The sequence below is a fragment of the Choloepus didactylus genome, chromosome 10, assembly GCF_015220235.1.
Source record: "Choloepus didactylus isolate mChoDid1 chromosome 10, mChoDid1.pri, whole genome shotgun sequence".
Lineage (NCBI taxonomy): Eukaryota > Metazoa > Chordata > Mammalia > Pilosa > Megalonychidae > Choloepus > Choloepus didactylus.
The window spans coordinates 100,409,633-100,538,730 of record NC_051316.1 but is presented as its reverse complement, the minus strand read 5'-3'; the positions used below and the strand labels follow the sequence as shown (position 1 = coordinate 100,538,730).

Genomic DNA, 129,098 nt, shown 5'->3' with positions numbered 1-129,098 from the left:
CAGTTCAAGATGAGTCATGCGTGACCAATCCCCTCCCCGTCAAGGGAGAGCAAGACACACGCAGCGAGGCAGAGACCCAGAGAGAGACACAGACCCAGAGACACACAGGAAATCAGAGCTGCTGACACAGAGACTAGAGACATTCTGACACACAAAGGCACCGGCGGGCACACATCCACACAGCTCTTAATACTGCCCCTACCTCAAGGGGCACCCACCACCCTCAGGCACAGCCCCACTCACAGGTACAAGGGGCACCCAGGGGCACACCGTCTGCAGTGGTGGATTCCATATATAAAGTCACACATTATACTCTGCTGATGCAATTCCATGCCAGATACATTTGTGTACATTCTGATACAAATGACTGCCTGTTCCCATCATTTACACTTTACACAGGCACAAGGCATCCACACATACTCTCACACACCTGCGCAGATACCTCTGCTCCATAACATCCAGAGAAGGCACCAGCTCCTTGCAACTGAATGGGGTTGTGAGTTTGGGGAGGTTACTTGGGGAGAGGGTAGGTTTCCTGAATTCTCCTCAGAGGGATTGCCTAGGACATCTCAGTTCTCTTTAGGATTTGTTGAGCCATCCAGTCCGATGTCTGTCTCATGTGGAACAAACCTCTAGGGTTCTACTGACAGTAGAGGAGAATGCAGGGAGGCTGGAGCATTTAGAAAGGAGACACAGCCTGAGAACACACAGACACCAAACTCCCACGCTCAAAGACTGAGCCTTACACTCTCTAATGCCCCCCAACATACAGTCACAAAAGTGGACACTCCCAGTCCCCTTCTTCACATGCAAACCAAATCTAAAGACACACATGAAAATATACATCCTCTTCTGGAAAAACAAATATGCATATTCAAGTTTAGATACAGCTCATACACCAAGACACCCCACCCCCACCCCATCACACATATCATCATCTCCATAATTGCCTTCATTTCCAGATGTAAATACCCCCACAATTGTTCTTACACTTCTACACACACTCCTACACATAAGTGCAGACTCCCACAGAGTTTCAAACCCATGTATAACCTTGTGCCCTCTACTCAGGTACCCACAGCTATGCACACACATCCCTAAAGATGGTGAAGGAGCCATTTATAGGCACTTATGGGCAGAAACATCATACACACCTCTGCAGACATGTGATTCCCAAATATTTGCAGTCTCAAGTTAGTATGTGCACAGGCACATACTAATGGATACAGGCAGACAAAGATCCCTGCTCACCAACATAATTCTAAACACCCCCACCTATGCCATAAAAGATACAAACATAGACACCCAGGTACATAGAAACAGGCCCAGTCCCAGCCAGCGGCATCCCCCTTACCCCCTCCATTCCAGTGATTTATTGCTCTTAGAGATTCAGAGAAAAAGGGGTTTCTCTTTGAATTCTCATCTTTCATACCAAGAGCATAGACTGCAGTGTGAAAGCTGGTGAGGTATGTGCATATATACACATGCATGTGTGTAAACACATATGCATATACCCTCAAACATATTCAAAAACAAAACAAAACAAAACAAAACAAAAAGGTGAAGCCACACCCTCAAATATGACTTTCATACACAATAATCCCAGCATCTACTCCTGAGTACTTTAATCCATGCCAGGCATTTTATAGTCATTATCTCATTTTCTTTTCACAAAAATCCTATGAGGTAGTGTCTCATACTGTGCCCGTTTTACTGACAAAAACACTTAGGTTCAGAGAAATCAAGTGATATGTCCAAAACAGTGCTACATGGTTAATAATTGCCAGAGCCAAGAACTGAAAACCAAACATCAGAATCCATGTTCTTGATTTCTAGGCTACATGCATTACCATGTCCATTCTTTGCACACACACATACACATATACATATGCACTTTCCACAATATCTGTCAAAAGACCTGGGTATGATTCCCAGCCTCTCCACCATGGGCCAAGCCTGTTTCCTCACCTTCAAAATGGGCCTCACAACACAACCTCCTTTATTTCCCCCTCCTCCTCCCCTTTGGGGTTGCTGAAGGAAGCAAGAGATTATTAAACATTGCACATTGCTACACATAATGTCAAATGTGTGAGTGCAGGACTCCAGGAAAGAAGACCACAAAGATTGTAGTGGTTTTGGAAAACTACCTAGACAAGGGGTGTGGGGGAGGCTTGAGCTGAAACTGAAAGGGCAGGTGAAATTTGGATGGATTCAGGGGCGAGAAGTATTCCTCGTGAAGAGGTGACTGCAAAGGTTCACAGGCTGGACAAACAATTGTTGAGCTCCTATGGGGAGGAATGTGACATGTGTGTTGCCTGAGTGATGTTTATAGTGATGATAAAGCTACCATTTATTGGGCATTTATGTGCCAAGCACTGTGCTTTCCATGCATTATCTTTTTTAACCCTCGCAGCAACATTACAGGAAGGTTTTTTGTTATTCTTATTTTACAGTTGAGGTAATGAGCTTACTGGAGCCCCATTTCAAGCTCTGGAACTCAGACTTCAGAACCCAACCTCTTACCTGCTATGCAGTTCCACTCCTGAATTCTGAGTGATGCACGGAAAATCAAAATGGGAATAAGAGGCATGGAATCCAGTGGTGAAGCACAAAGACTCTGGAACCAGACTGCCTGGGCACCAGTCATGGGAGAGATCCTTCATTACCTGCATAACCTTGGACAAGTTATTCAGTTACTTGTTCAGTCTCAGTTTCCTCATCTGTGAAATGGGGATGATAACCAAGTTCACCTCCTACAGTTGTGGAAATTAGATGAACAATCCATGTAAAGGGCTCAGAACCATGCCCAGAACAAAGTAAGCAGTCAGCAAATACTAGCCATTATTATGATCTGGACTGGCTGCATTTTCCAGTTGTTATTCTACTAGGTACTACTACATCAAATCCTTTCTGGAACAAGGCAGGGCATAAATCAACAAAAAACAAACAAACATTCTCCTGAATAACTTAATTAAGGAAGACACAGCTGCTATTCCAGCCCAGGGCTTGCCTGATTTCAAAGATGACAGAAGTAAAATTACTTTGGAAAAGAAACCACTCTTCCAATAAACCCCAACTTCAGCAGGAAAAAGCACCCAGATAAGGGTGACCTTGGCAAAATTTAGGATGAACAAATTTAGCATATCCCTTTAGGATTCTCTCTTCCTAAAGGAGACTGCTGGTAAGTCACTTTGCCTCTCTGAGCCTCTGGGGAAGATAATACTTCTTAGGATTGTGGTGACCGTTAACCACATTACTAAAAACCCACATTTTTAAAGCGCTGATTCCATTGCTGACATATTAAGTGCCCTACATGTATAATGTCATCAAGTTCTCACCACAATCTCTGGGCACTAAATGGGATCATCGTGTCCTCTAAGGTGAATTTTGCCATCCTCCCCAACCTGAGTTGATAGTTCAAGATTTGGATTTGAAAAGAGGCTTCATTAGTAACTGGATAATTTTGTAGGAGCGCCCCCAGCAGCGGTTCTGCCCCGCCGGGGAGTAATTCTAGGAAGGTAATGTGAGCTGGGGGAGGCTGGAGAACCAGCTTCACATTTATTTACTCTGACAGCTAAATTGGTGAGCAAGGGGGAAATCAGATGAAAGCCATTTCAGAGTAAATACTAAATACAAAATTTAAACATTCAAGTTGTGACAAATGGGGAGGCGGCAATGGAAGCGACACAGGCAGCCCCCTGCCCCTCCCCTCCCAAACCCAGGACCCCATCCTCACCTTATTACCTTCCTGAGCATTTCCTGTCTGGGTAGAGGAAAGAGCACAGAATGGAGTATGGACTACATGAACCTAGGCCAGCCAGTTTACCTCTCCTGGCTCCAGTGTCCTCATCAGTAACATGTATGCGTTTTTTAAATCAGATGATCTGGGAAGTGATGGAGTGTGCACTAGCCTTGGAATAAGACCTGAGGTCAAATCCTAGCCCAGCCACTTCCTGGCTGGGTGAACTTGGAAAAGGCACTTAACTTCTCTGAACCTCAGTTTCCTCAACTATGGGGAACATGACCCTTAGAGAAGGAAATGAGATAATCAGTGTGAAAGGGCTTTTCAGACCTCAAAGTATATGGCAAATGTGAGCAATTATAGTCACTCAAAGTCCCCTTCCAGTTCTGACATCTACTGAGTGGATTCGGTTCAGCAGACATTTACAATGTGCTTACTCCACGCCATGCTCTGTGCTAGAACAGGGAATACAGAAGACGCAACCCGTGAAAAGCCCATAGTCTACTGGAAGAGAGGAAAGCCAGCCTTTGCAGTGTAGTATGACAAGTGCTACTACGGGGGTAGAACAGGTGCTTTAGATGCAAAGAAGGGCACTAAACCTAGCTAACTGGGTGGGTATTAGGAAAGGCAACCTGGAGGAGGTAACTTTTCAGTGAAGTCCTAAAGGATAAGTGTGAGGCAGGCAAGGACTGAGGGGAGTTGGATCAGGATGGAGAGTAGAGGGCAGGCATCTTGGAAGACTTGAAGGGTGCTTGGTTTGTGACATGCTGGAGGAACACTGGGAGATGAACCTGGGGATACCAGTAGGAGCTAGATCATGGAGGGCTGAGTGCTGGCTGAGTTTGGATCAATCTTGAAAGCTATGGGTCTACAAGCCAATACTTCTACAGGGAACCACATCCTGTCTCTATAGATCTTGCATGACATGGCGGTTAAGGATTCAGCTTTTGAAGCCAGGTAGCCTGAGCTGATAACTTGACTCTATTACATACAGATTGTGGGACCTAAAGCAAGTGACAAACTCTATTTGCCTTAGTTTTCTCAATCATATAAATGGGAAATTAACAGAGAACCCAGTTACAAAGGCTGTGATGATTCCAGGAGAATAAAAGTTTGGCACTGGCTTGGCATTGAGTAAGTACTTGTTCACCCAGAGCCACCATCATCATTAAGAAGAGGGTATGATGGGGATGCAGTAGGCACTAGTTGAGCGGGGAGTTCCCAGGGGCTAAATGTCCCGTCCTCAGGGGATTCTTCCCCAACTACGTTATTTGAAGTAAGTCTCCCCTGTTATTCTTTTTCCAGTGGAGACTGAAAAACAGACTAGTCTGTGATAAGCCTTATGTATCAGGCTAAGTAATTTCAACTTCAAAGTATAAACTGTGTGTAGCCATCAAAGGCTGTAAATGTGAAAATGATGGTTAAATTTTGGGTTTGGCTTGAGGACAGATTTGAAGGAGGTGAGTCCTTCACTGAGACCTTAAGTAAGTAAAGTATTGCAATAATCTAAGGGAAAGGTGATGAGACAGATATAGGAACAAGGAGGATGGAACAAAGGGATAGAATTGAAAGTTAATTATTATTATATGATTCTATTGTTATATAACCATATATTATATACAAATATATACAACTATACATGTAATTATCTTTAACATAATTTATAATTTTAATATGTAAAGTTCATTGTTTAGAAGACTGGATTTGGGGAGTGGGGGAGGGGCAATGTCAAAGAGAGCTCCCAGGTTTGTAATTTTTTTAAATTAATTTTTTCTTCATACTGTTGTTCCAAAAGACAGAGACAACATGGGAGCAATGGGGGAGAAGGAAAGGGGAAGTTTGGCAAAGGGGAATATTGAGCTCAGTTTTGGTTCAGTATACCAGTGGAATATTCCGGTGGAGGTTCCCAGGACTGAACTGGATATAGATAGATCTGGAGCTCCGAAGAGAATCTGGAACTGGGGAAAGAAACTTCAGAGCTGTTAGCGTAGGGATAGCAGTTGAAGCCATGTGATGAGATTTTACAGCAACCAGGATTAGCCCCACATACAGAGAAAAGTTGTTATCTTTGTTTTCCATTTTCAGCAGGGAAGTAACTTGACACTCAGGCTCATCTTATTTTCACTGAGAATCATTTTTTTTTAAATTATAAAGTACTTTTCATCCAGTGGTAAGTGCTACAACAGATTCAGGTATTTAAGAAGCAGAAAGACAATTAACTCTCTTGGGCAATGAGGATGGGTAGGAAGATGTCAGACAAACGGTGGAGGTGGGGGTAGGCAGAGGGGGTTTTCCAGGTAGAAAGAACATCTCATACAAGGACATCTGGGGATCTGATAGATTCCATCAAGTTTGAAATGTACTAGTTTAGTCTATGTAGGGGGAGAATATATTTGGGGAGATTATAGAAGGCCTCATAAGCTGGCTTAACCTATGGTTATAGGTGTTGGTGTCTTTAACTCTTTTTATGATTCTCAATTCTCTTGCTTCTCTGGGCTTTGGTCTTCTTCCTCCAAAACTCTTCCTAAACTCTTTGTCTGGCTAATGTATAAACATCCTTCAATGTTCAGGTCAGGTGTTGCTTCCTCTGGGAAATCATCTATGTCCTTAACTCCCATTTTGAGCTTGGTTAGGTGCCCAATCTCTGGGGTCCTGCAGCTCTCAACCCTTCCTTTCATCATGGCACCCAGTCAAGGGACCACGCCTTACCATCTTTATGCCTTCCATTCCTGGTGCATGGGTTCGGTATATGTAGTGTATGTTTGAGGGATGAATAACTTTCCTTCTGATGATGTTACCCCCAAGAAATCTTCTCAACTGGAAGAGGCCTGTTTTCAGAAGAGGAAAACTTACTTTCCCTGTTTTATTTTTCAAGGCCAAAATTTAAATTATATTTCTAGCTTAAAAAGATCACAGGAAACATCAAAAATAAAATGCCATTCTGAGAATAAGACTGGATATAGAGGAAACAAAATATAGGTCCATGTCCCAGGTTTAATGATAGATTCTGACAGGTCTATTTTTATTTTTTTAAACCTGGGATTCAAGTCTCTCTCCAGAGACCCCTAAGAAGAGCCTGCCTGAGAATGAAACTAACCCAGAGGAAAACACAATCAAGAGATAGACAGATTCCTGACCATATCATTTGAACACCTGGATTTTTCAGCTACACGAGTCAATAAACTTCCTAAAATAAGGTAGTTGGAGAAGTTTTTGTCACTTGAACTGAAAAGATTTCAGACTAAACTATTCACATGGCTGGGGCTGGAATTCTAACTTGGACATATCTGATGCCAAAGCTCTTTGGGCTTGTTTCCTCACATGTACAAAGAGAGCATTTAGCTTGCATTTGCATAATTCTGTTTAGTATGGTACTGCTACTAGGGCTAGGGTAGCCAGTTTCCTATCCCAAAAGATATATAAGGGGTCTGAGAAATGAATAAGAAACTAACACTGCTCAGTGCACAATCATTCTTTTACCTTTCTGCTTTTATTCTCTGCAGTAACATCAGAATCCTTAATACCACGAAGATTTAGAAAGACACTTCCACTAATGGAATATTGTTTACAGCTGGGGTTGGCAAAGGTTTTCAGTAAAGGGCCAGATAGCAAATATTTTGTTTTGTGAGCCAGATGATCTTTGTTGCAACTACTCTGTTGTAGTAGAGGGAAAGCAGCCATAGGCAATATGTAAATGAATGGGCAGGGCTAGGTATTAAACTTTATTTCTGGACACTGAAATTGAATTTCACATAACTCTCATGTGTCACAGAATATTGTTCTTTTGATTCCCCCCTCCCCTCAACCATTTGAAGATGTAGTAACAATCCTTAGCTTGTGGGCTGTACAAAAAGAAGTGACACCGGCCAGTGTGCCAACCCCTGGTTTATAGGAGAGTAACCTAAACTAGGAGTTTGTAGGCTCAGGTTCTACCTAAAGCTTTTCCATTATGCGATCCTGGCTAAGTCATTCTACCACTCCAGGTTTCCCTTTTCCCCATTTGCACCATATGAAGGAACTACATGGAACGACCTCTCAAAGGCTATCAGCTCACAAATACCACGATTCTGATTTGTCATTCAACAAATATTTATTGAGCAGGTATAACATGTTGGGGAGGTAGCATTGAATAGAAGTTCTTACTCACATGGAACTTACATTCAGATGAGAAGACACAGAAATAAATTTAGGGTAGTGGTAAGTGCTACACAGAAAATAAAGAAGGGTAAAGGATTAGAGAGTCACAGGGCTGCAATTTTAGAAAGGGAGGTCAGGACAGCCTATTGATCACTGACATCTGAGCAGAGACACAAATCAAATGAGGGAGTGGGCTCTGTGGCTACCTGGGGAGAAAACATTCCAGGCAGAGGGAATAGCCAATGCAAAGGCCTTGTGACAGGGGTTTCCTTGAATTCAAAGAGTAGCAAGGAGGCCAGTGTGGCTGGAGTAGAGTGAGCAAAAAGAACAGTGGGCTATGAAGTTAGAGGCAGTTGGGGGCCGGGTCATTTAGGGCCTTGAAGGTCTCTGGATTTTATTCTTAGTGGAAAACCACTGGGAAGCAAATGATATGCTCAGATTTTAAGAGGATAGCTTTGGCTTCCATGTGGAAAATGACTACGAGGCAATAGTGAAGGCAAGGAGATAATTAGTAGGGGACTGCAATAGTCCAAGCAAGAGATCAAAGTGGCTTGAACAAAAATGGTAGTGTTGGTGAGAAGTGACTGGATTCAAGATGTATTTTGAAGCTGGAGCAGACAGGATTTGTTGAACAACTGGATAGGATTAGGCAGGAAAGAGAAAAATCAAGGATGAGTATGATGGGATCAAATCACATTGTAAGAACATGATTTAAACACAGGAAATGTCTAACATTTAACTTATAAGGCAAGAATTAATCTTATTCTTTTACAGCAGTATAAAAAATCACAGATATATTTGCTAATTCAGAAATTACCTGTATATACTTTAAAAAACAAGGGATTGAGCTCAGGAATATTTGGTTTCATAAAACTTTCGCAGTTGATTTTTGACGAGTTAAAAACCTTTCTTTGTGTGATCCTTGTTCCCAATACTGAGATGCCAGCTACAGAAAATCAGTTGGTCAGGGTTATATTTTGCATTCAATAAAACAGGAACTGAGACTAAGGAGATATTTCATACCTCTCTCCTGAATAATTCCTTTAATTCTTCACCCTTGTATAAATCAAAATTGAGACATAATTTTAACAAAACCGTAAACCAATACACATAATACAGGTGGACCTCAAAACAACGAGTTGACCAAATTAATACTTACATTTTACAAACCTTTCATCAGACTGTTTTCAGCAAATATTTAGACATAAATTTAGTTTATTCTTCTGAAACCTCTACCTTGAAAGAGAGACGCAATATGGTATGGTACGTTCGGACTTCAATTAGCAACTTCTTTTTGAATAGTTAAACTTGCAATGAGAAGAGCTAGTCTCTCTTCTAATCTCTAACCATAGAAGTACGCAAGCATGGAGGGTGGAGGGAATTAGGACTGCCTCTGAAGTTGACTCTCCAGCCAGAGGCCTCTGCAGAGTGGCGAACCTAGAAGCAACACTCCACCAGCCCAAGTCCTGAGTGGAAACAACCCTACCAGAGAGCTGCAGTCTTTATTCTAGCAAACGGATGAGAGAGGGAAGACACCACCACACAGGCACTGTCTTGCATTTATTCACACAGAGTAAGAACTGGTACAAATAATAAACATTGCTTTAAATACAAATAAATAGATCTGGTTTCTAAAGGAAACAACTTTATATAATTCAAAGTTTAGTATTTTCTAAATTCCTATTAAAAATAGAAGACTATTTTGATTAAGTCCTACACCAACATAACTCTCTGAGGACTTAAGGATAAAATGGTGAATTCTATACTCCGAGAAATCACCAGAAAAATGGGAGTTAATGCTCCCATCTCCCTGAACTATTCCCCAAATGTAAGGAGAGTTACTTGCATCATAGACACAGCTAATAAATCCAGAAAGTATCTGATATCTAAAGATATCTAAAAAGATTTACCTTGGGAAAGGTGATAAGAATTTCTCTGAACCAGTCATGTGAATTCTGAAACTTCACTATACTGAAGTTTTGGTTCAAATGTGTTAAATTCATCTATGCTCATAGGAAGACTTAAGTCCCTATAATGAAAGCTTCCTCTTGCCAGGAACGGTAGTGGTACACAGTCTGTAATCACCAAGAATGGCACCTGGAGTCAAAAAGTGATTTACCTGGTAAAGGAGCAATGGTGCTGCCCAATGAAACACTCTGTCAAACTTGGCACCAAAATGACCAAAACTGAGCTTGACAGAACCACATTCCAAAATCTGTTAATTTATTATCTCTCTATATTGTCATATCTAGAATGTTCAAAGTGGCAGAAGGTATCTAGGGAGAAGTATGTTCTATGAATAAAGAATCATTTTAAAGTCATGCAGTCTGTAAAGCCTTTAAAACTCCATAAAACATGACTCACTACAAATCCTGGTGCCTGAACAGTGCCTGCTCCATCGACTCACTGTGTCCCACTGTGTGCCACCCCCTCACCCCTCAACCCTCACAAGACAATTCAACCTCTTCTACTCAGACCCCTATAAAATTTTCAGAAATAATATGTTTGACAGCTATCTATATAGCAACTTCTAGGTTTTAAAGAAATTTTGCTTTTCTATTTAGGTTGACCATGATACAATTCCAAATAGAACATTCTCATGCTATAAAAACAATCTCATGCAATAAATGCAATTTTAAAAGTCCCACATTAATAACAACATTTGGTATTATAGACGGTAAGATTATTTAGTTTTTTCAAAAATTATCATTATAGAATAAAAGTTGGATTTCCAAACAGAACTTCTGTTGTGGTACAAAATGCTAAATTTGATTCTACAGTTTTGTCGATGCAAACAATACACAACAGGTTTTCCTACTTGGGATTTTGAAACAATAAGCATAATTCTTCAACAGATTACCACAACATTTGCTCAAAGGACCAGCTCCCCTTTGCCAAGAACCTTCTCTTTTTAGTCCAATTGGAGGGGTTTCCACAGCAAATTCTGGAACAGTTCTGAACATGATTTAAAATCTCTCTCTCACTTTCCTCCCTTTTACTTTTCTTTTAAGTTTTAAAGACACTTGAGCACAGAAAAATGTCCCCCCACCCCCGTTTTTAAGAAGGACATTAATAAATTTAGTTTCCTGATTAAAAGTACATTTTTTATGCTTGTCTTTCACTCTGGCACACTATATAATGTTTCTGGAGTTACAAATCCAAACAAACCCAGCCAACCAGAGCATCCCAGTGTTCAAATCACAATTTTGGATATAATCCTATTTATTCTGGGTGATGCTCAATTCCACACATATTTCAGGGAAGAAATATCCATAAGAAAATCCAAAAATGTTATGTTACCAAACTCAAACATATGATTGTGCTCTGTTGGATAGTACCATTCACATTTACAAAGTACAAAGGCAGAGGATTTCAGATGTGGAGACCAATTTGCTTTTGCTGCTACAGCAATTCACAACCATCATCTTCGAGATTTCCAAGCTGTTCTAGAATAAGGAGTAGTCCTTTTTTTATCTGGTGGCTTAAAGTAGGAATAAACAGGTGCTGCTGGATACTCTGCATCAGGATTTTCTGCCATCATTTTCAACTTTGCTTCAATGGCCTTTATCTTTGCAGTGACACTGGAAAAAGGACAGCAGAGGATCAGAGTGGGCCTGGTTGCATTTAAAAAAATACTTTGTATTTCATCTTCCTTACCCTCTTATGCATACTGAAGAAGCAATAAGATATTCAAATATGAATTGGCAAACACTTCATAAGAAAGAAAAAAAAGGTAACTAATCATCTCATTTAAAGAAAAAGATCAAGTCTGTACCATCTATTAAGTTTTTATTATAAGCCCACACACTGTTATAAGTGTCAAAAATCCTTGCTTTTTTCCCCTCCATCAGGCTGGGAGTTAAGCAGCCCTCTCTTAAGAGGGAAATGTGAAGAGACACTGAAGAAATTGTGAGAAATTCCCTTCTGATTGGGATCAATGCTATCTCTGGGCCAGAATGCAAAGCTCTCAGGCAGAGGTATTTTCTGACTCACGGCTTCCTTCATTTTCCATTCTTGATGGCTGTCAGGGTTTTATAGTCAGGGAAGGAAACCTGGACAGGAGTGCATACATGGCTTCTTAGAAATCCTCAAAAGGGATATATCTGCTGCACATGCCACAATTTTACATGGGTAAGAAAAGAAAAAACTAATTTATAATAGAAAGAACACTAAGGTATTACCAAGATGCATTCCTGCACTCTTCATTTATGGGATAGCCATTCATTCCATACGAGTCAAAGGGAAATAACCTTCTCTAATTAGGCATAGATGTTAATAGAAAGATATAAGCAGAGGCTCTCTGGAGTAAAAAATAAATGGAAAACATTAGGCTACCTGGTAAAAAAGTAGAAAACACTGACAATAAAAACCTAAACATGTCAATTATAACATAAAGATCAACCAGCATAAATGCAGTCATTCCTTCCCAATAGGAGTTATATTTATGAAAACCTCCTTGGAGACCAATCTGTGATCAAGAAGTTCAAATCTTACGGAGAAAATAGGATACAATGTAAGTTCAAAGTGAATTTATCAAAGTCATTATAATTTCTTTTTTTATTTCCAGGGATATAAAACAATAAAGGCAGTACAAAATGAAGAAATAATGAAAGGCACTTAACTTAAATTAGTAACTATAAAATTAATTTCAATTTACAATTTTACCACTCCTGGCTCACCAGAAAACATTTCAGGACCACTTTCCATGCAGTTTAATGAAATTCTTGAAAATCTGTTTTGCTTTGGTGCAGAAAATATACATGACTTTTTTTTTTCTGTCTGGTCCTCCATCCATATAGGCCTCACTTTCCTGATTTCATGACAAAGTGCTGATTTCTGATCCCTGTGTGTCATTGACACTGCTTCATATATCTTCTTCCCCTCCCATGGAACGGACTTTATAACCATATTCCTGTAATTATAGCCTGGAGTTTCTTTTTTTTTTCTTTTTCTTTTTTTAAACATGTTGCCTTATTTGCTTCATTATTCTTTACCCCACTCTCTAAAATACACACACACACAGATTATCTATGAAGAGAGAGTGATGTGTATATTTTTCTATTTGTAAGTTGCAGGCATTGTGCTCACTTATCCCTATATCACCCAAGAAAAAGGACATTCCTTTTTCACCACAGTAAAATTAGCAAAATTTGGAAATTTAACAATGGTACAATAAAATTATCTAACATACAGTCTATGTTTAAATTTCTTCAACTGTCCCAAAATGTCCTTTAAAGCATGTTTTTCCCTCAGTCCTGTAGTCAATTCATGATCGCAAATTCTATTTAGCTTTCTTGATTCTTTAGTCTCTTTTTATCTTCAGTCTTTGTTTTTTATGACCTTGACACTGTTGAAGTGTACAGTCTGGTTATTTTTTTGGCTGTCTCTCAACTTGGATTAGTCTGATGTTTCTTTTTTTTTTTTCATCTTCATTTTATTGAGATATATTCACATACCACGCAGTCATACAAAACAAATCGTACATTCGATTGTTCACAGTACCATTACATAGTTGCACATTCATCACCTAAATCAATCCCTGACACCTTCATTAGCACACACACAAAAATAACAAGAATAATAATTAAAGTGAAAAAGAGCAATTGAAGTAAAAAAGAACACTGGGTACCTTTGTCTGTTTGTTTGTTTGTTTCCTTCCCCTATTTTTCTACTCATCCATCCATAAACTAGACAAAGTGGAGTGTGGTCCTTATGGCTTTCCCAATCCCATTGTCACCCCTCATAAGCTACATTTTTATACAACTGTCTTCGAGATTCATGGGTTCTGGGTTGTAGTTTGACAGTTTCAGGTAGCCTGGAGTTTCTTTACAGTAATTACAAGACTGAATTTTGTAATCCTATAGAACTGGTTTTGAATCCTGACTTTATTTGCTACCTACATGATCTTTGAAACATATTTTCTCTCTCTAAACTTCAGTTTCCTAATGTAACGTGTGTAACAGTACTTATGCTAGAATTTTTATGAAAATTAAACAACATACTGCATACAAAACGTTTAGCACAGTGCCTGCTTCATAATACTATTATTGTTAAAACTTCTCCCTAGGCTAATGAATAAAAGAAAAAAACCCAAAAAACTCTACTTCTGCTCAATCATCCATTTAACTTTCCCTTCCTCTACCCAACCCTTAGTTCCTTCTGTTGTGAATTAATTCCAAAGAAGTAACTAACAATTTGTGCATACTGGAACCAAAATTGTTAAGACTGCTGAAATAGTATATAGAATTAAACTTTTTCAGACTAAAATTTTGTACAGAGGGAGCTCATAGTTGGGGAGGAATTAGTATATAATGACAAACCTCAAAGTGACCCAAGGCCTATTAAATGTCTGATGAGTTATTAGGGTATGAATGAAGACTTGGAATAAAGTGGCTCAAGCTCCTGAATAAATGTGTTTTTCTACAGTACACAGTCTTACCTTAGGTTAGACTGAGTGGGCTCAGTGCTTGAGGATGGCTCAAGACTGATCGGAAGGATCTTATCATTCTTGTTATGATCATATCTCTGAAAATAAGAAAAAGAGAAATTACTTCACATGGGCAGAAACTAGCCCTCTATTGTAGTAGATAGCTCAGAAGCTCCAACCCCAGTAGTCTATCAGCAACATATTTTTAGACAATTTTAGGACTGCTTTACATTTTGAATTAATGCAAAACTCCCCAGCTTTGGATTAAAAGCTATCAAGCTTAGAAAAAAAGTTGAGAAGTTGTTTTTCATCTATCCATTAGTTCTCCTTATTTGGTAGGGAAAGAACTTTCAAATTCATAGATGGTACAAATACACAGCAGGATTGCCCTCTAACATTCTTATTTTAACTGCCACATATCAACTCTTAAAATATTTATTCTATTTTACTCAAAACACTTTAAAATTCTGCTAGATTTTGCTAAGTACCAAGCGTAATTCTCAACTCTTAACAGTCCTGGGTTAAGAAAAGATAGTATCTGTTTCAAGTCATTGATCTATAAAACAGTCTATAGTAAAAGAACAGCTTAATTTGATGTCAGATAATTACATACTTTTTGTAAAAAGTAAATATAATATTAAAGAGCAATCAGGAGCCTCTGGCCAAAAAAGTCTTGTAGGAGAAGAGAACTGCAAGGCACAGAAATTCTCAAATGAAAGACAGGAACAAAGGATGATTTCCCTGGCGGGCATTTTAAACGAGATGCAGAACTAGAAAATGACAGCCAGTTTGACAAATGAGACTTGATTTTCTTTTGAGTGAAAAAGCATTTGGTAATTCTCCTTGTTGTTTCTATTTTTAAGGCAATGTGTACTAGAAATTGAGAAGACTCTGTGATTACCTGAAATACTCATAAGGAACCAAAATGTTTGAGCATTTTGTTTTTCAGCTTGGACGTTAAGCTCAAATGTCTGTTTAATTTCTGTGACTCTTTACTGGGAAGCTTGTTGGGTATAGAGGATAGAGAGTCTCCAATCAACAATCATGCTCATATTGCTAAAGATTGAAGGTTTAACTTTTAACTGTCCCAAATCTTTTCACAGGCAGATTTGTCAAGACCTTGCTGCAAAAGGAAGAGAACCAACTCTTGAGATTGCTCCAATCCACACACTTTACCACCTCTGTGCCAGACGTAACAGAATGCCACTCCTCTTTTTTAATGGTCTTAGCTTTTCTACTGCATTCTCCTAAGAGACCAACTACAGGATGAAAAAGGCACTTTGCCACTTCTCAGGGCTTGGAGACAGTAAAGACACTGTAAAGATCCACAAACCCACACCCTAATAACTCTCAAAATCTTTGGAGTAAGGAGATGCCAGTGCTTTAAATGCTCACACAAACTACCCACTTCTCAGGCATTTAGAATAAACATATTCAAACACTCCACAGAGTTGAGAGGCTGGGAAAAATCTAATAATGCCTAAAGCAACTAATTTTAAAAATAAATACATTTTTTCCTCCAAAGAACAACCCCCACCAAAAAAATGATAGAGGTTTGAGTATACACATCAGTCACATGGAAAAATCAATCAAAAACAGGATCTGTGGGCATGTGGAAAGAAACAAAAAAGGAACTTAATCCCTCCTGAGATGTTTTTCAGAAGAAAAATCTGGCAACACACATGGGAAATACAAGTAGGAGACCAAAGTATGGACGTTCCAGATGTGAAGAGGCTTGGATGCAAATGGGTAAGTGGACAATTGTCTTTCAGAAAACTCACATAGGATGAGGTTTGATGTTGTCTTTCTAGTCTCTTAGACTTACCTTTACTTGAGCATGTGCCCATCGCACCACCAACTTCTTAGACAGAGCCAGCTTGCCATTGAGACACTGGATAGCTTGTTCTGCTTCCTGTCCAGAAAAGGGACTAATGTTAGCAAAAAAATTTAAATGCCTAACTAGCTATCTGTATATGCACAGGGCCTGTAGCTTCAATGGCTGAGTCTCTAATCAAACTTTTTTTTTTTTTTTTTTAAATAGCTATTCTAAGTAGCTCATTACAGAAAGCCTCAAATATTTGCAATTGGCTGCTGGACCCAGGCAAGAGCAGAGCTAAGACACCTCTGAGATACAAAGCAATGGTTCTAACCAAACTACTTTTGGTAAATAATTGGCAAAGGGTTTACAATCAAAAAGGCAGAATAAAAAAAAAGGAGGGTTTTGAAGTCAGCTAGATGAACATTCAAATCCTGGCTTTGTCATTTGCTGGCAGTGTGATGTCTGGCAGGTCACTTAATCGCTCTGAATATGAGCTTTTTCACCTGTAAAATATGGACTTGTTCCTCATTGGTTGTTGCAAGGATTCAAGAGTGCATGTAAACCATGCTCAAAGGGAGCATGTGGTAAGCACTTAAAAAAATGTTAGCTAATATTGTTCTTACTACTGTTAGTTAGAGGAGCACTCATTAAGTCAAGAAATTGTATTTCTTCCAGCAGCCTTGGAACTATCATGGACTAGGGCTTATTCCCTGGATCCATAGTGAGAAACAGTAATGGCTTCAAAGGATATGGGAGTGAAGGAAACTAGGCAGGAAAGAGCAGGAGTGAGTCAAAGAGAGCAAGGTATTTGTGTGAGTCAATCCATGCACCTGGTTTTCAGAACCAAAAGTTCCCTGACCCTTCTACCATCAGATATAGGAGCAACAAGGTTGAAAGGAATTCCTGAAGCTGGAGAAGAGTCACTCTAGGTCATTCCCAGGAAACCTGGCTTTACTCTTCCATCCTGCCAAACCTTCTTTGGCTCGTTTGTATTTACAAGGCACTCAGCCAAGTGTAATCCACATCTACTAGGGCTGAAGAAACCCTTAAAGAATAGAAAAGGAAGAGGAAGACCTAGAGGGCGGGGAGATTCTATCCAAGGATGGGGTGTAATACCAGCAGGCATTCCTGTCTGGTTTTGGCAGTGATTCTCTTGTTCCTTTGGAGCTTGCCAGCTAGATGTTGAATCAATATTTATTGAGTACCCAACTCTACGTCAGGCACTGGATATTCAGTGGCATTCTTGTCTCACTACAGTACACAAAGTCAGAAGGATAGATATGAGATATTTTATTCTTTAAGTGTCATTTGGTGAGTCAGAACTTCCACGGCACTCTATATTAATTCTGTAGTATCAGCAGTAATAAGATGCCAGTGGGGGATAAATGTTTAAAAAAATAATTTCCTAACTCTGTATATTGTTTCAAAGTTCATGTGCTCAATAATGTTATCAAATGCTAACTGTGTTTTCACATGTACCCTCATCTATTCTCCCAACTTCCTACAAGGTAAGGAGGATATTTTTAAATCTCATTTCAGAGAAAAACTGAGGACAAAAGAGGTTAAAAGACTGGCCAAGAGTTAAAAAATAAAAAAGCCAGAAGCAGAAGTAGGCTTTGTGACTTCTAGTGCAGTGTTTTTAAACCAACATCTACTCCCAACATGACCACTGATTTTAGTTTCCTAAAGAATCCTTGATACATTTTATCATTAGGGAAGAATAAGGTATTTAAAAATGCTAACCATAAAGGGCATTCTTTCAGTTCCCTCAAAAAAACTTTAAAAAATAGAATAATAATGCTTACTTATTAGAATAATAATGTATCACATTTGGAAAAAGTAGAGGAAATTAAAAAATACCCAACACTGTTAAGGAGAAATGACACTCTAATACAGTCTCAGAACATTTTGGTATACCAGTTCTGGAAGGCAATTTGTCAGTTTTATTAAGAAAAAATATGCATGGCTTTTGACCATGCCATTCCATTTCGATGAATGTAGTAAGTATGCAAATATGCACATAATTATAGCTATACAGATATTCTCTACTGTGCTGTTTACATTAGTGAATTATTGGGGACAACTTTAAATAGCTAACAATTGGGGAGTAGTCAAATAACTTATTGAATGTTCATATGATGAAATATTACACAACCATCAAATGATATTGATTTGTTTTTTAAACTGAGGTCTAAGTCACATGTAATAAAATGCACAAATCTTTAGGATAAGGATCTATGAATTGCTACAGATGTATAAACTGGTAAAACCACAATATCATGATGCAAAATGTTAGTTTGATGTGTATTCGACGACAGAAAAATTCTAATGCATTTTGAGTGATAAAACATGACCTATGATCTTATCTGTGTGTTATAAACTGTGTCTGTGTCTATGTGTGTGTATATATGAACAAGAAAGAGGAACGATATATAACTATATATTAACAGTAATTATTTCTGGGTAATGGGCTGATAAGTGATTTAAATTTTCTTCTTTTGTGCTTATCTACATTTTCATCTATAATAAACATGTGTTACCTTTTATAATAGGAAAAACATGAATATAAATTATTATTAATAAAAAAACAGGCAAAATTCTTATAAATGACTAAGTTACAGAAAGTACCAAGAGTATCTCTATATTTAATAACTTCAATTTCTTTATCAATTGCACATCCACTCCAAGGACTAAAATTTTAATACAAAAAGATGCAGATTTATATATATAAAATGGTTGAAACTGAGCATTCTCTTCCTCTACATATATTTATATTTGTATGTATTTGCTCTGAGACACTGAGAAGAAGGGTACATTTTTAAGAAATCAAAATAAAATAGAGTTTGTGGGTGGCTCACCACAGACAGGGCTTCTGTACCACAGGGTAAAACTACTCAAAGAAAAGAAGGCTTTGTTGGCCAGCCGTTAAAGGAATAAACAAAACAGAATAGGGAGGAGAATGTCCCTGTGCTTAATGTGGGTATCGCAAAGCATATGGTCAGAAAAGTAGGTCAGCTGCCTTAGACCTCTAGCCTAGGGAGGGTAATTTTGAAAGACGTTCATTAATTCATTTGTTTACTGAGGGTCTACTTTAGGAATCAGTGCCAAGCATAAAGAGGTGTATCAGACATGGTTCCTGCCCACAGAGAACTGATATTTTAGTAGTCGAGAGAGATGCACAAATAATTATAATATAGCTTGGTAAGTATTATGGAAGGGGAGGAAACTCAATTACCTGTTTAGTTTCGAAGTTAACAAAACAGTATCCTCGAGGTTGTCCCTCCAAAGCACCTGACTTGTGGAAGAGGAAGTCAAACTGCTTTACTTTGCCAAACTTCTGGAGGAGCTTGAGGAGGTGGTATCTGTGGAGAAAGAAGAGCCCATGAGTATGCTCTGGAAATTTTGTAGGCCAATCAGCCTCATGTGATGAGATAAAAAGAAGGAGATAATTTACCCCAGGGATAAAATCTTGTGTGCTCCTGCTCCCTGCCTTCCTCCAAACTATTGTGTTAGTTTATTTGGCCAACAGAGTTGTTTGCCTCTATTTGGAATGGGAATTAGAATTGTCATAGCTATGTGTCTGTCCAATACAAAAATACCAAATAAAAAAAAACACCACACCTAACAAACAGCTGTCTGGCCCACAAGCACCATTTGTTTTTCTTTCGGAGAAAAGCTCAAAAATAGTGTTGATTTATTTATTTTTAATTTCTGGGCAATGACATAGCATTTGTGAATAACTTTAACTCTATCAGAAACACAAACCCACACTTCAAAAGCCACAGCCTACCCTATCTGAAAAATAAACAGAGTAATAAACATAGAACATTCACACAAACAAAAAAACAATGCTGGAAGACTCTCCTATTTGATTCTGTAGTTAACATTAGATCCAAATTGCACCTGTGAGAAACTCTGCCAAAAACCATACCACAGCTAGTGGCACTTCCATAACTGCTTGAGAGTTTTAATCCTGATGTGACTGAACATTAGGACAACGTGGAACCATAAAGTGAATGATACTGATCTCACACAGGGCAGGAGAACCTGGCCCGTCCCTATAGACCATCCAGCCATGGATATTAACCAACCCTAGTTGCCTTAACACAGTCTACACTCTAGGGTAAAGTCAAGTAAAGAAAATAAATGTCCAAGGAAGAAATTTATTTCAGGCAGGATGTTCACTCCAAGCTCTTGCTTGTCACTCTGGCCCTCATCCTCTTCTTGGATTCCTTACTCTAAACTTACTTGGTTTCTATAGAGCTTTTAAGTTATTCAAACAGATGTGGCCTTAACAGGTTGCTGTGGCCAATCTCAATTCCGACTTCCTGTCATCTGATGTAAGGGTGAGACAAACCAACAGCTCTCCTGTTTCCTTTTCCTTTGGCCTTCCTCCTGGCATCCTCCACTCTATTCAAGTGGAGTCAAGGCTTTTTCTAAACAATGCTGTCCCTGTGATACTAAAAAGGTATCAGCCCACATGCTAAATCTGTTATTACTGGGAATTCTACCCCACAGGGAGTCAGTAAAGTTGTCATTACAGCTACATTTATATTCACATTGTTTTCTAGGAGAAACTCATCAAGATTTGATTTTTGAGTAAGAATCTCCTTTGGGAGGCAGGAAGATATGAAATGGACCATAAGCTATAATAAATTTGATACTAATGCACATCAACAAGCAAACCCACTATCCTGGATGAGGGCCTGACATAGTGGAGCAAGGAAGATACAATGCAGGTCTAGTACTGGGGCAGGATGCAAAGATCCCAAGGCATATTGTGGATATTAACATGGTCTTTGGACCTGTTTGAAAGGGAAACAACTGTGACTCTCTACTTTTCAAAGTCTCAGTTCCCATCCAGAGATCTCAACTGCTAGTGAGTGCGTGTGTGTGTGGGAGCTGACTCTTCATGGAAAAGGGAGATACCTCAAGTGCAAATTTCTGGTCTTGATTTTTTGACTAGGACTAGAGCAAGGGTGAGTCTCTCAAATGAGCAGAAAGATGAGCTAGAAGAGTCTCTCTCTCAGGGTCTTTAATTCGCAGCTGCATCTTCCACTTACAGCACCCATTCAAATCTTAACAGCACCAGTTGCCATAGAATGGTGGGTCAAACCTGTTATAAAAAAAATAGTTTAAGGGCTGGTGTGGGCTGGTCATTTTTTTCACTAGCTCCATCCTGCTTAATAGCAGGAAGGTAAAGTGACTGGCATTTCCTAGGAAATGAAATTTAATTTACTCAGAAGAAAACATGTCAACAGATTATTCTTTGAAAAGCTAACAAACACATTCTGCCAGAGAAGTGTGACCTTAAGATTCCAGGAACATCTGCTTAGGTCTGTGTCTTTCAGCTTCTCCAGGATTTCTTTTCTTGTTTGATAATTTTTCGAAATTATTGGAACGGTGAAACAAAAGGAATGAAATGTTTACTTTCTTCCTTCCTAGAGAAGGGGACTGCAAACTCTGATAGTGAAAAAAGTCTCAAGAATCTTGCTTTCACATCTGCAAGCATTTTTATTTGCTGCTTTAGTATGGGAGAGCTCACTACTCATCAGAGGCTTGCTTTACTTAATGAAATGTGGGCCCTGCAGCCTTTGGGGATTAGAGAATTAATAACTCTATTCCCAAATATATTTCTGCATCTTAATCAGTATTTCTTAAAATGGTCTTTAAAACATCCTTCTTGTCTAATGGCATAGAAGTAATTAATTCATACAAATGTTTAAAAATACACTTACTACTATGTGTCAAGACCTGTAATAGAAACTTGGACTATCCAGATGAATAAAACTAGGTCGCTGCTTTAAAGACAATCCCATTCTGGTTAGAAGAGAGAAATATGTACTCTATTACAAAACAGTGTGATACTTGTACATAGAGGTATGTACATGAGCATACAGATGAAGAAGAACTAACTGTACAGGAAGGTAGTGGTCAAGGAAGGCTCCATGAAAGGGGTGATATCTGAGTGAAACATTTCAGGTGAGTGAACAATGTGCAAAAGACACACAGATGAAAAAGTGTTTCATCCAAATTTACATACAACAAACTGCATTCATCTAAAGCGTACGATTCAATGAGTTTTGACACCAGAGTAATCATCACCACAACCAAGATACAGACTATTTCCATCAACCCCAAAGTTCCCTTGTGCCCCTTTGTGGGTCCCCTCTTCCATCTCTGACCCAGACATCCACTGATTTGCTTCCTGTCACTACAGATTAGTTGATATTTTCTAGAATTTTATATAAATGGAATCAAATAGTATGTATTTTTTTGTGTCTAGCTTTTTTCTTGGGATTTATCCATGTTGTTGCATTTATCAGTAATTTGTTCCTTTCTGTTGCTGGATGGAATTTCACTGTATGGATATATGTAATTTATTTATTTATTCACCTCTTGATGGACAACTGAGTTACACACAGTTTTGGGCTATAATGAACAAAGCTGTTATGTACATCAAAAAAAAAAAGTGGCATCCATTGGAAGATAGTGGGGGTAGGCAGTAAGAGATGAGACTGAATAGGAAGGGAGGGGACAGGCTGTGAAGGTTAGTGTGTGCTTAGTTAGGGAATTTTATTTTGATGTTGTAGGCAATGGGAAGCCTATGAAATGACATTTAAAATTATTTGTTGTAATGCATATCTCTGAGACACCTGAAACTCAGAGCTAGAGCTCGGCAGATATGAATGTCAGTATTACTGCATACAGCCACTGTCAAAAAAAAAAAAGAAAAAGCTGAAGAAGAGCCCAGACTTCAATTAGTGATATGAATGAAGCAGGTCTGGTTAAGACCAGGACAAGCCAGGCCAAAGGGTAAAGGTTGAAACTGATTGTGTTTTAAAACTTCAACTTCCATATGAGACCAAGGGAATAGATATCTATCTGGTACAGGATCTAAATTTTCTAAATGGTACAACTCTACAGTCGATTTGTTCAAACACCACAATTGCATGGAACTTTGAATAGGAAGTGAGATACGGTAGGTTAGTATAGGCTGGAGTGAAATAGTGACACATCCCAGAGTAATTTGGGCAGATAATAAAAAATATATTTACAGCCTCCCCCTCCCCAGCCCCGAGGATCTGGGGGAAGGTGCGGATGTGTTGGACATTCTCACCTGGACTGGTGTTGATGTTGTCACAAACATTGGGACTGGCGGTCTGATGTGCTGAACCCTCGAGCATGGGACTTGCGCTTATGAAGCTCGTTACCATAAAGGAGAGTCTAAACTTGCATGCAATGATGCCTAAGAGTCTCCCCCTGAGTACCTCTTTGTTGCTCAGATGTGGCCCTCTCTCTCTCTAACTGAGCCATCTCGACAGGTGAACTGGCCGCCCTCCCCTCTAGGTGGGACCCAACTCCCAGGGGTGTAAATCTCCCTGGCAATGCAGAACATGATTCCTGGGGATGAATGTGGACCCGGCATCGTGGGACTGAGAGTATCTTCTTGACCAAAAGGAGGATGCAAAATGGGACGAAATGGTTTCAGCGGCTGAGAGATTTCAAATGGAGTCGAGAGGTCACTCTGGTGGACATTCTTATGCACTATATAGATAACACCTCTTAGGTTTTAATGTATTGGAATAGCTAGAAGTAAATACCTGAAACTACCAAACTCCAACCCAGTAGTCTGGACTCCTGAAGACAATTATATAATAATGTAGATTACAAGGGGTGACAGTGTGATTGTGAAGACCTTGTGGATCACACCCCCTTTATCTAGTGTATGGATGAGTAGAAAAATGGGGATAAAAACTAAAGGACAAATGGGGTGGGCTGGGGGGATGATTTGGGTGTTCTTTTTTCACTTTTATTTTTTATTCTTGTTCTGGTTCTTTCTGATGTAAGGAAGATGTTCAGAGATAGATTGTGGTGATGAACGCATAACTATGTTATCATACTGTGGACAGTGGATTGTATACCATGGATGATTGTATGGTGTGTGAATGTATTCAATAAAACTGAATTTAATTAAAAAAAATTATTTGTTCTTAGTGCACACTTTGAGGGAAAAATTTATTTACTAATTTATAGAAATCATTATGAGGTGGGTCTTTATGGTCTATGCTATACAGTATTATGTCTTGTATTAAGTGGTCTTACTCTGTTTTAAATTTAAGCAAGCATATAAATAAAAAGGGGAAATGTTAGACTGTATATACAGTAAAAGAATAAAAATTAAAAAAAAAAATCCATAGAACTACACTACACAAACAGGGAACCCTAAGTTAAACCATGGCCTTTAATTAATAGTACAATTATAAAAATGTATCATCAATTGTAACAAATGTTCCACACCAATGAGAGGTGGTGATGGTGGGGCGGTATATGAGAATCCTGTATTTTATGCATGATTGTTCTGAAAACCTACAACTTCTCTAATAAATAAAATAAAATAAAATGATAAATTTAAGTATGCAAAAGCTGTTTAAGCAAACATCAAAGGCTGTTTCATGCAAACCAGGGCATGAAAAAAGCACAGACAATGAAGAAAAAAGAAGGAATAGTTAGAGAGAAACAGTGGCTTCTTCAGGGGTAAACACATAGTTCTCATGCTCATGCATTTATTCTTATTTGAGTCCTAGTTTCTCTCTCAGTTATGACATCAATTTTCTGTTCAACACCTGCAATGGGTCTCTTCTATATGAAATTCAAACTTGACTGAATAATTTTTAAAGACCCTGTGTTAATGTGATAGTATTCTGTAAATTTTTATTACCATTTAACAGTCAACTTCTCCTTTAGTCAAAAAGATCTGCCTAATATTCTGCTCACTATAACAATCTTTCTTATTACGACTTACACACCTTTATTTCTGACTCCCCCTCCATTTAGAATACTGCTTCTATGAGAATTTCTACTGGCTCTGATCTCTTTCATACTTCTTGTTCTTGTCCCATTCAAGTCTGATTTGCTTCCATAAAACTACAACCAAAGAATGCTAGTTCTTGGAAAAAATATTGGTAATCATTTAATTCATATCCCATTTTATAGATGAAGCAGTTGAAGCTAAGAGAAGGAAAATGGTTTGTTCAGCTTAAATTTTAAGTTAGTAGTGAAGGAATATTTTTTTCTCTTATGTTTACTATAAGCTTTCTGACTATTCTAACCCTTAATGACTTCTCCCATTTCTTTTTTTCTACTGTTTTAAAGGTAATTTTGGCATTGTTTAACAAAGAAATTAGTCTACAGATCTACAAATGCTATGGGGATGGGGTCATGTCTTATACTTTGCTTAATCTGTGAGACAAGAGCTAGTGTCCTTAACATACTGTGCCCTTTGGGAACCCAGAAAAGGACTATGGTGGGGTCACCTATGAAAGATGATCTCTCTTTGGTTACCAAAACCGCTAGCACAATGTTAGTTGCATAGTAAGTGCTCATTTAACACTTAGTGATGGCATGGTAAGTTGTGGAAATAAAAGAATAAAACAGCTAACGTTTAATGAGTGTTTGCCATTATGAGGCACTGTTCTAAGGATTTTACAATGGTGCTCTAATTTGATCCTTATAACAATTGTATGAGGTAGGTATTTTTATACCCTCATTTTATAGATGAGACTCAGGGAGCTTAGGTAATACAACCCAATGTCACAGTTACTAAGTGGTAGAGCAAGGTTCAAACCCATTCCATTAGAGATACATACTAAAATATCCAATGAAATGATTTGATGTCAGGAACTTGCTTCAAAATAATGAGGATGGAGAATGGTTGGGATTTAGAAACAAGACTGGCCATGAGGTGATAACGGTTGAGACTAGGCAACAAGTTTCTGACGATTCATTACATTCTTCTCCCTACTTTGGCCCGTTTGAGATTTTCTATAATAAAAAGTAGAAAAAAAGCCTTTTGGGCAGACAGTAATGCTCGCACTCATAACCATTAAACAATACAACTTCTCAACCAAACCATAGTCCTAATACCCCTATTTTAGGACCAATGCAAAACATTAACTGTCACCATAAAATGAACTTTATACATCCACAAACTATGCATAATGAAGTGGCTACTAATTTGGCTCTCTACACAGCATATTCAATATTTGAAAAAGCCAGTACTAACTTCTTAGAGGAAACCACAGCATGGCAAACAGATGAAGTCAAGGACACTACATTTTCGGCTTCCCTGTCGAAGGCACTAGTAATGATATTTAGTGGTACTGTTTACACTTACAGTAGACTTAGGTCCCACAAAAATTTGAAGAAGCTCTTGCATTTTTAAATTTAGAAGAGGACACTTTAGGTTACAACTGTTCAATTATTTGGAGTATTAGAATATTTGTGTAGAATTATTCTTATTCTAAAAAAAGCCTTTTGGGCTGAATTAGACAGTGAGAAATTAGTACTATCATTAGCTACTTCAATAAACTGAATCAGTTCACTTATCTCTTTGTTTTCTTAATAAAATAGGGGACATAATAGGAAAAAAAAATATCCTCACAATGTCATTCCAGGCTTAAATAAGACAAACTCTTACAATGTTAGAGCTATAAGAAATGTCCAGATCACTTAAGTGAATCTTCTCATTTTGTAAGTAAGAAATAAGAGGTACAATGTAGTTGAAAGGAATAAGAATACAGTAGAAAGAACATGGCTTTAGAATATGCTGCCTCCATAAATAAGAGTGCATTATTACTCCTTCAAATCAAATCTAAGATACACAAATATTTCTGGCATGTAGCATAACCTTAAAATGGTCAGTATTGCAAACACGAAGTGAAGACAAATAAATAAGAAGCAGAATATTAAAAGTGTTGGACTGTCAGTTAGGAATGCATATTCTGTTGAGAGGAGACTGATGGACAATCTACTATAACCTGAGCAGGACCCAGGTTAATCACTAACAGGCACAAACACAAAGGATGACTAGAAACTAATTACAAAGTAAACTTTGAAAAACTGAGTGGAAAAATTTTTTGAATTGCAGCTGTTTTACATACCCTGGTAACCACTCATGACAGTAAATATATGCTATGGTTTGTCTAACAAGAGGTGAAAGAATATCTGTATAGGAGAGGCATTCAAATTAGTTTAAAAAAGAGATCAGGAAGAAGGACAGTAAAGAGTAGCGATTTGTATAGGAAAGAGAGAAAAACTGTCTGTAGAATGGGGAAATAGCAGGTACTAGCAACAATCTGTCGGTGGGAAATGAGTTTAATTATGAAAACTGGAGGGTGCTCTGCTGTCAAGAGTCATTAGAAGTTTAGAGATTTTGGACTCAACTAATACTTCCTGAGATTGGACTACAAGCCAGGTACCATATTTTCACACAAGTTACATTGTGTTTGGAATGACTGCATTTTAATAATTAGCCTAGGTTCACAGTTATCTACCTTGGGGGAAAGATGATCTACAAGTTTACGTATTTCAAAAACTTGGAAGGAAACCATATATTTCCACAAGATAAGGCCTACCCAAGCTTACAAAAATGTTAGTTTTTTTTTTTTTTTACTGTAATCAGGTACTTTAAGTGAGATAGTATTGAATATTTCAGCTAATCATAGGCTATGATTGGTAGTTATGTCCTTAAGAAGAAATTTCATCACTACTTAATAAATTAGTTCGTTTGACAGAAGCAATGTTTAGATAAGGAATCCAATGGAGCAGAAAAATGGTAAGAGAGGCGGGGAAACCACAAGTAGAGGATAAGCACTTCCAGACAGCAAGGCCTTGGTCTGCAGTTTAGTAACTGATGTCCATTCTTGGTGTGATGCAAAAAGAGCAGAGATACCAGTGGGAAAGTTCTGATTCACACTGCTAATGCTCTAACTGAAGATAACACTCATATACTCCAATTTAGAACATAAATTGAGGTGGCAAATGACTTTCTGAATCTTTCTGTCACACAGCAGGACACAAGCAGAACAAGTCACATTACAGGGAATTGCAGACAACACAACGAACATTGTTTCCACGCTCAGATTTACATTCAGACAAGCAGAGGCGGGAATGGAAACCACTAACTTGGGTGTGTCCCCTCGTAGCTTTTGTTGATGATGGAAAGAGCTTTTCTCTAATCAACAGACATTGAGAGGTTGAACAGTACACAAATGCAGCCTCAGAGACATGAACCATAGAAGAGAACAGGAATAAATGCACAGTCTATTTTTCAGGGTCCCCAACTTAACATAATATGGGGGCAAAGCATTATAAATACCATCATAGTTTCTAAAGGAATCCACAGGTATCTATATTTAGCTAATTTGAGCTTGAGGCAGGATCAAGGAACTAAACTTGTTGTCATGATCCTGACCTATTAGTTTACATCCTTTTTCCTCTGTCCTACTCCCAACCCTTATAGACCCCTTCTCTCATTCCACAATCAGTTAAGTAGGTTCCATTGTCTGTTCTCCCCTTGTCTTTAATCCTACTATAAAGGGCGTAATTTCTAGGACTGATGATATACTCCATGCCTGCTTTAAGCACTGATCCCATGCAGCTCAACCCACTTACCCTTTACAATCCTGCCACCAACCACCCCCACCCCCACCCCCCACCAGACAATTGGAGGAAATAAAAACCTCTCAATTCTTTTTGCTAGGAAATTCCTTTCCACTCTAATGGCTGTAATGGAAAGAGTGAGAAGTCAAGACAATTCAAATAGTTTTGTGAATTTGGGCAAGACACTTTCATCTCTTAGGCCTCAGTTTCTTCAACTGTTGGACAAGAGAGCTGGATCTTACCAGTGTGCTCCATGGAGCCTTATTAGTTCCACAGAATTTCTTAAGAGATTACCAAAGAAAAGGTGGCAGCTGACAAAAGGCTTTGGGTACACATCTTCTCCCCTTTAAACAGAGTAGCTCTTTTATTTTATACATAGCTTCTCATTATTTTTACTTTAAGAAAGGATTCCTCCTATTTAAAAAGTTTGACAATTGCTTAGCATTCTACCTGGCATTGTGTAGGCACTCAAATCATTTAATGAACAAATGAAAATCAAAGGGACTGGTATGATCTCTCAGGCCCCTTCCAGCTCTGACACTCTATAGTTCTATAGCTGCTTAACATGTTCATGAATTGTAGTCAAGTGGCATCTCTCTGCATGTTTGCTAAGGTATGGAGATGCCTGCTTATTCCTTCATTTTGGAAAACAAAAATATGCCCCAGGCTGATTCTAGGAAATAATTATCTATAGCCACTGGGTATAAGGATTCAAATAATTGGAAATGGGAGAATAGCTTTGATAAGTAAGAAAAGAGAAGTACACAGTTTAAAGGATACCCAAATCTGTGTCCCTGCAGTAGGAGAGTAAAAATGTTAAGACTAACAGGCTAATAACAATATCACATTCCCTTCAAAGATAAATTAAAACACAGAAGTCAAAATATATCCTATATTCCTTGAAAATTCTTCTGCACATCACCACCACAAACATTCCAATTTTGCAGTTAATGAAGACAGGTGTCTTTGACTTACTCTGTGATTTTGGGGTCCAGGTTGCCAATCCATAACCGGTGCCCTTCCTGTAGGGAGCCCTCTGAAAGGATGGATGCATTCTCCAGGGGAAGAGTTTTAGTTTCTGTTTCCATCAATCTCTATGAAATACTAAAGAAATTGTGAACATTCAGGCAGGAGAAGAGCAATACTGGGTGAAAATGACTTTTCAAATTCAATTCAACAAACATTTATTCAAGGAGGACATGCCCTCTGGGCAGTCCTTCAAAGTCCTCAGTTATTCCACAACAGGGTCCCCAGCACCAGTTCCCGTGGGACAGCTCCTCTGGCAGCCAGAGCACAGAAGCTGCCATTTAAGGTGAAAGAGGCGTGGTTCTGTGTGTAGAAAACTAAAGTCTTCCTCCTCTGAAACCAGAGGCTGACTGGGCAGGAGGCCAAAGTCTCTATTACTACACGATACTGCAGTTCAACAACTGTCACCCAAAATAAGTCTTGGAAATCACCAGGAAGAGAGTCTTAAAGGAACTGAAGGGTGTGGGTGGGGAAAAACAGCAGTACATCTCTTTTCCTCATGGAAGAGGCAATTATAGCAAGGGAAGAGGCAATACAGGAAATTTAAGTGCATAGATTTAAGATAGAACCAGATTTAAATCAAATTGAATATCTTGGTGAATTATCTGAATTTTCTAGGCCTGTTTTCTCATATATATATATATGAATGGAGATAACAGTTCTTATCTTACAGGGTTGTTGTAAGGATTAAAGATGGTACATGAAAAATCACTGTAAAAACACTGTAACTAAAAACAATAATCAATAAGTATTAACTATTATTATGTTTAATATTTTGGGAGAGACTGGGAAGAAGAGACCAACTTCCTCCTTAAGTTATCCCAGTTCTACCACTTACTACCACTTTCACTGAGTTGAAACACCTAAAGCGTTGAGAACAATTAGTTCATGGCACCTAGAAAGCATTCAGTTAACGTCAGCTTAAATTATTGCTAACTTTAGTTCCTAAAAATGGCTCATCTCATAGCCGAAAAAGAAGCAAGAGGGTTATGATGGAGACAGTAGTGGAAGAGCAAACAGCTTGATGTCAGAAGACCTGGTTTCACATTTCGGCATTTCCATTGGAAGTCACTTCTTGCTAAGCTTCAGTTTCCTCATCTCTAAATAATAAACCCTAAAAGAGAAAAATCAAATGATAAACTCGATAGACGCAGAAAAGCATTTGACAAAATTCAACATCCCTTTTTGATAAAAACACTTCAAAAGGTAGGAATTGAAGGAACCTTCCTCAATACGATAAAGGGCATATATGAAAAACCCAGAGCCAGCATAATACTCAATGGTGAGATGCTGAAAGCCTACCCCCTAAGATCGGGAACAAGACAAGGATGCCCACTGTCACCTCTATTATTCAACATTGTGCTAGAAGTTCAAGCCAGAGCAATTCATCAAGACAAAGATATAAAAGGTATCCAAATTGGAAAGGAAGAAGTAAAACTGTCATTATTTGCAGATGATATGATCTTGTATTTGAAAAATCCTGAGAATACGACCACAAAGCTGAGTTAATAAACAAATTCAGCAGAGTGGTGGGATATAAGATTAATGCACATAAGTTGATAATGTTCCTATACAACAGTAATGACCTAACTGAAGAGGCAATAAAAAAAAAAATCCATTCACAATAGCAACTAAGAAAATCAAGTACCTAGGAATAAACTTAACCAAGGACGTAAAAGACCTCTACACAGAAAACTACAAAATTTACTAAAAGAATAAAAAAGGACCTAAACAGGTAGAAAAATATTCCATGCTCATGGATAGTAAGACTAAACATTGTTAAGATGCCAATCTACCCAAAGTGATCTACAGAATCAATGCAATTCCAATCAAAATCCAACAATCTACTTTGCAGACTTGGAAAAGGTAGTTATCAAATTTATTTGGAAGGGAAAGGTGCCTCAAATTGCCAAAAAACAACCTGCAAAAGAAGAATGAAGTAGGAGGACTTATACTTCGAGACTTTGAAGCCTACTATAAAGCTACAGTGGTCAAAACAGCATGGTATTGGCATAAAGAGACCAATGGAATCCAATTGAGAGTTCAGAAATAGACTTCCAGAATTACAGTAGGCTGATTTTTGATAAGGTCCCCAAATCCACTGAACTGGGACAGAACAGTATCTTCAACAAATGGGGGTGGGAGAACTGGATAGCCATAACCAAAAGAATGAAAGAGGACCCTATCTCACACCCCTATCTCACACCTTACAAAAATTAACTCAAAGTGGATCAAAGACCCCAATATAAGAGACACTACCATAAAACTCCCAGAAGATAATGTAGGGAAACATCTTCAAGACCTAGTAATAGGAGGCCGCTTCTTAGACCTTACACTGAAAGCACAAGCAATGAAAGAAAAAATAGATAAATGGGAACTCCTCAAAATCAAAAGCTTCTGTACCTCAAAAGAATTTGTCAAAAAGGTGATGAGGCAGCCATGCAATGAGAGAAAATTTCTGGAATCTGTGTATCTGACAAGAGACTTTTATCTTGCATATATAAAGGAATCCTACAACTCTATGACAATAGTACAAACAGCCCAGTTACAAAATGGGCAAAATATGGAAAGACATTTCTCTGAAGAGGAAATATAAATGGCTAAAAGGCACATGAAAAAATGTTCACCTTCACTAGCTATTAGGGAGATGCAAATCAAGACCACAATGCGATATCATCTCACACCAGTAAGAATGGCTACTATCAAACAAACAGGAACCTGCAAATGCTGGAGAGGATGTGGAGAAATTGGAACTCTTATTCATTGCTGGTGGGACTGTATAACGGTACAGACACTCTGGAAGACAGTTTGGTGGTTTCTCAGAAAACTAGATATTGAATTACCCTATGATCTGGAAATTCCACTTCTTGGTATATATGTAGAAGATTTGAAAGCAGTGACACGAACAAACATTTGTACACCGATGTTCATAGCAGCATTGTTCACAATTGCCAAGAGATGGAAACAATTCAAGTGTCCTTCAACAGACAAGTGGATAAACAAAATGTGGTATATACATATGATGAAATACTATGTGGCAGTAAGAAGCAACAAGGTCCTGAAACATATGGAAACATAGATGAACCTTGAAGATATAATTCTGAGAGAAATAAGTCAGACACAAAAGGAGAGATATTGTATGCTACCACTTCTATGAACTATCTGAACAATTTAAAATCAATGTCTTATAATGTAGAACATTGGGGATCTAGTGATAAACAGCTGGTGAAGGGGAATGATTATCTAATGTGCTCAAATACATTAATGATGGTGAATTCAAATGTAATGGATAGGGGTAACGACTGTTGATGGGATTATAAATATCAGAGCTGTACTGAAGGTGAATAGGATTGAAAGGGGTTGTTTAAAGGCATGTTTCCTACAGATCAGCACCACAAATATAGACAGATGCCTGCATGATATAATTCCAAGGTATGACACTAGTGCAGAGAGTCAACAACAGAAGGGTATATGGGAAATATCTACATATTGCATACTAGGGACTATAATTAATAGGAATACCATACCAGTATTACACAAATACCAGGGACAAATAATTGAGGGCTGACAGGAGCTATGTGATGTTTTGGGTCATGAGAATTGTATAAATTGGAGAGTGATGAGGATTGTACAGCTAAGTGATGATAATGTGAGATATGGATGGATTATCGTGGATATAACATATGCTATGCGAATTCAGCAAACCCCTGCTTTGTAAGTCAAGCCCTCGATACTGACGCTTGCTCGGGTAAAATCCATGGGTGTAAAGGGGAGGCTAAGCCACCTATAATTATGCCTAGGAGTCACCTCCAGAGAATCTCTTTTGTTGCTCAAATGTGGACTTTTCTCTCTCTAAGCCTCACTCTGCAAATAAATTCACCCCCCACCCTCCACCCCCCTGACACAGGACAGGACCTCCAAGATGAATGAGCCTTCCTGGCAATGTGGGACATGAATTCTGGAATGAGCCTGACCCTGGCATCAAGGGATTGAGAGTGCCTTTTTGACAAAAAAGGGGAAAAGAAAGGCAACAAAATAAGGTTTCAGTGGCTAAGAGAGTTCAAATTGAGTTAAGAGGTTGTCCTGACGGTTACTCCTACGCAAGTTCCACCTAGATATGCTAAATGACCACAATATGATAAGCCCAAGTCAACGGTAGTCCCGAAAACCTTAAAGAATACCCAGATCCCTATCTGGGACTGGATAAAAATTTCACTCATTAAGTTTATTCTTCAGAGACTTAAATCCTTTAGAGTGCTCCTAAGCCAGCTAAGTCCCAAAACCCAGAGGCAACAGCCTCTTGAAGAACATCAACTAGATGTGTCCCCTTTGCTCATAAAGTTGACACCCCTTTTCAACATGAACACATTAGGGTGGTCACTGCCTAGACATCCCTGAAGATCAGGAAAGTGATTAAACTAGATGAAGGGTAGCAACAGACAAGATGGAATTTAACAAAGGATTATGAATACTGAATCTTCATATAATTTTCTTTTTCTTAGTTGCCAGGGTACTAGAGTGGCTAGAAGGAAAGAATAGAAGTGGTGGAACTGTAATACGTAACACCCTTTGAAATTTGTTCTATAGCAACTTGTTAAATTGCAATTTGAAAGCTATAGCTTTTTGTATATATGTCGTATTTCACAATAAGGAAAATAACTGAAACTATGGTACTGTAACTCATAACAACTTTAGAAATTTCCTATATATCTACTTGTTAAATCATACTTTGAAAGATATTATCTTTGTGTATATATATTTCATAATAAGAAAATAACTGAAACTGTGCAGCTGTAACCTATAATATTTTTTGAATTTGCTCTCTAATTACTTGTTAAATTGCACTTGGAAAGTTATCACTTCTATGTATATATGTTATATTCAACAATAAAAAATATGATTGAAAAATAATAATAAACCTGCCCTGCTTTTAACTTCAAGTCTTGAGAGGATCAAAAATGAGATGAATGTAAAATAAAGATTTAATAAATGTGTAACATAGAGAAGTAAAGGGTAAAGGGGTTGGAAAGAGGGCAGGTGTGCCAGACTTCAGAACTTGCTAGAGAAACCATGTATCCTATATATCCAGAAGCGACTCAGAGGTCAGCAATGCAGGAACTATTTCTTAGTAACATTAGCTGCCACATACTGAACACTGCTATTACGCCTTATTCTCTCAACACACCCTATAAGGTCTAGCACAGAGTAGGTTCTTGGTAATGTTTGTTGAGTGCATTTATCTATCTCCTGCATATGAGGGTAATTTTTCTTCCTCTCCCACTCACATGATCAATTTGTTCAGCAATGTACATCAAGCAATTACTAACTGCTAAGCCCTGGGCTATATGCTGGATATATGGAAATGAATAAGCCATTTCTCTTTCTCTTACCTCCCAAGAGGAAGGTGAAACAGACATAAACATAGAATCCCAGGAGTAGAAACAAAGGAGGAGAAACATTTTGTCCCTGTTTCCTTTCCTCCTACTTTCTTACAGATCATTCATTCAAAAATATTTATTATCTATTTCCTAGGCATTGTCTAGGTACTGGGGACACAACATTGAACAATGTCTCCGCCATCAGGATGCTTATATTTGGAAGGGAACACGACAAAACAGAAACAAAATAAATGAAAAGACATTATTAGTGTTGCAAACACAATAAATCTGGGTGATTTGGCACAGAGGCTGGAGTTACTCTACTTAAATTCAATGGAGAGGGAAGGTCTCTCTAAAGGAGATGATATTTGAACTGAGACTTGAATGAAATGATTTTCTCATGTTTTAATACCAACAGCTACTTAATACCAGAGGAAAGTCACATGTTTTAGAAGAAAGAGAGAAAGGGCCAGAGAGATATGGATTCAAATCATGGCTTCTGCAACTAGTTACTGTGCAACTTTAGCAAAAGATCTCTTAACTGTCCTTTCCACAGCAAAATTTTCCCTAATAGATTAGAACGGCCCTCCTCCCCTATCCCTGAAAGGGGATAGAAAAGGTGTCGATCACAGACATCTTTTCTTCCATATAATGCTAATCCAATGCATCATTATTTTATTTTATTGTTCAGTTTTATTTTCTGTCTCCTTCACTAAAATGTAAGCTCCTAGAAGGCAGTGCTTTGCTTATCTTGATCATAGGTCTATCGCCAGCACCTAGTTCAGTGCCTGGTTCATAAGGAATGAATGAATGAAGCGAGCCACTTCTCATCTCAGATCCTGTTTCTTCTTCCTAAAACGGGTACAATTATCCCTATCTCATGGGTCGCTGTGAGGCTTAAATAAGACCCTATCTGTGACAGTTCAGTACAGGGCTTTTTGAGAAAAGATTAAGTGTAAACCAAGACCGAGACCTCATGCAACTATTAAAATCTAACGGTTTGAAAACCGCTTAGATCAACAGTTCACAAAACGGGTTTACATCTATTCACCCATCAGAGCTGCAACAACCCTGGAAGACAGGTGTAGTAATTTAGGAAAACTGAAGCCCAGAGAAGCAAAGGTACTTGTTCTTAAAAGCTAACGACGGGGTCAAGCCTGGTCCTGGGCACGAATTCTCAGATCTAAGAGGTCATTACTCGCATTGTTATTTCCGGGCCAGCGGCGGGACAATCCGGGGCGGGGCCTAAGAAGCCGTCTAGCTGGGGCGGTCTCCTCTATAATCCCTCGCAGGGCTGGCGCCAAGGTGCAGAGGCACTCGGAGACCACACTCACCTGGTGGCCTCGGTATCGTTCCCTCGGCTCAGGCCCAAAACGCAGGTCCCGACGTCGCGGCCCCACCGCCCTCCAAATGCGTCCACCTCAACACCGCCGCAGCTAGGCTGCGGGTGACGCGTTACGCCCGCGCCGCCGCGCTACCCCGTGACGTCACCACGCCGGCGCCGCCGCCATCGCTGCCGTCGTACGACCGTTTCCTTAGTATCCCGGGCTGTAGCGGGTGAGTGGCCTTGATTCGGCCTTGAGGCGCGCGCGAGGTCCGGTTTCCAGGGACATTTTCCCCCCTCCCCAAAGGACTTCTGGGAACCCTAGGATCCCTGCCCATAGGCTTATTCCATTCGAGTCCGGCTTGACCTTTAAGACTGCAGGCGGGAACTGTCGCATAAGAGCGAGTTTCATGGGGTGGGGGCAGGCCGTCTCACCAGCTAGAAACTTCGAGGATGGGCGGAGATGTGGGGGTGGTTGGATTTACTAAATAATAGCCGCTAGCGTGTATTCAGCATACACTGTTTGACAGCAACATCTAAAGGGGGTAGGTATTATCTCCAATGATGAAGAAATGGAAGTTCAGAGAGGTAATTTTACCAGGACACGCGGCTAAGTGTTGGAGATCAAATTCAAACCCAGGTCTGTCTGACTCCAAAGCCCGAACTATTAACTACTGCTCTGTGCTGCCCAGTGACAAACGGATGTCGTTTCGATAATTCTGCTCCATTTACACACTGCTTTTGCAGCCCTTGTCTCACTCGATTCACCCCCCCTCCCCCGTAATCCTTACATATAGTATTGTCATCTATTTTTTACAGATGGGATTGAAGCCCAGAGAGTTGACTTGTTTAAGGTCTACGAGCACTGGCACTAGGACTCTTTCCCAGGTCTTTTCTAGGTTTGGTGCTTTTTTCCTTTCACCCCACTCTGTACCCGATTTCATAGGCTCTTGGAGAGGTTTGCAGTTGTCAAATGGTGAAAACCTGGTCTGGCTCCTTTATAATTGAGGAAACAAAACCTAGCTAGTAGAAATGACTTGATACAAGTAAAAAATAAGTCAGTGATAAAGTTGCCACAAATACTTTTTGAATACAGGGCAGTTACGAATCTTAAAGGGAGGTTGGCAGATATGGCAAACTAGGGTTAATGGAGGTAGTGCTGGAAAATAGAGGTACAATCTACTGTCTGAGGCTTAGATTCCAATTCTGGTGCCAGTATTGTGGCCCTGGGTAATGGCTTAATGTTTCTGGACTTTTATTCATGGATTAGTCATATTTATTCAGCATCTGTGTTCCGGCACTATGCTAGGCACTGACAATACGGCCATGAGCAAGACAGCCATAGACCAGTCCTTACATTACGTAGAGAGAATTAGGCAATAATCAAATAATTACACAAATATTAATTGTTAAAGTAAGTGCTATGAGTGTTTATGGAGTGGTATGAAAATTGACTGCAGGAAACTTGACCTAGTTGCAGTTGAGGAGGTAGTCAAGGAAGGCTTTCCCTAAGAAGTGATGTTTAAGCTGAAATCTGAAAGCAAAATGGAGATAAAGAGGTAGAGGAAGATCATTCAAGCAAATTCAGTAGCAGGTTTGAAGACCCTGGAGTAGAGAAGCATTTGAAGAAATGAAAAATCAGTTTGCTTATTTTGTAAAATGTGGGTGATTATCACTATTATTTGGTTATTGTGAGAATCAAATGAGAGAGTGTATGTGAAAGTATTTTATGTGCTATAAGAGCCTGCATGTGTGTCTGCACACGTTTATGAAAATGTACATATAAGCTAATATACAGTTGCATTGGGAGGGGTTGCTGGGACAGTGGATAAGCCAGGACATTGTGTTCATCATTTAGTTCTTAACAAAATCAAAATGCACCTTCTGTGAAGAACAGGGAAATTCAAGTTTTGAGACTCTCAATTTTGGAAAAAGAATGTGTACTTCGAATAATTTTAAAAACTGTTGGAACAGTGTGAATAAGGATATAATAGCTGCTATTTATTATGCACCTATTGGATGCCAGGCATTTTACTAAGTATTTTATGTACACAGTGTAGTATAGTAGCTAGACTGCTTGAATTCAGATTTTGGGCAAATTATTTCTCTCTCCGTGCCTCTATTTCCTCATCTGTAAAATGGGGATAATAATAGTACTTATTTCTTAGGGTTATTTTGAGGCTTAAATGAGTTAATGTATGGAAAGCACATAGGCTAGTTTCTGGCACACAGTTGTCACTGTACAAGTGTTAGCTATTATTATTATTGCTATTATTATCTTTTTAAAGGCTTATTAATATCATGATGATAAAGTTATGATGGAAACTATTCAGAGAGGTTGAATGACCTACCCGAATTCACAAGCTAATAAGTTGGGAAACTGAAATTTAAGTTCAAGACTGCTTCCAAAACCCAGGTACTTTTTGCTGAATTCTTATATGATTAATTTTGCTGGATAATAGTTGAGCTTCCATAACAGTTTTTTTCAACTCTTAATTCTTCATCTGTGCAGAACTGAGTGTTAATGTGCATGTCCTTAAGGCCAAGGGCCCAAGGAATTGCCTTTACTGAACTTCCACTTTGAAATTTCCTGACTTCCTTGCAATTAAAATCTATGCCTTCAGCATTTCAGTAATGTGGTTTATTTTTAGAGTTGTCTTCCGTTTCACGTGTACTGGGTCTGCTTTTGGGTGCTGTGTTTTCTTTAAAAGGTTGTTTATTTCTAACCTATTTTGACTTCCTCTTGCTTTGTGGGTTTATATTATGACCTGTAACAGAAACACCAGGAAATCTGTCTTAAATGGAGTAGCCAGATTGAGATTAATAAAAAAAACCCGTACACACACATTATTATGCAGCCATATTTGGATGTCAGCATAGGCTAGACATTGCCTATATTAGGCAAAACATTAGATATAGAAACCCCATTCAGAACTAACCTTTTGTGAACAGTTCTGCCAAAATAGGGCAGGGCTATTAGTTCCATGCCCTTGGACAATGACTTAATCTCTCTGAGTCTCAGTTTCTACATCTATAAAATGGTGATTATTACACTTTCTTTGTGGCATTACTGAAAGGATTAAATGAATATGGGTAGAGCAAGCAGTCCATGCCTGATCTCAATAAATAGTAGTTGTTGATAATAATAAAGAAGCTTTGAAAAAATGATGTCTTTCATTTTTCATCCAGATCTGTTTTTTACTGCATACAATGATTACTGACATTGAACAGCTATTAAAGATTGCATCAGGAAAAATTATTTGCCTTTGTGCTACTCATTTGCTTTTCTTAAAAAAAAAAAAATAATAATAGCCACCATTTATTAAGCAGCAGCTATATCCCAAGCACTGTGCTAGATGTTTTACATGCATTCACTATTTTTCATTTTATTTTAAGGTCAGGGGTATTCTTATCATTTTGCAGATGAGGAGTGTGATTCCCAGAGAAAAAGAGTGAATTGCCCAAAGTTGAAATTTGCATTCAGGTGTTTCTGATTCTAGGCTACCTTGCATATCAGTAATGACAAACTTTCTTTATTAGCTATGTCTGACCCTGACATGAACGTCTTTGAAAAGAAAGGTGATAGATAACAAAGGTTTCATTTTGGGGCTCCTTTTCTCTGTTAGATACCTTGCCAAGTGTTTTGCATGCATAACCTCATTTGTTCCTTACAACTCTAAGAAATAAGTATTATTATCCCCATTTTACAGTTGAGAGAATCACAGTGCAAAGAGGTTCAGTGGTGGAGTTGGGATTGGATTCCAAGTCTTCCTGGCTGCAAATCTTATAATTTTATTCACTCCATTATACTGCATTTTAGGATGGGAATTCTTTTTTTTTATGAGGTATGGGACTGACTTTCAAAGATAATCGTCTCTAGGTATTTTATGCTTATGGTTTTTAATTTTTATCTCAGTGATAGCCAGATTCTTGGCAGAAGCTATCAGTGCTACGTTTGTCATTTAACTAAGACCATGTTCCATCCCAAAGGTAGCTGTAGGCTCTAGCATCTTTCCATGATGAAAGACCTCAGAAATATAATGTGTAACGTGTGTTAATACAGAGGAAGGTGGCATTTTCCAGAGCTTTAGTTCTATAGCGTGGAAGACCTCAAACCATAGCCATGCTTTAGACTCACTTTAAAGTTAAGTGCATTCTAATTGGTAGCCAGTACAGAAAGAACCAAAGAAAATTTTAATTAAATGCTGTCATGTGAATTTTCCAGTCGTTTAATGCCTGTTGAAATGGCTTTCTTATTTAAAGTTCTCTTTCAATAATCTGCACTCTGTCTTTAACCTTAAGATTTTGTGCCTTTTCTCATGGAAGGATTAGTTAGTATTGCTGAGGTTTAGCCTGTTGCGGCATTTGCTTAACTCTGTGCTCCTTGTATGTTAAGGGAAATTTTGGTGCGGTGGAAAGAAAGTGGGCTTTGGAAATCTCTGAGACTCGGTTTCTTCACTGTAAAATGGGGCTAATAATATTTCCTTATAGGGCTGTTGGGAGGATTAGCGATAATGTGTTTAAATTGCCTAGCATAAAGCTCAGTTTATAGTAGTTCCTTGATAATTGATAGCTATTACTTTCTGAAGCTATAATAAAATCTCTTTTACTTGGATCTCTTCCTTGTTTTATTCCTTTACCAGATGTTCACTAAAATCGTCTTCAGTAATGGCCTTGGGATTAAGGTGCTTCCGCTTGGCCCACCCTGCCTTTTGCAGCTCCCTTGCAGCCCTGACCAGACCTGTTTCAGAAGTTACACTGAAGATGTTGAGTGGAAGACAAAATGACCATAGGCAATACATGGCCTACCCAGCTTTACCAGTCCGCCATTTTGCTACCAAGAAAGCCAAAGGTAGAGACTTGAGACCTTCTCCCTCTCCCCATCTTTTTCTTATATTTAACCCTTGAGTTATTGTAGTTGGAAGGCATCTACAGGATGTACTGAAATTCTCCTCTTGCCCACGTGAGGAAATGATGCCTCAGACAGTGCAGTTGATAAGCTTGAAAGGGCACAGTGGCAGAGGCAGCATTAGAACTTAGGACCTGTTTTCCCATTACCATGCTACCTCCTTATTTGCTCTCTTTGTGACTCTGAAAATGCCTAATTTCTTTTTTTTTAGTCAATTAGAATAATTTAGAATGAGAGCTATTTAGAATTAGATGTAAAAGTGCCAAGCAAACTAGAATGCTTATGGCAGGGATCAGTACATTTTCTCCTGATAGGAAGATCTATGCTAGGAGTAAAATTAAAACCAGGAGCTTGTTGGGTGATGGGGCAGTTATAGCTATGGATTTAGATGGATGATCTTAATGGCTTGTGTCATCTAAGCATAAGGCTTTGATGTACCACAGATCTCAGCTTAAATGTCACTTCCTCAGGGAAGCCTTTCCTGACCTCTTTGACTAGATCAGGTGCCCTGTTACATGCACTTGTGCAAACTGTATTTTACCTTTGATGTATTTAGCACAGCACTAATTAATTAATTAATGATTATTTGTAAGATTGTTGTTTGCTATCTGTCTTCTCTGCTGGACCTTATGAAGAAAGGGTCTATGTCTTTCTTATTTAGCATGTCACATAGGGCCTGACAAATAGTATGTATTCAGGAAATTTTATTGAATGAATGAATGAGTGACAGAAAATTGTCATGCAGACTAGCTGCTTGTAGTGGTGGCTCAGGGAGTCTACTCCCAAGGATGGTGTTAGAAATATGCTGCTGAATATTTTTCTTACTGACTCTCCTTTTCTGTTGTCATGCAGACCTTCCCCTTTCTGTTAATAGGAAAATTAACAAATTGCCAAAAGAGTAGTGATGCTTAGAAGACTTATATTCTATTAATAGCAATAATAGTAATACCTTTTGGTTTGTATGTCACATTTTATTTTTAAGAAACCATTCACATACATTTACTAGTTTGATCCATTAAAGGAATTATAGTTATCCAGTGAAGAAATCCTTGTAATTATCTACTGAAATGCAGACTTCACTATTTTTCAGTTGAGGAAACAGGTCCATTTGTAAGAAATTTGCATATGGTCATGTCTAGTTAGTGGTGAAACTGGAAACCTGGGGCTCCTGATGCCTACAGTATTGCTTTCTTTTAGTGTAATAGGCATTAGCTACAGTTGTGTAAGCAGCTTCTCTTCATATCTTATTGGCTATTTAGTTTTTCTCATTGTTTGCCTCTTAAAGGGTCCTAGAAGAGAACACTGGGGAGCATCTTCAGGACCTTGTGTTAGGCAGTGGTTTGTTATTCTTTAAAGCACAAGCCCCAGAAAAGAAAAAATTAGATAAATGGGACCTCATCAAAATTTAAAACTTTTATGCATCAAAAGACTTATCATGAAAGTAAAAAGACAATGTACTCAATGGAAGACCGTACTTGGAAACCACATATCTGATACGGGTTTTACATCCAGAATAGATAAAGAAATCCTACTACTCAACAATAAAAAGACAAACAACCCATTTAAAAAAATGGCCAAAAATTTGAATAGACATTTCTCCAAAGAAGATACATAAATAGCCAATAGCACATGAAAAGTTGCTCAACATCTTTAGCTGTTAGGGAAATGCAAATTAAAACTATGAGATGCCATTTCACAACCACTAGAATGGCTACTATTTAAAAAACAGAAAATTACAAGTGTTGGAGAGGATGTGGAGAAATAGGAACAGTTAGTCTTCACTGGTGGGAATGTAAAATGTTGAAGCTACTGTGGAAGACAGTTTGGTGGTTCATCAGAAAGTTAAGTATAGAATTACCATGTGACCTGGCAATCCCACTTCTAGGTCTATTCCCAAAAGAATTGAAAGCAAGGACTCAAACAGATATTTGCACACTGATGTTCATAGTGCATTATTCACAATTGCCAAAATTTGGAAGCAACCCAAGTGTCCATCAACAGGTAAATGGATAAGCAAAATGTGATATAACGTACGATGGAATATTATTCAGCTCTAAAGGGAATGAAATTCTGATACATGTGACAACATGGATGAACCTTAAAGACATCAAGTTGAATGAAATAAGGACTCAAAAGGACAAATATTGTATGATCTCACTGATATCAAATAATTAGAATAAGCAAACTCAGACTCAAATTTTAAAATATGGGTTACAGTGGTTGGGGGCAGGTAGGGAGTGGGGAGTTAATGCTTAAATTGTACAGAGTTTCTGATGGGCTGATTATAAAGTTTTGGTTATAGATGGTAGTGATGGTAGCACAACATTGTGAATGTAACTAACAGCACTGAATTATATATTTGACTGTGGTCAAAAGAAATTTTAGGTGAGTGTATGTTACTGGAATAAAAACTAAGAAAACACATAGGACTGTGTACCACCAACAGTGAACCCTATTGTAAATGATGGACTAGTTAATAGTACAATTCTAAAAATGTCCTTTCATGAATTTTAACAAATGTATCACACTGATGCAAGGTGTTAATAATAGCATACTGTATAGGAACTGTGGTTTTTTTTGTTGTTTTTTTGTTTTTTTTGTGTGAATTGCCTATTTGTATGTTTTCTTTTTTTATCTTCATTTTGTTGTGATATATTCACATACCACGCAGTCATACAAAACAAATCGTACATTCAATTGTTCACAGTACCATTACATAGTTGTACATTCATCACCTAAATCAATCCCTGACACCTTCATTAGCACACACACAAAAATAACAAGAATAATAATTAAAGTGAAAAAGAGCAATTGAAGTAAAAAAGAACGCTGGGTACCTTTGTCTGTTTGTTTGTTTGTTTCCTTCCCCTATTTTTCTACTCATCCATCCATAAACTAGACAAAGTGGAGTGTGGTCCTTATGGCTTTCCCAATCCCATTGTCACCCCTCATAAGCTACATTTTTATACAATTGTCTTCGAGATTCATGGGTTCTGGGTTGCAGTTTGATAGTTTCAGGTATCCACCACCAGCTACCCCAATTCTTTAAACCTAAAAAGGGTTGTCTAAAGTGTGCGTAAGAGTGCCCACCAGAGTGACCTCTCGGCTCCTTTTGGAATCTCTCTGCCACTGAAGCTTATTTCATTTCCTTTCACATCCCCCTTTTGGTCAAGAAGATGTTCTCCGTCCCACGATGCGGGGTCTACATTTCTCCCCGGGAGTCATATTCCACGTTGCCAGGGAGATTCACTCCCCTGGGTGTCTGATCCCATGTAGGGGGAAGGGCAGTGATTTCACCTTTCAAGTTGGCTTAGCTAGAGAGAGAGGGCCACATCTGAGCTACAAAGAGGCATACAGGAGGAGGCTCTTAGGCACAATTATAGGGAGGCCTAGCCTCTCCTTTGCAGCAACTGTCTTCCCAAGGGTAAATCCTATGGTAGAGGGCTCAACCCATCAAACCACCAGTTCCCTATGTCTGTGGTCATGTTAGCAACCACCGAGGTGGGGTAGGCCAATACCCCTGCATTCTAGGAACTGTGTTTTATACAGGAGTTTTCTGTAAACCTACTAGTTCTCTGATTTAAAAAATGCTAAAACAAGTCAGTTGTTTGACTTTTTTCTTTTAGATTTGTTGGTTTCTTTCTTAATAATGGATGCCAGTCCTTGGTTGATTGTATTGTATTATGAGTATCTGCTTTGCTTTGTTACTTTGTGTGGTGGCTTGGATGTGTATGTGCCCCAGAAAAATATGTCCTTCCTTAAATTTAATCCATTCCTGTGGGTAGGAACCCACTATAAGTAGAACCTTTCAGTGAAGTTACTTCCATTAAAGGTGTGGCCCAACCCAGTCAGGATGGGTCTTAATCCATTACTGGAGTTCTTGATAAGCAGAATGAAATTCAGACAGATAGAAAGCCACTGAGGGAGCAGCCAGAAGCTGAACATCAATGGAATTTGGAAGAGAAGTGAGAAACCAGGAGAAGCTGCCATGTACCTTGCCATGTGACAAGCTAAGGACCAAAGATCACTGGCAGCCAGCCCCAGGATGCCATAGTCTTTGGGGAGAAAGCATCACCTTTGATTTGGACTTCTATCTTAGGCTAAAAACCATGAACTAATTAATTCCCATTATGAACCCACCCTACTTTGTGGTATTTGCTTAAGCAACTCAGGAAACTACAACACTTTGTTTATGGTATCTTTGTTTGAACATAAATTTTTCATAGTTTTTTAGTCTTACCATTATAGTTTGTGCTTTTTATGTCTTTAAGAAATTCTTCCATATCCCAAATCATAAAGCTATTCTTCTGTATTTTCTTCAAAATGTTTTAAAGATTTTTGCTCTTAACATTTGGGTTTTTAATCCATATGGAATTGATTCTGAATGTGGTGTGAGGTAGGGAATCTAACTCTTTGTTTCTTTTTTTATGGGTAATAAGTTGTGTTAACACTTACTGAATAATCCATCCTTTACTGCATGATTTGTAATGCTCCTTCTGTCATATGTGAAATCTATTTATATAGATATGCCTTTGTTTCTGAGCTCTTGATTTTGTTAAGACTACTTATCCTCCCTGCATTAAGTTCTTTACTGCCTGAATTACTGTCATAGTCTTGAATTTAGAGGGACAAATCTTCACCCCCCACCACACACACAGTTTTTCTTTTTCTTCTTATTGACCTTTTGCTTTTCTATATGAAATTTATGAACCTGTTGTCAAGTTTTCTCAAAGAAGACTTTTCACAATTCTTTGATCACATTTATTTCTTGGGTATCATTGTTTTTGTCACTTTTGTAAATGGTATATTTTTTAAGTAAATTTTTTGAGCTAATATATATATACAGAAATGTGCATACACAAATCATAAGTGTACGGCTTAGTGAATTTTCACCAAGTGAACATAACCATGTTAACGATCATCCAGATCAGGACATAGCACATCACTTGTATTCCAGAAGCTTTCCTCTTGTCCCTTTCAGATATCACCCTCTAAAAGATAGCCTACTGTATTGACTTTAGTTTTGCCCTTTTTGAATTCAGTATGAATTTGTTTGTGTTTGGCTTTTTTTGGTTATCTACCTGTGAGATTTGTCCATGTTGTTGCATGTTGCAATTGTTTGTGCATTTTTATTTCTTTATGGTATTCAACTGAATGAAAATACCACAATTTATGTATCAATTCTACAGTTGATAGATGTTTGGGTTGTTTCCAATTTGAACTAAAACAAATAATGCTTCTATGAACATTCCTGTGTATGTGTTTGGTGCACATGTGCACACATTTCTGTTGCATAGATGCCAGGAGGTGGGATTGCTGAGTCTTAGGGTATGCCTATGTTCTGTTTTAGTACAGCAGTTCTCCAAAATGGTTGTGCCAATTTGCCCTCCTACCAAAAGTGTTCTAGCTTTCTATTTGCTCCATATACCTGCCAATACTTGGTATTGTCCATCTTAAGTGGGTGTGTAATTGTAGCTCATTGTGGTTTCAGTTTTCATTACCGTGATGAATAATGACATTGAGCACTTTTCATATGCTTATTGGCTCTTTGAATATCCTCTTTCCAGTCTTTGGCCTATTTAAAAAATTCATTTGTAGGAGTTTTTAATATGTGCTAAATACAAGGCTTCTGTCATATATGTATATTGCAGCTATTATCTCCCACTCTGCAGCTTACCTTTTCACTCTTTATAGTGTTGTTTTTTTTAATGCAGTTTTTTTATCTTCATTTTATTGAGATATATTCACATACCACGCCGTCATACAAAACAAATCATACTTTCGATTGTTCACAGTACCATTACATAGTTGTACATTCATCACCTAAATCAATCCCTGACACCTTCATTAGCACACACACAAAAATAACAAGAATAATAATTAGAGTGAAAAAAAGCAATTGATGTAAAAAAGAACACTGGGCACCTTTGTCTGTTTGTTTCCTTCCCCTATTTTTCTACTCATCCATCCATAAACTAGACAAAGTGGAGTGTGGTCCTTATGGCTTTCCCAATCCCATTGTCACCCCTCATAAGCTACATTTTTATACAACTGTCTTCGAGATTCATGGGTTCTGGGTTCTAGTTTGATAGTTTCAGGTATCCACCACCAGCTACCCCAATTCTTTAGAACCTAAAAAGGGTTGTCTAAAGTGTGCGTAAGAGTGCCCACCAGAGTGACCTCTCAGCTCCTTTTGGAATCTCTCTGCCACTGAAGCTTATTTCATTTCCTTTCACATCCCCCTTTTGGTCAAGAAGATGTTCTCCGTCCCACGATGCCAGGTCTACATTCCTCCCCGGGAGTCATATTCCACGTTGCCAGGGAGATTCACTCCCCTGGGTGTCTGATCCCACGTAGGGGGGAGGGCAGTGATTTCACCTTTCAAGTTGGCTTAGCTAGAGAGAGAGGGCCACATCTGAGCAACAAAGAGGCATTCGGGAGGAGGCTCTTAGGCACAATTACAGGGAGGCCTAGCCTCTCCTTTGCAATTGCAGTTTTATTGAGATATATTCACACACCATACAAACCTTTATGGTGTGTTTTAAGAACAGAAGTTTTAAATTTTAATGTAGTTCAGTTTATCATCTGTTCCTTTATGGTCAGTGCTTTTTTTTTCCCTCCCTATTTAGGAAAATTTTCCCTGTCTCAAGGTCATGAATACATTCTACTGTATTATCTTATAGAAGATTTATTGCTATAAATATCTTTTAAAATTATTTGCTGGTGAATAGGAATACAGTTGATTTATTATACATTGATCTTGTATTTGGCAACCTTGACAAAGTAGTGCTATTGTTTTTATATGTTTGTATATTCTTTTGGATTTTCTAACTAGGCAGTCATATTACTTACAAATAATGATAGTTTTGTTTTCCCCTTTCCAATCCATCTACATTTAATTTAATATAATTTTATTTATTTATTTTGTTTTGGGTTAGCTAGGCTTTTGAATTCTGTAGCCTCTTTGCTCTGTGAGATTCATTAAATTTGTGTAGTTGCAGATCATTCTTTCTCATGGCTGTATAATATTTCATTGTGTGAATATACCACTATTTATCCATTTTAATATTGATGGGCATAACTTCAAATTTTTAACATGCGTTCTTGATTTTTAAGGTCTAAAGTTTATTAGTATCTCTGTCTTCCTGAACAGTATGAGGACCCTAGAAAGATTTTACATTGATCATCTTCTCCTTTCTTTCTTATTTGTGATTATTGTTCATTGTTTTAGTTTCATCTTGTTTTTAACTTTCCCAAGTTAGACTTTCTCATTAATGTTGTTCTGTATAGCCAGTGCTTGTTAATGTGTGTTTAAATTTACCATGTTTGCCAGTTTTTTGCTCTCTATTGCTTCTTTTCATTCCTTCCTTCTGGGTTGATCCTCAAGACAGCTCTCTGAGGTAGATGAAGAGGGATTATTATTGTTAACCTCATTGTACAGATGTAAAATATGAGGCACAAGCCATTTAAATGTTTTGCCCAAAGTATCCAACAAGTAAACAGCAGAGTGATTTGTTTTTTCCAAAACATTTATCTGCTTCTGTCGCCCTCTTGTTTGAAACCCTGTTATTCTTTGGACAGTTTCCTTCCTGAAGTACATTCGTTAGTATATATACAGCCAAAGACTTGTTAATTTCTGTTTTTCTGAAAATAACGTTATCTCACATTCACTATTAAACAGTAGTTCAGTGAGGTAAAGAATTATATTTTGGCTCTTTTTCCCTCCCTGTGAGTATTTTGAAGATATTAGATCCATTGTTTTTTGCTTCTGTTGTTGTGCTTGAAAAGTGTACCGTTATTCTAAATTTTGATCCATTGTTGATAATTTGTTCTTTTCTGTTTGGTTGTTTTCAGGATTTCTTTGCCCTTGGTTTTCTGAATTCACAAGATGTGTAGGTGTGGATTTAGTTTTTTTTTATCATTTGAAACTTGTGTTTCTGAATCTGAAGTTTCATGTCTTTCATCAGTTCTGAAAAATTCTAAGCCATTGGCTTGTTAACCAAAGAGAGTAATTGAGTTTCAAGAAGGAGGGCAACACAAGCAGATAAATATTTTTAAAAACTCACTCTGTGGTTAGAACTAAGGCAAATAAGGTCCAAGGGTAAAGGACGATACTGGTTTTTAAACTACAACTTATGTTTGAGACCAAGGGAGGAGATGTTTACCTGGTGCAGGATCTATATTTTCTGTAGCACACTAGATAATTTAACTTGTATGATCAGTTTGTCTGAACACCATAGGTGCAAGGAGCATTGAATGGGAAGTGAGATTTGGTGAGTTTCTACAGGCTGGGGTGAAATCCTGACACATCCCAGAGTGATATGGGCAGAGACTATAAGTGTATTTGCGGGTCCCCCACCGAGGAGCTGGGGAAAAATGTGGAAGTGTTGGATTTACCCACTTGGGCTATATTGCTGATTTTCCCGCAAACATTGAGGACTGCCAGTTTAATGGGTCGAGCCCTCGATCAGGGGCTTTCCCCTGTGAGACTAGTTGCTGCAAGGGAGAGGCTAAGCCCACGTACAGTTGTGCCTAGGAGTCCCCCCCCAGAGAGCCTCTTTGTTGCTCAGATGTGCCCCCGCCCCTCTCTAAGCCCACTGGGCAGGTGAACTCACTACCCTCCCCTCTACATGGGACGTGACTCCCAGGGGTATGAATCCCCCTGGCAACATGGGAAATGACTCCTGGAGATGAGCCTGGACCCAGCACTGCAGAAATGAGAGGATCTTCTTGATGAAAAGGTAGAAGAAAGATGAAACCAAATAAGGTTCCAGTGGCTGAGAGATTTCAAATGGAGTCAAGAGGTCACTCTGGAGGGTATTCTTATGTGCTGTATAGATATCACCTTTTAGTCTTTAGTATGTTAGAATGGTTAGAGGGAAATACCTGAAGCTGTCAAACTGCATCTCAGTGACCTTGATTCTTGAAGACAACTGTATAACTATGTAGATTGCATTGTGTGAATGTGAAGACCTTGTGGCTTCCACTCCCTTTATCCAGCGCATGGATGAACAGATGAGTGGAAAAATGGGGACAAAAATTAGATGAAGAATAGGGTGGGATGGAGGGGATGGAAAGAGGGGTTCTTTTTTGCTTCTGTTTTTATTTTGGAGAAAGGAAAAGGTTCAAAAATTGATTCTGGTGATGAACACACAACTGTATGATAGTGCTGTTAATGACTGTACACTGGATGACTGTAGGGTGGGTGAATATATCTCAATTAAACTGTATTAAAAAAAGTAAATGAACAATGGGAGGAGGAGGGGAATGGGATGTTTTGGATGTTCTTTTTTATTTTGATATTTATTTTAGTTTTTGGAGTAATGAAAATGTTCAAAGTTTGATTGTGGTGATGAAAGCACAACTATTGACGATACTGTGAAACACTGTATGCTTTGGAGGATTGTATGTTACATGATTATATCAATCAAATTGCAAAAAAAAAAAAAGCTCTGCTGTTTACTAGTTCATCAGTTTGGGGGAAAAGTTTAAATGGCTTGTGCTTCTTATTTCTCATCTGTACAATGGGGTCAATAATCCTTATTCTTCCTACCTCAGAAAGCTGTCTTGAGTATCAGGTAAAAGAACGTACTTGAAAATGCATTGCAAATATTCTATACAAATATCACAAACTCGTTGCAGATGTTCATTCAGTTAAGTTTGTTAAATCTCAATAAATGTTTATTGCATGTTCAACGAATAAACAAGTATGAGGTAATATTATTTCGATAGTTACTTTTCTTCCTCCACATCCCCATAAAGAAGTACAAGAATATTGTGTTACCCATGAGTGTGATCTATGTATATACATGTTATAGAATGTATGTGGAAAATCACTATGATTATTTAAACCTGTTTTTATTTTATTCAGCTCACAGTGCTGTTGATATTCCAAAATATAAGCCATTGTCACTACCACTGGCAGTATTTAATGTCTCTAAACCAGTACCACTCATCACATACTTTGCATATCCTTCTTGGTATTCACTTTTAAGTGTATTAATTTATTTCCTGTCTCTCCAATTAGATTTTATGGAGAATGTTGAGTGGAAAGTTCATGGGTTTAAAACTAGGCAGATCTGAGACCACATCCTGACTTTACTATTTTCTGACTTCGTGACATTAGACAAGTCACTTTACCTTTTTTCCCTCTGTTTATTTTTCTGAAAAACAAGGAATTAATTCACTTATGGACTACCTGACATTTGGATATTTGAATCACTTAATTTGTATCCTGTAGCAATCTTGCAAAGTAGTAATTTTTATCCCTGTTTTATAGGCAGGGAACCTGACAGGTAGGGAACGTGATACTCAGGAAGGCAGAGTAACTTGTCCAAGGTCATAAAGCTACTATGCCTCATAGGCAGGATTTAAACATGGGTGTCTGATTATAAAGCCTGTGCTCTCACTAATAGCTGAGGAAGTATTTAGCATAATGCTTGGTACCTAGTTGACACTCATTGAGTGTACGCGCTTTGTTAGGGCAGTAATAATAATTTATATTTTCCTAGCACTTGACACTTTGCCCTGCAAGTAGTAGACACTTCATAACTAATTACTTATTGTCTCTGTTTACTTTGCTGTCCGTTTATTCACTGAATGTCGACTTTCTAGCCAAAGGAAAAGGACAGTCTCAAACCAGAGTGAATATTAATACTGCCTTGGTTGAGGAGATAATCAACTTGGAAGAGGTAGATGAAGAAATGAAGTCTGTGATGGAAGCCCTCAATGATAATTTCAACAAGACTCTCAATATAAGGACTTCGCCAGGTTAGTGATTGAACCACCATTTGGGGGAGGGGATTAGTGGAAAAAGCATCACTTTGGCAGAGCTGGGTTTTAATCCCAGCTTTGTAACTTACTAAGTGGTGGTCATAGGCAGTTATTTTACTTTTCTGATCTCTATTTCCTTGTCTAAAAATAGGGATACAAATCCTATATCTTTGGGTGGGTATTAAATTAAATGAGGTAACATATATAATGGGTCTAGCACATTGCCTGGCTCATAGTTAACGCTCCATTATTTATTAATTCGACAAATATTTGTCTACTGTGAACTAGGCATTGTACTAATGAACAGTAGTGAAGAAAAATAGGCATGGTTTTTACTTTCATGGAATTATACTCTCAAAAAATGGAAACTATTGTTATGACTATACTATAAACACATCTAGATATTTAGTCTCACAATAATTGGTATCTTTGGTCTGACTTTTCCAATTTCTCCTGTTTGACATCTCTTATTCCTTACTGGAAACCAAATGGCTTGCCCAACTGAGGCATTTCTGTATGCCTGAGCTTGACCAGGAGGATTCCGTTTGGGTTAATAACTTCCTGAAAGTGGATTTTCTAAGTGGGAAATGTCAGAACTGTCTAGGAGAACTGTTTGCAGATGTGATGGAGAAGTAAGTTGTCAGCTAATGGTGCAGGCAGGCAGGAAAAATCCAATTGCTGTTAAATTGGCCTTTTGGAAATTGTCATCATCCTAGAATCAAGCCTGGAACCCCAATGAAGGTGTTTGTGGGAGCTTGGGCTGCACCAACTGTCATCTTTGTTGGGATAGTTCATAGGGAAACTAGAAAATACTTCATGAACTTGTTCTTAAGAAAATCAAGTGAAAAGGATACAGCTCCATTTATAAACACCATTGGAAACATACTGAGTTCAGAGATGAGAGCCAATGTGAAACCAGAAGACCGTTCCCGTCATTTGTCAACCTTTGGACCAGGGCATTTCTGCTTTTGCTGACAGTAGATCGTGCTATTCAATCTCTCCCAGCTGTTTATTTTAAACTTGCTTATTATTTTAGGTATGAAACTGATAAAGTGCTCTCTCTCCCCTGTGCTTTCAGGCCTGTTAACATTCTGCAGCCAAAACCAGAGAGCAGTTTGAGAGGAGCTCAGGGAGAAATGTGATACTTAAAATTAGCCAGCAAGCTCCACTCTTGTTGAACTTAAAAAGATGATGGGCCTGGAAAGAGGTTGGGAGTGTAATTTGTTAAATGTTAACCTCAGAAAATGAGGGGCAAGAATGAGGCTGAGGGAGATTCTCACTGGGGACAGATTGAGGGAAAAAGATTTGATGCATTATGTCGATATGAATTTAGGGAATGGGAACAACCACAATTGCATACTGAAAAGCCCATGTTGGGGCTTCTGTGGCAAAGGATATTAAGGCAAATCAGGAAGACTGAAGTAAGATCCGTTTTCAAAAGGACTCCACTGGTATTTCCTCTTTGCTTCTTTCTTTTCAGAGTTATGTTTGTGTAACATTTTATGGAGAACTTGGGGGTCATGAAGAGACTGGGTCAAACAGGCTGAATTTAGCCAGTCTCTTTTTTGCCAGCTTCTTCTTAATCACCTTTCATTACCATCTGAACCATTAGGCACTTTTCCTCTTACACCTCCATCTCTCTACTAGCAATTTGTGTCTCCAAGCTAGTTGACTCCTTTTAACAGTTCTCTAAGACGTGGGTTTATTTGTTTCGTTCTTGCTCTCTCTCCCATCCCATCTGTTCATTCATTCATTCATCAAAGCATTATTGAGAACTTGTTCTGTGCTGATAACTGTAATAGGTGCTGTGGGATACAGAGAGGAAAGACATTGTCTCCATCTTCCAGGAGCCTAGAGCCTAATATAAAGGGACAGACAAGTAAGCCAACATGCCTGAAATCATACAGCAAAGCAGAATATTGAAGACCATGGCTTTGGAGTCAGCTAGACCTGGGTTAGAATTCAAGCTTCGTTACAAACAGCTGTTATGACCTTGGACAAGTTATTCTTTGTGCCTCAATTTCCTTATCTGTAAAATGGCAGAAATAATAATAAATATCTCATAGGGTTATTGTGATTATGAAAGCAAGTAAATTATAGAAAGCATGTAGCACAATGTTTGGCTCGTAAGAGGTGCCTAATTAATATTGGCTATAATCATTGTTATAATAGTGTGTACATGATGTTTGGGAGCATATAAGAGGGATTTTAACACAGCGTATAAGGTTGCACAAGATTTCCGAGATTAGATGCCATTATAGCTGATTGTTAAAGTGTGAGGAGGAGTTATTTGAGCAGAGTGGGGGATATTCAGTAGAAGGAAAAAATACATTCAAGGGTCTTGAGGCAAGAGAGAAGAGTGTATTAACAAAATTGTAAGTAGATTAGTTTGGTTAAAATATGGGAGAATGGCAAGAAGGAAAAAATAATAGTTACCATCTAGTGGACACTTGTATACGAGAAGACACTGTTTCATTTAATCCTCATAACAACCCAATTGGATATGTACGGTTTTTGTGTCCCATTTACAGATGAGGAAATGGAGTCCCAGAAAGGTGAAGAGATCTGCCTGGGTTCACACAGTCAGGATATGGCAGAGTTGGTATTTGAACTCAGGTTATTAGTCTTCAGAATTGTGGAGACTAACCATTATACCTCCTAGATTTTTCCAGATCGAAACTAGTGGTGTCCACAGCCTTCTCTCTTCTGATAACTTTGAATTTGATCAGTACTTCAAATTAGATTTTGGTCCATAATGTGGTACTGCATTATTGTAACAACAATTTGCTGGAACAACTCCAATTTGTTCAAAAACCCCATTCCCCACCTTTCTCTTTGTGTCTTGAAATGGCCCATCCCATCTATGCATTGGTTCCTAGTATAAATGGTAAAGTTTTTCTTTTAGTTTTCGTTTGCATAGGTTATCTAGAAATTTGAATAGTTCCCCATTTCTCTCTGTAACTGTGGCTATATTTGCTTGTTTCTTGGGTTTCTGAAAAATTTTCCCAGGGTTTTCCAGAGTGCAAATGTGGAAGAAGATGAGATCCAGGATAATAGTGAAGTGTTAATAGTTTGTGGTTTTTTTTTCCCCCACTTTTTTCATTTAAACGATGTGCATTTCTGAAGGGAATCTGAGCACCAAAATCAAGTAGTATGGTGGAGTGGTTCCAAACCTGTGTGTCAAAATCCTGTGGTGAACCTAAAGAAAAAATTATAGGCTCCCAAAAGTCACAGGATCCCAAGTCCCCACAGAATCTGGACCTCTTGGGAAGGGCCCAGGAATCTGTATTTAAAAGCTCTCCAGTGATTCTGATGTACAGCCAATTTTGAGTTCGTTGGCAAAAGGAAAAGAGCCTTATTTGGAATTAGAATTAAGTACACTAAGTTTGGGTCTTGGCTCTTGATTGTTTTGTTAGTTCTATGTGGGATCTGGGGCCAGAAAATTTAATCTCCTCAAGCCTTATTTTTCACATCTATAAAATGGAAATTGTACTACAATGTTACAGGGTGGTTGTAAGAACTAAAGGAGGTAATAAGTGGTACCTTTTTTCTGTGCTCACTTTTGCCTTTTATAAACCTTGTTGTTTGTGTCTTTTAGCTATAATCCTCACTTTAATCCTGTAAGGTAATTATTTTTTGACTGAGTTGGAAACAAGCCCACAGAGAGGATAAGAAATTTGCCTGACTTTTAGGTAGTGAATGGTAAAGTTGCTGAAGAAGTAACCACCTCTTCCCACTTTTAGCATGGAAGTCCTAATACCCAGGAAACTCCTCAGGCCCAGGCAGACCAGGACAGTTGCTGATAAGGAATTCCAACCTAGTTTTGTTAACATTTCAGGACTCTTTCCATCACATGATACTGCTGCTGGCTATGAAAGTCCCTTGAATGGTCATGACATATTGATAAAGGATCCCTAAATGTGTCAAATCTGAATTAGGTAGACTTAGATGTGAGCTACCAAGATCCCTCAGAATTTTAAGACCCTATTCTTTGTCTTTTAGGATCCCTTGATCATATCACTGTGGTAACTGCTGATGGGAAGCTTGCTTTAAACCAGATTGGCCAGATCTCCATGAAGTCGCCACAGCTGATTTTGGTTAACATGGCCAGCTTCCCAGAGGTGAGGTGGCTTGACTGAAAGGGTCCCTTCCAAAGGACTCTTGGAATGGAGAGAGCTGGATCAGATCAGGAGGAGGTGTTTCTTCCAGCTTGGATAAAACGAGAGAGGAGGCACAGTAAAGGGAACTTAAGGATAAGGAAAAGCTCTCCCTGTTTCTAAATTCCTTTTCTGTTTAACTCAGGTGCTATAGGGGCCAGACAAGTAAGTTGAATACTGTAATAGGCCCCTTCTAAGAAAAACAAGAACGAAGATGCAGTGATTGTCACTTGGCCAATGTGAGACTGGGCTGTTGGTAAGCCGAAAGCCTGTTCCTTGTCTGAAGGGAGCGGCCTCTACTCAGCTCCTACTGATCGTTGCCAGGTAGAAATGTAGGCCTGGTAATCATTGTTATCAGACCTTGCGATTTTTATTTCCAGAAAAGATTTTTGTTTGTTAAATGTTGATTAAAAAATTCACTTTTTTTTTTTTCTTCTTAAGACTGTGAGATAAACAAAACCTAGTGAAGGTCCAGATATAGCCCTGGGGCCACCAGTTTGTAACCTCTGCATTAGTATTTGGAGCAGTCCCTCTAGAAATTTACATTCCTTTCAAACTGTACTGACTATTGCAGACTAACACATAGAATGCATTGCTTCCAAGGCTGCAGGTGGGTTGTATTAGATCATTGCCACCTTGAGCTTTTAAAGTTCTAAGTTTAGTTGAGGAAGATAATTGGGCTTTTCTTTATTGGTCCAGTAGGAATTGGCCTACGTTTGGAGTCCTAGAGGACTGGGTGTGGTCACGTCTTTACCACCAACTCACCGACCTTCCACAAGTTGCTTCATTCTTGGTCCTCTATTTCCTCATCTGTTAACACAGGTGATAGAAACCTGACATCCCTTCTTGTTCTGATTGTTTTAGTAGTTCCGTCCCAAAGACATAGACCTGAGTTGATTCTGCTGGATTTGACAAACTGGATTAGAGATATGAGAAAGGGAAAAACCCTTGCTGTGAACAGACTGCTTCCAGTTTGAGGTCTCTTATAGCTAATGTGCCAGGCAAACTTGTGGGGCTTGTACTCACCACACCCATATTTCATTTTCCATGAGTGAGTTTTTAAAAATGTATTTTGGATCATATCATTTCCATACTTTAATTTACCTGGCTAATTGCTACTTACATTTCGGATTCACAGCTTAAATGTCACTTTATCAGAGAAATCTTCCCTAATCTCCCCAATCTAAATTATTCCCCCACACTAAGTTTTCTTTTACAGCACAATTCGCTATTTTACAGCACTCATCACTATTAATAATTATACATTTTAAAAAAATTTTTATTTTGAAATATATATGCAGAGAAGTGACAAATTTAAAAGTACATTTATTTATTTATTTATTTATTTATTTATATTAAATTCAGTTTTATTGAAATACATTCACACACCATACAATCATCCATGGTATACAGTCCACTGTCCACAGTATGATAACATAGTTATGCGTTCATCACCACAATCTATCTCTGAACATTTTCCTTACATCAGAAAGAACCAGAACAAGAATAAAAAATAAAAGTGAAAAAAGAACACCCGAATCATCCCCCCATCCCACCCCATTTGTCCTTTAGTTTTTATCCCTATTTTTCTACTCATCCATACACTAGATAAAGGGGGCGTGATCCACAAGGTCTTCACAATCACACTGTCACCCCTTGTAATCTACATTATTATATAATTGTCTTCAGGAGTCCAGACTGCTGGGTTGGAGTTTGGTAGTTTCAGGTATTTACTTCTAGCTATTCTAATACATTAAAACCTAAGAGGTGTTATCTGTATAGTGCATAAGAATGTCCACCAGCGTGACCTCTCGACTCCATTTGAAATCTCTCAGCCACTGAAACCATTTCATCTCATTTTGCATCCCCCTTTTGCTCAAGAAGATACTCTCAGTCCCACGACGCCGGGTCCACATTCATCCCCAGGAGTCATATTCTGCATTGCCAGGGAGATTTACACCCCTGGGAGTCGGGTCCCATGTAGCGGGGAGGGCAGCGAGTTCACCTGTCAAGATGGCTCAGTTAGAGAGAGAGAGGGCCACATCTGAGGAACAAAGAGGTACTCAGGGGGAGACCCTTAGGCACCATTACATGCAAGTTTAGACTCTCCTTTGTGGTAATGAGCTTCATAAGGGCAAGTCCCATGATCGAGGGCTCAGCACATCAAACTGCCAGTCCCAGTGTTTGTGACAACATCAACACCAGTCCAGGTGAGAATGTCTAACACATCCACACCTTCCCCCAGATCCTCGGGGCTGGGGAGGGGGAGGCTGTAAATATATTTTTTATTATCTGCCCAAATTACTCTGGGATGTGTCACTATTTCACTCCAGCCTATACTAACCTACCGTATCTCACTTCCTATTCAAAGTTCCATGCAATTGTGGTGTTTGAATAAATCGACTGTAGAGTTGTACTGTGTAGAAAATTTAGATCCTGTACCAAATAGATATCTCTTCCCTTGGTCTCATATGGAAGTTGAAGTTTTAAAACACAGTCAGTTTCAACCTTTACCCTTTGGCCTGGCTTGCCCTGGTCTTAACCAGACATGCTTCATTCATATCACTAATTGAAGTCTGGGCTTTTCTTCAGTTTTTTTTTTTTTTTTTGACAGTGGCTGTATGCAGTAATACTGACATTCATATCTGCCAAGCTCTAGCTCTGAGTTTCAGGTGTCTCAGAGATATGCATTGTTCCAGAGACCAATCAGGTTATACGCTAGGGGATCAGCATCTCAAAGTTTAGAGATAGGCCTTACAATTCAGGGATAGAGTTAACTGCTGTAAGAGCTTACAATCTAGGGACTATTACAATTATTATGTCCATGTTAGGCTATGTTCTAAGATTCAATTCTGAGTTTACACATTGTAGTTAGTCCATATTGGTGAGGCATCATCCCTCTCACCATGTTTTCTCCAACACTTTTACTCCTATATATGTATTTTCCTACAATTTTATAGAGTTATATTCACATACCATACATTTATCCACAGTGTACAATCAGTTGTTCATGGTATCTTCATAAAGTTGTACATTTATCACCACAATCAGCACTTGAACATATTGATTACTACAAGAAAAATTGTTGGGTTTTTTTTTAGCAATACGAAAAAAATGATAAAAAGAAAAATAACATGTCATGCAATACAATATACTAGTAAGGACAGCAAATAACACCACTACCAAGAATCCCACATTCCTCCCCTATATCCCACTCTCATATATATTTAGCATTGGCATATTGCCTTTGTTACATTTAATGGAGGTATATTACAATGTTACTGTTGACCATAGACTCCAGTTTGCTTTGATTATGTTTTTTTCTGAATACCATCCCCTTTTCAACTCTCTACATGGTTGACATTCATTTGCTTTCCCCCATGCAAAAACATTTTTATATTTGTATATTTAGTAACGGTCATTGGCCACTCCAGTTTTTGCCACGTTATACAGTCCCAATCTTTATCATCTATCTTTACCTCTGGTGTCATACATTATCCTATCCCACCTCTTTCAGCTTTACTCACAGACATCTTCGTTCAGTGTACTTACAATACTGTGCTGCCATCGCACAGTATTATGCTATCTATTTCTGGATCTATGCAGTCAATCCTAAGCATTCTGTAGTCCTTCAGCATCAAATGGCTGGTCTCTGCCCTCTTTCTATCTCCTGGTCGCCTGTATTGTCAGCTTTTAACTCCCAAAGTTTGTTCATTAATGTCTGTTCATATTAGTGAGACCCGACAGAATCTGTCCTTTTGTTTCTGGCTAACTTCACTCAACATAATGTCCTCAAGGTTCATCCACATTATTACATGATCCATGTCTTTATTCTGTCTTACAGCTGCATAATATTCCATTATGTGTATATACTACAGTTTGTTTATCCACTCTTCCTTTGATGGACATTTGGGCTGTTTCCATCTCTTGGCAACTGTGAATAATGCTGCAATAAACATCGGTTTACAATGTCTGTTTGTGTCTTAAGTTTCAGTTCCTCTGAGTATATACCTAGCAATGGAATAGCTGGGTCATACGGCAAATCTATATTTAGCTTCCTGAGGAACCTCCATACTGTCTTCCAGAGTGGTTGCACCATTCTACATTCCCACCAACAATGAATAAGTGTGCCTCTTTCTCCACATCCTCTCCAGCACTTGTCATTTTCTGTTTTTTGGATAATGGCCATTCTGGTATGTGTGAGATGATATCTCATTGTGGTTTTGATTTGCATTTCCTTAATAGCCAGTGAAGTTGAACATTTTTTCATATGTTTTTGAGCCATTTGTATTTCCTCTTCAGAAAAATGTCTGTTCATGTCTTTTGCCCATTTTTTAATTAAATTGTTTCTTTCTGTTATTGAGATGCAGGATTCCTTTATATAGTCAGGATATTAAACCCTTATCAGATACGTGGTTTCCAAATATCATCTCCCATTGTGTAGGTTGCCTTTTTACTTTTCTGACAAAGTCCTTTGATGTACAAAAGTGTTTAATTTTGAGGAGATCCCATTTGTCTATTTGTTCTTTGGTTGCTTGTGCCTTGGGTGTGAGGTCTCAGAAACCACCTCCTTTCACAAGATCTTTAAGATATTGCCCTACATTTTCTTCTAAGAGTTTTATGGTCTTGGTGCTAATGTTTAGGTCTTTGATCCACTTTGAGTTAATTTTGGTATAAGCTGTGAGATGGACATCCTCTTTCATTCTTTTGGAAATGGATATCCAGTTCTCCAAACACCATTTATTGAACAGGCTGCTCTTTCCCAGTTGCTTCAGCTTCACTACCTTATCAAAGATCAGTTGTCCGTAGATGCGAGGGTCTACTTCTGAACACTCAGTTCCATTCCGTTGATCAGTATATCTGTCCTTATGCCAGTACCATGCTGTTTTGAGCACTGTAGCTTTGTAATATGCTTCAAAGTCAGGTAATGTGAGATCTCCCACTTCATTCCTCTTTCTCAAGATATTTTTGGCTATTCGGGGCACCTTACCCTTCCAAATAAATTTAGTTATTGGTTTTTCTATTTTTGTAAAGTAAGTTGTTGGGATTTGAATTGGTATTGCATTGAATCTGTAAATCAGTTTAGGTAAAATTGCCGTCTTAACTATGTTTAGTCTTCCAATCCATGAACATGGTATGTTCTTACCTTTTTTTAGGTCTTGTTCAATTTCTTTTAGCGGTTTCTTATAGTTTTTTATGTAAAGGTCTTTTGTGTCCTTGGTTAAGTTTATTCCTAAATACTTGATTCTTTTGGTTGTTATTGTAAATGGGATTTTTTTCTTGATTTTCTCCTCTTGTTGCACATTACTTGTGTATAGGAACACTACAGATTTTTGCATGTTGATCTTGTAGCCTGCTACTTTGCTGTATTCATTGACTAGTTCTAGTAGCTTTGCTGTAGATTTTTCTGGATTTCCTACATATAGAATCATGTCATCTGCAAATAGTGAAAGTTTTACTTCTTCCTCTCCAATTTGGATGCCTTTTATTTCTTTTTCTTGCCTAATTGCTCTAGCTAGAACTTCCAGCACAATGTTGAATAACAATGGTGATCGTGGGCATCCCTGTCTTGTTCCTGATCTTAGAGGAAAAGCTTTCAGTCTCTCCCCATTGAGTGTGATGTTAGCTGTGGGTTTTTCATATATTGCCTTTATCATATTGAAAAAGTTCCCTTCTATTCCTATCCTTTGAAGTGTTTTCATCAGGAAAGGATGTTGAATTTTGTCAAATGCCTTTTCTGCATCGATCGAGATGATCATGTGGTTCTTCTGCTTTGATTTATTGATGTGGTGTATTACATTAATTGATTTTCTTGTGTTGAACCAGCCTTGCATACCTGGAATAAATCCCACCTGGTTGTGGTGTATAATTCTTTTAATGTGCTGCTGGATTCAATTTGCGAGTATTTTGTTGAGGATTTTTGCGTCTATATTCATTAAAGAAATTGGTCTATAATTTTCTTTTTTTGTAGTATCTTTGTCTGGTTTTGGTATTAGGGTGATGTTGGCTTCATAGAAAGAGTTAGGTAGCTTTCCCTCTTCTTCAATTTTTTTGAAGAGTTTGACAGGATTGGTACTAATTCGTTCTTGAATGCTTGGTAGAATTCACATGTGAAGCCATCTGGTCCTGGGCTTTTCCTTTTTGGGAGCTTTTTGATGACTGACTCAATCTCTTTACTTGTGATTGGTTTGTTGAGGTCATCTATTTCTTCTTGAGTTAATGTTGGTTGTTTATGCTTTTCTAGGAAGTTGTCCATTTCAGCTAAGTTGTCTAGTTTATTAGCATATAGTTGCTCATAGTATCTTCTCATTATCTCCTTAATTTATGCAGGGTCGGTAGTTATATTTCCTTTCCCATTTCTGATTGCATTTATTTGCATCTGCTCTCTCTTTTTTTTTGTTAGCCTAGCCACTGGTCCATCCATTTTATTGATTTTCTCAAAGAACCAAGTTCTGCTTTTGTTGATTCTATTGTTTTCCTGTTCTCAATTGCATTTATTTCTGCTCTAATCTTTGTTGTTTCTTCCTTTCTACTTGCTTTGGTGTTAGTTTGCTGTTCTTTCTCTAATTCCTCCAGGTGAGCAGTTAACTCTTAGATTTTTACTCTCTCTTTTCTTTTAATATAGGCATTTAGGGCAATAAATTTCCCTCTCAGCACTGCCTTTGCTGCAGCCCATAAGTTTTGATACATTGTGTTTTCATTGTCATTTGCCTCGAGGTATTTGCTAATTTCTCTTGTAATTTCTTCCTTTACCCACTGGTTTTCCAAGAGGGTGTTGTTTAGCCTCCATATGTTTGTGAATTTTATGACCTTCTGCCTTTTATTTATTTCCAACTTCATTCCATTGTGGTCTGAGAAAGTGTTTTGTATAATATCAGTATTTTTAAATTTGTTGAGACTTGCTTTGTGACCCAACATGTGGTCTATCCTAGAGAATGTTCCATGAGCACTTGAGAAAAAAGTGTATCCTGCTGTTGTTGTATGTAATGTTCTATAAATGTCTGTCAAGTCTAGTTCATTTATCATACAATTCAACATCTCTGTTTCTTTAGTGAACCTCTGACTAGATGTTCTATCCATTGATGAGAGTGGTATATTGAAGTCTCCAACTATTATTGTAGAGGTATCTATTTCTCCTTTCAGTGATCGCAGTGTTTGCCTCATGGATTTTGGGGCATTCTGGCTTGATGCATAAATATTTATGATTGTTATGTTTTCTTGATAAATTGACCCTTTTATTAATATCTGGTGTCCTTCTTTGTCTCTTTTAATTGTTTCGCTTTTGAAATCTAACTTGTCTGAAATTAATATAGCTACTCCTGCTTTTTTCTGGTTGTTGTTTGCATGAAATATCTTTTTCCAGCCTTTCACTTTCAGTCTATTTTTGTCCTTGTGTCTAAAGTGAGTTTCTTGTAGACAGCATATAGATGGGTCCTGTTTTTTAATCCATTCTGCCAGTCTGGGTCTTTTTATTGGGGAGTTTAATCCATTTACATTTTGTATTACTACTGTAAGGGCAGTAATTTCTACTACCATTTTGTTTTTTGGAATTTATATGTCATATCTTATTTTTTCCTCTCCTTTTACCTTTCCTGATAATCTTCATTTCTGCTCTCTTCTCCAACTCTCTCTCTCCTGTCTTTTCCTGTCAGCCTGTAGCACTCCCTTTAGTATTTCTTGTAGTGCCGGTCTCTTATTCACAAACTCTCTCAGTGTCTGTTTGTCTGAAAATGTTTTAATCTCTCCCTCATTTTTGAAGGAAAGTTTTGCTGGATATAGAATTCTTGGTTGGCAGTTTTTCTCTTTCAGTATCTTAAATATATCATGCCACTGTCTTCTTGCCTCCATGGTTTCTGCAGAGAAATCTGTACATAGTCTTATTGACCTTCCCTTGTATGTGATGGATTGCTTTTCTCTTGCTGCTTTCAGAATCCTCTCTTTGTCTTTGACATTGGACAATCTGACCAGTAAGTGTCTTGGAGTAGGTCTATTGGGATCTTTTCTATTTGGGGTACGTTGTACTTCTTGAATCTCTAATTTTCTGTCTTTTATAAGAGTTGGGAAATTTTCAGTGAATATGTCTTCTATTACTCTTTCTGCCCCTTTTCCCCTCTCTTCTCCTTCTGGGATACCCATAACACGAATATTTGTACGTTTCATGTTGTCACTCAGCTCCCTAAGACCCTGCTCATATTTTTCCATTTTTTTCACCATCTGTTCTTTTGTGTGTATGAATTTGAATGACCTGTCTTCCAGTTCACTGATCCTTTCTTCTGCCTGTTCACATCTACTGTTGTGTCCCTCCATTGTGTTTTTCATCTCCTCCATTGTGGCCTTCATTCCCATAAGTTCTGCCATTTGTTTTTTTAAGTTTATGAATTCTTCTTTATGGTCATCCAGTGTCTTCTTTATATCCTTCAGCTCTTTTGCTATATCTTCCTTCATTTCATCGAATTTATTCAGCATTAGTTGCCTCCACTCCTGTATCTCAGCTGAGCTATTAGTTTGTTCCTTTGGCTGGTCCATGTTTTCATGTTTCCTGGTATGGCTTGTTATCTTAAGTTGTCTAGGCATCTGATTTTCTTGATTAGTTTATTTTGGAGCTTGTTTTCTATCTTTTACCTAGGGGTTTTCTTGTTGGTTGGCTTTGTTCTCTGGCCTCTGTTATTCAGTTCAACTTATTCTAGACCTCTAACTTAGGTTCTATTTAGTTGCTCAGAATTTTTCCCCTCTTGTTTTTTCTGTTTCTTGCTCTGCCTCTATGTAACCTCTTTGTGAGTGAGTCTCCTCAGATATGGTTGACCCTAGTCAGATTTTCCCAGTCTAGTGAGACCCAGGTCTCATTGGGAGGGTATGGAGTTTTCCTGAGAATGAGACCCTCCTATGAGGCCTTTAGAATTGGTGCTTTTCCTCTCCTGTCCAGCAGGTGGCGCTTGCCAGCCCGCAGCTACCCCACCAGTGTAAGGAGGTATGTAGACTTTAGTTCTCCTGGTGACTCTGATCCTGTCAGGGGCATGGCTGACTGAAGCTGGAATCTGAATTCCAGCCCCTGGGGTCTGAGTTCCCAAAAGGAGGACTGCCAGTTGAGCTGGACCTCCCTCCACTCTCCCAATCCTCAGAACTCCAATTGTCTCTCAGGGGCACTATTCCCTTCTCCCCTCTCCTCTTTGGGGCCTCTCCAGGTAGATTCCTTGTTCAGCCTGAGTTGCCAATTAAAGACGGGGGTGGAGGCCTTCAGTAGTGAATATGGAACTCAAAGACACTGTGGGTACTCTGTCTCCCCCCAAGCCGAGCCTAGTCCCTCAACCTGGGCTTTCCGATTGAAAATAACCACATATATTACTTTTAGATTAAAAAAAAAAAAAAATAGAAAAGCAAAACAAGAAAAAAAAAGAGTCTCTTTTAAAAGTCTTTCCCCAGCCTGGAAGTTTTGTCAGTGTCAGAATAGAGCATTTAAAGACATGCTTTGGGCTATTGTCTGATAATTACTCTCCAACAGCTTCAGTTCCACCCCCGTGGGGGGGGGGAGGGGCTATTGAAATGCAAAAAGATAAGGGATCAGTGAGAAGTCAGAAGGGACAAAATGTAGGGGAAAAAAAAATGGCTTTTTTGGAGTCTGGAAATGGGTGCCCGCTTTTACATGCCCCCACTTCTCGGAGCCCAGCCCTTCTTTAGCACCCCAGCTCCCAAAATTAGTTAATTAATTTGTTAATTAATTCTGCAGTTGAGGCTGGGTTGAGCCTCCCTTCCTGCCCTCAGCAGATTGCTGTTTTTTGGTTGTTTTTTCCCCTCCTTTCAGGGAGCCAGCAGCAAGACAGTCTGTGAGGTCTGGGTGGGGAGGGGTGCCAGACCCCTGGTCCGGGGAACTTACAATGTTCGCTGCGATCTCAGCTTTTCCTCCAATTCCAAACTTGCGTCCAGTGTGTGACTGGTTACTGGAGATCCCGAAAACACTGTTTCATATAGTTCTTGGGTAATTGCCAGCTGCTCTCTAAAAGTAGTTATAGAGCAAATTTCAAAGTATAGTATGGGTTTTAATTCCACCATTTCAGGTATTTCCTTCTAGCTGTTCTAATATACTAGAAACTAAAAGGAAGTGTTTATATAATGATTTAGTAGTCATAATCATTTGTTAAATCCTGTTCCCTCTGTTACAACTCCTCCCTCTCATTTGATCATTGTCTCAATCTTAAGGGATATTTGGGCAAAGACCGTTTTAGTTTTGTCATGTTGGAAAAGGGTGTTAACATTATGGAGCAGGGGGATGCAACTGGTTGATGTTCTTGGAAAGACTAGTACCTCTGGGTTTCAGGGCTTATCTGGCATAGGAACAATTTGGAGATTTTGAGGTTTTGAAAAATAAACTTAATGAGTGAAACTTTTTTTAGAGTCTCAGATAGAGCCCTGGGTATTCTTTAGGGTTTTCAGGAATACTGTTGATTGGGGCTTGGCATACCATGGCAATTTGCAATATCTAGCTGAAGCTTGCATAAGAGTAACCTCTAGAATAGCCTCTTGACTCTGTTTGAACTGTATTAGCCACTGAACCCTTATTTGGTTACAATTTTTTTCCCCTTTTTGGTCAAGAAAGCATTGACAATCCCAGGCTCATCCCTGGGAGTCATGTCCCACATTGCCAGGGAGACTCACACCCCTGAAAGTCATGTCCTATGTAGGGAATGAGTAATGAGTTTATTTACAGAGTTGGGCTTAGAGAGATTGGGGCCACATCTGAGCAACAAAAGAGATTCTCTGGAAGTGATTTTTAAGCATAATTATAGATAGGCTTTGCTTCCCCATTGCAGAAGTAAGTTTCATAAGAGCAAGCCTCAAGATCGAGGGCTTGACTTAAGTTGGGAGTCCCTTACACTTGACAGAGTATCAGGAACTTCCCAGGTAGAAAAGTTTAATAGTTCCATATTTTTTCTCCAGTCCCTCAAAGGACCTTGCAAATGCTTTTCTATTGTCTGTCCAACATACTCTGGAATGTATCAGGGTATTACGTTAAGTTATACAGTGTAATAGGATCTCATTCCCTGTTCTAGGCTTCATGTGTTTGTTATTTAAATGAACTGGCCAAACAGGTTAAGTTAGATTATGTACTACAGAAAATTTAAATTTTGGGCAAATTAAGCATCTCTTCATCTCACACAGAAGGTGAAGTTTTATACATTTTTACATGTTAATTTTCCATCCTCTTTTCAATAGATTGTAAACATGGAATGTAGGAATCATATCTGACTTGTTTGTTGTGCCCAGTACCAAATGCAGTGCTTGACCCATGGAAGGACTCAGTAAATTTTCCTTAAATGGATGTATGTTTGTCATTAGGTTGAGGGAAGGGAGGTACTCATTCCCAGTATTACTGAGGAGCAGAGAAATGGACAGAGTGGGAGCTGTCCATTCCCCGCTAGTTCTCCCACTAAGGTGCTTCTCTGCCTTGTTTGTCTAATTCTGTAAGCACTGCAGGCCAATTTAAGGAATAGCCTCCTAATTACACAGCTTGAAGACCTCATCAGGCAGATTGCTTTTCAGAGCCAGCCACTTCTGTTACTAAATAGTAAATGGCATTTACAGAAGAAGCACCTGATTGGCTATCAGAACATCTTATGAGGCAGGAGGAGGTACTAACAGCTTAATTTTTCTTAGGAAGTTGGAGTATATCTTCAATTTTTAACCAAAGCATCTTCACTATTTCTCCAAGATGAAATTCTGTGGTTTTGAAAAAAAACTTACAAGCATCTTGGGGACAGAGTGAGGAGTATGAATTACATTGTCCTTTGAATTCCTTTATCTCATCTGGTGCATATATTAAACAAATAGCTCTAATTAAACATTTCCTTCCTCCAGCTTAGAAGCTATCTATAGAGTACTCAGGTTCATAGCTTCAAAATGCTGAGCTAATCTTCCCTGTGTTTATATAATTCCTTTCTGTTTCACATGCGATTGGCTTTCTTTCCAAACCTGAGCATTTCTGTGTCATGCTGTAGTGACACCATGCAGATTTACATGCATAATCTTTTTGAATGCATTGAAGACAGAAAACTGTTGCATTTGTTTAACATGTGTCCTGTTTGATAAATGATACACATGGTTGCTGTGTTCCGTAAACTTGCCTGCAGCTAGAGTTAATAATGGGGAAGAAAAGAGCAGAATAAAAACTACATCATTATTTGAACAAAAGAAGGCAAATTAAAAAAAAATTCTGCAAGCTCTATTATTGGTATTGTGGATGCAAGGGAGCTAATGTATATTGAGTTTCTACTGTGTTGTCAAGCACTTTCTCATGTTTTGTTTCATGTGATCAACAGAGCTACTCTCTAAAATAAGGCATTTTAGTTATTTCATTTTATGGATAAGGAAACTGAGGTTCAGAGATGATTAACGTTGTAAGTGATAGAACCAAGATTTAAGCATATGCTTGTTTGCCGCTAAAACCTGTGCTCCTTTCACCATTCATTCATTATTTTAACGTTTTTTGAGTCCTTGCTATTTATTAGGCTCTGTTTGAAATGCTGGGAACTGAGTGATGATTAAGAGAGACAATGTCTTTGCTCTCATAGACCTTAAATAATAGGGATTCATTAGGAAATAAAGAAAATGGAAGGTCAAATAATTAGGCAAGTAATGGAAGGCCAAAAATAGCACTATTTTTTTTTTACTTAAATCCAAACTCTCGAAGACTCTTCCATCTGTCCACAAAAGTTTTATCATCTTTTTCCCTTTAGCATAGTTCAGTGTAAGAATAGCAATGGCAGACATTATTAATTTATCAAGGCACTCTTTACTGTCTGACCTGAGATGGGATTCTGTGATCTTCCTCAACACAGTATTCCAAGCAGCCGCAACTAGTTGGTTGACAATTAGTTGGTTGATGTTGCCATTTAAAAGCAACCTGTTTGCCATAGGTGACACCTTCAGTCAGGGAATAAAGACTAAGGTAAAAGATGAAAGTGCTGTTATAGAAATGCATTCCTTTTTTTTTTTTTTTTCATTGTTTCAGCATTCAGAGACCTGCAACACGCTTCATTTCTTTTTTTTTTTAATTCCGTTTTATTGAGATATATTCACGTACCATACAGTCATCCATGGGGTACAATCAGCTGTTCACAGTACCATCTTATAGTTGTGCATTCATTACCCCAATCTATTTTTTTGAACATTTCCTTACACCAGAAAGAATCAGAATAAGAATAAAAAATAAAAATAAAAAAAGAACACCCAAATCACCTCCCCGCCATCCCACACTATTTTTCATTTAGGTTTTGTCCCCATTTTTCTACTCATCCATCCATACGCTGGATAAAAGGGAGTGTGGTCCACAGGGTTTTCACAATCACACTGTCACCCCTTGTAAGGTACATTGTTATACAATCATCTTCAAGAGTCAAGGCTACTGTGTTGGAGTTTGGTAGTTGCAGGTATTTACTTCTAGCGATTCCTATGTATTAAAACCTATAAAGTGTTATCTATATAGTGCGTAAGAATGTCCACCAGAGTGACCTCTCAATTCCATTTGAAATCTCTTAGCCACTGAAACTTTATTTTGTTTCATTTCACATCCCCCTTTTGGTCATGAAGATGTTCTCAATCCCACGATGATGGGTCCAGATTCATCCCCGGGAGTCATATCCTGCGTTGCCAGGGAGATTTACACCCCTGGGAGTCAGGTTCCATGTAGGGGGGAGGGCAGTGAGATCACCTGCCAGGGTGGCTTAGCTAGAGAGGGCCACATCTGAGCAATAAAGAGGCACTCAAGGGGAGACTCTTAGGCACAATTATAAGCAGGTTTAGCTTCTCCTTGCAGCAACAAGCTTCATAGGGGCCAGCCCCAAGGCAGAGGGCTCAGTACATCAAGCTGTCAGTCCCCACTGTTTATGAGAACATCAGCAACAGTCCAGGTGAGGAAGTGCAACACCTCTAGAAATGCATTCTTTTTTGTCTGAGTCATCAGTAGTTAAGTTACATTAAGAAAATGACTCTAAAGTCCTGAGGTTCTGCATTGTACCATGTCAGACAAAAATATACATATTTAGAATATATTAGAAAAACTAACCTCTTTCAGAAGAGTTCTTTGCAAAGTGAAACCTCCCTTGATTCTCAGTTTCTCCGCATATGAAAGCAAACAGAAAAAGTAAAGTATGAAATAAGATTTTGGGGGCTATAGATATGGAATAAAGTAAGGAGATAAGTTTTTCTGATAGATCTGAGCCAATTCATTAATATTCAGCAAACTTTTACTGAGCACTTACGATGTGTCTGGCACTGAGCCTTGTTCTGGAAAGATGTGAATATTGAGACATAGTTCCTACCCTCAAAGATAGTCCATTGAGGAATGGAAGTATACATAAAAAATCAAATGTTTATCCCATGATTTCCTGTAAATATTAGACATAATTGAAGCACAGAGAGAATGATTTATTTTCTTTTCAACTTATAAAATTTATGTATCTGAATATATTTTCCTCTTCAGAGTGATGACTTTTGAGAACCATGTATTTATCCTAGTGATACTGCTAGTTTTCAAAATACAGTATTTTTAGAACTTCTCTTTCAGAATTGTCCCCTCAGAAGCAATTTATGATCTTTGTAAGGAAAGAAACCCCTATGCTGTACTGTGTGTGTACATCTCTTGTATAAAAGTTTTTGTGTTGTTCTGAACCAATGAAATTCTGAGACCTGTAAGGTCAGATCTCTCCTGGTAGGCATGGTCTTTCCTGGAAGGAGCAGTGGCACAGGAATGGACATTTATTATGTAAGTCATCTGGAAGGAGAGATGGGCACCTCAGATTAGAAACTGTAATTTGGAATATGGGCCTTATTTTCTTTATATATGAATATTCCAGATGGGTTTCTTAGTGGGTAGTTCACTAACCACAGTGGGGCAGGCTGGAATCCTTGGAGGGCAAACTGTGTTTTATAAGCCAGTCTATCCAGTTTCATGGTACTCTTCATAACGTTTATCTCCCTTTTGCCATCCAGAGCCTTACATAAAGGTAGTTTAAGTATTTCAGCTTGTTAACAGTGTTCCAATGCCTACCAGGAAGATTGTATGCAGACACTTGGGCCAGACTCTGAAAGGGAGGTAGTGGTGGTGGGATGTTACAGCAGTGGGTGATCAGTCATTTAGTAAGAAGTTTCAGAGGAGAAGGATTTAGAGACTTGAGATCAGGCCACCCCTTCAAAGTAGAAAATTCTCCCTTTATTGTTAACCTTAGAGATCTGTGTTTAATTTTCTTAAGGAAGATGGCAGTTCTTCTGCAGAAGAAAATTAATTTCATTTCTTTATCCAGTTCTTTTATTTTACCTGACCATACCCTTCATGCACCCGCCATAATTCCTAATTGGCTATCTAAGAAAAAAAAAATCAAACTCCTATGTCATAATTACGAAATACATTAAACTAGAGAATCTGGAAGAAAATGAAGACAAAGAAACATTGTTGTACTGGGAGTTGGGGGCCTAGAGTCTCCTCCCAACTCTGCCAGTAACTTGAAGTGTGATGGGTGGGGGCGTCCTTACTTGACCTCTCTGTGCTCTCAGGGAAGACTGTGTCTACTCTCAGGGATGTGACCTTATCCTCTAGGTCCCCATATTCATAATGAAGGGGCTGTACTTGGTTACGTCAAAGATCCCCTCCAGCTCTGATAGTCTGTGGTCAGAGGTACCCTATTAAGAGTTTACTGTTTTAAGCAGTAGACTATACTGTCAGATGCTGGGTACAGCCTCCTAAGGAGATGATTCATATACATATGGAAGTTCTGGTTTATCCTTTTGACTTTATACTAATATTTCATACAGATGTAGAATTAAGGTCATTTAAAAATGAAATGAAGATTTTTAGGCATGTCCTACAAAAAAAAAGTTGAGAAAATAAAGTAGGTGTGCAATAAACACCATTCATTTAAACCAGAAAATCTAGGGGGTATCCAGGCCAAGAATTGGCCCCATGAATACAGCTCCTTCTAAGTGATGTAGATTGGCTCTGGTCAAACCTAAAATTGTTTTGAAAATGTCAGACATTTTCACAAATTCTCTAGTCATGCCAATGAAAGTATCTATTCTGCACTGCTTTCTTGTTATCCTTTAGGATTGCATACCAGGTGTGGTTATAATGTTGCTTGAGTGTGCCACCTGACTCATAGAGAGCAAGACTGTGTCATGGAAGCTCATGGTGGGTGTTGGGCAGAGCAGCAGTGCATCAGCTAAATGATGAAATCACCTCAGCCTTATTTGGGTGTCCTATGCATTCTTACCTTTATATAATAAATTTATATAATATGTTTATATAATAACTTCCCTTGAATTAGTGTTACTTTGTGTCAAGCGCAGACATAGATGCATTGCTTAAAGTTATCCATATGATCTTCTCTGAGTACATGATCTCTTTTTCTCAGATTATGAACTGGAGGCTCAGAGAGGTCAAGCTTGTTGCTCGGGGTCACATGGTTAGCAGAGCTGGAATTTGAATTGAGATCTTTCTGACTCCAAAGTCCATACTTTTAGCTGCTATACCATGACCTTTTCTGGAGCTTAAGCAGAGATTTGTTGCTCATTCTAAACATGAGTGAGTTTGGTGTGAGTGTAGATGTGAATGAGTTAAATCTATTTACTCGTTCCAAATTGGCACTGGTATATTTTGAGTGTAAAATGTCAACTGGAATTTTTAGCGTATAAAATCTTTCATCTGTCTTTACACCAATCTTTGCACAGACCAGCCCTCCTCCCTTGAGGATTTTTTGTGGTTTTGATCTGCATTGCCTCAAACCATTGAAATCTTTTCAAAGAAGCAGAGCTGTTTTCTTTTTATTTTTTCTTCTCTTTGCTTTTTTTCCTCTTGCAGTACACTGGTACCAGGAGTGGACATAGTTTGCTATTCAGCTTGATCAAAGCTCTCCACACCAATGTAACTTCCTGATCTTACTGGTAACAGAACTAAATGTTTCCATGTTCTGCCAAGATGGGTTGCCAGTTATCGACAGAGGGCTTGCATCTGGTAATAATTATTTACTAATTCTGTTTACCTTTTGATCTGGTTTTCAGTGTACAGCTGCAGCTATCAAGGCTATAAGAGAAAGTGGAATGAATCTGAACCCAGAAGTAGAAGGGACACTGATTCGGGTGCCCATTCCCAAGTAAGTTTGACTGAAATTCACATATTTCAATGAAATGGGCAGTTGTTCTTGGAAGGAAACGAATGCCCTATGATACTCTTAGGCCGATAATATACTTTACCCAGACTTTCATCCTTGCAAACTTCTACATCCTTTGAAATCCACTGTATTCATTCAGAAATATTTATTTAGTGTCTACTGTGTGCTAGGTGGTGGGTATGCAGCAGTGTATCTGACAAAGTCCTTATCTTCATGTAATTTACATATGAGTTGGGAGACTAGGACAGATAAATAGATTGTCATTCCAAATAATGACATGGTGGAGGATAGAGAAGGCAGTGAGATCCCATAGAGAGTGACTTGGTGAGGGTGATGGTGGCCGGAGAAACTTCAGACTAGGAGGACTCTTTTAGAGTTTACATTTGAACTGAGAACTAAATGATAAGGAAGAGCCAGCCTAGGGGAAGAGCTTTCTAGGCAGCGTGAACAGCAAACACAATGTCAGAAAAGGCCCTAGCATATTTGAGAAAGAGAAAGGTCAGTCCCTCAGTGAGTGAGGGAAAGAATAGTAGGAGAGAAGATTTAACCAGTTAGCAAGCAGAGGCTGATTGTTTGGGCTTTTCAGGCCATGGTCAGGAGTTTGGATTTTATTCTCATTTTAATGTGAAGCCATTGGAGGGATTTAAGTAGGGAAATAATCTCTTCTGATATTGACTTTGCTTGGATCTCTCTGGTTGCTGATTAAGGAATAGGATGTTAAGGGACAGAGTGGATGAGGGAGAACAGTCAGGAGGCAACTGCGGTGGTCCAGGTGAGGCATAAATTTTTTCATAGCTTCTTCTGTAATCCCACAGCACTTTAGGTATTGGAATATTATAGGATTTATTTACTGTCAACGTGATTATCTGTTTATGTACTAAGGTTCTCTAGACTGGAAGTTCTGTGAGGATAGGGGACCATTTTTAAATGATCTTTAAGTCCCTATTCCTGTACAGTGCCTCATATATAGCAGGACCCAAATAGGTATGGAATTAGTTCATTCAGTCACTCAACAGAAAACTTATTAAACACATGATGCATGCTAGGCACTTTCCTAGTTGTAGCAGTAAACAAAACAGACAACAAAAGTCCTGTGTGTGAGGCTTACATTCTAGTTGAGGAGACACAATGAACAGAAAAAACAAATACGTAATGTAATGTCAAGTGATGGTAAGAACTAGGAAGAAAAATAATCAAGATAAGGGTATAGAGAATGTTTTGTGTGGGTGGGGTATTGTACATAAGGAGGTTAGGGAGGGAGGTGACATTTGAACAGAGACCTAGTGAAATGAATGAATGAAATTTCCAAATAACTAGAAGCAAAATGGAGTATAATACTAGTTGAGTGTCTTTCTGTGCTACACATCACTGTAATATTCCTTTACATGTATTGGCCTCATTTGTCACTCAATCCCTATGAATTTGTTTTGTTTTATTTTTTAAAGTGTGGAAATTTAGGTTCAGAGAGGTAGAGTCATATCTCTGAGGTCACACATCTTGTGCTGAAGCTGGGACCTGACCCCAGGTTTGGTTGATTCCAAAGCCCCATGAGGTACTTGTGTTAGCAACAAGAATTAATTCCAACATGGAGAGTCCAGGAACTTCCCCCACTGAACTTGTTCCTGTCTTGTAGCCAGAAAATGGCTGTCTTATTTCATTGTGTTATCTGTACTCTATAAGGCTGAGTTAATAGTCTGTCTTGAAATTGTGTGAATTGGGAGCAGTAGGGCTTAGTGTTTAAGAACCAGGTAGAACTGAGTTTAAGTCTAGTACATGTTTGCTTGTTTAGTTAGTTCACTGACTTTTTGGCAAATTTTCCAAGAATCTTTCATGGCCAGGCTTGGCACTGGGTGCTGGGAATGTACAGACACAGTACTTGCCTTCATAGAACTCGCAGGCTGTGTACCAGGCCCTTGTTTATATTACCTTTAGCTTATAATAAGCACCATCATGGAACTCACTATTGAAACACAGTTGACAGATAAAATACTGAAATAGAGAAATTACGGAACTTGCCCAAGATCACGTGGTCAGTAAGTAGCAGATTAAGATCCTGGGTTTTTCTGTTACCAAAGTACAGAACCTCCTGTACTATACCACCTCTGTATATATGGGTAATTCTGAGAAGTGCTAAATGTACCTGTTGACATTAGAAGCAAGATTTGCAAGTGAAATGGATAATAGTCAACAAGTTCATTTTCTAGTACTTGTTCTCCTACTAACTGTGAAACCTTGGAAAAGCCGCTTAATCTTCCTGAGCCAGTTTCCTCATATACCATATGAAGGGGTTATTCTGAGTGGCTTGCCAGGTCTCTTCTGGAGCTCCAGAATTCTATGATGCTATGAATTTGTGCTAATTGCTCGTTGCTGGCTTAGAGTCTTCTTAGAGCAGCCCAATTGTGTATCATATTTTCTTTCAGAATCTAATTGGCATAACATGCATCTTTGCAGATCCACAGGAGTTATTGATTGCCCTTGATCCTCTGTATTCAAGTGCACTTTGAGTGATCAGTGATTTTAACTTAAATTTTCAAGAACATGGGGATCTGTTACATTATATTTTACATTGTTTTATGTTGGCTAATGGGTATAATTCAAGAGAAAGTTGACAGACCAAAACCGTCTGCTTCTGCAGAGCTCGTTTTTTGTATAATTTGTTTCTTTTGACAAGGTGGTGGGGTCATGGGGCCCCTTACTGAATTATACGTTTGGTTGTTTTCCAGATAAAAAATGAATGATCTGTTCTTTATTATGGAGGCTTAGTCATGTGAGAGGAAAAAGGTTGATTTAGTAGGAAGGGGACTGAGGCAGTGACTTCTGTATGACTCTGGTCATGTCACCGTGGCAGCTTGCTGCCTTCTAGTTCTTAATTTGTAAAAATGCATAATGATGTGCAGATATTTGGTGATATTAGTAGAGAAACTAGGTTAAATAGTATGATTTCCTTAGAGGAAAGAAGCTATATAAAATACAAGATACTAATATTATTTCAGTAAATTTTCAATTCCTTAGATATGTATAATTTTACTCTAGGAGAAAAGGAAGAAGTGATGAAGGGACCTAGTATGTTAAGCATTGTTTTAGTTTCCTAGGCGACTTAAAGCAGATACCACGAAATGGATACTTATGTGAATTTATTAGCTTACAGTTTGAGGCCAAGAAAATGTCCAGCATAAGGCATCATCAAAGCCAAGGCAATGCTTGCTTCCTCAGGATCAGCTGCCAGCAGTTCTTGGCTCCACCACCACATCGCAAGGCACATGGTGGCATCTGCTGATCTCCTTTCTCTTCTGGGTTTTGTTGCTTTCACCTTCTTGCTTCTGTGGCTTATTTCTTTGTATGAATTTCATTCTCTTATAATATAGGATTAAGACTCATCCTGTGTCAGGTAGGTCTCACCTTAACTGAAGTAGTCTTATCAAGAGGTCCTACTTAAAATGGGTTTATGTCCACAAGAATTAATTAGATTTAAGAACATGTTTTTCTGGGGTATATACAGCTTCAAACCCACCACACTGTTCTGCTGGGAGTGGGAAGTGATAGAGAGGGACTGGTGATTGGTTAAGAAGTGAATGTGGAATGTGAAAGCCCTTAGTATAACTATTGCTGTTTGATTGTGTGAGTACCTGTGTTGCAGCATATTGTTTCTTAGATACATGGATGTTTCGGGGCCAGACCTGCAACACACCCAGGTGATCTCTCTAGAGGTCCTCTGACCAAAACATGATGTTGCTCTTTTAGGAAACCCTATTGGTACTTGAATGCCTCCCCTGGCTCACTGCATAGCAATAGTAATATTAAGCAAAATCACTGTTAACTGAGTGTAAACTATGTTCTAGGCCCTATCCTATATTATTTAACTCATTTCATTCTATTCCCTATTTATACAAGAGCAAAGTAAGCCTAAATAAAATAACTTGGCCAAGTTCATTCAGCTAGTAAAGGTAGAGTTGAGCAGGATACAAATTAGGGTCTTTGCTGGTTTGGATGTATTATGTCCCCCCAAACGCCATGTTCTTTGATGTAATCTTGTGGGGCAGATGTATCAGTGTTGATCAGATTGTAATTCTTTGAGTGTTTCCATGGAGATGCGACCCACCCAACTGTAGGTGATGACTGATGGGATAGTTTCCATGGAAGTGTGGCCCGCTGATTCAGCATGGGCCTTGATTAGTTTACTAGAGCACTACATAAGCTCAGACAGAAGGAGCGAGCTTGCTACAGCCAAGAGAGACACTTTGAAGAACGCATAGGAGCTGAGAGAGGAGCTGCGGATGAGAGACAGTTTGAAGACAGCCGCTGAAAGCAGACTTTTGCTCCAGAGAAGCTAAGAGCAAAAAAAATGCCCCAAGAGCAACTAAGAGTGACATTTTTGAGGAACTGCAGCCTAGAGAAGAATGTCCTGGGAGAAAGCCATTTTGAAACCAGAACTCTGGAGCAGACGCCAGCCACGTGCCTTCCCAGCTAACAGAGGTTTTCCGGACACCATTGGCCATCCTCCAGTGAAGATACCCAATTGGTGATATGTTACCTTGGACACTTTATGGCCTTAAGACTGTAACTCTGTAACCAAATAAACCACTGCTTATGAAAGCCAATCCGTTTCTGCTATTTTGCTTAATGGCAGCATTAGCAAACCGGAACAAGGTCTGTTTGACTCTGAAGTCTAATTCTTGTCTGTGCACTTCCAGGAATGCTTTCTGTTTTTGTTTTTGTTTGCTTGTTTTTGTAGCAAAGAGCAGTAATTAATATTTCTTAATTTATTTATAAATAAATAGCCATGTGTGGACTTTTTGCATTACTTTTGATTTTTTAAAACCTTGCATTCAAATACTATTTCCTGAGTTTTTTGGTGCCCCTTAAATTTGGGGCCCAAGGCAAATGCCTCACTATCCTTCCCTGCTTTAAAACCTGAAGCACACTTTTTCACTTTAATTATTATTCTGGTTATTTTTGTGCGTGTGGTAATGAGGGTGTTGGGGATCGATTTTGGTGATGAATGTACAACTGTGTAACAGTACTGTGAACAATCGAATGTATGATTTGTTTTATATGACTGTGTGGTATGTGAATATATCTCAATAAAATGAATATTAAAAAAATAAATAAATAAATAGCCATGTGGAACATATTTTCTAAAGTCCAAATTGGGATGTATAATCTGACAGTGAATTTGTATGCCACTTTTAGATGTGAGAAGTAGTCTGGGATAGAGAGTGCTTTTTTAAAAAATCAATTTTATTGAGGTGTAACATATACATTACAATAATGCCATTTGAATCCATTTCAAGTGTACAGTTTGGTAAGTTTTGACAAATATATGTGTCCCTGTAACCATCACAATAATCAAAATATAAAACAATTAAATCACCCCAAAAGTTTCCCTGTGTCTCTTTGCAAGTCAGTCCTCAATCCCCCTGCCCTGGTCCCAGGAAATTACTTATCTTCTTTATCAGAATATAGAGTTTTTATATTGAAATGTAAAATATCTAGGACATTCATAAATTTATTTAACAGATATTTATTGAATAGTTGCTGACACACGAATGTATAGTATACGTCAGACAGTCATATATTTGTCTTTGGAGATGAATAAAGGAATGAATGCCATAGATGAGGGGTAGATTGTTCAGTTTTAAGTAGGATGTTCATGGAAGACTTCGGGGGAAAGATGATGTTTGAGCAAACTGAAAGACTTGAGGGAATGAACCATGTCTATATCTAGCACTAAAGCAGAGGAAGCAGTGAGTACGAAGGCCTTGAGGTGGGAGTCGGCCTGGCATTTTCAAAGAACAGCAAGAGGGCTTATGTGGTTCTAACAGAGTGAAGAGAGAGAAATAGGAGATGATGTCAGAGTGAAATGGAGAGGGAAAATCATGTAAAGTTTTACAGACCATTATAAGTATTTTGACTTCTACTTCGAATGAAATGAGAAGCCATTGGAGGGTTTTGAGTAGGGGAAGACATGATCTGACTTATGTTTTAAAAGTATCATTCTTCCTGCTATTTTGAGAATTAAATTGTAGGAGGACATTGGTAAAAGAAGAGGACCAGTTAGAAGCTATTGTGGTAATACTAGCAAGAGATGATGGTGTCTTGGATGAATGTGGTAATAGTGGAGTTGGTGAGAAGTGGTTGGATCCTGGATGAATTTTAAAAGAAAAGCTGCCAGATTTGCTGATGGATTGGATATGGTTTTAGAAAAAGGAAACTCAAGGATGGAGTTGCCATTTATTGAGATAGGACAGATTGTAGGAGGAACAGGTTGGGTGTGGAGGAAGATCAGGTTTTGTACGTATTTGAGATGATACCAGACATTCAAGTGGAGAGGCTCAGTAGGCTAAAGGATACATGAGTTTGGAGTTCAGAAGCCACATGTGGCCTAGACTGACAAATTTGGGAATCTTGAGAATATAGAGGAGACTGTGAAATTAGGTGAGATTACTTTAGAGAGTATATTTAGATTGTGAAGAGGTTTGGCTACTGAGCCTTAGATACTTCAAAGTTTAAGGGTCAGAGATGTGAGAAGGAACCATCAAAGGAAACTGAGAACAAGTGACTGGTGAGGTAGGAGGAGAACTAGGAGAGTGTGGGGTCCTGGAAACCAAGTAAAGAAGTGTTTCAAAGAGGAGGGAGTGATCAGCTGTGCTGATGGGTCAAGGAAGATAAGATATGAGAATTTATCATTGGATTTAGCAAGCTGATGCATTTATCAATTAATAAATCTCTGTGGTATAAAGGAAAGCACAAGGGATTTAGGGTTAGATGAAACTGATTTCCAGTCCCTGTTCTTTCACTCTCTGGCTATGTCAGCTTAGATCCTCAGAGAAGCAAATTCCAAGATGGAGTTAGATGTGCAAGAGATTTATTGAAGGAAGTGCCTGAAAAGGATGAAGGCTGGAGAAGGAGCAGGAATAGACAGAGAGAGCCTTCAGACCACCATGCAGTTCTAACACGGGTGAAGAAAAGAAAGGAGGGGGATTGGGTAGAAGGAGCCTTGGGCTGCAGTGCAGCTTTGAGAAAGTCTCGGCCAGGCTGATGGAGCATTCCTGAGCAAAGGTTTCCTGTTAGAAGAGTCCCAGGTTGGGCTTAGGTACTTCTGCTATCTTGGTCATTGGCCAGGAGCAGCTTAGGGAATGTAGCCTTGGTGTGAATGCCGTGGTGGATCAGAAGGTGTGACAGCTGGAAGTTGTTAGGCAACTCTGCTCCTCTCAGCAGCTTCTTTTGGAGGGGCATCTGAGCAACACACCTGCATAGCTGCTGCAGTGACCTTGGGCAAGTTGCTTAATTTTTTTGGAGCTCAGCCTCCTCATCTGTAAAATGGTAATAATTCCTTTGATGATTATTAGGATAAATGGGATATACATGAGGCTCCTAGTGTGAAGCTTGGTGTGTCATAAGTATTTTAAAATTTTTAATTCCTTTATCTTGTAGTAGTTGAAATTATCTAATTCTCCTGGCTAAGCAGTTCTTAGAAACATCCCTTTTCTGGGTACTTGGGAGTAAAACAAATGATACTTTTCTTCTATTTGCCAGTTTCTCTTTCCATCCTTAATTCCCTCCTTCCCTCTCTTCCTCACTAGCCCACCCTGTCCCAGCCCCATGTTCATTTTATTTCTCAATCTTTTCCTCCATTTTTAGGGATGGGAGGAGTTGAGCCATTATGTTATAATTATCTTGGAATTTAAGTTGCTCAGGAACACTGTAGTTTGATTGTCAATGAGCTCTTGAGTAAGACCTCCTAGAAGGTATATCCCAAACAAGAAAATCCTGTGACTATTGTGCTTGTGGTGTGAGATTTGCTTTGCATTTCTGGTAAATGTGAGGGACCTTGGCTCTTCTCCTTGGCACCCTCATGCCACTGAACTGTTCTTCTGAGCCTCATGATTGACAGTTGAATAATTGCCATTATTGGCATCTTCTCGCCCCACCCCTATACCCCCAGACTTTGTTTCCCATTAACAGCAAGGAGGAGAATTCCACTTATAATCTGACCAGGGAGTTTCCCCAGTTAACAGTAAAAAGCCCTGTGTTATGGATCACTCAGCCTAAGTTCTGTCTTAAGTGTTTTTTTTTTTTCCTTACCTTATGCTGATGTACAGTTTCTCATTGATGGTGACCAGATTTTTCCAGGGAAGCAAGTTGGGTAAGACAGGAAATGATGGTGCCCAGGCTGGGTGAAATGGGGAGAGGTAGCTGCTGACCAGCCAGGGGAGCCAGAATTGTTAGCTAGAGGAGCCAAGGAAAAACTGAAAAGAAAACCAAAGAAGAGTTGTGTGACCTTAGGCTATTTCAATTCTCTGAGCCTCAGTTTCCTCATCTGTAAAATGAGGTAATAGCAATATTAACTTTTGTGAAGATTTATTGGGGGAAATGCCTGTGAAGGATCAAGGGGAGAAGGGAGCAGGAATAGACAGGTGTGGTGCAGGTCTGACCAGTAAAGAAAGAAATTCCATAAATGAGAGTTAGTTATTTTTGAAAATTGTCCTTATCAAGTTAGCCATTGCTGTTGAGCATTCCTCTGACCTGTTCTGCATGATGATTAATTGTTGTCAGGGGAGCAGTGTCATCATTCCCTTTCCACAGGTGAGGAAGTGGAGGCCTGCTGCCTGTCATGAAGCAGCATGGGTGTGATGCAACAGGCATTGAGTAATGTGCCGGTTTGAACGTATTGTGTCCCCCAAATGCCATTATCTTTGTGGTCTTGTGGGGCAGACGTTTTGGTGCTGGTTAGATTTGCTTGGAATGTGCCCCACCCAGCTGTGGGGGATGACTGATGAGATGTTCCCATGGAGGCATGGCCCCACACATTCGGGGTGGGCCTTGATCGGTGGAGCCATATAAATGAGCTGACTCAAAGAGAGGGAACTGAGTGCAGCTGTGAGTGACGTTTTGATGAGGAGCAAGCTTGCTAGAGAGGAACGTCCTGGGAGAAAGCCATTTTGAGGCCAGAGCTTTGGAGCAGACACCAGCTGCCTTCCTAGCTAGCACAGGTTTTCCGGACGCCATTGGCCATCCTCCGGTGAAGGTACCCGATTGCTGATGTGTTACCTTGGATGCTTTGTGGCCTTAAGACTGTAACTGTGTAGCGAAATAAACCCCCGTTTTATAAAAGCCTATCCATCTCTGGTGTTTTGCATTCTGCAGCATTAGCAAACTAGAACAAGTGACGTCAGGAGATATTTTTCTTTTCAGTCTTGCTTCTGCCTCATGTTCATTATATAAGACCTTGGACAAGTCATTACCCCTCTGAGCCTCAATTCTGCAACTGCTAAATGGGGGAAATAATGGTGTGTATCTGGTAGGGTTATTATGAGGATTCAGTGAGGTAGGTAGTTCTTCTACAGGTACTGTCTGACTGAATCTTTACAGTGAAGTATACTCTCTTTTTAAATTTTTTATTGAGATACAATTCAAATAATATATGATTCACCATTTTATGTTGTACACTTCAGCAGTTTTTAGTTTTTAATATATTCACAATGTGTGCAATTGTCACTGCCACCTAATTCCAGAGCGTTTCCATCACCTCAAAAAGAAACCCTGTAGTCACTCCCAGTTCCCCCTACTCCCAGCCCCTGACAGCTACTAAATACCGTCTCTATGGATTTGCTTGTTCTGGACATTTCATGTAACTGAATCATACAGTATGTGGCCTTTTGTATCTGACTTCTTTTACTTAGCATAATGTTTTCAAGGTCATCTGTGTTATTGTATGTATTAGTACTTCATTCCTTTTTATTACCAAATAATATTCCGTTATATGAATAGACCACGTTTTGTTTATCCATTTTTCATTGATGAACATTTAGGTTATTTCTACTTTTGGGCTACTATGAATAATGCTGCTATGAATGTTCATGTCCAAATGTTTGTATGAACATGTATTTTCAGTTCTCTTAGGTGTTTACCTAGGTGTAGAATTGGTAGGTGAAAAGTAATTCTATGTTTAACTTTTTTGAGGAACTGCCAAATTGTTTTCCATAGTGACTGCACCATTTTACATTACCACCAGCAATGTATGAGGGTTCCATTTTCTCTGCTTCCTGGCCAACATTCATTATTTTCATGTTTTTTTTTTTTTAAATTATGACCATACTAGTGAGAGTGAAGTGGTAGCTCGTGGTTTTATTTCGCATTTCCTTAATGACTAATGATGTTGAGCATCTTTTCATGTGCTTATTGGCTATTTGTATGTCTTCTTTGGAGAAATGGCTATTTAGAATCTTTGTTCCTTTTTTTAATGGGTTATTTAGAGGTCTTATCAGAGGTTTTTATATATTCTAGATACTAGACCCTTACCAGATACATGATTTTCATTCTCTTTTTTAAATCGCAAAAATAGTGCACATTTATCACAGAAACTCCAGCCTACAGAATTGTAAAAAGTTCCTTTATTGTTCTCCAAGTGTTCTTCCCAGAAATAACCATTGTTAAGTTTGGTATATATACTTCCAGATTTTTAAAAATGCATGTACAGACCTGTATATACATACTTGGTTTATATAATTGGGATTAAATGTCTACAGGGCCACAGTTTGCTTTTTTTGGCTTAACAGTATCCTATGTACATTTTTCCATGGTGATCTCATTTTTTTGTCTGCATAGTAATACTGTTTTGAGGTGGGTATAATACAGATGAGGAAACTGGGGGTCAGAAAGTTTAAGTAACTTGCCCAGGGTCACAGGTTACTAAGTGAAGGAGCCATTATTCAAACTTGAATCTGTCTGCTTCCAATCCCATGTTTTTGCCACATTATCACATTGCTTTTTGGGCTGTTGACCAGGAACCTCCCTCCTTCCATTTCTGTGGTCTCCTTGTGCTAGCTGCTATATCAGCCTTGTGGATCTTGTTACAGGGGTAGTGTGTATAATTTGCACATTCCAGGAAATCTTGGTAATACCCTTTTCTTACACGACCCACACACATACAGACCTTTAGTGATCTTGAAAGGAAAAAAAAATCAGAAGAAAATGCTTAATGACTTCATTTGGGCTAGGGCAGCCACAAATTGCATTTGAGCAATTGCAGCTGCTCTTCTAGTCTTTTTATTCCCACGGCCTGCCTGCCATTGCTACTTTCACAGGGCCATTCATTCTGCCAGGTGATTTCCAGTGGACATTAGAGAACCTCCATGCCGTTTTAGGATGCCTGCCTTTTGTTCGGTGTTGCTTCCCACCTGGTCTATGGTTTCTTAGGAGCACCTCCTGCTTTTGCAGCTCCTGAGTGGCTCCCAAGTGTGGAATGGGGATCCCTCCCAGCACTGATGCTCTGATTGAAAAAAGTACAGTTGGGGATCAAGAGTGGAGCATAGTTTGAGGAGAAAGTTGCCACCAACACCTATACTAAAGCTACACACAGAAGGACTGGCTCCTCCTCTCCTTCCTCTCTTTTCCACCCTTTCCATCATACACCTTTATACAGTACCTAGCAATTGGTTACAGTAAATCAGATCACTTTTCCATTGAATTTCTCTATAAATTCCCTCTCTTTTCTCCCAGCTGTGCTTGGACTTGTAAGGGAGCTGGAGGAGTAGCAGTGAATTATAAATCTAAGCAGGCTTTAAAGTAAAAGCTGCTTGCATTTGTCTATTACCAACAAAGGAGGAAGCCTAATAGAGGCCCTGGGATTCAAGAGTCAGGCATTACTGGGCTCAAATCCCAGGTCTATAAGGAGCTTGTGTGATCCTAGGCAGGTTACTTGATCTATCTGAACCTCTACTTTCTAATCTGTAAAATGTAGGTAATAATACCACTAATGTCATGGGATTGTTGTGAAGTCAGTGCATCAGCCCAGAGCTTGGCACATGGAAAGGGCTCTGCCAGTGCTAGCAATCATTATTGCTGTTACTGACAGGGAGCAGATGTGGTCAAATAGGCAAATATAAATGTGCCCTTTCCCTGTTAATAAGATCCCTCATTCTCTCCTAACCTTGCTTTATTTTTCTTTGTTGTATGTCATTTTAATATTTGTTTATTCTCTCTCCTTCACTAGAATGTGAATGTTTTGAGAGGAGAGAGGAGGAGCTTTGTCAGTTTTATTCCTAACTCTATCCTTACCTCCCAGAACAGGGCCCAGCGTGTAGTAAGAATACAATAATGCAATCAATGTTTATGGAATAAATGAATTTGAGCACTCACTGTGAGCCCACTAGGTGGTGGGTTTCCATGTGTTAGCAAATTTATTCATAATGATCTTTTGAGGTAGGTATGTTGTTATACCCCTATTCCATAGATGAAGAAACTGAAGCACAGAGGAACGGAGTTCTGTGTGCCCAGTGTCACAATAAATGGAAGTACTTGGATTTGAACCCAGGAAGTCTCTCCAGAGCCTATACTTCCAACCACTATGCTTTGCTCTCAATAAGAATATCACTATTATTTTTGTTACTGTTATTAATCATAGCTTAAAGCGGTTCAATATGTATGTATATATGAAGTTCTTTCCCCATCATCTTTTATTTGTTTATAACACTAATTCTGGAAGAAAGGTAGCATTATTATCACTCTTCCTCTCCCTGACTTGAGGAAGTAATAACATAATGTTTATCAAGCACATCACCAAGTACCAGCACATTTATTAATTTGTTTACTCCTTACAACATTCCCGTGAGGTAAGTGGTATTATCCACATTTTACAGAAGGTAAAACTGAGGCAGAGGTAAAATTACTTCCTTAGGGCTACAAAGCTAAGAAATGGTAGATCTGGGCCTCCAACCCAGGAAGTGTGTCTCAGAGACTGTTCTCTTAAATACTTTGCTAGACAGCCTTTGTGATTCAGAGCAGTGAAGCTAATTGTCCAGTTATTCAGCTCCTAAGTGGCAGAGCTAGGACTGGATATCAAATCTGCCTTGATCGAAATTCCTCTGCTCTTCCTCATGTACATAGGAGCAGAGGCAAGAATTATATCTACTTATTCCTGGACTCAGTCAGGTTTTCATCCTTCTGGAGTAACCAGAAAGGAGAAGCCAAGTGACTTAATCATAGCCACTGAGCTGGAAATGTGGAGCTGTGACTTGAAACCCATTCCCCTGACCTCAACTTCCTTTCTCTTTCCATCATGCTGGGCTATATTTCAGGATAGTGTGTCTGATTTAGCTAGGCCCCAGTTACAAGACAGTCCTTTAAACAGCTGGCCAGTGTGTCCCCAAAGAGAACTAAAGTTACTGCTGGTGGTGGGAGTCGTTCCAAAGTCGGCATGTATGATTTCCTATGGGTTAAAAGGACACCTACAGAAGTTCTGATGTCTTCAGGAGACATTAGTGTATGTAAGAGAGGCTGACAGGTGGGGGTGGGAGTGTGGGGGTGTGCCTAGCAGCATAGGAAATCTAATTGGACTGCATAAACAAAAACATTTCCTTTAGGGCCTGCAGCTTCAAGGCACTGGGCAGCACCTACCAGCAGACAATAAAGCAGGGCGTGTGTCTGCTGCTGATTGCAGGCCTGAGATTATTTGGTAGGGGGTAGGGGAGGATGTCCCACAGAAGACGAGTGGTGGCAAGGTTTTCTCTCAGAGGAGCTGTCAGAAGTGTGGTCTGATGGGTCACCCCTGGAAGTATGGCTTCCTTCTGCCTCAGCCTGCTCTTCACGGCGGCTGGAGCAGCACCCCCACCCTACCCCTAGCCTGTTACCTCTATTCCCATTCTTTTCCTCTCTGCTCAGTGTTCACTCAGTAGCCCAAGCTCCAAGTAACTAAATCCTTTTTGACTGTTTTCTCCCTCACTACTCATATCCTATTATCCCCAAGTCCTGGAGATTGTAGTGAGAATAATAATGCTCCTACCCAGTATTGATCTCCTATTGTGCATAAACTCATGCCAACAACTTCATATTAATCCTTGTTTCTGCCCTCAGTATGATTCTTACTCCCATTTTATACATGAGGAAACTGAACTCACAGAAGTCAAATAGTATGCTCAGCGTTCTGAAGTGGCAGAGATGTGATTCCAACTTAGATCTTTCTGGCTCTAAAGCATGCCCTTTCCACCTTCTAAAGCCCCCTCTAAGCATCCGTAGATCCTTTGAAGTTGAGTGCCTGAAACTCAACTGTTTTTTGCTATAAGCCCCCAAGCTGAGCATGGCTTCCTCTGATAGACACCTAGTGGTATAGCTTTGTATGTGAGTCCCATTTTCATTGAAACAATAGGAAGTATCATTTCAGTCAGTGGGATTCTCTGCTGTGTGAGTTACCAATGGGGCATGCCCTCTTCTTATTGTTCATGGGAGCATGTTCAAGGAATTTTGCAGGAAGGCCCCCATTCAGGATGTTACTGGAAGACCTGCCGGCAGAGTTTGCACAAACAAAGTATGACCCTGCTAGCTCAGCCAAAACCCTTGCCTTATGCTGGGAGGCTCTCTGACCCTGGCGGAAAAGACTGTTGTCTTCATCACCCAGCCAAGAAGCTGCTACAGGATGGGTCCTGAGTTCCTCATATTCCTGCTTAGAGGCTCCTGGGGTTACTCTTGCCAAGTCCTTAGGTCCAGTTTGTACATTGCTGTTTACAGAAAATACAAATCTGATAACGTTTCCTCTGCTCCACTCAAAACTCTGTTCTGGTGTTCCAAGTTGCTCTTAGAATAATGTGTTAGAAATCTTAATATGACATTGAAGGTCCTGCATAGTCTTGCCCTTTCCCACCTCTCTAGCCTGCTGATTTGGGACAGTCTTTCCCCTCTGCTTTCTCTACTCCAGCCACGTTGCCTTTTTTGTTAGTCCTTCAAGAACAGTATCCTCATTTTCATCTGGAAAAAAAAATGCCTCTACTTTATACATTTCCTTACCTCTGATGGGAATGATCTTCCTCTATGCCATCTAGTCTTACTCAAATATGTCACATTTACTTCCTGGAATCCCAAGAAAGCTTGGTCAGAACCTTTTCCCCTGCTAATTATGTTCATATAACTCCCATGTCTTTATAATTACAATTTTAATTATTGATTAATTGTACATGTGTTTGTTTACTCCTTACCTTCCTTGCTAGACTGTAAGCTCCTGCAGATCACAGCGGTTCCTGTTGTATTTAATGCTGTATCCCTTGCATCTGGTGTAGTGGCTGCTGGCACATAATAGATGCCCAGGAAATAATTTTTGAGAGTATACATTGAATTAATTAAAACTCATAAGAGAAAATTTCAGGGCTACATGCTGGGAGCATTTGAATTTTAAAATATATGTGGAGACGTTACACTGATAGATCTCAAAAAGTCATTTTGCTAAAGCGTAGGATCCTTTGCCCTACCATTTCTCTTTTGATAAAAACTTTTATGAATAATGTCTTCATTATTTGAAGATTCCTCACTCACGTGTTGCCAAAACATAAGCAACAATAGCGGCAGCTTATATTTTCTGAGGGTTTGTTCTCTGCCAGGCTTTGTACTGGCTACTTTCCATGTATTATCTCATTTAATCCTCACAGTAACTCTGAAGTGTAGGTGCTGGGTTTTGTTTTGAATTCCTGTTTCCAAGTGAGAAGACTAAGGTTCAGAGAGTTTTAATAATCTGCTCAAGGTCATTCAGTCAGTATAGTAGTGGGCCCAGAAGATAGCCTGGATTAGAGCATCCTCCCCTCCCCTCGTTCCATTCCCCTGTATCAAATGGAATAGCTCTCTTTTTATCTGTTTTACAAATGGGGCCTCTACCTTGGTTTTCTTTGAAGTCTGGCTTTTGTGACTAAAGAATAATTTGAAACTCCAGGCCTGCAGAACAAGTTTGACCCTGATGCAACCTGTTCAGTCTCATGCTCTCCCACCATTACATGTCCCATTGTGTTTCTGCCTGAAATGCCCTTTTTTCTTTGCTACCACTGAAAAATTGTTATGCATCTCTAAGGCATTTTCCAAATCTCAAGGTAGAATGAGTTACACTTTCTGTGTGTTCCTCCTACATGATGTCTGTCCCTCTGTCCTACCAGCAGTGATAGTCTTTCTAAGTAGTGGTTGACAAGTCTTTCTCTACCACTGGAGTGAGCCTATGAAGAAGTTGGAGTAGGCCTGCCTCCTCCCTGGAGCTCCTCTATCTGGCCGAGGATCTGGCACGGGCTCTCAGTCGCTACTTCATAAGTGAATGCATGTCGATTGTTGAGTGGATGCTCAGAAGCAACTGGCTGAGTCCAAGCCTGGAATACAAACTCCAGTATATACTCACAGAATCTCAAGAATGCAAGATGGAGATGATCAGATGTATTAATCACTAGTTTGGAAAGGAATTAAAATATTTCTACAATAGAATATGTTTTTTCCAAAACAGATGTGCCCTCATTTCATGAGGAAGTAATTAAGTGTATTTGATTAAAACATTCATACACGGTGTCATTTATTCAAGGCTACTATGTTCTGCTGATCTTATTGGTACTTTACATATGTTATGTCTACTTATCCCAATGACCCTCTAAGTTGCCTTTATTATCCTCATTTTAGAGATTAGGAACCTGAGGTTCAGAGAGATAACTTGCCCAAGGTTAGTCAGTTTCTGAATAATAGATGTGGGAATCAAACACACCTGTATCATTATAGAAACAGTCCTTTCTATCACCCTAAACTGCTTCTGGTCTTTATTTAGATACCATTCAACTCAGCACCCCAAACCAGCAGACTTACGCCTTTCTTCCTCTTAGCTCTTCTTATGCCCAGCATCCCCTCCCACTCTTACCTTCTCTCCCCCTCCTCACTGTACCCCCTCACCATTTCCTTAGAGTATTCTTTTGATTATTGTCGCTGTATTTGTATCCTGAAACTGTAATATTTTGTCAATGTCAATAATAGCTGGATGCTATTATATATGGAAACTGGTATTAATAGTTTAGCAATGCCACATTTGCATTGATAAATACAAAATAATATATTTTATTAAGGCCAAATTACATAAATTGTGATTTTTCTTAGAGCCTTTTACTCTAAGATTTTTTTGATTCCAAAACTATTTTTTAGAATGTGTGACTTTTTTTCCATTTAAAATATAAATGTAACAGTGTAATGAAAAGGAAGTAGGTTAGATAAAATGTTTTCTTTTATTAAAGTTTGTCTAACAGTAGGATACCTATTTCAAATTATATATGAAATACAAGATTGAAATACTTTCATAAGGTCTTTTAGAGAAGTTTCTTTCTTATAGACTTAGATTCATTTATTTTCTGTCTCTCCTAGTATTTCAGCAGGATTAAGTTTTTTGAATCAGTAGATCAAGTTTTAATTTTCCTGTTCCTTCCTTATACTGACATATGCTTTGGCAGAACAAAAAAGAGACCTAAATATGTCAGCATGATTTTTGTTCAGTGGATTAAAAACCATAAAAGTAATAAGATCTGATCCAAATCCCTAAACTCTTGACATGGTGGTTTTGTCCTTCTGAGTCCCAAGATTCATATTACTAGCTTTGAAAAGCTTTCTGCCTAGAAGCAAAAGTAATGGCAGCAGTGCATGATTTATTTTAAATAGATTACAGGGAGTAGGCAACATGGAGTAGTGGAAAGAATACAGGCCAGAAAGATCTGGGTTTGAATCCCAGTTATGTCACTCAAGTCCATGGGCAAATCACTTAACATCTGTAGGCTTCAATTTCCTCATGGGGAAATAGACTGTTAGACTCTTGTTTGAAGAATTGCTGTGAGGACTTATGAGGTAATACATTTAAAGTACCCGCTAGCATAGAGGTGCTTAATAATGGTAATAATCAGTAACATTTTTATTTTGAAGATATCTTTAAATAGTTGAATCCAGAAGGATATATTTATAATAAGCTGCATACTTTGTCTCAGAGATTCTCCTTTTTTCAAAAATTTTTAATTATTTTTTTCTCATTCTATCAGGTAGAGAATATCAGATAGATTGTCACTAAATCTTTAATACTTAACTCATTATTGTTTCACACTGAACATGTGCCCAGAACTTGGGATTGTCCCTAGGCAGCAAGAACCAAGGAGATTTTGAGGGTCTGGAAGTATATGCCAGTGTTGTCCATTTCAGGACCCTTGGGGGAAGGGGAATTTTGTCATATTAAGACTCTGAGACAGGTTAACCTGGGTTTGACTTTGCGTAAGATACTGACTTCTTTGGGCCTCATTTTCTTCACCTGTAAAATGGTGTTCATGATTTTACAAGACCTTCTATGTATGACATGGCTTATCAGCCTCTTTTCTGGTCCCTCCCTCTTTGCTATCTTTGCTCTAGCTAATTCCTCCAATGACACATGCTCTTTCCTTTGCCTGGAAATCCCCCCTTCCCATGCCTGTATTGGCACATTGCACCTCAGATCCTAATTTGGTCAGGGTAGGTTTGGCTGTGCTGTGGTAACAACCAACCTCAAAATCTCAGTGTTTTATGATGACAAAAGTTTATTTCTTGCTCGTGTTGCATGTTGGCTGCTGTTCATCAGTAGTCACTCGGATCCAAGCTGATAGTAACTCCATTTCAAGTTGTGCTGTGGTCAAGGAAAAAGATGTGATACAGCTCACTGGCTCTTAAAACTTCTGCTCTGAAGTGACATCTCTGCTCACATTGCATTGCTAAAGGAAGTTACACAGCCCACCTAACTTCAAAGGGGGTATGGAAATCTATTCCTGCTATGTGCCTGGAAGGATAAGAACCAGAATACTCATGAACAGACCTAATGACAACTTAGGTATCGTTTCTTCAGGGAAGTCTTCCCTTACTGCCCCCTCCCCAAACTTGGAATCAGGTACTCTGTGCTCTTGTGGCACCTTGCACTTCTCCACAGCACTGCTTACACTATCATATGAAAGTCTCTTTACTTGTCTCGCCAGTTAAGCTCCTTGAAAGCAAGATAAAGATCTGTTATGTTCATTGTACCGTCAGTGCCTTTGCTGGTTTGGATGTTTTATGTCCCCTAAAATGCCATGTTCTTTGATGCAGTCTTGTGGAGACAGATGTATTAGTGTTGACTGGGTTGGAATCCTCTGATTCCATGTTTCCATGGAGATGTGACTCAGTCAACTGTGGGTGAAACGTTTGATTGAATTAATCCCATGGAGATATGGACCCTGCCCATTCAGGGTGGGTCTTGATTTAATCACTGGAGTCCTATAAAAGAGCCCACAAACAAAGACTTCAGAGCAGCTGAGAGTGATGTTTTGGGGAGCAGCTCAGAGAGACATCTTGAAGATAGCCACTGAAAGCAGACTTTTGCTGACACTTTGGGGATACTAGCTCAGTGTTTGCTCCGGAGAAGCTAAGAGAGGACAAAACGCCCCAAGAGCAACATTTTGAAGAATGCACAGGAGCTGAGAGAGGAGCTAGAATACAACCTGGTATCAGCAGATGTCAGCCACTTGCCTTCCCAGCTGGCAGAGGTTTTCTGGACACCATTGGCCTTCCTTCGTTGAAGGTATACTCGTGTTGATGCCTTAATTAGGACACTTTCATAGCCTTCACACTGTAAATTTGTAACCAAATAAACCCCCTTTATAAAAGCCGATCCATTTCTGGTATTTTGCATAACAGCAGCATTAGGAAACTGGAACAGTGCCCAGCACTGGTTTTGATATATAGTAGGCATTCCGTTTGTACATTATGAAGAAAGGAAGGCAGGGAAAATATGCTATGCTTCTTTGCTGGGTTGTTGTAATGGTTAGATGTATAATAGGAATAATAATATCTGCCTCGTAAGGTGCTTTGTAAGGTTGTTGCGAGGATCGACATATAAAGTGCCTCTCCCAGCATTTGGTTTACAGTAGGCCCTCAATATGCTCATTGTTGTTCTAAGGATGTTAATAGTAAAAATAACTGACATTTATTAAGCATTTACAATGTGCCAGACATTACGATGGGTATTTTATGGAAATTAACTGGTGCAGTGGTTCTCACGTATGATGTTGTGACTCATGTTGTGTCGTGATTAGTTTTGAGGTGATTCACAAGTAATTTGTTATAACAGTTATGATTCTGAAAGTTGCTAGCGGTGATTTAGAGATGGTGCTATTTCTATAGCATCATCACTCATTTACATTGCTTTCTTAGTGGAAAGAAAGGGGTAGGGTTATAGCTAATACTTGCCTCCTTTTTTTTTTTTAAATTCAGTTTTATTGAGATATATTCACATATCATACAGTCATCTGTGGTGTACAATCAGCTGTTCACAGTACCATCATATAGTTGTGCATTCATCACCCCAATCTATTTTTTTAACGTTTTCGTTATACCAGAAAAAGTAAAAATAAGAATAAAAAATAAAAGTAAAAAGAACACCCAAATCATTCCCCCCACCACCCTATTTTTCATTTAGTTTTTGTCCCCATTTTTCTACTCATCCATCCACATACTGGATAAAGGGAGTGTGATCCACAAGGCTTTCACAATCACATTATCACCCCTTGTAAGCTACATTGTTAAAACAATCATCTTCAAGAGTCAAGGCTGCTGGGTTGCAGTTTGATAGTTTCAGGTATTTACTTCTAGCTATTCAATATATTAAAACCTAAAAAGAGTTATCTATATAGTGGGTAAGAGTGCCCACCAGAGTGACTTCTTGACTCCGTTTAGAATCTCTCAGCCACTGAAACTTTGTTTTGTTTCATTTTGCATCTCCCTTTTAGTCAAGGAGGTGTTTTCAATCCCACGCTGTCAGGTCCAGATTCATCCTTGGGAGTCATATCCTGCATTGCCAGGGAGATTTACACCCCTGTGAGTCAGATCCCACATAGAAGGGAGGGTAGTAGTAGGTTAGCTAGAGAGAGAGGGCCACATCTGAGCAACAAAGAGGTACTCAGGGGGAGACTCTTAGTCACAATTATAAGCAGGTTTAGCCTCTCCTTTGCTAATACTTGCCTCCTTTTATTGAGCACTTAAAATGAGCCAGGATCAATGCTAAGCAATTTATATGTATTATCTCATTTAATCTTCCTGTTACCCTCCTAAGATAGATACTGATATAATCTCCATTATAAAAATGGCAACCCTGAGGCCAAGCCAGTTATGCAGCTAATAAATGGCATAGTAAGGATTTGACCCCAGGTCTGCCTAGACTCATGCTTTTAAGCAATACTCTTAGTAGCTGTCCTCAGTTAACTCACCAGGAACTGTACTTGACCCTGAGCATGCCCAAGGGCATGTGTCAATGTGAAGGTCATCCACCGACAGAGAATAAAGTTAAGAACTGCTGAACTAGTAGACAGAGTGATGTTAAATTTCTGACCAGCAGTTATTGTATAAGATAATTTTGTTGAATGTTCTTTTGTCTTTTATCAGAGTAACCAGGGAACACAGGGAAATGCTGGTGAAGCTGGCCAAACAGAACACCAACAAAGCCAAAGACTCCTTAAGGAAGGTTCGTACTAATGCAATGAATAAACTGAAGAAATCAAAGGATAAGACCTCAGAGGACACCATCAGGCTCATAGAGAAACAGGTACTTTTGCCAGCAGTCCCGTGTTTGTTTATGTATATGACACAGGAAATCGCTTGTCCATGTCTGAGGTGAGGAAAATTAAAACAGAATACCCTGGTTCTTTATTCACATGCTCAAAGTGTGGTGATCGGGTTCCTGCTCTGGGTCTGGTCCTGTGCTGGACCCTAGAACTGTGGAGAAGGATAAGATGCCATTGAACTTTTACAGTGTTCCAGCTCTAAGCTGAATGTTTTACTTTATTTCATTTATCTTTGTCCTTGTAAGGCTGTGAGGTAGGTAGTGAGGAAACTGAAGTTAAAGAAGTTTATAACTTGCCCAAACAGCAGATAGGAGAGCCTACATTCCCTGCTCTCCTATCTGTTGTTGGTTTTCTGGGTACTAAGAAGTAAGCATTTAACGGTATTCTTGTTGTGTTGTGTAGTAGTGGCAGTAGAACAAGTCTTAAGAGAAGTACTGAGATAAAATAGTGACAGGGGTTGGGGAAGGTTAGAACAGCATGTGCAAAAGTGTCGTGATGTAAAAGAGCATTATTCAATTAGATGATTGTTGCTTGAACAACAGATGAGGCTAGGGAATGTATGGAGAAGACAGAATGGCCAGATCATAGAAGGTCTTGTATACCAGATTGAGGAGTTTGAAATTTAACGTGTCCAGAGGTTCCCACTTTGGCTGTGCATCTGTATCAGTCATCTGTGGCTACAGTAATGGTACCCCAAACTTAGTGATCTACAACAGCAAGCCTTATTTCTTGGTCTTGTTTCTATGAGTCGGCTACAGTTTAACTCAGGCTAGACTTGGTGGATTTGACTCCAGGTCTTGGAATGAATTCATATCTACTTTACCTGTCTCTCACTTACAGAGTCAACAACCTTCCCAGGGCGTCTTTTCATGGTAGCAGTAGACACCAAGAGCATAAGCCCAACTACTCAAACACATTTTAAGTGTCTGCTTGTGTCATGACTGTTAACATCTGATTGGCCAAAGCAAGTCACATGGGTCATGCCTAGGATCATTGAAGCAGAGAAGTAGATGTTAATGGAAAACTGGTGGAGGGAATGAATATTTATTAAACAGTAATTACTCCCACAGCATTGTAATCAATTGAGGAACCTTTTAAAAATACAGGTATCTGGGGCCACACTCCCAGAAATTGATCAGTCAGTCTGCTGTGGGACCCAGGACTCTGCATTTTAAAAACGCTCCTCAGATGATTCTGATGCAATAACTCTCTTGAAAGATTTTTCCATAGGGATAGATCAGATCTGTGTTTGTGAAAGTTGACTATGGTGGCCAGAGTAGAAACAGATTGTAAGGGACAAGACTGGATCACCTGAACCTAAGTGGTACCAGTGGCAATTGAGACAGGAGGATGGGTTTACCTGCAGTTAGGAAATAAACTTTGTAATGTTTAGCATAATATAAAGGGTTTGCCCAAAGCACTGAGCTCAGGAATCACCTTGTCCATGATAAAAGCATTAGTTCAGGAAGGTTGAACAGATGTGTGAGCAGGATGAGGAGTGAAGAGGGAAGAAGCAGGAGACAAGGAGTGCCGATATAGGGGGACATCTGGAGGAGGCCATAAATTGACTAGCTGCTCCCCTTTTCCTGGACTAGCGCTTAGACTGCTAGTCATAGACCAGCCACAACAATCACTGGGAGAGAATTTTAGATGATTCCTGGGCCTGCTCCTCCATTTTCTGATTCTGTAGTTCTGCCCAGAAATATGTGTTTTTAAAAAGCTCCTCAGATGATTCTGTAAAGGGTAGACATGGAAGATAATGATCTTGAAGTCTCTCAGTTTACCCCTGTATGAGTACTAGAGTTAGAAGGAGGTTGTTCTGCACTTAATTTCCAGTGTCCAGTGACTGTGGGAAAGTTACTTGACTCCTTGGAGTCTTTCTTCTATAAAAAACAGTTTTTCCTACTAATAAGTACCATCAAAAAATACCTGGACCCTAGATCCTCTTTCTGCCCTCTTCTTTCCCTGCATCACCTAAAAGAGGAGGTTTGTTCAGTAGGCCTTTACTGAGCACTAATCGGGTCTTATGTGAGTGGGCCATGCCTCCAGCTGAACCAGCTCCTTGTCTGCCTCCCGGGATATTCCAGCTCTGCAGTGGACATGTTGGCTTTGCTTTTGCATTGCTTCTGGGTGGTAAGCCCGTGGACCTCCAGGGCCTGCCGGGCACTCCTCACTCAGCAGGTCTAGTGTCTGCCTCAGGGACCAGAGCTCGCTGCTCCTTGAAAAAGGAGGAAGGATCAGATGAACCAGGGACACTCATAAAACCAAGAGTCTTATTAAAACCCACTAGACAAAGACCTTGTAGGAAACTTTCACTCATTAACACTGGCTAATCCTCTTCAGGTTAGACTACCTTTCAGTGCTTCTACGGTTGGTGATTATAATTTTTCCTAAATGGAAACAACTTTATTGTTTTTTCTAATATGAGACTAATACGTCTACTGTAAAGAAAAAAATGAAGTAATAACTGTTTGAAATCTCACCACTCAGAAATGACACTGTTAGCATTTTATTGCACAACCTTCCATAGATATAATATTACAAAAAAAGATCATGCTCTATATATTACACTGTATACCTTGGGTATCTTTTCAGCACAGATCCACTTAAAAGTTTGGGTAAGAAAATATGCAGGAGACAACCTTGTTTGCATTTCATTTTGTTCATTTTTGTTCTTTTTCCCAGACAGAGGCACTGATCTGGAGTCCTTGTGTTTTTAAATGGGCAAGCTAGCAGCTGATTGTTGCTTTGTCAAGCAGTTTTTAAAAAGTTATTTGTTTACTTTGTTCCTAATTATCAAAATAGTGTATGCTCATTGTTGAACATTTGTAATACAGAAGTGTATTTTTTTAAAATGGGGAAAAATTCACTCCATAATTCCACATCCCAGAAGCAGTTGCTCTTAACATTTGGAATATTTCTTTTTCCTTTTCTTGTTTTTAACTATATAGTTTTTAACATGGTCAAGAATATATAGTATATTTTGCAATTTTGCATCCAACTTTTAATTTTCTGTTTAGCACTAAAACCATTATCATTTTCTGAGGTCTCAAAAAAGTCGTAGTAAACAGCCATTCCTAAGAATTTGTCTTGTGGTTATACCATAATTCACTTTCGTAAGTCCTCTTCTTGGACATTTAATTTGTTTAAAATGTTTTTGTTATTATAAATCAGGTTGCAGTGAATATCTTTATACATAAATCTTTGTTGAGATGATTTCCTTAGGATAGAGTCCCAAGTGTGGAAGTACTGCAAAGGGAATGCATATTTTTAAATTATTAAAAATCTCTTGCAGGATTTTTGGAATATGTGTACTTTTAAAATATTTTGCTTTTCCTAACTCTTAACACTTTTTCCAGAATTTTTAATGTGAGCTTAAAAAGCTGTTTCTCTTGGAAGTACTGCTTTTACTTCTACACTCCATAGAAAATATTAATTTATTCTTTTTTTAAATCCCTACGACCTTTCTAGAGAATAATGTGGCAGTATATCCCCAAAGCCGTACTTTTCTGATTCAGTAACATAGGAATTTATACAAAAGAAATTGTCAGCATCTTATCTACAAGGATGTTGGTTGATACGTTTATAATAGTAGAAAACTGGACGCTGTCTAAATTTCTAACAGTGGGAAAATAAATTGTTTTGCACCCACTCAATGGGATCTGTATGCAGACAGTTATAAAAATATTTCACATACATGATAAAAATTTTGGGGGATTTACTACCTTTTTAAAAAGATAGGTTACAAAACAGTATTATAATATGGTTCCATTTTTATAAAGAAAAGTTATATGTACATAAAAAGATTGTTTATATATTTCAAAATATAATGGCGGTCATATCAGTTGATGGGATTATGAGCAATTTAAATTTTGTTTTTTGTGAGGTTTCCTTTTTTTTTTTTTTTTTTTTTTTTTAATTTTCCAAAAGTCTTTTGGGGTCAGGTTTTTTTCAAACATTATAAAAATGTTTCATCTTGGTGTGTGAGAATGAAACAGTTGTAGTTTCAGTCCCTGCAATCATGTCTGACCTCCACTTCTCAATACCTCGCACCCCAAACTTCCCAACCCCCAGCCCAAAGCATTTACACCGAAGAAGGTCCAGGGTCTTCCTGCTCGAGACTCTGACATCTGCCAGCCTGCTGTTTCACCTTCGCTTTATTTTGCCATAAATGGGTCTGCCGAACATTAAAGCATTTGGCAGAAACCACGGGTGACTCTGGCCAAGATCTTCTCATTGCTGCATTTCTCTAAGAAACAGAGCTGTTCTGAAATGAGTGATTCTGGGTGCTAGGGGGCAGAAGGAGGGAAGGTAATGTGTGAGGTAATGGGTGAGAGCAGCACCCAGTGGCATTGTGGCTGTTCTGAGCCAGGCCTCAGGAAGGATGACTTGTACCAGGCCTGTCTCAGTGGTGTACTGTGCGCTTCTGCCATTCCTTTTCTCTGGCCCTGCCTTTCATTTGTCTGAACTTGTAAGAAGAAAATGTGATGATGATGATGATGATGATGATGTTATAATCTTTATGAATAAGCGTATTATAACGAAAGAGCTCTTAATTTGGAGTCATACAGGCCTGAATTTAAATCCTAACTCTAATTTCTCAGCTGTTAAGGTCAGCAGATTGCTTCACCTTTCTTAGCCTTTGTTTCTTCATCTGTAATGGAGCGCTAGTGCCTGTTTCACGGGATTGATACAAAGACCAAATGATACAACATAGTTGAAAGTGGCCAGTATGGTTTGCTGGTCCTAGTTCCACTCCTCTCCCCAACCCTACAACTTTGAATATGGGGCTAAGATTGACTGTTTTAAGGACCTTCACGCAGCCTTCCTGGAATGAGGAAGGCTAGGCCAGGTGCTGTGGATCCCTCAAAGGGTGTAGGAGCACCAAACGTGCAGTCAGGGACAGGTGAGTTTTTAGCTCAGCCACACCACTGATTTATGTGACTTTGGTCAGGCCAGTTACTACTCTGTAAAATGGAGATACTAAAATTGCCTTACAGAGATTATGTGAAGTTGTTGGATTTGAATAAAGTAACAGGACAAAATACTTTTGCTTATTCTGAATTATGCAGCTGTCATGTAAAATAATTATTATTCACACTATATGGAAAAGGGATAATAATATTTCCTATGTTCAGAGTATTATGTGAAATAGCCCAGTATCTGGGACATTGAGTTCTCAGTAAGTGGGAGCTGTTGTCGTTGCTGTTAGTCATCATTATTTTAAGACATCTGATAAAGGTGGAAGAGATTTACTTACAGGCAGACCGTCCCCAAGGACACTTTGTGCCTGGAGTATGGTAGTCAATATTTTTATTGATTGACTAATTTAAAAAGAAGTTAGGAAGTGACAGTAAAAATCATAGTAACATAAACAGTGTTTACATAGCAAATGACAGGTTTAAAAGTACTTGCATACTCATGATTTTGTTTAATCCTCACAGCTACTCCCTAAGGAAGACTAGCATTTGCATTTGACAGATGAGGAAACTGAGACATAAAGTGGGGAAGAGACTTACACCCTTCTAGGAATCCCACCCAGAACCTCTGCTCTCCCTTCCCCCAGTTCCCTTTCCTGAACCCCAACTGCCTTCAAACCCACTTTCTCCAGAGGAGGCTGGCAGCCCTTATTCCTAGGTGGCCCAAGTTGCCAGCCTACAAGTGTTGGAATGCTGCCAGGCCCGATATAAGGCAGCTGCAGGGGTCAGAAACATCTTGGGTTTGTGGCTGGCTGAGTGAGGAGGGACCACACAGCCATTCCTAACCCAGCTGCTCTTCCAGAGCATCCATCAGCTCCAGGAGCTTTGCCTTCCCAGCTAAAGGAATGCACATCTGTTGCTATGGTGAGTGTCTGACTGCTTCTCTTCCTGAGACCTGTTGCTTCAACTCCTTTTTAGTTTCTGCTCTTTCTAGTGCATTTTCAGTTCCCATTTCCTGGCCAAGGTCTGCAAATAAAAATGTCAAACAGCCACTGTGCTGCTGAGCACACAGATCCTGGACACTGTGCTGCCCCCTTCCAAGCTTCCTGCCTTAAGACTTCCTACCTCAGCCATTTAGACATGGGAGGCAGGCCACAGCACTTACTAAACTGTGTTGTGTTGTTCATTTCTAGATGGAGTATGTGTTTATCACAGAAAGTTTGGAAAATATAGAAAGACACAGAAAAAAAAAACTTTAATAATAATTATTCATTTAGTAAATATTTCCTGAACACTTGCTATATACTCAGTCCTATGCTGGATGTGACCAATACAGACATGAAAATTTAAAACATTATCTATCTTCCCATCAGATAACCACTGTTAATGTTTTGGCACGTTTCCTTCCAGTTTTTAAAAATATGCATACACATTTTTTTTTACATATTTGAGATCATTTCTACCATGTATATACACAATTTTGTATCCTTTTTCTTTAATTCACATGGTAGCATGCGCATTTTTCAAGATAAGGAATATCTTGAAACATTGAAAAAAATCCTTTTTTTTCTGATTATTAAAGCAATCTGAGCTTGTTATAAAACATTCAAACATGTCAGAAATAAATATGAAATGTTACTCATATTTATACCTACTCCCCAAGAAATAGCCAGTCTCACCTATTTTTGATGACTATATATACTCAGCTACTTCCCCTTTGTATAACTTTAGATTTTCTGATTTTTCATTATTATAAATAAAGCTGGGATAAATGACTTTGCATATAGAATTTAGGAAAAATTCTCAGATCCTGTTCATGTCATAATTGCTAAGTTGAGAGGTTTTGAGGTTAAACAGTATGAACATTTATATCAGTTTGAATTCCTGTCAATGATATATGAGCTTATCCATTTCACCGTAGTATGCTGGTATTGAATATTGTGATTAAAAACCACAACATCAAATTTTGCTATGATAGATGAATTGTATCTTTAAATTTGCATTTCTTCAAATGTCTGTTAAACAATTTTCCATGTTTGATAACCAGATGTACTTCATCTTTTTTCAAGATATTTTTCTCTGCTTAACTGTTAGGATCTTAATTTTTTTCTTATTGATCAGTATGAGAACTTTATGTAGCAGAGTGTGTCAGGTATAGAAAATTCTAGGGGCACATAGAGTTCATTAAATTTACATTAAATTTACATTATCTGATTGGCTTCTCTGTATCACATTTGATAATGGTTAAGAATTTTGGGCTGCGGGATCAGACTACCTGGGTTTAAATTTTGTCATTGTTAACTTTCTAGCTGTGCTAGATCCTGTGATCTAACTGCTTTAGTTTCCTCATCTGCAAAATGGGGTTAGTATTAGGAATTAGGAATCAGTAAGAGTGAGTTTATAAAATTCTTAATTCAGTACATGACTAGGACTCATTGTGAGCTTTTGTCACTATTCTTATTCCCCAGATAATCTGTTCATAGTTCTGGAATATTTATCCCCCCATCCTTTTCCACCCTCAGTTATCAGGTGATCTCATTTTGTGTTTCTGCAGATCAGCCAAATGGCCGACGATACAGTTGCAGAGCTGGACAGACTCCTTGCAGTGAAGACCAAAGAACTCCTTGGATGAAAGTCTACCAGAGGCCAGCAACGCTGTAGAGTTCAGTTCCTGTGAATCTCATGGCAAATCGAGACTCTCTACCCCATCCGTACAGAAGGCTGGTACTGGGCAGTTGTTGCTCTTTATGAGACCCAGCTTTCCACTGGGGCCCCCAGACTTGCTCACTCTCTTCCTAACCCCTGCCTGCCCCATTCTGCTCTGCATCTGCTGACATGAGTGGCCCTCAGAGAATATCTGCAGAGGGCCTTTACTCAAGACATTATCTTGACTGACGTAGCCAAGAGAATAGGGCCATTGGCAGTCTTAGCACCGCCTGCTCTTCATTTTGGAAACCTTTCAAGCAAGCAGTCAGGCTCTATCCCAACTTTGAACTCTGCTTGGGTTAATGTGGGCCTTCACCTATGACAAAGGTTACGTTTGTTAGATGCCCATTTTCACTGAACTATAAAATCTAAACAAATTGGAAAGAATAAAAACCACAAAGGAAAGGATGGAGTTGGTTTGGATTGATGATCTCTAACGACCTATATATAAAGCAACCAGGGCAGTATTTTTCTTTTGCCTCTGAGTCTTCACCCATGCTTTCTCTCTGCCCAGAACATTCTTTCACTCCTTCTCACCTGGCCAGTTCTGCTCATCTTTCAGATCTCAGCTTGGATATCATTTCTGGGAAATCTTTCTTCTCCCCCTAACCTAGGGCCCGTTATTGACTGTCATAGTACCGTCTACTGCTTTTATCTGAATTCGAATTGTTCTTTTTTGCTGATTAGTCCATGTATCCTCAGAACTTGTCATAGTGCCTGGAACATAGTAGGCATTCATATATTTGTGTTATGAATGAATGGCATATAGTACATACTCCGGCTTCTTTTCCTTTCTTTCCAGTCCTAATACTACATGGTTCTCTCTGCCATTTTCCACTCTTGCCCTGCTCCTCACCATTTATTTGGTAATAAAATGCAGTTGCCCCAGGGCTTGCCTGTTGTTGACAGACAAGTGGTTGGCTGGGACTCATCTTTGGATTCTGAGTTAAGTTAGGTTTTTCTCTCCAATTATTTTTCATTCATTCATTCATCGTATAGCCGCCATGAGCTAGACACATTTCTAGGCATTGATTTTTAGTCTTCACAGTAAACTTGAAAGTATTATCTCTGTTTACAAAAGGAAAACTAAGACTTGACAATATTAGATAGCTAGTCCAAAGTAACAAAGCTAGTAAGTGATAGAGGGTTTCATTATGTCTAATCCATTAAACAACTATGCAAGGTAAGAATTGTCGGTCTTATTTTAGAGAGGGAATAGCTCAGAGAGGTGAGGTTTCTTAAAGCCTAGGGTTGCACAGCTTGCAAGTGCAGAGCTAGGATTCAAAATGAGGCCTTATTCTAAAGCATACGCTTTATCCTCTGCATTTGACTGCCTCCATAAACATTTAGTGAGCACCAAATGTGTGTTAAGTAGTGTGCTACATGCCAGAAATACAAAAATGGGTAAGATGTGACCCTTGTCCTTGAGGGGTGAATGGTGCACTGGTCTAAGTTGCTATCTCTGATGTCTTGGGTAGAAAGATAGGAACTCCTTTCCAATTTTGCCAGTTATCTGCATTCAGAGTGAACCCACTTTGGCAGCAGCAGGACCTGGCTGAATTCCTTTGAAGAAGCATCCAACTTTTCCTTGCTGTTTGACTCCTCTCATACTCTGTCCCATGCTAAAGGTAATAAGGGTTGCGTTTCTCTCTCTGCTCATACTGGTGGAGCAAGCTGCAAAACAGCTGGTGAGGATTCAAAGTCAGAATTAAGTTGAAGATGCAAGAAACTGACACAATCTGCTGTCTTCTAACCTGTCCTCAGTCAAACCCCATTCACCAACCCTGAGAGGCCATTATATGATCCAAAGTCATAGCTGGGGGAAGAAGAGGGATAGAAATAGCAATCAAGGCTTTTTGGGGATAAGCCACATGGCAGGGGTTTTGTAACAGTCTTTCGTGAGTGACCAAAATCCCCCTCTCACTGCAAATGTGCTTCTCAAAGATGCAGGATTTTTTAATAAACAGAGGAAATGATAAATTATGTTGTAACTCCACTCCAAAGGCATTTGGTTCTTAACAGCCAAATCCTCTGTAGTCTTTAAATAAACAAAAACTTATTTAGTGAGCAGGCGGGGGGGAGTGGGGGTAGAATGAAAGATTTTCTGTATTTGGGTTCCACATGTCAACAATTTCTCTCCTGTGTGTATGTTGGCCAAAGCCATATATCATGATAAATGAATAAAGGAAAACCTTGAGCCCAGGGCAGTCAGGCAGCTCAGCAAATGGCTTTCAGCTGATAGCTCTACTTCAGTTGACATTTATCAAAGAGTTTCTCTGTTACTCTGGGCTGCAGTGGTGGCAAGGATGAGAATGAGCCTACCTGTTTGGATGTGCTGAGTGATGAGTAATGCTGGAGCAATTCATTCTCCCTGGTCCTTTCAAAAATAAAAGCTGGGTATGGAAATTTTCACACTTGCCAGAAGAATTAGCCGCCTCCTCTCTTCATTTCAACAACTTTCCAAGTCCAATGAAGAATTCAGGCCAAAGAGAATTTGGGAACTTTTTTCCTATTTGTTGGTTTTTTTCTTTCTTCTTTCTTATGAGGGATGTATTAGAAATTACAAAAGAAACTGGGACATAAAATGTTAGAAAAGAAACGTCTCACAAGTTCCCAATCTTACTCACCTTTAACATTTAAGTATGTGTCCTTTCAGAGCTTTCTCTATGCATATATAATTTTTAAAGGGTGGGGGTGAGAAAATTATTATGTTCATATTCTGAAACTTGCTTTTTTCTATACAGCAGCTTATGGTGATCTATCCATGTATATATGTATAGATGTAATTCATTCTTTTTCATTACAATACAGTATTCCATAATTTGGGTCTACCATAACTTACTTCACTATTACCCCCCATGGTATTTTCTTAAAATAAAATCATTTCAAATGTATTGGGGAATGTTTTATTTAACATTGGGTTTTTTTGTTTGTTTTTGTTTCTTGAGAAAAAAAGAATTCCTATTCTAAATGTATCTGGTAAATCCTGCTGTTCATCCCTCAACCTTGCGTTGCCCTCTCACACTTGAGACTGGTGTATGTCGACTGGTCATCTCCACTTGGATGTCCCTCAAGCACCTCAGGCCCAGCCTGCCCTACCTGGGAACACATCTGCCCCCAGACCTGCTTGCTCTTCTGTGGTTCCTCTTAGGGAATGGCCTCACCATCCACCCAGCTGCTGAGCCAGGACATTGGTAGTTACCTTTGCCTCCTCCCTTACCCCCTCATCCAATAAGTCACCAAGTCCTGTCAATTCTACCTTCAAAGTGCCTCTACTTTCCTTTCTAGACACCCTTGAGTGGTGCTTACTAGGGAACACGCACGACAGATGTTCCAGGATGGCCTCACTCGGGTCTCTGAGCACTTGGCCCCACCTCGGGATGAGCCAAGCAGTTTCCTTCATAGGACAGAACACAAATAAAACATTGGGTAAGTCCTTTGAAGGAAAGTTCCCTGCTCTTTTAATCTTTGCATCCCCAGATTAGCACAGTGCTTAGCATAGAGCAGGAGTTGAGGAAACGTTTGTCCAATTTTGATGGGTCTGCTAGGCCTTGAATACAAATGAAATTATATTTACCATCAATAGCCCAGAGTCCCTATAATTACTCTTCACCTGCTGATTCAGGACCTTTTCAACCTCATCTGGTAAGTCTGCCTCAAGAGTTCCTGGGCATCTCCTAAGGGCTGCCCTTAAATGGCATCCACAACCACTGGCATCCTCATCTCCTGCCCAGGTTCCCCCTGGTTGGCATCTGTGATTATGAATGCTATTTAAGGGAGCATCACCTTGGCTCTTACTGGGAATGTCAGTGTCCATGACCAGCAGGCTGATGCCTGGTCTTCAGGTACTTGAGCATGCTGGGTGAGTTTCTTGAAGAGGCAGGGAAAGGTCTCCTCCCTAATCCCATACCACCCTTGGCCTCCTGGGATCCACAGCATTCTCTTCTGGACCCAGAGCCCCTGATGCTAGGGCTCACAGCTGGCCATGTGGCAGGGCAGGGCCTCAACCATATCTCTCCCTTCTAAGATACTACTACAAGGCCCTCTGCCCTCTGTTTGCTTATAGATAATGATAAAGGTGGCTAACAATTTCAGGACCTTTACTGTAAGTTGGGCAACTCTAAAAGGTAGCCCCCCCCCCCGTTTTTTTAAGAGGGTAGCTCCCACTTTGCTCATTTTACAGTTGAAGAAACTGAAGCAAAGAGTGAGGTTAAATTGCTTGTTCAAAGATACAGGATGGGAGAAAGAATTCAGACCCAGACTGGTTATGACCCCCAGACTAACTAACTTTTAACTAAGAGACCCAGAAAGGCTTTGTGAGGTGCTGAAGTGGCCAGTGAGGGGTCCCAGTATTGCCCTTTCTACCCCTGATTCAAGTAAAGGTCACTCTGTTTCCCCATGGGACTTGGAAAGAAAACCTGTTCTTGTCCTTGACCAAATTTCACCTATTTGGGGCAAAATAAGTAAAATAAAGATAATGTAGCAAGTATTTTTTTATGTTTATTTAACTTAAAGGGCTGTCATATCCTCAGATCTTGCTCTTCCTACCTCTGTTTTGCTGTTAAAATATTCTATTTGAAGTAATAAGTTGATGATTTGAGAAGAAATTGTCATTTAGGAAAGTAAACAGTTGATCATCTGGTGGTCTCCATTGTTTTTTTTTGTTTTGTTTTGTTTTTTTAGCTTACATGTGCATGAATCCTGAATCTGGGAACCGTGGAGCCTTGTGCCTGCTCCTAGCTCAGATGTCTCTGAGGCTGTCATCGAAGGGAGGCTGGAGCTGTAACTAGGAAGAGAAGCAGTGGAGGGAGGCGGTTTGACCTGTGTGGGTGTCAGGGACCCAGTGGGTGAACGAGTGGTAGTGGGGAGGCAGGGGCTGGAAACAGCACAATAGTCAATCAGGAGGGTTCGGAGACCCACAAGAGAGGGAGGGGCGGGTGGGGAGAGGTGAACCAGAGAGAGGAGAGAGGGAGATCGATGGAGACAAACACTGAGGGAGAGACAGATACACATAGGGACGGAGGGAAGGAGAAAGAGAACACCAAGTGTACACAGGGATGGGAAGAGAAACACACAATGCTCACACACAAGCTTGAAGATCAGCAGATAGAGACAGACAGACATGCAGAGACACCGAGAAAGAAGATGAGAGAGACACTTAGAAACAGATGGTGACATTTAGAGGAATGGAGAGAGATGCTGAGAGAGACACCTAGAAAGAGACAATGAAATAGAGACAGACACAGGGAGAAATACCAAGGGACAAAGAGACAGGGAGAGATGCAAAAAGACAATAAAAAAAAAAGATAGTAAAGAAAAAAGGGAAGAAACACACACACAGGTGGAAACTGAGTGAGGTAGGCAAGAGACATGGGGGGGCGGCGGTGAGCAAGGCTGGGTGGCCCTGCCGCGCGGGGGCGGGGAGAGGAAGCCACAGCACCAGCCTGGGCCAGGCTGCAGGGACCAGATAAGGACGCCTGCCAAAGGAAAGAAGGGGAAGGAAAGACGTTTACAAATCCCCTGGGGGGAGAAAGCCAGGGAGGCTGAACCAGGCCAAGAGAACAATGGGTACTTGACTTCAGTGGGTCATTAATGAGACAATTAATGGAAAGAGTAACAGAAGCCTCCCCAGGGAAGACTCAGAGAGTGGAGAAATGGAATTATTGTGGAGGGCATGTAGGTGGCTCTAAGGGGGCCGTTTCCAACAGCAGACTCCTCAAGTGGGGCATGGGGTCTTCCCCAACTCCCCCCACATGCCCTGTGCTCTCTCTGCCCTGCACCACTGCCAGCCCCCCACCCCACCCCAGGCTCTGCTTTCCTACCGCCAGATGCCTTTGCTCCTGCCGCCCCCTCGACCTGGAACATTGTTCTCTTGGCTATCGCCATCCACAGAAACACTACCTGTCCCGGTGTAAGTAAATACAGTACACACGTGTGTGATGTAGAGGTGAGCCAGGGCCATGTGTTTCAACAAGAGCAGAGGGCTTCTCCTTGAAACATAATGGGGGGTGGAAAAAGCAAGCAGAGTCATATATACAGTATGATAACCATTTATATAAATGAAAACAACATGAACACAAAACGATTCTTTTTATTCTGACTATTTTAGATTGTAAAAGTGTTAAAAAGGAGATAGAGGGACACTACTAAATTCACATTGGTGATTGGGGGGAACACATATGACTAAAGCCATCATATATGTACATATACATATATTACATATACATTCATCCATATTTATATAGACATACGTACCTGACAAAATGTTAATCGTTCTGGGTGGTGAAAATAGGAGTGGTTATTATCTTGTTTTCTGTTTGTTTTTCCTGTGCTGTATGTTTTTCTTTCTTTGGGGGGTGGGAGGCAGGGTGAAAGACATCCTAGCCTGAATGTCACCTCCTGCAGGAAGCCTTCCAGGGACATGCCTACTAATAAGATGTGGTCTCTTTTTCTCTCATACCAAACTCTTGGGACTCTAAGCACTTTCCCTTTTGTGTTTTCCCTTTTGATGTGTGTGGACTGTCTTTGCTGTCAGTTGAGAGCCTCCTGAAGACAGGGATTTCCAGCATAGGGCTAGCACAAAAGTGGTGTCCAGAGTTGTCTAAGACTGAACCTAGTTCCTCCCACCACTATAGGAGGCAAATCACAAAGGCTGTGGTCCCATCTCAGATCCAACACCCACAGTCAACTTTTTTGAAAAGGGGGGGCTCCTGAAATTGAAAGCATGGCTTCTAGAATGGGGATCTGGGTGGGGGTGGGTGGGCAGCTGCCATACAATAGTGTTCAGGGAGGAAAGAGGATGTCTTGTGTGCTCCGACCAGAAAATCACCCCATTGCTAGTTAGCTGGTTGTTTCTGGCATCATTGCTAACAAGGCATCACGCTAGAACCCCAGCAGGGTCCCCTGCACTTCAGTGGAGTAGACAGGCATTTAGTTCCTTCCATTCAAAGCTACAAATTAAATGAATCCCTAAATTCCACCACTCCCTAGTCAGATCTCACCTTGGGATTTTCAAGCCACTATGCTTTGAGGTGTCTCAATTCCTTCAAAGGATATAAAATTGTAGGGTTTGGGAAGCAGGGAAGGACCTTAAAGATCATCTAGTTTGACTTCCTCCTTCTAGTGATGAGGAATTTAAAGTCTGAAGGAGGCAAATGATTCACAAGGGCACTTTGATGTCAGGAAGTCCAAGCAAAAAAGCAGCCTTATGGTCCAGAGTCCCTTGGATTCTCAGGATGAATTGACTCCAGCTTTAGTAACCATTTTAATAATAAAATTTTTAAATAAAAGTGTTCAGCATCTCTGGTGGTTTGGAGCTATGCATCCCAGAAAAACATGTTCTTAAACTTAATCCATTCCTGTGAATTTAAGTGGGACCTTTTGATGAAGTTACTTCAATTAGCGTGTGGCCCAACCCAATCAGGATGGGTCTTAATCCTTTTACTGGAGTCCTTCATAAGCAGCATGAAGTTCATACAGATAGTGAGAAAGCCATGGGAAGCAAGCAACTGAAGGTAAACAGAATCCAGAAGAGAAGACAGAGACCAGGAGAGGCTGCCCTGTCCATTGCCATGTGACAGAGGAGCCCAGGACAAAGGATTGCCGGCAGCCAGCCCCAGAACACCAGTCTTTGGGAAGAAAGCATTGCCTTGATGAGGCCTTGATTTGGACTTTCTCCTAGACTCAAAACCATGAGCTAATAAATTCTCATTTTTAAGCCAACCCATTGCATGGTATTTGCTTGAGCAGCCACGGAAAGTAAAACAGCATCCAAAGCCAGACTAGACTGGAAACTATAACTTAGACTGTGGAGAAGGTCTGCTTTCACAGAGACGTTGGTTGAATGCTGAATACATGAATGAATGAATGAATGAATGAATGCCTGTCAGGCTGATTTCTGCCTCCTAATTGGTTTCCCTTATTCTGCTCCATCTCTTCTGTCAGATTCATCATCTTAAAACATAGTCTTTGCCATGACATGGCCCTGCTCAAAAACTTTCAATGGCTCTCCATTGCCTGGATGATTGAATAGTTTCCTAATCCATCTCTGTCCCTCCCTAGCCGACCCCTCTAATCTGTTCTCCATTTGGTGAACGCTTCAAAATCCAAATCTGGGCATGCCAATTACATTCAGAGATTCCCTACTTCCCTTAGGAAAAGTCTGAAATTCTTAACATGAAGTTTGACCCTGACTGTCCAGCACCTTCTCACTCTAGGCTCTTTCTCGCTCTGGCCGGAGCCACACTGGCTCCTCTCGGTTCCCCATACTTGCTTGTTCTGTGTCACTTCAGGGACTTTGCATAAACTATTCCCTCTGCCTGGACATTCCAGATCCTACTCTGCCTTGTTAACTCCTGCAGATCCTTTAGGCCTTCCCCGCCCTCCCCAGATTGGGTTAGTACCCTCCGTTCAGCTGTTCCCACAACCGCTGGACTGATGATATGTAATGTCTTATGGATCTGTCTCCTGACCAGACTGTCAGCACCAAGGGACCTTCTTAGTCACCGCTGTGTGTCCAGAGCCTGGAACAAAGCCAGGCACACACTGAGCACTCAACAAATATTTGCTGAATGAATGAATAAATACATGTCTGCTAATGGAAATGGATTTATCTGTTCAAATATTTATTGAGCATCTACTAAGTGCTGTGCCTGGTTCTCCACATTCCATAGCAGTGAACAAACCACCACAAAGTCCCTGCCTTCATGGAATTCACAGTTTTCTTGGGAGAGACACACATTAAACAGATAAATAACAGTGCTGGTCTGTGCTAAGTAGGGTGAAGGAAAACAAAGCAGTATAATGGGTTGGAGAATTGGGGGTGGCGGGGTGGGGGGCTTGCCAATTGAGATGAGGGAAGACTTCACTGAGGTGATGACATTTCAGTAATGATCCAGGGCTCCTGAGAGATACAGACCCCACCCCCACCCCACCCCCTACCCCTTGGGCTGGCTGAGTCCCAGGTGGGACCAGCTATGGCAGTCTCAGCTCCCCAAACCCTCCCTGCCCCCCAGAGTAGAAGCAAGGAACCCAGAAGGGGCCTTTGGTGAGGCTTTTGAGGCGGGTGCAAAAGCCCAAAGCTGCTTTTCTAAACAGCCATGATTGGGCTCTCTCTGCGTGGCAAGAGGCAGCGATTGCTTTGTGCGCCTGAGGACTCGGCTGATTGTGGCCGGGCCATTGGTACCCACAGACCGTGGCCCGTCAGGGTTTACTGTGCACCCCCAGTGCCGTGCTGGGCCGTGCGCAACGCGCCAAGCCCAATCTCGCTTCCTATATTCAGAGTTGATTAGACGCTATTTCTGCCTGGATTTTCAGAAGGCTCAAGAGCTTTTTTAATCACTACAGTGGCTCATTACGGTTTTGCAGTGACACTCATGTCCTTCAGTTCTCTTCTCAGATTAGATTCTATAGTCAGATGAATATTGGATGATTTCATTACATACAAATGCAATCAACAGTTTTGCATAAATTTCTTCTCTTTTCTTGAGTTTCAATTGACCCCAGCACCCATGGTGGCAGGCGCGATCCACATGCAAATGAGCTGGGTTTGCAGCCAAGGAGCAGGCCCAGAGGAGGCGGGTGCTTGTACCAGCCCAGGGAGGCAGCAAGCCTTGATGATCAGGGATTCGGGAGAGGGATCCTGGGAGAGAGGGCACGGCTCAGTGGGCAGCCTGTGTGGCTGAGGCAGGGCACCCCCCTTCGGCATGATGTTCTGCAGGTGAGCTGAGGCACAGGAAAGCTCAGAGAGTGGGGGAGGCTTCCCTCTCTGTGCAGAGAATGGAATGTGGAGTTACAATCCTGGCATCTGGGGTGGCAGGGGTGTGTTCAAGGGGCTTGGGCAGTGGCTGCTATGTAACAGTATTTTAACAACTGGTAGGGCCAAACGGTACATTTTAGAACTACCTGCTGAATGTTAGCTCTGACCTAACAAATGCTAACAGCTCTTGTTGTTGTTATCATAGTCATCATTATTATTTTTTCTGGTGAGCTTGAGCTAGGCCATAATGGCAACAAGCAAAAGGCAAAAGCCAGCCCAAGGCAGGAGGGAAAATTTGGAGCCTGGGCAGTTGTCCCCTGTATCACTTTCTTGATTTCTCTACTTCTTTTGGGAGTGAGGTGATGGTGGGGGGTGAGAGGCAAGATATTCTCAGAATCGGACCTTAGAGGCTCCTAATCCATGCTTTATCTGACATTTGAATCCTTTCTACCACGTTCTCGTGGAGAGGCGTAGCAGCCTCTGCTTGTTCTCCCCTGGGAGTAAGGGACTCCCTCCTTGCAGGGACCCTCTTCTGTCTTACCCAGCTCCTTGGTGAGAAAGTGCGTTCGGACTTTGACTGCTGAAGCAACCTGCCCTGGCTAACCCTGTGCTCTATACCCCACAACCCACTGTTCCCTCAGCCCCACAGCAGCCCCTGAGGCTGGTAGTTGGTGGTTGTACTCTGCTGAGTCAACTTTCTTGGGGCTGGTCCTCTCAATTCCTGCAGCTTCTTCCGGAAGACAGGCTACAGCCTCTAACACTGACCTGTCCTCCAGATACTCCTGGTGGCTGTCACAGTTCATAGTCCAAATCTGGGCTTAATGCCAGCCACGAGGCTGCAGGGGCTCATGGGGAGTGAGCTACATGTGGTCGGGGGCCAGGGCTAACATCTCTGCACCTCACAGTGGGGACAGGCACCCTATCCCGAGCAGCATTAGAGTTGAGGGTCTTCCAGGACAGGGCTATGCACATGCAAACCCTAGACAAGACACAGATACAGATAGCGTAGGGTCAGGGATCCAGAGAGAGCCATGTGGATGTGCAAGTGATCAGAGACCAATCAGGGATGTATCCCAAGCTGTGGTCATCATTGTGGGTACAAGGGAACCCTGAAGTGGATAGGGCCAAAGCCTGGGACAGGGGCACCAATGAGACACATCTGTGCTGCCACAACTTCAGGCCTAGGGTTCCTTCTTGTCGCTGTCCTCAGCTCCCCAGATTGGGCTTATAGAGATACAGGAATCTGAATTGAAGAAGGGGGCACCCAGTGTAGCTCCCATGTTGCCGATAGGACCACTGAGGTCTGGAGAGGGAAGACTGGGCAAAGAAGCACACATTAAAGTCAGAATCTCCTGCTCTATAGTCTGGGGGTTGTTTTCCTGTTCCTCTGACTGTCCCTGAGGACCGTCTCCCTGGTCAGTTGGCCCTTCCATGTGCAGTCACAAAGGCCCCTTCTTACTCAGCAGAATCGATCCCTCCCCTCTGCTATAGGTGTGCTGCTGCTTTTTCTCAGGCTTCCCAGGCTCCTCTTTCTGCCTGCCTCCCTGTGTATGCATTTCTCTCATCTGTCCCCTCTGTCTCCATCCTTCAGTCTCTCTGCATCTCTCCCTGTCTCTGTGTCCTTAGTGTCTCTGTGCCTCTTTTCTGTTTCCCTGCCTTCCTGTCCCTTTCTCCATCTCTCTGTGTCTCGTGCCCATCCTATTTGCCAGGCCACCTCTGTTCCTTTGTTGCCCAGAGCTGACCTCTGTCTGGGGTCAGTAGATGGAGAGACCCCAGGGCTGCCACCCTCAGAGCTATACCCCTGGGAAGAGCTGGCCAGGGCTGGGGGTTGGTTTCTGAACTCTTCATGGCCTCCCTGAAGTGGCCTGCCCTGAGCCACCGATCGAGAAAGAAATCTGCAGCCAAGGACAGCGGGCTCCTTCATCACAGACCTATTCTCACACAGGCCTGGGGGTGGGGGGTTGGGGTGGGAGCTGGGCATTGTGGAGCAGGTTGGCGAGGGTTCCCATTTACCCCTCAGGTGGACTGCGGTCATCCTATCTTCAAGCTCAGTCCAAATTTGCAGCTGCATCCAGAAGGCCCCCGTCCCATGGAAGCTGCCCTCCTGCTAGCCTCCCTTTTTGTCCTCCTGGCAGAATGAACCTGCTCCCCCAACCCAGTCAAAGTCTGCTCCTGACCCATCTTGCAGGCCTTTCCTCCCTTACTCACCTCTCTCTCATCCAGGCAAAGAGAGCTGCTTTTCCCCAACACTCCTGCTCTCAGGCCCCTGTGCCTTGATGCATGCAGGGTGGAGAGGAAAGTGCTAGGATCTGAGCCAAATTCCATCTCTGCCCCCTGCCAACTGGGTCGCCTCAGGCAAGTGACTTCACCTCTTTGAGCCCAGGTTCCTCCTCTTTGAAATGCAGACAACACTGCATCCTTTGCCAAGCTGTCATGAGGGTTAAGTGAGATAACTTATGTGAAAGGCATAGAGCTGGGCACATAGTAGATATTCAATAAGCATTTGTCATGAATAAATGAATGAGTAAATACTGAATGAATAGAATTTAGGCATGCATAAATATGAACATGGAGGAGGAATACCAGGTATAAGGAATGTCACAATCAAGGGCATGGAGGTAAGGAACCTTGGAGGGAACAGGGAACCAGGAGTACTCAGTATGAATGCAAAGTCAGAAATTCCAAAGGGAACAAAGGGAGATCTCAGGAGATATGTCCTGGCAGTCTCAGTCTCCATGGCCAAGGCATAGGGTTTGTTTCTTTTCTTTCTTTTTTTTTTTTTTTTTTCCAATTAAGCATTCCTTTTTCAGGGAAAGGAATGATCAGAGGACTTTACTGAGTGTCAGTGATGCACCAGGCAGCCTAGAGGAACAAACAGCAGCCACCATGAGCAGAGCCTCCATGCTATGGCATTTTACAAGCACTATCTAATTTAATCTTTTGCAGCAGCCCTATGAGGGAGATCTATTATTATTCCCACTTTACAGGTGAAGAAATGGAGGTATAGAGAAGTAAAGTGATTTTCCTGGGTCACACAGCTAATAGATGCTCCCAAACCACTTGGCTTTCCAGAGAGGACTCCCATAATCTCTGGGCAAGTGGGGCCATGTGAGTAAAATTGCTTAAAAACACTTTTAGTTTGATGGAGAGGAAAGAAGGCATGAACCAGGTGTCCATCAACTATCAAGGATTTAGAAGCTTGGCTCTGATGGATCAGAGAAGGCTTCCGGAGGCAGAGCAATGGTCCAGAGGTGAGGCCGGGGCCAGGGTGGAGGTGAGGGGTGGAGGAGGCCTGGGGAGCAGCGGCTCTGCTGCCATCCAGCCTGGGCCTGGGCTTTGTGACCTGGATCTGTTCTTTGCTGGGGTCCATTTCCTCGGCCCGCCCTGCCTGGCTCTCACACCCCTACCTTGCCAGCCCCAGAAGAGTGGGCAGGGCAGTGTTCTGGTAACCCCAGACCTGGACCCCATCCCAGCTCTGCTGTCCACTTGCTGAAGGACTTCGACCAAGCCGATTCCCCTCTCTGATCCTTAGTTTCCCCACCTGCTAAATGGGGCGAACAGCACCCAGAAGCTGGCAAGGCTAGCATAGCGCCAGGTCTGCAGCAGGTGCTGAGCAGTGTTGGCTCCCTCCCCCTTCCCCGCCGAGCCCTGATCCCTGGGGCAGGCCCAGATCCCCCTTTCAGTGCCTCAAAAGCCAAAGGGAGGGTGTGTGGTGCAGGGGTCAGACTCTGAAGCCAGAACACCTATCTTGCAGCGTGAGGTTGAACATGTTACTGAACCCACCTCTATGCCCAGTTTCCTCATCTGTAAAATAAAGATTTTAATATAAGCCCAGAGTCCTTTATCTGAAACCTTCAGGTCAGATGTGCTTTAGAGCTTTTCTGATTTTGTAGTCGAATACACAACACATGCCATATATTGCACGACCCCTTTGGGGCTGGAGCTTTGCTTGTAATGAAACTCATTTGTATTTTTTTCAACAAAACATGAATAGTCACACCAGGTAGTGAAAGAAAGACCAAAAATAGCCTCTCCTTTAGTTCAAGTCAGGTTTTACCACCAAATAAATTTTGGCACCAAACTTAAAACCGTTTGGTCAAAGTTGCTCCTTGGATTTTGAAATTGAAGATAAGGGATTGCGGGCCTGGAGTATTTCCCTGCTGGGACTGACTTGACTATTAAATGAGTTAATACATGCAAGAATGCAGAGCCATGCCCAGCACATGTGAGTGCTCAAGAGTAGCATGCTCCACAGCACGTCCCTCTCCTGCTCAAGGCCCTCCCATGGCTCTCATGTCCTCAGGGTAAAGTGCAAGCAATTTAGCCCAGTATTTGGGCCCCTTTGTGATTGGAGGCCTAACTCCTGACTCAGGTCTCACCACTCAGCCCCTCACACCCTAAACTTCAACTTCATTTAACCTTTTCCCATTTCCTCAGACACATCAGGTCCTCTCTTCTCCAGGTTGTTGTACCTGCTGTGTCTTCTGCCTGGAATTCTCTCTCCCACCCTCCCTAGCCTGTCCCCACTTCCTCCCGTAACTGCTTCATCCTGCAGGTCTCACCTCCTCAGGAAAGTCTTTTTTTTTTGGACCAAGTGCTCCCACAGCCCCCACCGAAGCACAAATAACATGAAAATTGCTGGTCTTTCTTTCTAGACCGTGACCTCCACCAAGGTGCATTTTCTTCTCTGACACACACTAGGTGTTGAATGAATGGATGTTGCCACCCATCAGTGGTGCTGCCATTAGCTCAGGGACTAAGCGTTTGTTGAATGAATACATGAAACATAGTTCTGGAAGAAAAATCCTCTTATGTGCCCCACCCCCATATGTATGCCAGAAGATTCCTGAAATGTTCTCCCTTCCCTCTCTCCTCACTCAAATTCCTTAAGTGATTTTTAATAAAGGGGAAGCAGTCCATGCAGGAGTCCAACGGGGCCTCCAGGATTGCAGGGCCTGGAAGAGGTGGCTTCAGTACATTAGGCAGAAACCACTGTCTGGGATCTGTAGGGCCTCTGGGGCCTGGGGAGCAGAGGGTGGGGCAGAGGGGGCCTCCAGCACTCTGGAGCAATTGCTGCAAAATAAACTCCATAATCAGGTAAATGCACTCATGTGGGGGGATGGTTCCCTTGCAGCTGTGGGCGTCCCCCTGGCTGGAGGGGACCTGTCTAATCTCAGGGTAATGAAAACGTGGGTCCAATTACAGTGGAGGGCCGGGGCCTGGGACATGGCCGGAGTGGGGAAGCGGGGGGCCCTGGCAACGGAATTAGAACATTTAAGCTGTCAGGCTGAATCCGGGAGAGGCCTGATTACCTGGCCCGCGAATGGGGCCGCTTTGGTTTGGTGTCGACTATAATTTCCTGGCCGCCGGCCGTGAAGTCAGGGGCCACCTTCTCTCTTTTGCCCACGATGGGGATGCAGGCCCTGCTTCTATGACCCTGGCCCGTTCCAGACCCACCCAGAGGAGCTGGCCTGGGCCTCCCAAGCTGCCTGTGTGGGGCAGACAGGGAAACAGGTACATGAATCTTGCAGTTGGGTATGTGCAATATGCATATACAACTCAAGGGAATTGTGTACACTGGTTATATGTGAATGCCACACGCATGGGATGTGTGTATGCTATTTGTACATTTGTTGTGTGCACACTTTACATAATACGGAGAGTATGTATGGTGTGCATGTAAAAGAGATATGAATATATTGGATATGTGTAAATGATACAAGAGATATATCTGCATGGATTATGTGCAGCTGATTTATTAGTGAGGGGTGCATGTGGGTTCTCTCTGTACGTACATGATACCTGCATGTGGGATATGTGACTAGTGGGGAGAGAAGGGCTGAGTGGGCCGTATGTACACAGGTTTGTGCTCATCTGCAGGCACCGTAAAAGCAGGGATCCAGTCTGCCTTGCTGACTGCTGTACCCCAGCACCTAGCTTGGTGCCTGGCACTTGGCAGCTAGGTGTTGATTATAGAAATGTTGGATGACTTAATGTGTATGCAGTGGGTACATAGGAGCTTAAATGTATGTATTAAAGATGCAAGCATTTGGGGTCTGCTTGAAATGCACTTTGTGTGTGTGTGTGTATGCATGCATACACGTGTGTAACTTGTCCCCATTGTGATATGTGAAGTGCTTCAAAGGCCTGAACTGCGTAGTTAGGGTTCAGACCAGGGTTGGAATCCTGCCGCCTACATTTCCAAATTGTGAGACCTCAGGCAAATCTTAAATTTAACTGCTCTGAGCCTTACTTTTCTCATCTGTAAAACAGATAATAATGATCACAGCTATCATTCACTGAACACTTACTCTGTGTATGGGACTGTACCATACGATTCTCATGCATTATTATCTTATCTTACTGACTACTCACAACAAGCCTATAAAGAAGTACTACTATCTCATCTCCCCCATTTTACAGATGGGGAAATTAAAGCTCTGAGAGGTTAGATAATGGTGAAGCCAGAATTCTGACCTAGGCAATCTGACTGCAAAGTGTGAGCTTTTGACTGTCAGGCTAAAAGGATGGTACCTATTATATAGGACTGTCCAAAGGATTAAATGAGATAAACCAAGCAAAGCACCTAGCAATGCCTGGCAATGGGAAGCACTCAGTAAATGTTATCAATATTCTTTGCATATGATACATGCATATGGGGTGCATAAAATAGGTACAAAGGAAAATGTAGGAAATGTACATATAGTGTATTTGAGTTTAAGAGGGAGGCATGTGTGGTGTATGGCATAGGTGTACAGTTACACAAAGTTTATGATACATGGACTTGAATATATGCATGTGTGATATATTTTACAGGATGAACACAACACAAAGCATGTAAATAAATACATTATGGTGGCTTTGAATGTACCATATTGATTGTGGCTTATGAAATTAGGAAAAACACATACCTGAGGTAAGTGATACACATGAGCTTACACAGAACTCTACTTGCAAATTGGAGAATCAGACATGTCAGGTTATGATAGATATACAAGGTGCAGGCATGGTCATAAACGAACACATGTGCACCCAGCATAGCATATTTGTACTGCATAAAAGAGGTGTGTGTGTGTGTGTAGGATGTATGTTGTGGATATGCATTCCATATACCATACATGTATATGGGCTGGCATGTGCACATGTATTTGAAGTGTTTATGCACGGGGTCTATAAAGGCATATTGATGTAAATAGGGCATGTGTTTGGGAAATGCATACACTTGGGAGCATATTGCATATCTTTTTGGATGTATGTATTTGTTTGTGACTCATGTTTTGTCACCTTCTCAGTTAAAACATCCCTAACCATACTATTTTAAACAGACTCGATTTCCCATCCCAGCCCCTTCTTTATTTTTCTTCAAAAAATATATCACTTTTTAATATGCTATACAATTCAGTAACTTACTACGTTCATTGTTTTGTCTCACTAGAATGAGTTAGATGGCCAAGTCAGTTTTGTTCACTGCTGAATCCCCAGTGCCTAGCACGGGGTCTGGCGCTTTGTAGACGTACAACCACTATTTGTTGAATCAAAGAGTTGCTATCTGCGCACACGCAATGCATCTGTTTGGGAGTATATGTCCTTACATGTGTGCACGTGGGGCACAGGCACAAGGGGAGCGCGACAAACATCAGGCTCATGTGCGCACGGCGGATGCACGTACACGCGAGCTGAAATGGCGCGCCCTGTGCATGTTTAAACGATGGACTTACACCAGCCGCCGCCCGCCCATCGTTGGGTCACTTCCCACCCTTTCCCCTTGACCCCCAGTCGGGCAACCAAGGCCCATCCCCGGCCGCTGCGGTCTCCCGGGGCGCGACCCCGTGTACCGTCCAGGCTGGGCCAGGGCTCGGGTCCATTTCCCGGCGGCCGCAGGGCGGGGAGCAGGAGCAGAGCCGCGGGCCGGCCGCGCAGGGCCGGGCAGGAAGCGGCGCATTGTTCGCGGGCCGTGGCCCCGGGCAGGGAGTTCCCGGCCCCGCGCGGACATAAAAGGAGAAAGCAGCGACCGCGGGAGAGGCCAGCCGGTCAGCGGCCTCGGGGGCCGGAGGAAGCGCGGCCCTGCGCTCCGCTGACCCCGGCATCCGCTCCTCGCGGGGAGGGTGGAAAGAGCCCCGCCCCTGCAGCGCGGTAGACCCAGGTTCGAATCCCGGCTCGCCGCCTCCCAGAGGCTCAGCTTTGTCAAGGGTAAAAAATAACCCTCGGTGAACACCTCTTTCAATTATTTCCTTCTACCCCCTCCAGTTGGCGTCCCTAGAAACTCTATCCCATGCCACAGCCTCCCCAGCATTCTCTGAGGTGAAAAGTCCGGAATGTTTTACCTACTAAGGGAAGTAGCTTGGAGAGATGTCCCTTTGTGCAAAGGGACCCTCTTTCGGTCAGACTTTTATGTAGACACTGTTATAGATGGAGAAACTGGCTTGCTCAACGCCATCTGTTAACTACATCGATAACAAAAACCCTGTCACACAGACTTTTACAAACCCAGGGCCTTTCTCCTTGTACTTAGAAGTGTGGCCATTTTTGCTGCTGCTGTTAGTTGTAAAATTGATCCAGTGCATCCCGTTACTGGGTGCACGAAGTTTCAAACCCATGTCACGCTCCTTATTCCTTTAATCCTCACATCCCGTCTGGAGGTGGGCACGAGTAAAGGAGGGGCAGAGGGGTAAATTGTGCCCAAGCAGGCTGAGAAATGGGGACTTATCTCAGGTCTTCTGGAGATGTTAATCCTGACAACTCTGGCATCATAGTCTGGGTGGGGATGTATTGGCAAGATCTAATCGAGGCAGGAAAAAGCAAGCAATTAGCAACCCCACCCCGTTACAGCCCAGCCCACCCCAGCCCAGCCCACAGTGCTAAGCTTTGCTCTCCTGGCGGGGACTGTACTCCTGCCCCCCTGGGTGGGTATGGGAGGTGGGGTGGAGAATGGAAAGTAGGGAAGGAAAAGGCTGAATTGTCACCATTTCCACAGGGGCCCAGAGAGGTTAACTGACTGGTACCAGGTCACACAGCAAAACGGCTGTGAAGCAGAGGCCCTCACCCTCACCCGTAGCCTGACCTCTCCTTCTTGGGAGATCCCTGCATGTCCTGACATTTTGGGGACCTCTTCTGGGGTGTTTTCACCCACTGGGCCAGGAGATTTTGATTATGGAGAAATGGCCTCCCCTCTACCCCTTCCCCCACCCAGCCCAAGGAACCCTACACCAGGGGGTAATTGAGATCAGATGCGGCTGTGACCCACGGAATGCTCCCCAGGAACCTGGAAGCATTTATTGTCTGGAAGAGAATCCAGGGCCCACTCTGTGCCGCCCTCCCTCCCTCCCGTCTCCTCCTCAGGAGGCTGAAGGTGGATCCGGGCCCTGAGGAGCCTCTGGTGCTGCCTGGGGGCGAGTGCAGTCGACCTTGATGAATACAACTGCTGAAAGCGCCTTCCTGGCTTCCTCCTTCCTGGGGATACGGTTACAGGGGGCCAGACTTCCTGCCCAGTCCTCCCACCTTCACCTTTGCAGCATGGATCTGTGGGCTCTCCAGGCAGGCAGCTCTGCCACCCCCAGCCTCACAGCTGGGGCACGGGGGCCCCATCTCATTCCGAGCTCGGCTCAAAGGTCACCTCCTCAGGGAGGCCCTCCCTGACCACCCTGCATGAACTAACCCACCTACCCACAGCCACTCCCTCCCATCCTGTTTAATTTTCTTCATATCACTTATCTCCAGCTGGTTGATTCATTTGTTACCTTATTATAATGTTTATTTCCTCCCCCACCTCAAGAATGTGAGCCCTGTGAGGGTAGGGACTGCGCTGGCTGCTGTATCTCCAGGGCCTGGAACTGTGCTCAGCACATAGTAGGTGCTCAGGAAATACCGGCTCAATGAACTAAGCAGTGAATGAGCGCCACCTCCAGCCTCTGAATTCCAAATCTGCATCTTGAATCTCTCTCTGAACCGAGATTCCCCATCCCTGATCTCTACCTTCCCATTTGTCTCTGATCCTCTGCCCTGATTTCAGATGTTTTAACCTTCAGTCTCTGAGAGTCACTCTTCTCCAGCATTTCCCTGCCTCAGTCTCTCATTTGGGGGCCCCAGGCTGGCCTCTGACCTCATGCCTCTGATCCCTTTTTGCCCTTCTCTCCCCAGGCTCTGATGTGTGAGTTTGGGCAAGTCTCATGCCCTTCCTGAGCCAGCAGCATACTTCTTCTGTTCCAAACAAAAGCCCAGTATATATATATATACACACACACACACACACACAGACACACACAGACACATGCAGACAAAAAGAAGAGGCATCTCCCATGTCTCCTAGTCTCCTATGCTGTCCCCAGCACATCTTTGCCAATTCCTGTAGCTTTGAAGAACACAGTTTACAAACCCTGGATTTGATGATTTCTCAGTTCCCTGATTCCATAGTGTCATTACTTAGAGGTCTGGTCTTAGCATTCATTTATTTATTGACTTACTCATTTCTCAAACATTAGGGGCTACTATTGTTTGCTAGGCTTTGTGCTAATGCCTGGTCTCCAATTACTTATGTGCAATTTCTGGTTCCCTCTTCTCATTCAACAAGCAGTCCTAGAGCCCCTTTCACATGTTAGGCAGAGCAGCTGGTGGCCTATAAAACCACCCCTTTGTGTGACTTGGAAAATGGCGCCCCCTTCTGGGTAGATGCAGCTCGGCTGGACCCCAGTGTGGCCAACAGACAGTGCCCTGGAGAGAAGAGAAGGGTGACCATCTTCTTGGAGGACAAAGCCCCACACCTGGGAGCAGGACTTGGCAAGCAGGAAATAGGCTGGTTGGATGCCAGACCCTTGTTTTGAGCACCAATTTCATGGCAGCTTCATAGGTGTGTGACCTGCGCTTGGTTTAATGTTCTACTGCCATCATCCTGAAATTCTTAATAATTTTTAAAAAACCCCTTTCCATTTTGTACTAGGCCCCACAATTATCTAGCCCATCCTGGTCCTACACACAGTCCTGGTTAGAAGACAGCAGCTCCCATTACACAGAGGAGGATGCTGAGGCCCAGAAAAGGTGAACTGTCTGCTGACGTGGCTCAGTGAGGCCTGGCAGGGCAGAGGCTGGGTCTGCCAGCTCCCAGCTGAGTGAGGCCCAACACACTCCACTCTGGGGGAACCGGGCTGGTCCCCACCCCGGAGGTGCTCATGGTCAGTGGGGAAGAGAGACATCTGAGTGTGTTCAGAACCTTGAGATTGGTTTGTCTGCAGGGCAGGACCACAGCAGGTGCTTGCTGCTTGCTGTGGGGATGCAGGTGCCAGGGCAGTGCGGGGGCTTTGGAGAGGCTTCCTGGAAGAGGTGACAAGGGACTGAACAACATATGATGAAGGTTTGGATTAGGAGGGGAGGGGAAGGGCATTCCCAAGGGAAAGTGCAGGATGGGCAAAGACAGAGAAGCCTGAAAGAGCATGGGGGAAGAATGGGGCGTGGGGTGGGTAGTGGGAAATGGCGTTGGAAAGGTAGAGAGCGAAGGCCCTCAAATTGCAGGATGAGCAGTTTGGATTGTATCCTCTGAGTGGGCTGGGGGTTTGGGGCTTCCCACCATCACTCTAACCAAACCAGATCAATATGAATCTGTTCTCTGTTTTATACACTGGGTAGTGGAGGAGCTCTTAGGATTTTGTTTGTATAAGAAAGATGTTGCCTTTTAAAATATATTTGGAAGCCACAGCTACTGGGGAGGGGAAGCTGATGAAGGGAGCAAAACTCCCTCTCCCAGCTCCCGGCCTCCTTGCAGGGTCTTGCCCTCTCTAGAGCAGAATCCTGAGCCTCAGAGAGGGGCAGGTGCTTGTTCTGGGTTACCAGGCAATATCCAGAACCCAGGACTTCCGCCTCCTGGATCAGGGATATTTTTACTTTGCACCTGCAGGAACTCATCTGTGCAGGCCCTTGGATGAGGATCCTGGCCCGGTTTCCATAGTCTCCTGGGTGGGTCTGCATTTCCAACCCGCCAGGTCAGTCCTGGCAAAAAGCGGTCTGTGCTGCCACCTGGTGGCCATGTGGTGGTAGGTGAGGGTGCTGGTTTTCTGCTCTGGAGATGGCCGTGCTGTCCTGGTAATTTCTGGTCCAAAGGTGAGACCCCGTGCCCTGGGGTGGGGGTGAACCGTTCTGGGACATTGACCTCTCAGGACTATGGGACCATTAATGGTGGTGTGGCCAACCCCAAATCTGTTCTTTCTTCTGTCGTCCCCTGTCTCTGGGACTTAGCACCCTAATTGTAAAAGTCGGAAGCCTGGGGCTTACCCTAGACTCTTCCCACTTCCTCATGCCCATGTCCAGCCTGTTCCCAAGGCCTGTCAAGCCCACCTTTTAGATAGATCTGGAATGTGCCCTTGACTCTCCATCCCCACAGTCATAGCCCTGGTCCAGCCTCAGCTCATCTTCACCTGGTGTGCTGCGGTGGCCCTACATTCAGTTTCCTTCCACTTGGACCATCTGCAACCCACCCGTCTCACTGCATCCAGAGTGACCTTTCTCAAACCTATAGCAGCTCACACCACTCCCTGCTTGTAACTGTCAGTGGCTCCCCTCTGCCCCCAGGACCAAGCCCAGACTCTTTACCAGGGAAGTCCTCTAGGAACTGTCCCCTTCTCAGTGGTCTCCTCCCCGGCCTCGTGTAGCCGGGTGGCATAGCACACTGTTTACATGGGCAGACTCCAGGGCCAGTCTACCTGCTTTCAAATTCCACCTGTGTTGTTTGCTAACTGTGTGACCTTGGCTAAGTTTTGTCTGTTCTGTAAAATGGGGTTGATGATAATAGTACCTACTTCAGAGACTTATTGTGAGGATTAAATGAATTATCATGTATGAAGTGTTTGGAACTCTGCCTGGTGCGTAGTAAGTACTATCTAAGTACTAGCTATTATCATGCTCTGCTTCTTACAGCTCCTTAAAAGTGGAATGCTCTGCCTCTGGGCCTTTGCATGGGCTATTCTCTCTGCCAAGAATGCTTTTCCTCTGGGAAGACTCTCACACTGGGTTAAGTGCCCAAAATGTGCTTCTTCTGCCTGCTCTTTTCCACCATCCCAGGACTCATCCCGTCACCACTGCCTGGTCACCTGCCAATGCCTGTCTCCCTCTTAAGGCGCGGGCACCTCGGGCTCTGGGAAGCATCTGTCTTGTTCTTCATGTCCCTGGGGCTTAGGAATGGGTTACCAAGGTGAGCTCCAGACTCCCTACTATAGGACAGAGCTTAAAAACTAGATTAGATCCAGAGGAAGGATCTGAAAGTAGATAATACATATCCTGGGAAGGACCATGGCCAGAACAGCAGCATTTCCTCTACTTAATAATAAGAGTAACAATTTATTGTTATTAACCAAATGCTGAGTGTGTACCCATGCTCTCAATTTTCTCTTTTAAAACCCTTTATCTATCTATCTATCCATCCATCCATCCATCCATCCATCTACCTACCTGTCTCCATTTAGGACATGGCAGCTCAGGGAGGTGAAGTGACTAGCCCGTGGCACACAGTGAGTAAGGACCAGGGCAGTACTCATGCCCAGGTCCTTTTGGCTCCAGAGCTGCTGGGGAGCAGGATCGCAGCCTCCCATCTCCAAGGGGCCATCTGGCAGAGGCAGCGACGTGTGCTGTGGAGCGCTAGAGGCCGAAGCAGGGCAGCAGGGAAGCCAAGGAAGCAGATTTCAGTTTCAAGCTGAAGGACCTCCTGAGAACGAAGACTGCCTGGTTCTGTGGGTGTGAACAGCCTCTGGTCCTGCAAGGTGAGACCCAGGGACTGCAGCTGTGGCATGCTGAGGTCCAGGCAGGGGCTGGGAGCGGTGGGGGTGGGGGCTGAGATCCCCCCTCCACCCCCAGTTCTGTGGGCCCAGGGTGGGGGTGGGGGAGGGGTTCTGGGGAAAGGGGAAGGAAGAGGCGGCCTAGGCCGAGGTCAGCGGAGGAGCGAGTGGGAGGAGGGGGAAGGAGGCCTGCTGTCCCAAGGCCTCTTGGAGGTGGGACTCGGATCCCTCCAGGCTCTGGCTGAGCTTGTGGGTTTTGAGGAACAGGGTACCCCTGGGTTCAGGAGGATTCATGGGGGAGCTCTGACTGACATAGGGCCCTGAATTTGGCCTCTTGGGTGACTGGGGCAGGGTCATCGTCCTAAAGGAACTCCACCCTAAGACCCTGCTGGGAAGGAGCGAGTCTGGGGACCAGGAGCCCCGGATTCAGCTTCTGCTCTGCTCCGTGTCCTTGGGCAAACTCCTTACCCATCTGGGTCTCAGTCTCTTGACCTGTTCAATGGACTTTTGTACTCAGTGAGGGCCCTTCTACTGAGAGGCTGGAAGCAGGGGCTTAGCAAACGGGGCCGGGGAGGGCACTAGAGGTCAGGCCAGGATGGGTCTCAGCGGTGTCTGTCTCTGGGCCCAGATCCTAGATCCTCTCCCCCTCCCGGCTTCTCTTCTGCCCACCACACAGACCACAGCCTTCTCTTCTCCTTTCTATTTTGAGATATCCTAGAGTTCTGAGGAAGGCCCAGGCCGGCGCCTTCCAGGCCAGGAGCTCTGAGCTGCTGAGGGTGGCATCTCCAGAGCTAGAGGGAGTGCAGTTAGATCTGCTGCAGCCATGGGCAGTAGGCTCACTTCTGGGCTGGAGAAGCGGGTGGGCTCTGAGTGCTGGGGGAGCTACAAGAGGCCCCTTCTCTGTCCCTGCCCAGCTGCGGCCCAGTCTCCTCCCACCTCGCCCAGCGGGCAGTGGTTCCTGCTGGAGCCTGAGCTGACTGGGAGGCCGGCAGGGCCAGGGAAGGATGCAGCCCGGACCTCGGCCCACAGGCTTACCCTGACCAGGACAGGCCTGGGGCTCGATCGCTGGATTCTGGATTCAGTCTAGCGAAAATGCCAGCCTTATCCCTCACAGAGGGCCAAACCTAGGTCTCGGAAGGCTTCCTTCTTGTACGCTAAGAGTTGTGCTTTCCTGAGGCCTAGGGTCTAGACTTTAAGGTGGGGAGGTTCAGGGTCAGCTGTGGATGACTCTCACCAAAGGGATGTGCAGAATGCTTCTGTGTCCCCTCCTTCCCAGCTCCCAGAGAGAGAGAGGAGCATTATTTTCCAGCTGGTGTGGTGGGCAGGCAGATCCTCCCCATGTGCGTGGAGATGGTGTCGGGAGGAGGGCGCTATTGTTTCCCAACCCACCGCTCAGCCAGCCTGGTGTCCAGATCTCCCCCTCTGGGTTCAGACTCGGGGGTCTCCGGATTCAGGAGGGCCTCATTCTCATTCTACTATCTCTGAATGATCTTGGACAAGCCCTTCTTAGTCTCAGCGGATTTCAGTCCCTCCATCCGTAAAATGAGAATATTGGCCTAAGTTCCCTTCTAGCTCTAGTATATATAATTCTGATTTTCTGAGTGGGGAGGAAACCTCAGGCCTAGTTCAGCAACCTCAAAGCAATTCTTGGGCAGCTGGGGATAAACTGTTGTTTCCAGGCAGGGAAAAGGTGGAGGGGGTGAAGGTTTCATGGTATCTTTGTGCAGGAAAGACAACTCCCCAGCCAAAGCCTGGAAATGAAATGAATTGTGTCAGAGATAGAGACTGAGACTGAGAGGGAAAGAGCCAGTATAAAGGAGGTGGAAACTCAGAGCTACAGAAACAGGAAAAGAGAGGAGTCCCAGATAGGGGTGAAGAGATAAGACCACAAGCAGACAGAGGCAGAGATAAAGACAGAGTGAAAGAGGGAAACAGATACAGAGACCAAGATGGCGTGATAAAGGCAGAAAAAGGAGGACAAGGTTGGAAAGATGGAGCTGGGTAGATGGTGTAGAAAAGCCAGCGGCAAAAGATCCTGCTTCTCCCTGCAAGGTGTGTAGGCCTGGCCGTCCCTCTTCTGCCCATCACACCTCCTCTGTGACTGGATCCCTCCTCAGCCCCCAACCTAAATCTCCTCCAGATCTCACCTCCCTAGGGCTCGTGTGTACGGAGCAGAGATACCATAGGCCTAGTATCTCTGAGGTTGCATGATATGGGGGTTTTATTAAGGGTAAGGAGTAAATGGTGGGCAGTCAGGGATGAATGGAGGCTATTACCTGTAGGATGATTTGGTCAGGGCTGGAAGAAGAGCAAGAAGGTGGAAAGTCCAAGAAAAAGTTTCCCATCTTTCTTTAGATCAGGCGTTACCTCTGCGTCTCACTATTTAGGGATTTGTAAGAAGCCTGGGTGATTGGGAGGCAGGCATTTAGTGTTGTAAAGAAGGAAGACGTACAAAGGAGAAGTGAGCTGGGCAGGGATAGGTTTGGTTGAGTTAAATTATGTTGGCTTGGGTTGAGGGCAGTTGGTTTGGTTTCTGTGAAATAGAGTTGTGTTATGTCACGATGGGTTGGATTGAATTAAATTGAGTTTGAATTTTGTTGAGTGGAGATGAGTTCAATTGGTTTGACTTGAATTGAATTTAGTAGAGTTAAGATGAGTTGGTGTGTTGAAGTGGGATGAGTTTGAGTTGAATTAAACTGGATTTGGGTTGTGTTGAGTGGAGATGAGTGGTGTTGGACTGACTTGCTTTAAATTTCTAAGACAGTTGAGCTGAGTCAAATTGAGGTAAATTAGTCTGGGTTATTCTGGAAAAGAAAATTAAGTTTTCAACATTGTGAACATAATTAACAGTGCTGGCTTATATATTTGAATGTGGTTAAAAAGGGAAATTTTATGTTGTATATATGTTACTAGAAGAAAAATTCTTTAAAAATCATAGGACTGTACAACACAAACAGTGAACCCTATTGTAATCCATGGACTATATTTAATAGTACAATTATTAAAATGTACTTTCATGAATTGTAACAAATGTATCACACTAATGCAAGGCATTAATAATAGGGTGGTATATGGGAACTCTATTTTAAGCATGATTTTTATGGAAATCTATGCCTTATCTAAAAAAAAAAATCTCCAAGTAGATAATGAAGAGCCCAAATCTAGAAAAGCTATGTCTGAGGAAGGTAGAGTGAGATCTCCACAGGCAGGGATCTGGTGAGGGGAGATGTCCAAAACTAAGATCTAAGCAGATCCTGGGTCTGAGATGGTTTGACGTATGAATGATCCATCTCAGT

At 40.9% G+C, this 129,098-nt stretch overlaps 2 protein-coding genes across 4 annotated transcripts; one reads left to right on the top strand and one right to left on the bottom strand.

The window, feature by feature from the left end:
* Positions 1-7,813: 7,813 nt before the first annotated feature.
* Positions 7,814-36,413, bottom strand: RBM18 (RNA binding motif protein 18). Its single transcript, XM_037851340.1, has 6 exons — positions 36,308-36,413; positions 29,545-29,673; positions 19,361-19,487; positions 16,132-16,218; positions 14,319-14,404; positions 7,814-11,460 (listed from the first exon to the last, which is right to left on the bottom strand). Exons 2-6 carry the CDS (start codon positions 29,655-29,657, stop codon positions 11,301-11,303), a joined length of 573 nt encoding a protein of 190 aa, XP_037707268.1. The 5' UTR covers positions 29,658-29,673; positions 36,308-36,413; the 3' UTR covers positions 7,814-11,300.
* MRRF (mitochondrial ribosome recycling factor) lies at positions 36,400-102,696 on the top strand. Of its 3 annotated transcripts, none has more exons than XM_037851337.1 (8): positions 36,400-36,530; positions 38,586-38,713; positions 40,941-41,149; positions 51,821-51,976; positions 55,982-56,100; positions 73,180-73,271; positions 94,488-94,647; positions 102,140-102,696. In XM_037851337.1, the coding sequence occupies exons 3-8, from the start codon at positions 40,966-40,968 to the stop codon at positions 102,215-102,217; spliced, it is 789 nt and encodes a 262-aa protein (XP_037707265.1). In that variant the 5' UTR covers positions 36,400-36,530; positions 38,586-38,713; positions 40,941-40,965; the 3' UTR covers positions 102,218-102,696. The 3 variants fall into 3 exon arrangements, with proteins under 3 accessions (XP_037707265.1, XP_037707267.1, XP_037707266.1); XM_037851338.1 differs by lacking the exon at positions 36,400-36,530 and adding an exon at positions 37,178-37,196; XM_037851339.1 differs by lacking the exon at positions 38,586-38,713 and having other exon boundaries at positions 36,460-36,530.
* Positions 102,697-129,098: the final 26,402 nt, after the last annotated feature.

Coding starts and splice junctions, on each gene's coding strand:
- RBM18 (XM_037851340.1), bottom strand. CDS start 29,657: ATGGAAACAGAAACTAAAACTCTTCCCCTGGAGAATGCATCCATCCTT. Junction 14,405..16,131: donor GGGCACATGCTCAAGTAAAG/GTAAGTCTAAGA, acceptor TCTTATTTTCAG/AGATATGATCATAACAAGAA. Junction 11,461..14,318: donor CCCACTCAGTCTAACCTAAG/GTAAGACTGTGT, acceptor TCCTTTTTCCAG/TGTCACTGCAAAGATAAAGG.
- MRRF (XM_037851337.1), top strand. CDS start 40,966: ATGGCCTTGGGATTAAGGTGCTTCCGCTTGGCCCACCCTGCCTTTTGC. Junction 51,977..55,981: donor CAATATAAGGACTTCGCCAG/GTTAGTGATTGA, acceptor TTTGTCTTTTAG/GATCCCTTGATCATATCACT. Junction 94,648..102,139: donor TCAGGCTCATAGAGAAACAG/GTACTTTTGCCA, acceptor GTGTTTCTGCAG/ATCAGCCAAATGGCCGACGA.